We start from the raw sequence: 131,759 nt of genomic DNA, 5'->3' as shown, positions 1-131,759 counted from the left end.
CCAGGATCTATCTCACTTACTGGTTCCTTTATATCTGCGTTTTTAAGCAAATGAATTGGACCTATTTTCTTTCCCAATATTGAGTACTTTACATTTTCAGTATTAGATATTTGCCACTTTTCTATCAATATTGGCGATTTATTAAGGTCTCAAGTACTATAGAATCTTCACATGAATTCATTAGACCGTATTTTTGTATCGTCAGCAAATTTACTGATATTACTGGTGACTCCTGTGTTTAAGTCTGTGATATGTATTGGCAATGATAGCACAAAACGTATCCAAGGGAAACGTCACTAGTCACCAGTTCCCATTCTGATTTCTACCCATTTATGCTACACCTCAGCTCCTGTTCGTCAGCCATGCTCCAACCCAGTTTAGATCTTTGCTGCAAAAGTCATGTACGGCAGCTTTAACAGTCTTTCAGTGCAGTCATCCTTATAAAAATAAATAGGCCATTTATTATTGTGGCTTCGTGTGAGCTAGCGTCAAGATGTCACCATTAGGCAACAAACATTTCATGTTTTGAATTGAGTATGAATCACGCACATGACCCAGTCATGATTTCTCAAGGCTTAGGAGTGTCGGTCACACATGGTGTTTGCACATTTGAACTGACCTTTACTATCATGGCGCAAGAGGAATTCAAGATAAACCATAGAACTCTTCGGAGTGACTTGCAGTGCGCCTTCATTTTGTATATGAATCAGTGCTATCAAGAAAAACAGTGAAAAGTAACTACAGCGTTTTATCTAACATAATGTTTGCTCTATAAGAGTCGAGGATAAACCTAAGTGTACGTCCATCTTGCCTAACTTATGATACCCGAAGCAAATGCGGAAGCATGTGAAAGTTGAGCTTAACCAGAAAGCATATCGTCCGGCACGTGAAGAGGAAAGAAAATTTGTTATGAAGAACTGAGAACTAACTCGCCACACGTAAAAGATGTAGGCAGCAGTGCCTCTGTCAAAAATCAGATGTAAGAACAGTGCTTATAGCATGCATTAACATACATGCCAATGATGCGCATCTTAATCTGAATGATAAAAAAAAACAAGAAATTGGATGAATAATGGAGAGGGATTCGCTAAAGGAATTTGTACCCAATTTACAAGTCTCTTATGGTTGTAGTTGGAAGAATGATGCCAAGATGATTACGTAAGCTACTTTATGATGCTGTTTATAAATTTGCTGTTGAGGAAATCTTGAGCGTACACGTGTATCTAACCACTGTTGGTGAGGATGGAGAGGGGTCGCATTCATGCTGAGCATGCTGAGGTTGCGGCAAGTGTGTGGTCTGCCACCCGTGCATCTTCGCTGGATCAATATAGGTCTGCCCACATGAGGACGACGGCTGGACCGTGGTGGGATTTAGAGAAAGTGTAGGTCCAGTATCATGTGATGAATGGAGGTGCAGTGAATTTTAATGAGAGTAATGATGTCAGTGGAGGTCCTGTTGCACTCATTGCCACTGAGAGGATTGAAGTGAGGAATGGAATAGGCTTCGGATGATGTAGGTCGAGTTGTGTTCTCGTGCGGGAGGAAGTGATGGGCGGGGCTAGGGTAAGGAAGCGTCTGCTGTACCTGAGTTTTGCTTGCCAGTTGGCATGGCAGACCGTAGTGTGGCAAGGCAGCATTAACAGTCTGGCAGGGACGCCAATCACGCACGCACCATCCTGGCGCCCTTCCTCCTCGGTCGGCTAGGCTACAGACATGCGTCACGTGTGCCACATATAGCACTGTCTGTCAAGATTGTGGATGGTGTTATTTTGTTTACTGTCTCGTTTAGTGTATATATATATATATATATATATATATATATATATATATATATATATATATATATATATATTTCTTATATCTCCCATGATGTGATTATTACACGAAAGTGCACTTGGGAACTTATCGTGCTTCATTTTCCCCATGGACTCATAGGATATACTTGATCACGCGCAAAATTGTGATCCTTTCCGATATATATATATATATATATATATATATATATATATATATATATATATATATATATATATATGATCGAGTAAGTAACGTAAGGGTAAGAGAGATGTGTGGAAATAAAAAGAGCGTGGTTGAGAGAGCAGAAGAGGGTGTTTTGAAATAGTTTGGGCACATGGAGAGAATAAGTGAGGAAAGATTGACCAAGAGGATATATATGTCGGAGGTGGAGGGAACGAGGAGAAGTGGGAGACCAAATTGGAAGTGGAAAGATGGAGTGAAAAAGATTTTGTGTGATCGGGGCCTGAACATGCAGGAGGGTGAAAAGAGGGCAAGGAATAGAGTGAATTGGATCGATGTGGTATACCGGGGTTGACGTGCTGTCACTGGATTGAATCAGGGCATGTGAAGCGTCTGGGGTAAACCATGGAAAGCTGTGTAGGTATGTATATTTGCGTGTGTGGACGTATGTATATACATGTGTATGGGGGTGGGTTGGGCCATTTCTTTCGTCTGTTTCCTTGCGCTACCTCGCAAACGCGGGAGACAGCGGCAAAAAAAAAAAAAAAATATATATATATATATATATATATATATATATATATATATATATATATATATATATATATTCCTATGAGTCCACGAGGAAAATGAAACACGATAAGTTCCCAAGTGCACTTTCGTGTAATAATCACATCATCAGGGGAGACACAAGAGAGAAATATAACAGTCAGTTGATATACATCGAAAGAAGATAGGACGCCATTTGGTAAACATGCAATTGTCCAAGACTCATAGGAATATCTTGATCACGAGCAAAATTGTGATCCTTTCCAATATATATATATATATATATATATATATATATATATATTTTACAGTGTGGGGTCGAATGAAATCTCTTGGGCATAACTATAAACTACCGTTGGTGTGATGGCTTGCCCTTTGATCCGACCCTTAAATGTTAGGTGAAAGGTCACGCCAAAATTCTTAGGGATTTTACTTCACCATGCCCCCGACACATAAAGTATAGACAGTTTGATTGATTTGGGCTGTTACATCAGGTTTAGTGTTTCATTTCTTGCGTAAAAATTTTGGAAGTTTCATGTTAACGGGTCATACTACAGCTGTCTGTTGTGTTGCAACATAGCAGGTCCTTTTTAGATTCTTGTAGTATGTTGCCGGGAGCATTTACCATGCCAACTACGAAGTGCGTGGTCTAATCACACTTGATGGCCTCCGATATGCCAGATGCCCACGTCGTTCTATTAATCTGTTATTATAACTTTATGTATATATATATATATATATATATATATATATATATATATATATATATATATATATATATATATATATATATATATATATATGTGTGCTTTTGGAGAAGAAAGGACGAAATTATCATTTTTTAGATATAACGGTATCGATTTTTAGATTATAGAAACTTGTCTTCAGAGCTGCATGGAAACTTTGGCATAAAGATGTAACAAATGAATTGGTGCCATTAGGATATTGTAGAAAATTATTCTATGACTAGGATTAGCAATCATATATATCATGTGTAGCAGTTTGAGTGAATTATGTTTGACAACTTTTTCCATTTATTGTTATTGCTTCTGCATCCTCTTCATAGGCTATATTTCCGTAGGCCAAACATTAGGACAGCCTCTCTAAGACGGTGGCACAACCCTTTAGCACGAGAAGTCGACGATGCAACCATTTGAGGCTTAGATTAAAGGTTACGCTATGATAGTCAAAGGGTCGTCACTGCAGTGCTCTCATGTTGTACTGTTGTGTTCAAGTGTCTTTAATTTGGAACTTATAACTTGAAATTCCACGTTTGGGTACTGAACTTGATATAGAATTATTATTATTATTATTATTATTATTATTATTATTATTATAATGATGATGATGACGATGATGATGATGATGATGATGGTACTCAGAACAAGCGTTGGCTGGTATTTGTTTTTCCCGGGATTGGGACGCGAACTGTGGGGCCTGGATGTGGAAAGGGAGCTGTGGTTTCGGTGCATTATACATGACAGCTAGAGACTGAGTGTGAACGAATGTGGCCTTTGTTGTCTTTTCCTAGTGCTACCTCGCACACATGCGTTGGGAGGGGGTTGTCATTTCATGTGTGGCGGGGTGGCGACGAGAATGAATAAGGGCTGACTGTGAATTATGTACATGAGTATATATATATATATATATATATATATATATATATATATATATATATATATATATATATATATATATGTATATATATATATATATATATATATATATATATATATATATATATATATATATATATATATGTATATATATATATATATATATATATATATATATATATATATATATATATATATTTACGTTGAGAGATATAGGTATGTTTATGTGCGTTTGTGGACGTGTATGTATATGCATGTGTATGTGGGTGGGTAGGGCCATTCTTTCGTCTGTTTTCTTGCGCTACCTCGCTAACGCGGGAGACAGCGACAAAGTATGATAAATATATATATATATATATATATATATATATATATATATATATATATATATATATATATAAGGAACAGAGAAGGGGGCCAGGTGAGGATATTCCCTCTAAGGCCCAGTCCTCTGTTCTTAACGCTACCTCGCTAATGCGGGAAATGGCGAATAGTATGAAAGAAAAAAGAAAGATATATATATATATATATATATATATATATATATATATATATATATATATATATATATATATATATATATATGTGGTGTGTGTGTAGAGAGTGAAATAATCTGGTGGAATTAAAGGCAAATCTTATGATCATATCGGATTTCGAAATTCTGATACGATGCGGTCATTTTTGAGCGGTGTGTGTGTGTGTGTGTGTCAGAAAAAAATTATCAGTATACTAGATATTGTGTGCGGACATGCTTCTACTACTGGTTGGTTCCTGACCGGGTAATACGAAGTGTTTGTGAAAAATAGACGCGTAAGAGGCGGCAACTATTATGGGAAGGTGGCGGGCGTTGAAGAGGCATGTTGGGCGTCACGTTGGTAGTCAGTATTGAGCATCTTGGCCTAGCAAGCACTTGCAGCTTCGCCTACCCGACAGAAGCACCTGGCCTTCCATTAACTTAACCCCCTAAACACAACTGTATGAATCTTTAGCACGACGGTACCTTCTCTGCTTATGTTCACATGATTATCTGACTGAACCCAAAGGGTTAAGCAAAAGGCTAAACCAATATATCATAGGGTAGCACCGTCGTGCTCAAAGGTCATACCATGGTACGTAATGGGTTGAACATAAAGATACTTCGGGTTGATGCATTTTAGATTCCCATTAGAAATCCACGAGCAAGGAAGTCTCTGTTGCATCGCAGTTAGCTTGTCTTTCTTTTTTCTGTCGGAGGCCTACGGATAGGACTTGTGTTACTTAGTAGTAGACCTGATCACTAGATTGTAATCTTTCGCAGACGAACTTTCCATGGGTGAAATTAATGCTGTCGTTAGTTAAAACATGAGATATGAAGTGACAAGAATTATTTGTTTATTGGTTAATACGGTTGCAGAAGCAAAGGCTCATGTTATGCTCCTCATATTCCTGACAACCCAAATGAACCCACAGGAAACAAAAAGAGACGCCAAAGCTTTCGTCTATTTCTCAAGACACTCAGGGAAACTGATTTGCTGATGCCTTGAGAAATAGACGAAAGCTTGGCGTCTTCTTCCTCTTTCCTTTGGGTTTACTCTCATTTAATCTCCACCTTACCATATTGACATTTCTGTAATTCCACCTCTTGATTGACTCAGTGAACATACTTGGTATTAGTGTAACATCCACTCCTTCTTGGAAACCCCATATTACAGAGGTAGCTAAGTCTGCCTCTTAAGAAACTGGTTGTCCTGTTTAGATGTCGAAACTTCTGAACAGGTTGCTCGGTTTATACAAGGGATTGATTCCTCCTTGTATGGAGTACTGTTCTCTCATTTGAGGCGGATCGAACTCTGTATCTTACTTAAACAGAGTTAAATGGAATGCGACCCGAGATTATAAACTGTACCAGGCTAACTTCCAAACTTGACCCCATTCCCCTATACCACAATATTGATTCACTTTCCCTCAGCAATAGGTATTACTGTTTTTTGTTCCCGAGACCTAGCTACTTGTGTGCCCCCACCATTAGCTAGACCACGCAATACTCGGCAAGCTGCTGCATCACATGATTATTGTGAGGCTACCGGCAACTCTAGGTGGGCAGTTTTGATACTTGCTTTTTCCCCTGCACATCAAAGCTTTGGAACTCTCGACCTTCTCATGTCTTTCCCAAGAGCTTTGACCTGGCACGTTTCAAAAGACAGATCTTTCACGTCCTCCAGAATTCGTAAGTACTTTCCCTTGTCTTTTCCTTTTCCGTTTCATAATTCTCTATATTTCAGTTAAGGCCCGGCTGGAGGAGACTTTGATAAAAAAATAAAGTTAATAACGCTGACTAAACTTGGCATGTTGAGGCTGGCGGTTAGTTTGTTTCGAGCTGAATGAGCCACAGATGACGTCAGGACGTCTGGTGGCGGACAGTACTCATAAATCTGTGCTGTTATAAGATTAGAATATAACGGACCTTTTCGCAGTAGTGTTAATGCTGGTAAGGATGACAGGGCATGTGGTTGACAGCGGGAAAATTTGCAAGGATCTTTGTCCTCTGTTACTGCCGTGATCTGCTCATGTTTAGCTGCCTACGTTGTGAACCAGCCAGAGGAAAATGGGGGAAGCGAGGATAGGGTGTGTATTGGCGAGATAAGGGAGAAATAAGCGTAAGTAGTGTGTAGAGGGCGAGCCTTGAAGTTGTGGTGTGGATGGGAGGCAGGATGTGTCGCATGTATACATAGTAGTTGCCGTCTGGATCATTGTGATGAGGCAGGGTTGGACCACACCCCAACGCCACCCCTCTCGTTTTGGCGACCCGCCACACCTTATTACGTCATCACATGACAACAAAAACCTTTGAGCACAACATAACGACACCGTGATATGATGCCCTAACTGGACCTGATTCATGTCGAAGGCATGATCATCATACCCGAGGGTCGTATTCAACGCTCCTGTCGTCGTTCTCATGAGTTATACCGTCATGTTAAAGCCTTTAATTACACGCACAATCGAGCCGACCATTAGATTATCTGGTTCTTATGCTTTCCCGAGTTGTCGGGAAGTCAAGATTCGATGATATCATGGCAGGAAAACCAACATAATCGCGTTCCTTTTATAAATGTAGTGTGCCTTTTCTCATATTATCTCTCTGCGATTATTTTCTAATATGCTTCAGATTTATTCGTAGTCTGAATTTAAATTTAGATCCGTGGGCCAAAATGATGATAGAAGTTCGTGGCTGGCCAGCAACTTTGTTTATCTGTAGTGTGTCTGTTGTGTTGTGGCTTGCTGGATGTAAAATAGTGCACCATGCATTTTTTTATGGAGTGTTTAACTGTTATGCATAGCGATATATCCATGATGTATGTATGTAGTGTTGTATTATACTTGGTGTGTTGTATAGTATCCATGGTGTGCACTGGTATGTTATGCATTGTAGTGGTGTATTATACTTGGTATGTTGTATAGTATCCATGTTCAGTGTTTTATCCATGAATTGTGTGGGTGCATTATCCAAGTTTTACACTTTGCTCATGGTAAATTCATGTTTGTAGTTGTGTATTATCCAAGGTGTATAATATATTATCCATAGTAATGTTTATTATTCTTACTTAGCTTTGTTATATCGTCCACAATGCGTACTGTTTTATTACCTGTATGTTTATTAGTAGTGTCAAAGGTGTGTGTCGGCTTATTATTCATGGTTTATGATGTATTATCCCTGTATAGTAATGTTTCATACTAGATATTTAGTGTATCATCAGGTAACATTATGATGGCTGAATATAATGTATCTATTATGTCTGATGTATGGATGTCTTAACATCCTTCGATTTTTTTTAGATTCTTTTACCTCACGATGATCGGTTAATATGCGGTGATATCATGGCTTTTTGAATGGAAGCATCACACCTTCGAGCACCAGTAATGATTACTGCAGATCTGAACCTCTGAATATCCGTAAACTTCCGTTTCTCTGATGTCTTTGTGAATTTTCATTCGACCACCCATCCGTAGCTTATGCAGACCGTCACTGGATTGTGCTGAAGGCGCGCCAAAATCATGCTAATAAACCGAGATGCAAGAATCAGGCCGACAAGACCGGTGCAGCCAAGACCAAGGCGAGCCGGGGCAATAGTTGCTGTTGGATGGGAAACCCGCTGAGCTCGCCGCCCACCCTGCAGCCGGTTGGAGAGGTATTCGCACTTTTTGTGTTGTGTGCGTGATGAAAAACTAGCATTGACCTTTTTTTCTGTTGTATTCCTAACGAACACGATTTTTTCTGTGTTGCATTGCTGACAAATACGGAAATGGCGACTGTTGCCTTCTCGACCACGGACATAAGCAAGTTTTTAGTGAACATCGTTTTTTGTTACCGACTTCTAGTCTCGTAAGAGCAGCATTAAGTGATTGTAAATAAGCATTCCTCATTATGATGATGGTAGCTAGTGGTATTACTTTTCTGTACAGGTATATGCCGTGTACATGATACTGATGATAATTCATTTGATAGATTGCGATTGAATAACCGTAGAATTATAGTACGATTCTTGAACAAATGTAGTTTAGATACAAAGTTACGGATAACAATGTAATATCTTTAGGAATAGGTTAAGAACCAATGCTAAGCTTCTCTTAGTATAGTTGCCGGTGTGCGGGCTGGGGCCTGTTGAGGTGTGGTGTCGTGAGACTGGCAAGGAGGCGGGTGTGGGACAAGGTTATCTAGCCCCGTTGAGGTTACTTTCCTGCAGGTGTTGGGTGGCGACTTGATGAGTGAGGTTCGGTGAGCAAGGCAACTATGTTAGATACCAGACATTGCTTCTCCGGATACTGTAGTAGTAGTAGTATTAATTTTATTAATGGTGATGACTTCGAAATTAGTCTCGCTCGCTCCGCGAAAGTACTCCAGGATTCAAATCTAGATTTAATTATATCGATGTTTGATATACATTATCCAGCGTTTTCGTCTGTTTTCACTCTAAAGAATATTAGTCCAGTCTTCAAAATGAAAGAAGACAGTAGAAAAGTATTTGGTTCATGGGTAGTCATTTCAGAACCCTTCCAGATGTTGAGACATGGGACGTGCATTCTCTTTTTCCTCTGGTAAGTAGCTGGCTACAGATCAGGGGCATATCCATTGTAGATGAAAGGGAATGTGTATAATCCCAAAAATGGAGGGTGGAAGGTTACTCCATTACCAGTTATAGGGGCATGTTGGCTCATGGTTTAGATATTTCTTTCGAAAACGTTCTATCCAGTAACCGTCTAGATAGTCAATACCTCATGCCATTCGTAAAGTTGTGTTTTTCATGTATTTTTTTTTTATTTACGCAAGTAATTTAATGCAAATTAACAAATTTATGTGCCCGTTGAAAAGCAGGAGTTCCACGTCCTCAACAACAATAACCAGTCTGTACGAAAGCCTTTTCTGACCTCCGCTCTCCATTGAGACAGTCGTTAACTGGATTTCGTTTTGCCAGTTGCGACTCCTTCCAATCATGTTACATCAAGAGCCTAACAGGCCAGTCGACCACTCCTCTCCCGCAGCTTTGTCAGTGCTCAGGTAACAAACGTAGGCTCCGTCGACCAAGGTTAGAACCCTGAAAGACCCTGCGGCAACGCCTCAAATGATCTATGTCCCATAATCAGTCTTCAGCCTCAGCATCGCCAGTGATACTTCACGTCCTGGTGCTTCTTTTACATACATTCCTGAACAGCACCACGGGGAGATTTTTAACGCCTTACACATCCTTGCTCTCCAAAGATACTTATTAGACAAGACCTAGTGTTTTTTAGCCTGGAACAAGTCATGCATATCTTAAGCACATCTGTATGGCTCTATCATGTTACCAAGGTTTATATATTGTATTGGGGTTAGAGTAATTGCTAGATTTAGATGTTTTATTTTGTGTATATTAAATTGATTGTCACCGGGTGATTAAGTTAGAGACGGTTTGTAGAATCTTGTACAAATTCATTATTTTTCTCGCTTTTTCAGGTTGTCAGCCATGGTGCTCGTTGCATGTCTTCAATTCCAAGCTTCAAGGTATGGAAATAATTATCATTGATTAGAATATATTAGAAGTTATAGATAACTGATTTTGCGGTAGCTGTTGCAGGCTTTTTTTTTATATTGATATTAGGTAAGACTTTTTCCTTTTATTTTTTCAGAATATACCAAATATCAGAATTAAAGATTTATTTTCTTTTGAAATTCAGATTAACTTTAGTTCTTGTTTTTGATGACTTTATGTTGTATTATACCGTATTTTTTTCCATTCATTTAGCAGGGCATTATTAAATATGTCATCTTACAGTCACAAAAATATATTGGTGAAAGTTTAGCATTGCATTACCTTGGCATTTCCTTGGCATTGGCTAAGGAAATATTAGTGTACAGTCTGTAGTATTTTGAAAATACAGTAACGGTTGTGGAACACAACTCTGGGTTATACTGAACGAAATGGTAAAGTGATAGTGTTTGGTCATGTATATGGGAGACAGTGTGGAGTTTGTTAAAGTATGAATGCTTAAAAGGATTGAAAAATTCAAGAAGAAATGTAAACTTCACTTACCCTTACCTAATAGCTCAAACAATAGTAGAAATATACCACCACCTCGACGTGTCATCTGTTTGTTGACATCCAGAACGACATTGTTATGAATACAATATGGATCTTATGATACCCATGACAACTAGCCAGGTTAGGTTAGGTTTTCACAGGTTCTGCCAATATTTTCAACAAGTGTATTTCTTTCTTTTATGTTAATCAACCCTGAATGCTTCCTAGTATATATTACACTATTGTCTTATTACGAAAGGTAACGTAGAAAGGGTCTCCGCAGATATATCTATAATAACATTAAACCATATCCGTCCATGTCTGTATCGCTGAAGTTCATTCCCCCTGGAACTCCCAAATGAATGTCCTTTTTTCCTATGTCCTTATAGCACTTAAAACATACTTAGCCATTACCTAAAGCCAGTTTTGATGTTGGGCTAAAACAGACTCATCATCACTGATAAAGGTACAGTGTGGTGCATTACCGTACTTTATACATTTAATTTCAGGCATCAGATCTCCACATTGAGTTCTGTCCGCCTGAACAGCTGAAGAGGAAACCTGCTGTGAAAGATTTAGTATTTGGCCGCAACTTTACTGACCACATGCTCAAAATATATTACAATGACAAGTCTGGTTGGGGTCAGCCCAGGATAACGCCTTTACAGGATCTACGGTTACATCCCGCAGCTAAAGTCCTTCATTATTCTGTTGAGGTGAGGCAGTCATTTAACCATTTTCAACCAGTACACCTCACAGATACCACATGCTTTTCGGTATTGTCTTCTGTCCCTGAAATGTAGTTTGTGATCGTACTTCCATGAGGAGAATAAGGTATTAGGCTGTTGTGCTCCAAGTCTGAGCTTAGTATATGTCATGCAACATGACGTTGGTACATCTAAGGAAAGTTTTCTAGTTTTTTGTCTAGGTACTTACTAATCTCTGCTGATAGTAGATTGAACTGATTCAGGACCCTTAATGATACTGCTATTTTCGTAGCTTCATCCTTGAATGTCATTTCTCTGAGTAGATTTGATATGAACATTCTACCTTGTCTATCATTCTACCATGGAATTGTTTGTATGCAGATTTTGTATTAGACTGTCAAGCATTTCCCAGGTGTATATAATTATTGATCTCTGACATGTTTGCTTCAATGAGAGCAGGTTTAGGGCTTTTAGCTATCCCTAGTTTTTTTTTTAATGAGAGCAGGTTTAGGGCTATTAGCTTGCCCTAGTGTTTATAGTCCCTGTAATTTTTTTTTTATATGTATTTGTATGATATAGTTTACAGGGATAAGTTTCCTCTTTATGTGTCCCATTTCACATTAGTTTACATACATTTATGTGTTTGTTATTAAAAACTTTTTTCACAATGAGAATTGAGGTAACATTGTGTGACTGTGCAACAGATGAATTACCATATAAAAGAATCAGAGGCTACGGAATTACAGATCATTGTTTCGGTAATTGTAAACAGTAATAATTATGTATAACAGTCATTTTGTATGTCTTGAAACTGATAGAGGATGATAATAACGAAAGTGCTGCAGCTTTACTATGGGTGCTATGTAAATGTGGATTTATAAGAAGATTTGTGAGAAAACTTAGGATTAAATGATGCAACACTGAATTTCTATCTATACAAATACAAGGGTAAATCCTAAATGGATATCTCGGTCACCATTCTGTTTAATATATTAATATGCTTGCATGTACAATTAGGCACTTGCACATCATTGTTCACACACATGCAAGATGTTTTCATTATAATATTCATGAAATTTCTTGAATTAGTCCTTTATTGTACATGCTCAAAATTCCTAATGTTTATGTATAAATATTCTAAACTCCACAGTTGTTTGAGGGCATGAAAGCTTTTCGTGGGGTTGATGATGAAATCAGACTTTACCGGCCAGAGAAGAATATGGAGCGTATGAACCGAACAGCTGCCCGGTCATCTCTCCCCACATTTGATGGCAAAGAGTTGATTGAATTACTGAAGAAGCTTGTTAGCATAGATCAGGAATGGGTGCCCCATACTGAATCTTCTAGTCTTTACATTAGGCCTTCTATGATAGGGACTGAGGTGAGTTGATCTTTTATAAGTAATGTTTTTAGAACTATGCTTCCCAGTCTGATGATCTGTGCATGCTGCCATCTTCTCAGTTACTGCCTCCCTTACAATTTACTTGGCACACTCAACATACTTATACCTCTGTAATTTGAACATTAACTTTTGTACTCCTTACCTTTATGCAGTGCCACTATATAGGTATTCTGCCAATCTTCAGGCACTGCACCATGATTTATACCTCCACTGAAAATCGCATCAACCAGGCATTTCTGATGTAATTTCTACTGTAATATCATTCATTCCAGCTGTATTTGGGAGAGAGTTAGCAAGGATGGAAGCAGTATCATTAAGTATTGTAATACTAAAGTTAAGTTTACAAAGAAATATTCAAAGTGTACTGAGAGCTCTGGTGAATGGAGAGAGTATGTGTATATCGTGCAAGAAGTTTACATGCTTGGATGCTTGTTTCATCTCTGACATGTGGATTTGAAACCATAGTTTAGCTAGATTAAAGTATGTAGAAAATTGGAGGGGTGAAGATTTTCATTTCATAAAGCGTGGTTGTAATTAGGAACATTGGTAAAGAATGAGAAAGATAATTATATGATGTGAAAAAATTAACAAAAATTCCATATATATCACAGTTTTTGGAGATTGTATGGCTATGAAGAATGTTTTTCAGATGATTTGTGGTAATGATAAGAGATGATCCAAATAAATTGGTTATGGTTAGAGTCATTCTAGTTAAGGATACAAGAGGAAGCTTATGCTCTTTTTGCATACTGAATTTTGGGATATTTGATAATGAACCAAGGGGCAGTGTGCACTTGATGAACTCACTGAAATGATAAGATAAGAGACATAGATTGATTACTTGATTTTCTTAATCTGATCACATCATTTCTTATTTATGAAGGTTGTATTGAAATTTGTTTGGAGGTAAATAAAGAAAAATTTGTGTCTAAAGCAAAGACATGCATTGTGATTTTGATCTTGACTGGTACAGATATATAGGTACACACAGTTAACAATGAACCCATACTTCCTTACAGCCAACCCTCGGTGTTCAACGACCAACTGAAGCACTACTGTTTGTCATTTTGTCACCAGTTGGTCCTTACTTCTCCAGTGGGTTTAACCCTGTATCACTGCTAGCAGATCCAAAGCATGTTCGAGCTTGGCCAGGTGGTGTTGGAAATATGAAAATGGGATCAAACTATGGACCTACTCTTGAAATTCAGGTATTCTGGTTCAACCTTTGAGGAATACGTGTTTCTACACCATTAAGAGAGCCCCTTAACCTTCTATAGATATTTGTATTGTGCGCGAAATCCATCGCTCACGTCTTGGCTGGTATGGTTCAAAGATTTTAAAAACTGTGGCTCAACGACTTCTACTTTGTACTTTTCGTGCTGACCACAAGATTTGTGCATAAGCTTATCTTCTTTGATAAAACAGTGCATGTGAAGAATGTCTTTCTGTTTATATTTTGTGTATTGTCACATTCATGTCACCAAAATTTAATCTCCAAATGTAATGATGTTCATAAATTTTAGTGAGCATTCACCATGTTCTATCATATCTTTCAGAAAATTGCTGAAGCACGGGGGCTTCATCAGGTGTTATGGCTTTTTGGTCCAGATCACAGACTTACTGAAGTTGGAGCAATGAACATAATGGTATTCTTAGAAAAAGATAATGGAGGTCAGTTTTAATTTAATAGGAGCAGCTGTAGGGTAGTAAAGCAATAAAATACTTAGATTGTACAGTAATTTAAGTATATTTAGCCCTTCAGTTAACAAAAGGTATGGGAAAAGAGGTACACCATGACCCTGATAGACTGTGCTTCACTATTGGGTGATTTGCTTATCCATTGTTTATGAAAAAAGAGATTGAATGTTTTAGACATGGAAGGAGAATAAAAAGGTTTGAGCACAGTCCCTTTATACCCTCTTTTGATAATTTTTCTTTCATGCTTGTTCGTTGTTTCCCACATTAGTGAAGTAGCACCAGGAACAGACGAAAAAAAATCCGCATTCACTCACATTGTGAGTAGAAAATGAGTCTTGTACCCATCAGAAGAAGAGGAGCATCACCTTTGTAGTAAAGATAGACATTCTGAAGATTTCTGTTGCTGGTAATAACATTGCCAGACTTCTTGGTTTGCTTGCGTCATCAGTGAAAAAAGATTTTGTGCATGCAGATAAAGTGACAAAGTATCTGACACCTTTAGGTGCAGCAAATATTACTCATACCAGACTTGAAGTTTGGGAGAAAATGTTGTGAATGTTGAGTGTATTGTGTTTCCACTCAAAAAATAGATAATTTTATGCTTTATTCCATATGTAAGTACTTAGATTAGTTTTTTCATTATACTGCATGTTTCTTGATAATTTATTGTGTAAAAATGAGGATGAGAAATTTCTCTTAGGAATGTATCATACCCTAGTTATATTATATCCAATGGTGAAACGGGTTTCACTGGTGATTCTGCAGGGTTGTATTTTCCGCGAATGGATCTCCACCATTAAGCAGGAACTAGATGTATATTGATATAAAAAGAATTGCTAAACTGCAAGAGTTTAATGAGTTTGAATATCATTTTGAGATTTCACAGTATCTTGGAGCTGTCTTGGGTAAGTGTGGGGATATGGAAGGAGAGATAATGTTGAGATCAGTATAGAGTAAAAGAATCTTTAGGTCCCTAAATAGAATAATGAAGTGTAGAGATATAAGTATGGAAGTGGAGATAGGATTATGGGATAGCATAGTCCTCCAAATCCTGACCTATGCTTAGGAAACATGGACGTGGAATGAGGTAGAGGTCAAGAATCCAGGCTGTGGAAATGAACTATTTGAGATGACCATGTGGTGCAACTAGATGGAATGAAGAAAGAAATGAAAGGGTGTAAGAGAGATGTGGTATAGCAAGAAATGCAAAGGGACTGAATTGTGGAGTGGTAGAATGGGTGAAACGTAATACTTTGAGGTGGTTTAGGTATGTGGAAAGAATGCAAGACTGGGAGTTTACAAGGAGAATGTATGAAAGTACAATTAAAGGGGTTGGTGTGAGTGGAAGACCACCTGTGACATGGGCAAAGAGGGTGGAGGGAGAGAAACAGAGGAAAAATGCAGAGAATGGTTTATGTGAAGTTGGTAAGGACAGGGATGAATGGAGACTTGCCATGGCTGCACCTTGATAGGAGTTCCCAGAGGGAATGGGCATCAGAGATACAGACAGATAGAAAAAGTACTGTGCCTCATTTGAGGTGAAGCATTTGCCCATGATTGTGTATCCATTTCTGTGATTAAAATCAAACAAATCAAGTCTCATTTTACTTCATGAATCAAGATTATCAAAGCCTTTCATGATTTTGAATACTTGTAATGAATTCCTTCTTAAACAACTCTTTTCTTTGCTATATAGATTCAAGTCGTTTAATTTGCTTTTACAGTACTTGTTTCTCAGTATGGAAATCATCTTGGTAGGTCAGCGTTGTTATTTCTCCATTCTTTCTGTCTGTTTTTGATTTATGATGTCCAAAACTGAACACAGTTTTTGATTTATGATGTCCAAAACTGAACACATTATTAAAGATGTAGACGAACTACTGAATTGTAAAGAGTAAGGAAGATCTCCCAGGATTTAAATTCGAAGGTTCTACTGATGAAACCAAGTTTCTTTTTTCTTTCTCTCTTTTTACCACTTCTCTTATCAGTGAAACAGGATTCGGGAAATGGGTTGTCTTTGATTGTAAATACAGATGCAAAAATGTCATTTGATATATTTGCCATGGTTTTGTTGCCTTGAACCAAGCCACTGTTTTCCATGATTAATGCTCTTATTGACTAGGTAATGACTTTCTGGCTTCTAACATAATTGTGAAAGTCTTTAGGGTTTTTTATGCTTTCGTTTTAATCTGTCAGGCCATATTTATGATAAACTTTTCTTATCTGTCTTTCATCCTTGTAGTACATTACATTAGAGGGATATAGTTTTTCAGATTTCAAAGCCAGCGTTTGTTTTCTCTTCCCTCTGTTCTGGAGGAATGAATGCTAGATTAGAGAAGTTTACATCATACTGTGCCCAGTAGATTGAAACCAAAATCAGATTATATAAATAGGGCCTAATGGAGATTCTTGAAGGGCTATAGTATATGAAGCAATAGTGTGACTAGACTTATTCCTGTCTCACACTTACTTGCTCAAGAGACATATTTTCAAAGAGAAAAGGTTTTCAGATGTCAAAACCTGCATTTCTTGTGATAAATTTTAAGCTGAGATACACTCTGAAATTTGCAATGGACATGTAATGATCTGTAATTTGAAGTGATATTGTTACGTGTGCATTTGAATATTCAGTGGATCTCCAGTGAGTCAGTTGTTGTTCGCTGATGATACAGCGCTGGTGGCGGATTCATGTGAGAAACTGCAGAAGCTGGTGACGGAGTTTGGTAAAGTGTGTGGAAGAAGAAAGTTAAGAGTGAATGTCAATAAGAGCAAGGTTATTAGGTACAGTAGGGTTGAGGGTCAAGTCAATTGGGAGGTGAGTTTGAATGGTGAGAGGCTGGAGGAAGTGAAGTGTTTTAGATATCTGGGAGTGGATCTGTCAGCGGATGGAACCATGGAAGCGGAAGTGGATCATAGGGTGGGGGAGGGGGCGAAAATTTTGGGAGCCTTGAAAAATGTGTGGAAGTCGAGAACATTATCCCGGAAAGCAAAAATGGGTATGTTTGAAGGAATAGTGGTTCCAACAATGTTGTATGGTTGCGAGGCGTGGGCTATGGATAGAGTTGTGCGCAGGAGGATGGATGTGCTGGAAATGAGATGTTTGAGGACAATGTGTGGTGTGAGGTGGTTTGATCGAGTAAGTAACGTAAGGGTAAGAGGGATGTGTGGAAATAAAAAGAGCGTGGTTGAGAGAGCAGAAGAGGGTGTTTTGAAGTGGTTTGGGCACATGGAGAGAATGAGTGAGGAAAGATTGACCAAGAGGATATATGTGTCGGAGGTGGAGGGAACGAGGAGAAGAGGGAGACCAAATTGGAGGTGGAAAGATGGAGTGAAAAGGATTTTGTGTGATCGGGGCCTGAACATGCAGGAGGGTGAAAGGAGGGCAAGGAATAGAGTGAATTGGAGCGATGTGGTATACAGGGGTTGACGTGCTGTCAGTGGATTGAATCAAGGCATGTGAAGCGTCTGGGGTAAACCATGGAAAGCTGTGTAGGTATGTATATTGCGTGTGTGGACGTGTGTATGTACATGTGTATGGGGGGGTTGGGCCATTTCTTTCGTCTGTTTCCTTGCGCTACCTCGCAAACGCGGGAGACAGCGACAAAGTATAAAAAAAAAAAAAAAAAAAAAAAAAAAAAAAACAACTTTTGCGGGAAATAATAACAGGCTAGCAAAAATTACCAGGGATGCCCAATTCCGTGAAGTGGATTTTGTCTCATTGAGGAATCAATTTATTATTTAAAATGAAATAGAAGCACTTTTATAAGTAGAGTTATGTGCTAAACTCAGTGGATTTGTATACAAGAGATGTAGAGGTTTAATGTGCTTGATTCAGCCTATTAAACCGGGACAGAAGTAGTGATAAAAAGTTCCTTAGTTTTCCCAATCTTTGTTAACTATAGGGTTTACTGTATAAAAGACTGCTTGCATAAACTGCCCTTATCTTTATGAGAAAGTGAATGAGTATCAATCATATATATCACGTACAGAGGGAAAAGATGTGTGTATTAATATGTATCTTATCAAAAACATTTTCCAGAGAAAGAACTTGTGACACCTCCTCTAGATGGTTTGATCCTTCCTGGTGTGACCAGAGATTCATTATTGTCATTAGGCAGAAAATGGAATGAATTTAGAGTATCAGAACGGGACATAACCATGGCTGAGTTGATTCAGGCGCATAGTGAAGGCAAGGTAAGCTGTGTATTACATTTATAGGTAGCAGTAGTTTTGCTTGATGTCATAACAAAGCCCTCTTAAATGAAGTGACTCTAACCCAACCAGCTTTATTTTCTCTATTGTAGAGAGCCATTTGAACTTATGAGAGAGGATTTGCAGTCTGTTTGGGATGGGAGGGCCTGGAAGGTAAGTCATTTGCTGTTTGCTGGTGACATGATTCTGGTAGCAGACTCTAGTGTGAAACTACACAAAGATATTATTGTGTACAGTGCATGCAAAGTTCCCATATATAAAGAAAAGTGAAACAAAAGTGAATGGTCGATATATAGAGATGCCTGGTAAGATGTATGGGAGAATAATGATTATGAGGATGGAGGCATGCACAAACCATTTGATTAGGGAGAAGTGGTGCAGCATCAGGAGAGGTAGGGGATATGTGCACCAGGTATTTCCTCTGAAAGATTTGTTAGAAATACATAGAGAAAGAGAGGACCAAATGTGGTATTTATGGATGTAGGGAGTGTTGATAGGGAGGCTTTGTGGAAGGTGCTGTAAATATATGGATGTCATCCATTCCCAATGCCACCCTACCCCATAGGAAACTGCACAAATGCATGAAAGAAAAGAATAAAATTTTAACATTCTCCTTTATAGTATATATTAAAGTACATTTCTATCAAGGTATCTCTTATTTAGTTATATTGCAGCCTGTGTATGTTAGTTATTAGAGAAAAGGAAAGAAAACATAAAACTCTGGCTTCAGAGACAGTAGTAATGTATTACCCAAACAAAGAAGTTGGGTGAGCAGAACATTCTATTGAAAGATTTTCCCCCTGCCACATGATTTTCTTTTCCACTCATGTAAAATTGTTATCTGAGTTGAAGATGTATTTCAAATAACTATAGTTTTCTGTCTGTTGATCGTATTTTCCTTTTCATTTCATCACCTTCTTTTGTCTTATTCCTGTCTCATTACAGTATAGTTATATTGATAGTCTTTGTTATTTGTTTATTTCAGCTTTTAGAAGTGTTTGGGGCTGGAACAGCTGCAGTAGTTACACCTGTGGGTGAGATACACTATGAAGATAAAATTATCAAAATTCCCACCATGGAACATGATTACCCACTCACTCAGCGGTTCTTTGATACAATCAAAGATATCCAGTATGGTAGAGTTGAAAGTGAGTGGACGGTTCCCATTGAATGAAACATTAAATGAAAGAGTGAAACTATGGTTGTATGATGCTATATATAGATTATGAGTTAATTATTGAAGAATATTTTCTGTGCAGATTCAAATGGAATAGACTGGAAACCTTATGAATTGAGTAGTTTTATGGATATCATGATGGGGTAATCTTCTTAAGATATTGAAATCAATTCTATTCTTATTGCACATTAGTAGACTACAAACATTGTGTAGCATGAATTTTACTGAAGAAATGTTTTTAGTTCAGAGTAGTACAGTAGTGTTTAATAAAGATAATTGGATAATTATGTGATATTCATTTAAAAAATGTAGCTGAGCCCAATATCATTTTTATGTATTATTTATTGCAATTTAACTGAGTCATGATTACCTTGTACACCCTTAGGAGACAATTGAGAATCAAGAGGTCTAGCTAAGATACTTTAAAGATAAGATGCTCTCACTCTTCAGTACTGTAGTTGTGATAGATTAGATAAGCAAGATGCAAGTATCCCTACTGAATGGAACAGATCAGATACATCTTGTTTAAGATTTACCTGTGTTTGTATGGAGAATGTATACATGCACAGTCTAATTCAAGGTGAAAGTCAATGTAATATTGAAAAGAGAGAGTTAGACTCGGGCTCCAGAAAGTTTTAAGTAACGTGCTTAAGCACTTTTATTGCACTGCATATTTACAGTTGACTATGGTAGCATTATTATATTGTTAATGGCTGTTTTTTGTACAAATCAAAATTAGATGTAAGATCACAGTGAGATTTGTTGGCACTTAGATGAATCGCAGAATATGGGACAACAAAGCAGCCATACAACATTAAAACTGACATGTGATAGTTTACAAATGAAATGTGATACTTACCAAATGAAATGTGATAGATGATAAGTGAAAGCGATAATCTTCACACTTCATGTTTTGAAACTGTTGCACAATTATCTCCAGTTGAACAAAACTTCATCATTTTGCTTGGGTGATTTTCTTTTAACTGTATGTATCTATATTTGTATATAATGTAGTCGGTAGGAACATTAGGTAGGAGCCTCTGAAAACACTGTGCTAGAGTTACCCTCTGCCTGTGGCCTGTTAAGGGTGAGGCACAGAGGCCAAAAAGTGGCAGTGGAGTTCATCAGTCATTGATACTCTTTTGCTGTAGCCACCCCTAAGAGGGAGTTCCTGAAGGAAACATGTGTCAGAGATATAGGTAGATATATACTGTTCTGGAAATATCATCCATTATATTTTAGCCACCTTAAGGAAAAAAAATCACAATGAGTTCTTTGGCGGAATACCTTATAGAGAGATTAATTTGTATTCACATTCACAATTTTTAAAAGCTTATATAGATTTTTTCAGTCCATTCTCTAAACCTTCCCCCATTATTTTATGTAAATATTTTCATATCCTGTCATTCACATATGTCAATGTCTAATCCTTCAAGAAGAAACTGTTCGACTGGCATGTATTTGACATCAGTAAGCATCTAATGTGTTTCAATAGATTAAGTTTCTTAAATTGATGTGAAAATTGTTCAGGTGATGAATTTTGAAAGAATATGTTTGCAGTGAATGGTTACCTCATTTTAATTTTGTGTCTAGTTTCATGCAGAGTGTTTGTTAGTAGTTTAACTGTGTGACAGCTGCACATATGATAAACCAAGACCCGTTTCTCTCTTAGTGGTCTGTTATCATACCAAACTTTAACTCCTTTTTCTATTTGTTACACTCCTGCATGTTTTTAGTTAGCCTTTTCTTGCAATTTTTTTAAATGTATGTGTTATTGCAATTCTCCTTGTGAGGAATGTTATGTTGGTAAGTTTCATTTGCCTGCATGATGATTATTAGCATGGAGAATTCTATTTTGTATTGTGATGAATAGGAGTTCAGAGGTCCATGCATATAGGTGTATTAGTTCTTTGTCATGTATTAGTTCTTTGTCATGTATTATGTTCTACAACTACCCATACCACTCTCTGTTCACAGGTGTGTTCCTGGATAGTGAATATGTATTGTGAATTTTACTTCTCATGTACATAACATTATCACCTGGCTGGCCCAAAAATGCACATTCATTATTGCCCCATTCCATTACCCAAAAGCATACAGGCAGTATGTGTTCCCAAGAATGCATATTTTCTTACTTGATCAGTTGTACTTTATCATCTGTACACCTGTGTGTTTTCATATACCCTCACTAACAGTCTTTTAATCCTAGAGTCATATCTCCAGCAGATGGAATCCTACTGAACTCTTGATAAGGCATGTACCTTACTTGTGTGTGCATTTCTCAGTGATGGTTCCCCGTCCAGCAGTACATGACACCCCCTGACCTTACTTTTATCCGTATTTCTGATGCCTATTCCTTCTGGGAACTCCCATTAAGGGGGTGGCCACGGTAATAGAGTCTCGACTTATCTCTGTCCTTACATGCCTCCTGCATTCTTCCCTCATACTCTTTCAGTAATACTGACTTAGGAGCCTTATAGTATCATGGTAGCATATTATATTGAGTAATTATGAGAGGCACTTTTGTGCTTGAAGCAAGGCAAGAACGGAGGGCATTTATATGTGTTATTTTGTGCACAGGGCCAGTCTTTCATATGAAGTCTCCAGATCAGGTAAATTCTTATTATGATATGTCCACTTGTGAAAGTAAGAGATAGTGTAATCAATGCTGTTGTTATTTTTTGAGTTTTGAAACAATTGAATTTGCTGCTTAAATGCTGTACCATTTTGCTATCAGTTTATCTATATCTATGATTCCTGGTACCCCCATCAACATCCATCAAGAGGGTGGCCATGGCAAAAGATTCTCCACTTCTCCATGTCCTTACATGTCTTATATTTGTGCTTTGCATTCACACTCCAAAAAAGAAATGTATTTTGTTTAAGGGACAGGCAGAATCGATTGGATGTTACTTGCTAATGTAACATTGGTCTTTCTGACATGGCAAGACCATAGATACAGTTAATCATTCTCACATGGGAGAGTGTCATTAGCAGAGAATGTGAATCTTGTTAGTATTACATCCTTTTCACTTTATTTCCCTTTTGTCATTGTCATATTTCACAGATATCTGTAAAACCATGTTTTGTAACTACATTTACGTTAGTTTTATCTATTGAACAAACTTTTCAGTGAAAAGAAGTGACATGTAGAATATTTCCAACTACCACACATTTTCATGCACTTTTTGAATAATGCCATAATCCATATTTGTGGCATTTGCCATCCTCACTACACAGCTGTTGTTCATGGTAGATTGTTAGGGATTTGATATTTTTTTTGGATCCACATTAAACATCAGATTGATATCAGACCAGAGTAACCCATATTAGTAATCTCTTTTAAAAGCTCTATAATGCCCGTGCAATATATTTGTATAGATATGTCTAGTTCCCTTGCTTTTCAGTTAGTGATTGGCATCCCATTTTTGTGATATACCTTTTGTTTGTTTCATTTACTTTAGTTTGTGTTTATTACTATCCAGTAAGGTTCCATGATGATTTTTTCTTTCCGTCTTTTAGTAATTTTAGTATTAATTTTTACTTCAAATGTTGGAAGCTAGATATGTGAGAATTACGTTAGGGAGATGTGGCTTCAGGAGTGGTAGAGGATGTGTGAAACAGAAGGATTTGTATAGGGCATTTATGAAGATAGTATATGATAGCATATGATAGGGTTGATAAAGATGTTTTGTGGAATGTGTTACATATATATGGTGTAGGAGGAAAGCTGTTAGAGGTAGAGAGTAGTTTCTATCCAGAGAGGAGGGTGTGTGTGCAAGTAGTTAGAGAGAAGGGAGAGTGGCTTTAGGTGAAGGTGGGTGTGTGGTAGGGGTGTGAGATATCACCACAGTTGTTTAATCTGTTTACAGATGGGGTGGTTAAGGATGTGAAATCAAGGATCTTGGGGAAAGGGGCAGGTATGCAGTTTTTTGAGGATGGCATGGTCTTGGAGGTGAGTCAGTTGTTGTTTGCTGGTGGTACATTCAACTGGGAACTTGCAGAAGTTGGTGTTTAAGTTTTGGAGACGAGTGAATATGAATAAAAGCAAAGTTGTTAGATTTAGCACTGTTAAGGGAAAGGTTGGTTTAGTTAACTTTGAATAGAAAAACATGGAGGAAATGAAATGTTTTAGATACCTGGGAGTATACATGGCAGAGAACGGAACCATTGGAGATGAGATGAGTCATTGCATGGGTGAGGATGTTAAGATCCTGGGAGCATTAAGGATTATGTGGAATGAGAAGTCACTATCTAGGAGAGTGAAAGTGGGTATGTTTTAAGGTATACTAGTCCCTATCATGTTGTATGGATGCAAGGCATGGGCTATAGTTGAGAATGTTTTGAGAATGTACAGAAGAGGGTGAATGTGTTGGAAATTTAGATGTTTGAGGACATTATATAATGTGAGGAGAGGTGGATCAGATAAGAAATATTAGAGTAATAGAGAGGTGCATTTATAAGATTATAGTTGAGAAAGCTAAAGAAGGTGGCTGAAATGTAGTATGGAGAGAATGAGTAAGAAAAAATTGACAAGCAGAAACAGAAGACTGAAGTAGAGATGAGGGATGGGTTGATTAAGGTTTTGAGGGCCTGGAGCTTCAACATGTAGGAGGTTGAAAAGCATGTGTAGGTTAGAGTGAATTAGAGCAATGTGTTCTACAGGGGTTGACATGCTGTCATTGTATTGAACCATGGCACATGAAGCAGGTTGGAGAAATTATCAAAATGTCTGTGGGACCTGGTTGTGGATTGGGGGGCTGTAACTTCAGAGCATTATATATGAAAGTTGGAGAATGTATGTGAGCAAATGAGGACTTTTCTTCGTCTGCTTCTTGTGCTACTTTGCTAAGACAGGAAGCAGCGAACAAGTATGAAGGAAGAAAAGGGAATATTCTTATTTTTATATTTAGTATTTAGTATTGCAGCCTTATGATAACCGGCAGGATTAGGAACCCAAGTTCTGGACAATTAATTCCCGCAAAAGGTTCACAGCTGCATGCTCTTGACTCATCCAGTTTAAATGGGAATAGAGCATGATATGATATGTATTTTGTCTCAGTCTAAATGCTACAGGACATATATATATACACTTCATTCAGCAGTAAAATTGGTAAATAATTTTGTATTTTATTCTGTAAGTGAAGATGTTCAAACAAAGAGGAAGATGCTTAGAGATCTGCATGAGCAATAATTTATTTTTTAGTTTTTATGTTTTTCATCTCTATAAGCATTGACAATAACCTCTTAAAAGAAAACCTAAATTAAAGACTTGTGAATGACATGTGGAGACACCCTGTCCCCAGGAATATCCCTGCTCTCTAACAAGCATGAAGCCCGCCACCTAAAAATGCCTTAGACACTCAAGCCCAGAGATGTTTCTGTCTTGACAGTGCCCTGTTACCTTGAGGACTAAACTGCTTTTTTTTTTTTTTTTTTTTTTTTTTTTTTTTTTTTTTTTTAGGAAACATAGGTATCTTGTGTATAGGATGATAGTTCATGCCACACTGTTCCCTACATAGGTATTGTTTGTATAGGATGATAGATCATGTCACACTGTTCCCTTAGCAATTTATTTTGGGCCAAAACAACCTAAAGCATATTAGGGCTAGATACAGTCAGCTGGTGTAGGCAGTGGGATCATTATCTGCACCCCTAGAAGTATGTGTGTAGAGTGTATCCCCTTAGATATTTGCACAAGTATAACTGCAGTATGAATAACAGCTAGAGTATGGATGTGAGTGAATGACATTATTTGTCTTCCTGTTACCAACTTGCTCTCCTGGAAATGGTGAACTAATATGGAAAAAAAGATAACCATTCATTGGTGAACCTTATGACAGCATTTTGTTATTTCTTACAAGTACTGTAAAGAATGGCAAACATGTGTGAAAGAAAGAACTTTAAAGTATGGTCACTTGTACCTTTCTCTTCATCAGACATGACGAGATGTAATAATGTATGAATAGATTTAACTGAAGAAATGTATATGCAGTTTTTGGGTATCTTCTATTGGAAATTATGACCACATTGCCACTTGAAAGAAAATATTTTGTCCACAGATACAGATAGCAATAGTTACGTTGTTTCAAAGGATTGCAGCTTTATTTTTTCATGAGATGATGCTTAGACTGTCTACTATGATTCTTTAAAGTTTTGTGTTTTGGGAGCTCTGAGTCTTGTAGATTGTACTGAAGCATATAAGTTACTGTTCCTCAATAAAGGGAGTGATTTATCTGTATATTGTCCAGATGGAGATGAACCTTAAGTTACATTCCATATAGAACAACAATAACACTGGTCAACAAAGATTGTCCTATCAAAAAGATATTGTGTCGTATTTTTTCTTGCTGAATGCGAATGTTATCAGGATTTCTTTATCACCCATAGTTTTTTACTCCAGCATACTTAGATATCATTACGTACAGTATATATGTACCAGTGTTCTGTGGAGCATTTGAAATGCAAAAGCTCAACAAACACAGCTATTTTCATTGTTTGTGAAGTGCAATATCTTCTCTTTGAAAGCACAAGCTTAGATAAATGAGTCACCAGGGGCCTGCAGAAGCATGACTAGAAATGTTGGGACATTCAAACAGTGCCCACTCCTGAGTAGCAGTTCTCTGTCAGTTGCAGGCTAGAACTCAATGTGTAAATAGTGTCTTTTCCACTCTGTTGAGAGATTGTTCTTTTGTGTATTCAAGTGTTGTGCCAATACCTCATCCACCATTATGATTCCAAGAAACTGTGTAAATTTTCTGAATTCTTTCTGCATGTTCCTTCATACCCCTCATTAAAAAGCTATGAGCATTACTTTGGTTGTAAGGTGGGTGACCAGGATAAAAGTTGGGCCCCCCCATATTTGTTTTGTCAACTGTGTCAAGCTCCTTATAGCATGGGTAAAATGTTCTCTCTGAATACCTTTTGCCATTCCTATGGTTTGGAGAGAACCTAAAGATCATGCTCCAGATTGCTGTTTCTGCATGACAAATGAATTGGTATAACATCAAAATCCAAGCCTACTATTGAATATCCTAATTTACCATCTGCTATGAGGCCAGTACCTCACAGTTAGGAATTATCTGTGCAAGAGCCTCCGTGAAACTTGACACTGATTGACGATGAATCTGGTGATGAGAAAGTAGACCAAGTAGAGGACAAAATGGATCCACCATTTGAAGCAGCTGTACTTAAAGTGAACCACTTTTGCTGAGATGAGATCTTAATGATCTCGTCCACAATTTGACTTTGTCTAAGAAGCAAGCAGAACTATAGGGTTCCAGATTAAATGGCTGGAATCTTCTCCAGAATGAAACTAAAGTTTTTTTTATTGTGATTGCCATGTTTTGAAAGAAAAATTCTCTTGAAGATGGTGTGATGTTTTGTGATGATGTTTGTTTTGTTATTGAGGCACTTCGAATATAATGCAGATAGGTGGTATTTGTTTATTGATGTCAGAAGTAAGCTTTGAAAGTGGTTCTACTCCACAACAGAAATAAGTTCCCTTCTGCTTCTCTGACTCACACAGCTAACATGAAGGAATTGTATGATAATATGAAGTTTTTTGAAAAAATGAAGTTGGGGACTTCAAGTGGAATGCAACTTGGTTACACAAAGTTCTGTTTCCTCTGTGAGTGGGACAGCTAGGACAAGAAAAATCATTTTAAAGAATGTGTGGCCAAAACGAACATTACTGAAGAAGAATGTCGTCAATCCTCTTGTTGATCCTGAGCAAATTTATCTGCCTCCTTGACACATTTAGCTCGGGCTGATGAAGAACTTTGTCAAAGGTATGGATAAAACTGGCCATGGATTCACATATTTGAAGAATGAATTCCCAGAATCAGTAATGCAGAAGTCCTGGAGGGTATTTTTTAGGGGACCACAGATCAGGGAACTGCTTCAAGATGAAAAGTTGATGAAGAGTTGAATGAAGTTGAAAAACATGCTTAACTGTCATTTAAGAGAATTTGTAAAGATTTTTTTAGGAATCATACATAAGAAAACTGCTGTGATGTAAAAGATTTATGGACTTCATAGAAAGCTCTGGGGTGCAATATGAGTCTTAAAAATTCACTTTTTGGACTCGCACTTTGACTTTTTCCCTGAAAATCTTGGGGTAGTCATTGATGAGCACAGCAAAAGATTTCATCAGGACATTATGGACATGGAAAAGCAGTGCTTAGGGAAGTGGAGCCTCTCTCTGTTGGTAGATTACAGTTGAACACTAAGGAGGGATGTTCCTGAGACCAAATATTGTCGAAAATCGTGTTTCTACATTTTAAAGGTAAGTTTTTAAGTTTGATACCAGCCTTATGTCTAAATGAGTAATGTACACTTTTTGTAGAATTCAATTGCTCTCTCACTTGAAAACCATGCTTGATAGAAAAATTCTAAAAAGATTTGAATTCAGCATAAAAAGTACTACGAGGTCCACCTATTTTAATTCATGGAACAATGAAATAAGTTAGAATTTTGTTGACCAGTGTAATCTTAGAGTGCTGTGACTTGCCATGTCATGTGTTTGATAAAAAAGATATAGGTCCTGACTGGAGAAAAATTGTCAACTAGTTTCCGTCTTCCTCATATTCATATACTAAGTCTGAGTTTATAAAGTTATTTTGAAATGAGATATATAAAATGAAGGACTATTGTAGGAGAAAGGACAGAACTTTGAAGGACATGATGTTGATAGGGGAAGAGGTAGATGTATCAGCAACTATGGAGATAGATTGGCCAATTAGGAAGGGAAAACAAGAGTAGAGCTTGATGTTGGGACCTTGATGTCATTCTGTTAAAAGCTCAAAAGCTTTTGTTATGACAAGGATTGTTATATAGGATTCTCCAAAATCTTTCAGAGATAACCAGATTTTGTAAAATAGGAAAGGATATCATCTATATTTTACCTTAAGGAAGCCGTACTGATTATCAGAGAGAAGACGGAGATTCAAGACCTATCAGGATATGGAAGTTGAGGAGGGATTCCTAGTCTTTGGAAATAGGTATATATTAAAGCAGTGGTCACCCATGTACACTGTCTATTTATTTTTTTTCATACTATTCGCCATCTCCCGCATTAGCGAGGTAGCATTAAGAACAGAGGACTGAGCCTTTGAGGGAAATCCTCACTTGGCTCCCTTCTCTGTTCCTTCTTTTGGAAAATCAAAAATGAGAGGGGAGGATTTCCAGCCCCCCTGCTCCCTCCCTTTAGTTGCCTTCATGACATGCAGGGAATACGTGGGAAGTATTCTTTCTCCCCCATCCCCAGGGATATATGATACTTTATTCATATTTATTTATTTTACTTTGTCGCTGTCTCCTGCATTAGTGAGGTAGTACAAGGAAACAGACAAAAGAATGGCCCAACCCACCCACATACACATGTATATACATATACGTCCACACACGCACATATACATACCTATACATCTCAACCTATACATATATACACACAGGCATATACATATATACACATGTACATAATTCATACTGTCTGCCCTTATTCATTCCCGTCACCACCCCACCACACATGAAATGAACCCCCCCCACCCCCATGTGTGCGAGGTAGTGCTAGGAAAAGACAACAAAGGCCACGTGTTTACACTCAGTCTCTGGCTGTCATGTATAATGCACTGAAACCACAGCTCCCTTTCTACATCCAGGCCCCACAGAACTTTCCATGGTTTACCCCAGACACTTCATATGCCCTGGTTCAATCCACTGATAGCACGTCGACCCCGGTAAACCACATCGTTCCAATTTACTCTATTCCTTTCGCGTTTTTCACCCTCCTGCATGTTCAGGCCCTTGCCTCACTCATTTTCTTTCAATGTTCAGACTATTTCAGCACACCTTCTGCTCTTCCTGTTACCATACCTCTCTCCTACCTGTTTTATTACTGCTGAGGTAAAGATTGATATGTTTATAATTATGGTAGTTATAAGTGTTGCGTGGATGTGAGAACATGGCACCCACTGCAAAAGAATACTAGAGGTTGGTTATGTTTGAAATGAAATCCTGAGGACAACATATGGTTTTAGGTAAGTTAAAGAATGATAGTGTAAGAGAGATGTGGTAATAATTGTAGTCTGATTGAAAAAGCTGAATAAGGTATATTGAGATGGTATGGTTGTATGGAGAGGACAAGCACAGGAAGACTGATCAAGGGGATGTATGTGTCAAAAGTTGGGGAAGGAAGAGAGGGACCAAGATAAGAGATGGAAGGATAGAGTGCAAGGGATTTAGGATACTGACCTGATCGTTTAGGAGGGTGAGAGACATTTATGGGATAAAATGAATTGGATTAACATGATGTGTGGGGACTGGGGGTACATGCTGTCAATAGACAAAACTAATGTGCAAGAAGTGGTTGATTAAATATAGAATAGCATGTAGGGCATGGCTGTAAATGATTAGGCTCAAGTTTTGGTGCAATGTATGTGACGGTTGGGGAATGGATGAACACAAAGAAGGCCAATGTTCTGTTCCTGATGCTACCCTCTACCTTGCTGAACTAGGACAAAGAATTTTTTATAAAAAGAATAGAATACATAGTAATGTGATTACAGTTAGAAAGGAATGTATAACAATACCCAGCTACAAATTGGCTTCAGTGTATAAGTGAGGCAAGTAGTATTTTAACAGAATATTTTGGCTTTGCTGGTCATTTTTTGGTTACAAAATTAGAAGCAAGTCTTTCATATGAATGTATTTAAAAGGAATTTTCGTTGGTTTGAATGTCCTTGTTTTGATTTTTTATGCATATAAGATTTCTTTATTATGTTAATAGGAAAAGATTCCACTAGCACTTATTTTTGATTGTCGAACCTGTAATCTAAAATATAGTGGGGAAGTTGGTCAGTGTTTAAGTCATGCAATGTAGAAATACAGATTAGCTGCCCAGACATGGACTAATGGATGTGCAAGGGTATCAGGTCTGGTAAGTACTATTGTCTTGAGAATTTATAACCTTCCAAACTTGGACTATATCTAACCAGGTCTGGCCTTTTTGTCTGGTTTTGAGATGCGTTCTGCATTTTGAGAGAAAAATTGTGCACCATTAAATGCATTACTTAAGACAAATTGTCCACAACCCAGAATTGCCTCTCTCTCTCTCTCTCTCTCTCTCTCTCTCTCTCTCTCTCTCTCTCTCACAGATAATGGGAGGTTTCCAAATTGTCTGGGACCAGAATCTGGCATTCAGTGTCCAGTTGTGGAACGATGCTTTGTATGTTACATAGTATAGTACAACCATAACTATTTTTTTTCTTTTTTATCTGTTGCCTGAAGTATTTGACTAGGTTGTGATGAATGGTTTAGGTTCATCTTGTATACTATTTATTTCCAGTAAGTTGTTTGGAGGCTAAAGTATGTGTAAACAATATTTGCAAATCAGTCAGGTCATAATGTCATTATGAAAAAAGGCTCTGGCTTAGATGGTGCAATGACTTTTGTACTAATCAGACTTCAGAGGTAGAAGTATGAATCAGCTGAAGGACTACCATGGGAATGAAAGTATGTTTGATTCTTTTGTTTAATATTATTTATTGGCTATTAAATTTTAGTGTTAGGTAATGGTTTTGTTGATATTTATAAAGATGATAGATCTGAAGTTTAAAGATGCTCTAGGTGCCTTCTACAGACACTGTTATTGCCAAAATAGATTTCCATGTCCTGGGTATGGAAGATGTAAAAAGTGCTTCAGTTTTCATTTCCATTTAAAAGTTCTCATGGATCTAAGTACTTAACTCTTCTTATGCATGTTATATGTTATTTTCTCTGTGCATTAGATATAGTGTATTTGTATATAGATGGACATATTTTTGAATAGATATAGTTTTGTAGTGATTATGTGTAGTAATCATTTTTTTCAGCTGCATTTATCTGGTTTATGTAGCTTTAGTGTTCAGTTGAAGAAAGCTAAAGTGTAGCTAGTACTGTATTGTGTAATTTATTGAGCAGTCCTCTGTGAATGCTTATTAGGGAACACTTTTTTCTTAATTTGCTCTGTGATTTTTGAAAGTTATTTATAACAATAACCCTTTCTTTTTCTTTTAAGTTGAAAATTGCTTACTTATTGTACCAGAAGGACATTTCAGAATTTTTGCATTCTTGTAAATTACATAGATTACGGATGTTAGAAATATCTTTTTATTTACCTTGAAGACTTACAGGTGATAGAACTGGTGGCATCATAACAGCTTGTCTTAGAACTGGTGGCATCATAATAGCTGGTCTTAGATTTTTATAACTGCTGTAGGATGGAGAAATGTATGCGTACATAATAGGATCTCCAGGAGGAAGGCTTTTTACTAAATGAAGTCTCAATAAGGTGACCAGAAAAAAAACATAAAGCTACCTTGGTGCCATGACAATGTTTGTAGCCTTAATGCTGTTGCAGTTATAATTATTCCATTGGACTTATCTTTGTGTAATGGCAGGAACAGCAGGGGTGGGCTGCACCTTTACATAGTTTTACTGCACCTGAGATAAAATTCAAATTATCACTGCATAGCATTTGAATTTCTTATCATTCCAAGAGGAAACATTGATTTTTATGTATATCTTGTTTGGATATGTCTACTTTTCATAATGTAATTATATTTCTCGCTATTTAAATTTATTCCTTTTGTTGATTTCGGGAAATGCTCATATAACCTTGTATAATATTGTGTTATGACATAAAATTTTAACATTGCATCTTAAAACATTTTATCAATATTTACTTACTAGTATAACCCCCTAATTGACATTATTTAGGATGAAGCAATTCATCACATTTTCCTGAACACATAAGCACATAAGAGCTTGCTACACAAAGTTCCACATGGGCTGCCCTTTGTCATTAATGGCACCTCAAGCACACACATCTGACAAATTCTAGTAATGGCACACCTGAGGACGAGCTGCCATTAAGAGCCAGTGTCAGGCTTAGCTTTGGCAAATCTTTACTCACATATAATGTAACAGCTCTGTTTTATTGAATTTTGCTTGTTTCATGGGCATATAAAAGATAAAAGGAATATCATTTTAGAGAGTATACATGGAAGGGAAAACACACGTTAAGTTTATGTGTAACTCTTACAGTTGTCTGGGTGGTGGTCACTAAATTGACAGCATTCTTCCCATTTGACCTAGATCTGAAGGGTCTGTACTTCCTAGACAGGTGGTGTTTGGTGGCCGATGACAGCGTAAGAATTCGGTAAAGCTGGAAACTGGTGAATAACCCAAAGTTCGAGTAATCAACAAGCCACTGCAACTCATGCCGTCCATATCTACTTATCAGAGAAAGACGCTGTTCAAGATCCAAAAGATGATCATAAGCAACTACGTTTTGATATACGTGTAAGATATACGTAACATAATTTAACCCTTTAACAATCTCATAAGGTTAGTAAAAATAATGGCAAACTGACATTAACAACAACTAGATTAATGTTGAGGATCATGTGCTCTGGAAGAGAGAAACATTGGTAGGTAGAACTTGCGAAGCAATATACATAATGCATTGCCTGTAGGAAATTTGCATCTTTCACACTACTCTGAACTTAAACTGCAGCCTTTGATTCATGGTTCAACGTTAGTCATGTATTCAACAAGAGCTAGAGAAGCATCTGATTTTCATTGTAAAGTATGACATATCGAAACGTATCATTGCTTGAAGAAAAAATGGAGATTTGGAAGCCTCTTTGTTCAACGGCGATTCAGAATGACGTAGCTTGATGCGAGTCCGTAAGACATTCATATGAAAGTGTTCATTTTCCTTTGTTGTACATTTATGGTTATCCATTCAACTGAGGGAACTTGGTGGTCAGGTAACTGGGTTGCAATTTTATTCCTGCAAAGTCAGCTTGCGGGGCGGGAAACTTGGTTCCACCATATTAATTCCCATGAAAAGGTGTTGGTTAGGGCTTTTTGAAGCCAATGAGCAAACTAGACAGGCAAGGAACAAGTATTTTAACACAAGTACTACAATGCCCAAATTCTAAGTTTGGTAATGATTTTTCTTTGTTCTATTTCTTGATTTTTAGAAAACATATGGGCTGTCAATCTGAGGCTAGAAATGAAAAATTTGTGGAGGGAGAAAGACTTCCTCATCCTTAAAGTGAACTTCCCTTCCCCTCATGTAATCTTTTGGGAAACCCAATAAATGGGTTACGCTTTGAATCAAGAAAAACGTATAGAGGTAGATATCATCAATTTCTTAAACATGACTAATGAAAGGAATCCTAACCTAGCGTATACTGTGTGGTCTACTCTAGCTTGGATAGGTTAGGTCATGTTTGTTTTGATTTAGGCTAAACTGAAGAAAGGTGTCTTGTTTTTGATAAAGAGAGGGTAGCAGTAATGTGCAATAATCATAGAATCTAGGTACAGGGGAAGGAAATATAAAAACTAGATTAGCAACGCACGCAAACTTCAAATTATAGATTTTTCTGAAAATGGAAATGAAGCAGACTGCGGTCGTTCTATCGTTGATTTCAACAAAATCGATTTTTTGAATTTTCATTATGAAAGACGTTGTATTCCTCCAAAGTGTGAATTCAGTCTATACTTAATAAGAATATGGGACAAATATTCATCGCTCATACGTGTTTTGGATGAACACAGCTTGATCTGACTACATGGTTTAGTTTAAAGCGTAATCAGTTATCTGTTATAGTAGGCCTCTTTTACATTTCATTCAGCCAAATATATATATATATATATATATATATATATATATATATATATATATAATGAATTTAGATAATTAACTGGCATCTTTTGTCTGATTGTATCGTCGCTAAAGTTTGCACATTATGTGCAGGAGTTGCTCCTCTGTTACATAAATTCTCGTCTTCTCACTGTCGTCGTCCTGGTTGAAGCGTGAGACATGTTTGTGGTGTAGTGATGTGCTTACGTTTGATATGTCATCGTGACAACGTACCCAGGTGCTTTACTCTCTCCTTCTAGTATACAGTGACAATGAAGAAGTAAGGTAGACTGAAGTGGTATGAAAATTCTGGGATTGAATGATTTTCACGAAAATTAGCAAGGCACATGCGGGCCTCGTTCATATGAATGGGCTTCCATCGGGAAGAAATACATTGTAATACTTCAAGAGGAGCATGACACTCGGACTCTCAGCCAATCTTCATATTTCAGTCTTAAAAGGTAAGGAGGTTAGGGAAGTGATATCTAGGAACAATGCAACAGAAAGGTGGTGAATTCAATGTTTACCTTCGTACAATCTTTCCTGTTCATTGGCTTGATGGGTTTTATTACCATTTCAGATATCAGCGAAGTTTGTTAGCTTTAGAGTTGGTTGAAATTGTTTTTTCGATAGTTTTTGATGTCTTATGAAAGATTCTGACCTTTATTTCAATCGGTGATAGGTGGATGTCTGAAACTAAATTTACCGCTTGACTACTTTGACTGAACTCCTTTCCCTCCATTTGATTATGAGTACATATAGATATTATCTTGCACATTTATGTCAGTACATAGCAAGAAATGGTTAGTTTATATTAATGCTGTTTTATGAGATTGACTCATACCTGTCGAAGTCTAATGGACTTGCATTTACAAACGCTGCATCTGTTAGCATCCTACATATTTCAGAAAATTCAATGGATATATTCTGTGCTTTAACTTTAGATTATGAGTGAACAAACGCAAGATAATGTCAAAGTTCATTAAATCAAATAATTAGGAATTTTATCGAAATCAGCTTGGGACTTAGGATTCTAGCTTGAACTTACCATCAGAGATCTTTTTTTTCTTTCAAACTATTCGCCATTTCCCGCATTAGCGAGGTAGCGTTAAGAACAGAGGACTGGGCCTTTGAGGGAATACCCTCACCTGGCCCAATTCTCTGTTCCTTCTTTTGGAAAATTGAAAAAAAAAAAAAAAACCGAGAGGGGAGGATTTCCAGCCCCCCGCTCCCTCCCCTTTTAGTCGCCTTCTACGACACGCAGGGAATACGTGGGAAGTATTCTTAATCCCCTATCCCCAGGGATATCTTTTATAATAGCCTCAGAAATTCAGCCATCATGTTAAAAGCTTCTGTGCGATGAAGTAGCGTGGCCTCAAGGGTGTTCGTACAAAGCATGACGGCGAAAAGGTGATTCATCTCAAGATTCGACAAATGTTACGTTTCTTATGTCCACTAATGAAAATGTCAAGTGCTGTGCGTATAAAGGTGAGAAGGATAATTGGTATGGACTGACATATCCCGCTTAGTTGCCTGAAGTGAGCCGGAAGGCAGAAATCTCTGGCGTCGACATATTCTGAGCTCCTCGGAACGGCCACTGGACTCGCCCACAATTGGTTGTACGACGCCGCCCTACACAATCGGTTTTACTTACGATTCCAGCGGTCGTAAAATCTATGGGGGCTTTTAAGAACTTATCTCCACTTACGGTTGTCACGGATCGCTTCAATAGTAAGGGAAGTTGAAAAGTTACTCTTCTGTGATGATAAACGAAATATTACTCGGCTAATGCCATATTAAGATTTTTTTTTAGGTCATCAGCTATACAGAGGTTTGGCCGACATAGTTTTGTTCTCTACCTGACAGTGTGTGCGTTTTGGAGAAGGGGGGCTAATGCCAGTTAGCGAGAACTGTTTTGTCGAGATGGATCATGAAATAGATACTGATACTGATTTCATAGTGTGCATATGATGAATGAATGTATTGTCTCTTCCACTGTAGGTTAGGAGAGTATGTACTCTGTTTGTTAAGTAGTTAGCTAACCACACCATGTAAGGGAGATCACCTATGTTTAAAGAAACGCTTGGGAAATCTCAATGACCAGATCTCTCTTTGAGAAGGTAAAACTCATTCATGGGGTCAGGTGGCCCGTGGGAGATCTGCTACCAGGTTAGAAAGACAACCATTGCACTAGTAAATATATGAGTTTACAAAGGGTAACAGGCTGGAAGCAAAACGTCCTATTGTCTAGCATTACTTGGGGAGGGGGGGGGATCACGTTGCGGCTCTGGGGGGGGGGGGGGGTAATGTATTGCATTACACATGAAAGCTAGAGAATGGATTTGAGCGGACGCGGCCTTTTTTTTTTTTTTTTTTTTTTTTCTTCCTAGCGCCACCTCTTTAATACGAGAAACGGCGATCAATGGGGGGGGGGGGGGGGGGGAATCGATTTGTTGGAGGCGGCGTTAGGCTGTCAAGTGATCAATTAGGCTCGGTGTCGCCTCTGCCCCTCCCGGTCGTACAAAATGTCATGAAACACCTAACCTGATGATTAATACTTAATCATCATTATACTTTTCTGAACTCTGTTCTCTTGTTTTTTGTCAAATTTGTGGTAACTGCTGTTGCTGTTTATGAAAGCTGATGCGTGTGCCAAGCTTGGGTATTTATCGATTTGTTCTTTTTTGTTGGACATACCAAAACCAAACGGAATAGTTTAGTGGTGAAGAAAATAACGATACTGCAAAAGTAGATTTCAAAATGAGTATCAGAGGAGAGTGGTTGTAAAGATGACAAGCTATCGTCCACGTCTTGCATTTAGTAATTTCGAGTATCGTCCATACCAAGCTGACGTTGGAGAAGGTTCGGGGAGGGGGTTAGTTATCTTGTAAGCTATTGCTCTCCCAGCAGTCTAGTTTGATCGCTCTCCATCATCACCTACTAGACTTCATTTTTCTTTTTCTTTATTAGAATTAAAGGTCTTGAGTTTCATACGCTTCTAAAGAATTTGTCCGTTTTTCGGTACTCCCAACCATTTTTCGTCTACAGTGCCGGCGTGACAATCATAATAGAAATAAATGGCACTGCGTACATAAATGATTTCCGTTATTTAGAAGAGGTGATGACATTGATACAATTTTATCAAGATTTGGTATGATGATACTGATGCTTTGGAGAACAACAAAGAGTGCCTTTGATTATAGTGTCAGAGTTAAGGTTACTGCTGTACTTCCAATTAATTGTAAGGATGATTTGGTTTTCGAGCTGTAGTTCAAGTTCGATAGAGTGGATTTCAACACAGCACAAGTGTTCGCCGGAGAGCAAGAATGGTCTTTATCGATTTTAAGATGAAATGGTCTGAGGTCAAGGTCACAGATTTCGTTTCTGCTTAGTAACTTGAGTTGTGGATGATAGATTTTATAAAGACTTGGCATATGTGTTTTCCACGGAGCAAGGAAGGTTTCCTTTGATTTTCAGTTCAGGAAGTCAAAGGTCACGGTCACAGTACATTAACGATACTGGACAGCTTTCATTAAGACTCTAAGACAAGGCATCATCTATTGATTTTGAGATCAAAAGGTAAAAGGTTCATGGTCTCTGTCACACTTGTAGATGATTTGGTTTGTGTAGAATAACTTGCCCTCTTTGGATGTTCAGGTTGGATTTTAGTAAGACTAGGCTTGTGTATTACCCTTTGGGTAAGAAAAGCCCCCGTGTATAATAACGTCCAAATATTAGTCATACGCTGTACGTGGTGATATCGCTTCCACACCATAGTTGGAAGTTCTACGGGATGGAGTAACTCGCGTCTCACTGAGTGGGTTTTATAAAGGCGTTCATGGCCATGATTATTAAGGGTCAGAGGATTTCAAGTAGCTACATCAAACCCAGTTTTGAAATAGCTTGTCTCGTTCAAAATACGTTCCTACCTCTTGTCATCCGATCAACACCAGCAGCATCCCGACACATCCAGTAGGATTCTTTGTTTTAATTGACAGTTTGACTCATCAAGACTTAATCGGAATCATTTATAGTTTGAGCTATTTTTGAAGCCTGATGTAATTTGGAGTAACGAAAACCTGATAGCAGAAAAAAAGTTGTATCAACTGACATGCATCAGATCTGTTGCCATAGAATACGTAGCATGGCCAGTGATGGACATGTGGGTATACACTATATTGGTGGAGTTCACCAGGACTATACATGATACTGATACATGGCAAGCCAAGTGGTCAACAGGAATAATTCATTACATTTTCTATAACAAACACATCCACTTAATAGCCCACTACACTAGCGTTACACATGGCCCGCCCTGTCCTAGTAATGGCACTGAGCACACAGCCGACCTGTACCACTATTGGCATCCTGAGCACACACCTTTCCTGTGCCAATAATGGCACACCCAGAACGGGTCATTTTTTCTTCGAAGAGAAAAACATATGAACATTCGCTATCTTACTGGATGGTTTTGTAGGTCAAATTGTATGAATTGTTCACGTTGAAAAATGATAAAAATGCGATATGGCTGGCGGTGGTCTTAGGATTGTCCTTTTCTGTAGCTGACCTACCTAGAGTTGGTGGAAAGTCAGCGAGCTGGTCGCACTTTTAACGTTGAATAGTCAGAGAAACACTGGGGTGTCATGAAAGACACGGTGACGCAGCCCCAGCTGTAATTACCAGTTCTTTTACATCATTGAATCTTGAGTTTAAGTCTTTATAACCTTAGAATTATGGTACATTTTTAATGGAATTTGTATGAAAAGTTCATCGAACAGTGCTCACTTACAGCGTATGGCTAACTGAGATAGAAAATCTATGGATTCACGTGCGATAGAAAACTTGAAAATAATGTTATCAGGTGTTGGTGCTATTTTGTGATGAGCTGCATCATCCCGTAGTAGTCACTGGAGCAGATTACATTCTGATTCTCTATATAGAAACGTATACAATAACTGTAGTTACCCATAAGGCTAATTTTCTAATTCTTGTGAAGTATAGAAGGAGGTAAGAATGTAATGGTAAACTATAGCATAATCGTATATCTTAATATGTGGCAAATGATTTCGTAATTGATTAAGAAAATTAATTACAACTATGATAAGATGCTTAAAAACAAAGTTATTTGATATAATAAAATTGTTTATATAGAATATTTGAACTAAAGTAAGGTAGCTATGGCCCAAATGTTTTCGAAAAGATTAGCTATACTTAGTTTTCATTGAGGTGTAGAGACGCACCCCTAATTGGCGATATTCTGGCTGCCGCCAGGGCAAGAATTGTAATTTTACATATATTTCCAGTGACTACCTACCTCACCTGAGACAAAACCTGATTGCGTTTTATCCACCACAATGAATTATTTTTTGTACGTAAGTTTCTCTGAATGTTGTTGTTGACTTTAGGAATAATTAGGTGTTTGTTTTATTATTGTAGTAATTGATTGATTGATTGTAAGTTCGAGTGGTCTGCTATCAAAAGTTTAACCTAAAAGTTTTATTGAATTTTGACGGGAAATCGTCGGATTGATGTTCAAAGTAGACCGCAAGTTACAAGTAAAGGCATCCGCGACGCGTGTACCAGCTCAAGACTTCCATAGTAGCCCAGTAGAAGGCCCAGCATCGTGTTCCCAAAAAGAAGAGCGCTACAGAGGACGTAGTACTGACACGTTATGTATCAGTAGTTATACACTTTTGATTGATTTTCTTTGTTTTGGTGATACGCTGAAACCTGGTGGATGTGTTGCCTGCGCCTTTCTTAATTTAAAGATGGAAATTTCTTATTGTAGTGAGAAACGCGTCTGTGACTGGGCTAGTGCAGCTCAGAGTTTAGAAAGATACACGAAGCAGTTACGTATCAGTTAGACGAGGGCTTGGATTTGATTTTACTTTTTTTTTTTTATCGAAATCCTTTTGCTACTTTAACGCCATAAACACGACGGTACCAGGTCTTAAGCACAACGTTGCCACCTTTTACCACGGCAGTAACACCCTTGATGTGTTACGACCATCATCCACGAGCAGTTGGCCAGGTATATGGTGTTGGCAGGATGGCTCCCCAGAAACCTGAGTGCTCAGGATCGACACCAGACGGTTTCCTTGTGTCGGCAACTGTTTAAACTGCATTAAGTCCAGCCAACGTATCTTCCCCTCTTGTTACAGGAGATAAGACCTAAGTCCATCATTGACACCCCAAGATCAAGTTAGAATCTACAATGAGAACAGCGGACTTCTTCGACTCACAAGAAGTTCCAGACGCAACCCTGGGCTACCAAGATCATGGGCTCAGCTTCCTGGGATGTCGAAGAAATTCTGGTGCTTGACTCTATTATGCCATGGACGACAACGATCATTCGCGTTGTGCTTATCAAGGGGGAACGGAGAGTGAGGCTGACCTGAACGAAGGATGTGTTCGTGCTCCATGATAATGCATGGGTCCATAAGGTTGGCAGTGCACGAGGTGGTGTTCCTGTCTCTGGCTCCAGGTGACATACCTACCCTCCGCACTGCCCAGACCTGCATCCAACTGACTGTTATCTGCTTTTAAGCTTGCAGACCCACCTGCGTGATCGCCACATAGTGGATGGCGAGGAGCCCACAGCGGTTGCTGAACCTGGTTTTTCCAACGGTAGGAAGGTTTTAAGACTGACATCAAGAGATTGAAGAACAAGAGGAGGAAGTGTCGCAAGTGGAGGGAGGGGAAGGGGGAGACCGCAAAATGGAAGGGTGAAGGCATTGGGATATCGGGGCCTGAATATTCTGGAGGCTCAGGACACTTGAAGCGGTCGACTGTGAAAGGTGGATTCTTGTTTCTGTACAATATATGTAACAGATAGATCCCTCTTGACATGCTTGTCTTCCTTTTCTGTGCAACAACTTTTGACCCTATCCCACTCAAACTACTTTATAACTCACTACCAACCCATTAGAAATGAAAAGCTTACCCCTTTCTCACGCTTCATCAACCTCTAATCAAAGACACCCCCCCCCCTCGCCGTTACAAATATAACAATGACAAAACATACATACTGAAATAGCCCAACAGGCATTATACAGCGAACCTCCCAACTCTGTCTTAAACACCATCCCACCAGACGTACACCCATCAGAAATCACACTCCCCAGACAAAGTCGAGTCACACTTTCCCACTTGCGCTCTGGCCATCACCCACCATTACAGCACTACTAAGACCCCCTTAGCATATCCTAAGACCTCTTCATACCCATGATGTAACTACCATATAGAGGACACCGAACAGTTCTCAGTTCTCCCCCCCCCCCACTCTATGCACATAGACACCCCCACACACACCACAACGCTTTATGAACTGTTTCCAACCGGTGGACGTGGCTAGCTTCCTGGGTCCCGCAGGAACCTGAAAAGGATAGAATGGACTCGTGGGGCAGGAAGTAAGTAGTTTATATATATATATATATATATATATATATATATATATATATATATATATATATATATATATGCACATAGACACCCCCACACACACCACAACGCTTTATGAACTGTTTCCAACCGGTGGACGTGGCTAGCTTCCTGGGTCCCGCAGGAACCTGAAAAGGATAGAATGGACTCGTGGGGCAGGAAGTAAGTAGTTTATATATATATATATATATATATATATATATATATATATATATATATATATATATATGCTGTTAACCACAGGGACAATGAAACACGAAAATCCGAGCGCTTTCGAGATAATTCACACCTTCAGGGATATAGAAATGATATTATCTCGATATATTTTCCTCGTGGCTTCCAGGTTATGGGTGTGTGTGTCAAAAAATGTATGCTGAAGAGAAGAGGAACCCCATCCACAGTGAAGTGAGATACCAGCAGTACAATAATAACTGCTTCAGACTGGCTTCACACCTGTGAGCATCACAATAACTTTACGTTAACCTTTTAGCATTGCTAACCACGTGGGTTGGGCGAATGTGGTAGCGGGCGTGCTGGGTCCCAAGAGTAGATGGTGTTGATCCGGGACGGGCAGGCTGGCGCCGCGGCCGGCCACGGGTTGCCACTGGCCTGTTGGTTGGTTGGGCAGGTTGGTGCAGGGGACTGGTGGAGCCACTGGTGGTGGTGACACTGGCGAGGGTTCATGTTGGGGACGAGGTGGTGGTGGTGGTGGGGGTGGAGGGTAGCGGGTCATCTCCACCTGGGCCACGGGTTCCTCTCCTCCCCTTATCTCACACCACCGCCACACCGCCTCTGATTACACAGCCCCGCCACTCGTCTCCACACTGCCGCCCTGACCTCACCTCTGTCACGTCACTGGACGTGAGGCAGCGTCGTCGTGGTCGTCCCCCTCAGTCACACGCTCCGCCGCCAACCGACAAGCTCGTCTTCAGAAAGTGTGGAGCGTCGTCGTGCTGGTGCGTGTGTGGTGAAGGACCCCAGCAGGAGGCGAGGCGTGCGGGGCTCCTCCCGGGTTACCTGTTGTCGCGGCTCCAAGACTGGAGGGGCGAGTGTGCGCGCTGGTCAGTGCATGATGAAGGCCGCGTGCATGGTGGTGGCGTCGGCCGCACTCCTGAGCCTGGGTCCCGCCCCGGCCGCCGCCGCCGACATCCTCCTCCTGACTCCGTTCGGGTCCCGGTCGGTGCGTAGTCTGTTCTCGGTGCTGACGGAGGGCTTGGTGGCGCGGGGCCACGCCGTCACCCTCGTCTCCAGCGGGGAGCCCGTGCCCCGTCACCCTAATGTGACCCACGTGGTCTCGCCTCACTCGGCACTTGACCAGATGGATTTGTTCGAGGTGCGTGAGGGCGGCGCCGTCTTCCGCCTCTGGATGAAGGCCTTCCCGGCCGTGGCGCGGGAGCTCTACGCCGACCCTAAAGTCATGGATCTATGGCGACGGAGGACCAAGTTCGACGCCATCATCGTCAACAGCGCCGCCAACGAGATGGCCTTCCCGTTCTTGCTGGACATAGAGGCGCCGTTCGTGACGCTGGCGCCGGTGGGCACAGAGCCACTGCAGCTGTCCTACCTGGGCAACATGGTGTCCCCTGCTGCCCTGCCCTCGGTGGTCGTTCCCTATGACAACAGCCTGACGCTGTGGGAGCGCCTCGTCAACACTCTGGCCACCATCGTTCTCAGATACTCGTTCCGTCGGACGGTGGGACGGCCCCTGGCCGCCTCCCTACGGGACACCTTCCCGGACCTACCCGACCCCTTCGAGCTGTACCCGAAGCAGTCGCTGGCGCTGTTGAACCGCCACCACCTGCTGGACGGGGCGGTGCCGCTGCTGCCCAACCAGGTGGAGGTTGGGTGCATGCACTGCCACCCCGCCCGCCCCCTCCCACAGGTCAGTACCCTCACCCACACTGTTTTGGTTCCTTGACCTCCCGCTTACGCACACTGGCCGTACCTCCAGGTGTGTGTGTGTGTGTATGTGCGTGCATGTGAGTGAGGCAGTGGGTGTGTCCGTCACGTGAGAATCCTCACTTTGCCACTGTAACTTGGGTTTTGCCTTGGGTTCCATTAGGGTACAAATGTCACCTGCTTCCCAAGTCGGCCCACTGAGGTAATGTAGGTTGACGACACTGTGTGAATGTTTCCCACCAGCTGGATGGAAGTTCTTGCGTGATGCCAAATATTGCTAGTTTTCCCCAGCCATCACGTTGGCCAGGGCCTGGTGGTGCAGCGGCCACCCGCAGTACGGGAGCGGCGACCAAATTTGACCGGTAAGGAAGTCCCTACCTGCACACATCTGTAGTTTTGTGTGTTTACGTTATTTGCTTATCTGTGTTGTATAATCGTGTGTGCAGTAGAGTGAAGAGCATTGTATTTCGAGCATGTCTCGGAATGGTTTTCCCCAAGGGGAGGCTCTGAGGACGGTGTTGTTTCCGAATGCTTTCAGAATGTGATGATCTGAGCTTGAAGTTGTGAAGCTGGTTAGTTATGTGTTGACTAGTTGGTTGCCAGTGCGTACGGACGCGGTATGATAAGTGGATGGAATGTAGAACTTTCCCTTTACCCTTTTGTAGCGATCTCGGTTACGCAAATATCTGTTGCAGTGGTCGTTAATAATGCCGCACACAGTGGATCTTCCCGCCAGGGTCCGACCCAATCCATCATCAGACTGCAAGTTTCTCGAGATCGTGTGAACTTGTAAATGAAGCAGAATAACTTTATATTTTCTCTTTCTACCAATACAGTGTGTTGTGTGAGGTCATGAGGAGGATAGAGTGAGGTATTGCGTTAGTGTGAGGTTATGTACCTTGCACTCATAATAGTTGTGAACAAGTCGAATCCATTAAGGAGGAATTGACACAATGACCATGAGGCATGAGAGCATCTGGCGGTGTCGTATTAATCATTTGCTGTACTTCTCCCCGACTAACACATATATTTTATGGATATGAATGATATTTAACATCGGTTAATGACCTCTGACGGCTCGCCTCTTTTTCCGATCAGTAAGGTTTGGTTCTGGGCAGTTTACGAGTGTTACCTCCACCAACGACAGTTTAAGTGGCGGCCCCGATGTCTTAAGGAAAGTTAAACTTTTTTTTTCGTTGAATTTTTTTAGCCACCCAAAATGGGACGGACGGTTCTTTGTCTGGCGGGAAACGAAGTGTCGTACCGAGGTCCGCCTAACGGGTGCTGCGGGTTAGCTGGGTGGATGTGCATGACTTATTTCATGTAGCCTACGCTGAGACCATGCCCAACGCTCTAAGGCAGTTCTAGGGTCATGATAAACCACCTGACAGTTGAAAATCACCCTTGCGTTGATTATGTCTTAAGTTCATTTAATATTATTTGCTTCGTATGAATTAGATCCTAACATTCCAGCGAACAGTCATTTCGTATTATTATTATTATTATTATTATTATTATTATTATTGATTTGATTTGATTTGATGAGATGTAGTTGACCATGGCTTCGTTAGCGGCACATTGTGTGTCATTTGTAAATATCGCTTATTTCCCACTAACGATTAAAGTATATATATATATATATATATATATATATATATATATATATATATATATATATATATATACATATATATATATATATATATATATATATATATATATATATATATATATATATATAGATAGATAGATAGATAGATATATAGATATATATATTGAAATGTGTATGCATGTATATGTGCGTGTGTGGGCGTTCATGAATATACATATGTATGTGGGTGGGTTGGGCCATTCTTCGTCTGGTTCCTTGCGCTGCCTCGCTGACGCGGGAGACGGCGATTAAGTATAACAAATGAATAAATAAATAAATAAATAAATATATATATATATATATATATATATATATATATATATATATATATATATATATATATATATATATGGAGTGAAAAAGATTTTGTGTGATCGGGGCCTGAACATGCAGGAGGGTGAAAGGAGGGCAAGGAATAGAGTGAATTGGAGCGATGTGGTATACCGGGGTTGACGTGCTGTCAGTGGATTGAATCAAGGCATGTGAAGCGTCTGGGGTAAACCATGGAAAGCTGTGTAGGTATGTATATTTGCGTGTGTGGACGTAGGTATATACATGTGTATGGGGGTGGGTTGGGCCATTTCTTTCGTTTGTTTCCTTGCGCTACCTCGCAAACGCGGGAGACAGCGACAAAAAAAAAATATATGGTAATGTTAATGAAATCAGTCAGACGTGTGTGTATAAACTGAAACAAGTAATAGCAACAGGACAACATATTTGGTGCATCCTTGTAAGCCAGAATGCTTGGGACTCGCTAGATCCATCCGTTGGAGCCAGTCTTCTTACACTGATGTACAAGCGATTTGTTTGTTCAAGTTATATGACCAGGATGCCAGTTTGAATAATGAAATATACTTAAGCTTGAGCCAGTTTTTCTGTTGAAATAGATTAACGTATTTGCATCGTGAATGTGGTTACAGTTACAGTAAATTACAGTATCTCTTTCCACAGTTACGTCGTTATTTATTTACAAAATATTTTCATTGGTAAATCATGCTCGAAGTGGTGTACATTATAATGCTGGATACTGTGAAGTGATTCTCCGTTAGCTGACGATTTTGATTTCATCACACGTTGAAACTTTCGCCAAAATACAATATGGGTGGCAGAAGAAGTCCCATTATATACCAAATGCTATACAGGAAGGGGGAACACATACAGTCGTTGGTATTTTTCAAAACGATGAATTCAGAAAATAGTTTTTGTAAGATATTTTGCTGTCGATGATGACGTTTGTTTGGCTGTCTTTACATGTATACTTTTGTCGTGAACAGCTTATCATAAGGTGTCTAGTTCATGAGAAACAAACAGCATCAATAACAACAACAACTAGCACATTTACTTTAGATTCATTGCTTAGAACAGAAGTTGTATCAAATCATTTCAGTGATTTAAGGAGGTACATTTGTTGTAAAGTACAAATAGGGTGACCTGCCACTCACGAGTGAGGTCAAAGGCCAGGTCATTATACGCAAGAGTCGTACCATTGTGATGAAGGGTCGTTATGTCGTGCCATTATGATCAAGAGTTGTACTGTCTTGCTCAAGAGTCGTGCTGGTCGAGGATCGTACTCTCGTGCTCAAGGGTCGACACTGTTGCTCAAGGGTCGCACTGTTGCTCAAGGGTCGCACTGTTGCTCAAGACTCCCACTGTCGCTCATGGATCGCAATGTCGCTCAAGGGTCCCACTGTCGCTCAAGGGTCGCACTGTTGCTCAAGGGTCGCACTGTCGCTCAAGGGTTGCACTGTTGCTCAAGGGTCGCACTGTTGCTCAAGGGTCGCACTGTCGCTCAAGGGTCCCACTGTCGCTCAAGACCCCACTGTCGCTCATGGATCGCACTGTCGCTCAAGGGTCGCACTGTCGCTCAAGGGTCGCACTGTCGCTCAAGGGTCGCACTGTCGCTCAAGACCCCACTGTCGCTCATGGATCGCACTGTCGCTCAAGGGTCGTACTGTCGCTCAAGGGTCGTACTGTCGCTCAAGGGTCGCACTGTTGCTCAAGGGTCCCACTGTCGCTCAAGGGTCGCACTGTCGCTCAAGGGTGGCAGTGTCGCTCAAGGGTCTTACTACCGTCCTCCAGGGCCTCACACAAGGATGTACATTCTTTCGTTGTCATCCTTTATACGGGTCCCTCTAGACGTGCTCCACAAGACACGTGCTACTGACGAAGGTGAAGCAGTTCTTTACTCGCAGACGAAACAGAGAACCTCTAAGAGTGTTCTTTCTTAATGGTAAGGCACTGATCGAGGGCACTGGTTGCGTACTGACTGCTAGCATGGTCGATCATAAGCCCGGCTGCTCATTCCGATTCTCGAACCCAGGCCCGTGTGATTCTTTCGTGGCGATGCTGACCACTGCACCTCGAAGGCTCAGTGGAAACAAAGGGGTACCTTTTGTGCGCGGCGTTACGACCCCCCTTGAGCACGACGTTACGACCCTTGGGTATGATATAGCCAGGCCTTTGGCCTGACCCATAAGGAGTGCCTGAGGAAGACAGATAACAGAAGACCTGGTGGTCTGCGACGAGGACAGTGTTAGTGTCTTAGATTCTTACACTATAAAGATGGAGACGGAAAGGTGAACCAGAAGGCTTCTGCTCAACTATATGGCTCACCAGCCGGCAGGGAAATAGCAATGATGAAGCACAGTGTAGTGTATACTGACATGGAAATTCTGTTTGAAGGGATAACTGGAAAACATATGATCTACTTAAAGCGGCCGGACACTCATGGGGCTAGAAGTATCTAATCCGCTAAAGTGTAAGGAAAACGAAATTAGAATACATGTTATACTTTCACTCTTGAACTAGAGTATCTGTTGATTATTGATATCATTAAATTATTCGTGTAGCTGTGGTTTAATGGTGTTGATAGCGTTGGCCATGAGGGTATGTGACAGTAGTTTACTCCGAGGTTATGTGACACAGCTGCTGAAGGAACGTGGCCGCCCTTGCCATACATCTCGTTCCTCCTGACTTCATAAAGGTTAGGTCAGAGCGCAGGCACGGCACGGAAGGGTCGCAGGGACGCATGGTCGTGTTGAAGGCCGTTGTGTGGTAATTGCCAACTTGTATTATACAACTGGCACACTGTATCTGTGGACGACCCCCGGAGAACTATCTCAGAAAACCTAGATAGGGGTCGTGTCCTAGACGTACCCTTCCCGCCGGCGCTGAAGGAGAGAGAACCTCCGTCGACCGGGTGGTGTTCACTGGCATTTCCGTCATTCCCTGTACTGTCTTGCGCTCCTGAACCCCTGCCATTATCAGGGGAGCCTTAGCCACCCCCCTGCTCGCATCCCCAGAGCGCCCCCTGCTTCCCTCAAGAAAAAAAACTCAGAACACCAATTTTAGTCTTGTATATTCCCCAGAAGAGCTGCCGCGGCGATCAAGCCGCGTCGATTTTTTTTCTACTCTCTTTCCTGTGTTACTTGGAAGGATCATATTGGTAAAGCTTTTGAGGTATTCCTCGAGTGCCCTAATTTGCCGGGAAAGGTATATTTTTTGGCTGAAACGAGAGACGAAGGAAATTGGTCGGCTTTCTGTGCCTCACAGACCCTTTGCAGGAGACGGATGTAAGGTTTCTGTTTGCCTTTCTCCGCCTGTGTGTACCGCTAACATATTGTACATTTCTCTTTGGTCGATGGAAGTTTGAGCATTACACGCATACTCACGTATTCCTTCTCTCGTACTACAGCTCACATCTGGTTTCCACCTCCTCTCCCGTCTAGCGTCGCACACACACACACAAACACACATTCTCATGATATCCGTAACAGTAGCCGCGCTGACCGTCACGGAATTGTAAGAGGCAAGTGTGATGTGCCTCGTTTTTTTTTTTTTTTTTTTTTGAGTGTTGCAGGGTTGCAGTGGTTCTGAGCAGGTGTGTTGAGGGCGAGCGCCAAGGTAAGTATTGTGGGTTTCAAGAGATTCGTTGGTGAGGCGCAGTAGGGAGGTCACCTTCAGCGGTGTGAGCATTGCTCTGGCATCCAGCATTTCCTCCTGGCTGCTGCTGTTGCGGCTTGTGGCAGCCTTCAGCAGTGCCTCCTCGTCCCGTATTAAGACGCATCTTTGGCATTGCCTCTCATCTCGCATAACAACACTTGTATTGCCCTTGAAGATCAAGCCATCCCCCCCTCACAGGTGGAGACCACTTGGTGTGTTAGACGTTGTCACGATGTTCGATTTCGGTGGGAGTGATCATTGTCAGTTGGTGTCGAACTAGCCGTCGACACAGAGCCAGCCACCGAGGAGGCCGTGTCTCGTGTGCTCCCCATCCAGCGTTGTCAGGTGTGCCGCGGGTTGGTCTGACGGGTGCCTGGCTCTGAAATAAAATTAATAGGCAGAGTTTGCATTATATAGTAGTCTGAGGTGCACACGTCCCGCCCTTCGACAACCTGCGTCACTTCCCATAACCTGCGTCAACCCCATACCCTGCGTCACCTCCCATAACCTGTGTCTTCTCCCACAACTTGCGTCACCTCCCGTAACCTGTCTCTTCTCCCACAACTTGCGTCACCTCCCGTAACGTCCGTCATCCCCACAACTTGCGTCATCTCTCATAACGTACGTCAACCCCACAACTTGCGTCTCCTTTAACCTCGTATCTACGCTAAGCCCGGGACACAATTCGGTTTTCAGATTGTTAAAGATAAACGTAGATGAATTTTTTATACCCAGTCATTTTGGTATTTTCTTTAAAGTGAAGTAGCACATGTGTAATACTAAAGCTAAATGTTTACCTCTTCAATTATATATATGTTATTGACTTCTGATATAAGTAGAAGAGGTGTGAAAAATAGATCTTATAAATGAAATGAACGTGGCCCAGTATGGATCAAGGTTGAGGTCGACTGCCCGGCCTGTGGTAAACTCCTTGCTTGCCTGTATGCTGCTCCTGCCGTACAATGCAAGAGAGTCGAACCCTGTAGCCTTTCCTTCTAAGGCACTACGTGAAAAAGGATTACCTCTCAACACTGCAGGGTGGGATGGAATGAAAGCTTGGGTTGTAGCGGTTGTTTGCTGTTTGTTGATTCGTAAAGAAGAGAATATATTGGGTTAGTATGGTGTTTACTTTGGGGTGGGGGTTGGGGGGGGTGTGTTCTGTGAGTGCAGCTGTCTGAAGCAGCGAGCTCTTTTATATGTCCAAATTTTTTTATGGTTAGTTCTAAAGTGGCTTAGGTGGGACGGAGCTAGTGCTGTTGCGTAGAATTGGTTGCCAAGTGTGTTGAGATGGGATGGCATTGGTCGGCAGATGGCATATGGTTGTACTGGGTTAATGTTGCTGGAGGTGTAAATCTTCTTTTAACTTTCAGCAGGGTTGGATCTTCTTTGTCTTGTGGTTCATCGAGTTAAAGTAGGAATGCATTTTTTTTTTTTGATTTGTAATTGTGTTCTTTAGAATTTAGATTTGTTTCATGATTGGCAGCTGATGGTGAGTATTTTTTTCAATGAGTGTTTCTCTTTCTTTGTGAGGCTTGCAACGTTTAAGGAGAAATCTGGGTTATATAGGTTTGTGTGTCCCTGTGGAATATGTTTGTTTGTGGCTGGGATTTGTGTGTGGGTTTTGGGCTGTAGGGGAGGGTTGGCATTGAAATCACATAGAACAGTGTCGGATGTGACAGGTTCTGATGGCAAGGAGTGTATCTGGGAGGGACAGATGGTCGAGGAGAGGAATGTGGATGTTGATGTTGTTGCAGGTATTATGTAGTTTTATTGATATGAATGTTTTTTCTTTTTAATGGCGTTGTTATTGTTAGGGAACAGGATGTTGTGGTGAACAAGTGTTGTAAGTTCTCCTCCCTGTCCTTGTTTGTCTTCTTGTAAAGTTGTGTAGGTGTAGAAGGGAAGGAGGGGAGGGGGGTTGTAAGTTGTGTTTCGTGGGTGATGGATATATGTACGTTGTGTGGATGATGTATGTATGTATATATGTATGAATATATGTATGTATGTATGTATGTATGTATGTATGTATGTATGTATGTATGTATATATGTATGTATGTATGTATGTATGTATGTATTGTGTGTTTGTTGGAGGAGATTCAGACCTTCGTCGCATCATTTTTTGGTGGTGTTGATGTCAGTATGGAGGATGTTTAGCGTGCGATTGGGGTTCTGTGAGGGGAAATGGTGTTTGTAGGGTGTAGGTTATGTATTTAGTATCGGAGTTTGTTAGGTGTTTGTGTTGGTAGGTTCGGGGGGGTTAGGAGAGTGTTGTGAGTGTGGTGCCTTTGTGGAGACTGCGTGTTCGTATGGTCATGAGCTGTTTCACTAAGTGGAGGGAGGCGCGCAGGAAATGGATTCATGTGACAAGGGATTGTGTGTAGTGATGCAGGTTTGTGTACTGGACAGACATAGGTATGTGTCGTGTGGTTAGGGATGATGTCAGCCGCCAGCATTAGTAGTTAGGAGACGACACCCGGGGTATGACCCCGCCAGCGATGACACATTGTTCGAGGCCGTTTGAAATGTGTGAGCCACAGTGTGGCAGAGCGTCCAGACCCTGCGTCAGACGTACGGAATACGTCCAGTCAGTCTATGTCTCATGATATTGTTGCATGGCATCTTTCTCCAGTCGAGGTTATTGAAATTTGGTAGAGGCCAGTTATCGTGCTGGATAACATATTATGATATTTATATTTACAACGAAGACCATTATGATAGCTTTGCCATGTGTTCCATGAACATATTCCTTCGGCAGGCCCCTTGCTCCAATGAGTCGGTAAAAGCTTAATTCTTTTCTTCACATGTCAGCAACTGGGACACCCTGGTAACGCAGTAATAGTCTCTCTCTCTAGGAGTTGGTAACAGGTTTCTTGAAGAAATTCCATGAAGATATCTGGAGGGATTTGGAACGGACACAAAGAAACTCTCACACCCACACACACGCCTGAATGGAATGCTGATGGCATTTCCCCCCAGACAGACCTGGTGGCCTCCCTACCCTGCCTGCTTGCTTGCCTGCTTGCCTTTAGCAAGCACAGTGACCCCGCCAGGTCTCACAAGCTCTGGGAGTGGAATAGTCATGTCTGGTGTAAGGGGTAGGAGGGGATAGACAGAGATTCACTAATAATAGTAATTATATTGATATTGGTAGTGATAATGATAAATGGATTTATGAATTAACTGCAGCCATATTGTTGAAAATATATTGTGGAAATACGGAAGGGAATAGACAGTAGAAGGATGGAATTAGCCACAGTCTTTACTCCAACACTGGGTCGGTAGTTTTCTTGTTGTGGATGATATTCACAGTGGACGGGATGGAGCTGTTCTTTGAGCGGCCTGTACCAGCTTTGATGGGGTCGACGCGGTTGTGGTGCCGAACTACAACTCTCAGGTTGGCAGGAGGTTAGAGGATGGTGCAACAGCTTCGTCCTGGACTTCGACTGAGGTCCATATGATGGTTGCATAGAGTTTGGAGGACCAGTGTGTGTTGAGCGCCTCGTGATGAGTTGGGTGTTGCGAGGAACTGAGGATAGCCTGGCATATCCCTCCTGCGACATTCTTAGTAACCCCTGTTGTCTGGCGGACAGGGAGGAAAACCAGGTCCGGGAGGCGTAGGTGAGTTCAGGAAGAATGAAAGTCGTTCAGAAGCTCTTGGGTCCAAGTGCAGGGAGTCCGGCTTGGGTGTGCATGAGTTCAGATGCAGGGAGTCCAACTGTCTTGAGTCTACGGAGGACATAAAGACGATACCCGGAGGATTTGATGATGGTGCTGACATTTTCCTTCCAGCTTAGTTGATCCTCCAGAGGGACACCAAGAGGCTTGGTGGATTGAACAACCTGCAGGAGCTTCCCTTTTGGTCCTGTAAGGCGTGTGACTCTACCGAGCATAGTGAAGTATGAGAGGAAATGTATGTGTCTGATGACCTGTTTGTAGTGTACGGGGAGGGAGATTACCACTTTTGTTTACTCTCCTTAATAACAATTTCCTTATTCAGTCTTTCAAATTCATCCATCACTGATGTACTTTTGTACTTATTTACCTATTTTCAGCAATTTTCCTGCTTCATTTCATGTTATATCCTTTAGTTGTTCCATCCGTACATCTCTGGAAGATTTGTTCACCGTCTTCATCATCAGTCTGGTTGGTTTCAAACTTAAAGGTTGTCATCAGGTTATCCATCACTCTTCTCTCTTCCACCGTGGACAGATTCAAGGCCTCTAACCTTCCACACTAAGTCCTTTCTTAATTCTAGCACCATCTTGGTTGCCTTCCTCTGAACCTTCTGTTTGCTTTTTGTGTTTCATCTGGTAACCAAACATGATAATCATACTCTTGTTTGGTCGTTTGTATGATGTGAACAGCTTGCTGAATATTTCCATATCCATAAACACGAATGCTTTTTGCATATTTGTTAGCTGATGATTTGTCTCATATGACAGGATATGGGCACTGGCGTCTCCGAAACCCCTCCTGCACACAGATTCCTGCAGTTTATATATTACTTGATGATACTTGATTTCAGTGTCTCATCTTCATTACCTTCCATGTGCTAGGTTGAATTTCATCAACCATATATTTGACCAACTTTGGGCATGTCTAAGTCTCTTTGTAGATGTGCCATCCTCATGCCTTTGGTATCATCTTAAGACCTATTAAGATAGGAATCTAACCCTTCCGGCAAGTCATGTCTATAGACGAAGCAAAGCAATGGTCCAAGGACCAGTGGTGACCTCACTGTGTTTCGTGAAGGTTCTCCTGACATGCGTCTTTTATACCTTCCATTTAGTTAATCTTCGTATCGAAGTAGTGTCCCGCTTAATCCTGCCTGAAGACCCTGCATCGAAGTAGTGTCCCGCTTAATCCTACATGAAGACCCTGCATCGAAGTAGTGTCGCGCTTAATCCTGCCTGAAGACCCAGCATCGAAGTAGTGTCCCGCTTAATCCTACATGAAGACCCAGCATCGAAGTAGTGTCCCGCTTAATCCTACATGAAGACCCTGCATCGAAGTAGTGTCGCGCTAAATCCTGCCTGAAGACCCAGCATCGAAGTAGTGTCCCGCTTAATCCTGCCTGAAGACCCAGCATCGAAGTAGTGTCGCGCTTAATCCTGCCTGAAGACCCAGCATCGAAGTGGTGTCCCGCTTAATCCTACATGAAGACCCTGCATCGAAGTAGTGTCCCGCTTAATCCTGCCTGAAGACCCAGCATCGAAGTAGTGTCCCGCTTGATCTTGCCTGAAGACCCAGCATCGAAGTAGTGTCCCGCTTAATCCTGCCTGAAGACCCAGCATCGAAGTAGTGTCCCGCTTGATCTTGCCTGAAGACCCAGCATCGAAGTAGTGTCCCGCTTAATCCTGCCTGAAGACCCAGCATCGAAGTAGTGTCCCGCTTGATCTTGCCTGAAGACCCAGCATCGAAGTAGTATACTAATCCTCCATTTTCACCCTTCGCTTTGTATTTGAGGCTAGAGGTACCCATGTTCTTGCTGCTTGCTTGTATAGTGTACAGAACGTATCACCACACTGCCCTGGATCCTGGCTACTATTTGTGTGTAATTCCTTGTTTGTACTCTACTATGTGTGTGTTTATATTCAAATGTGCGTAAAGCGCTGATATTTAGAGCCTGTTATTTGCTTTGTGTGTGTGTGTGTGTGTGTGTGTGTGTGTGTATGTGTGTGTGTGTTGTGTGTGTGTGTGTGTGTGTGTGTGTGTTGGGTCTGCTCTGAGTACGTAAAGCGAATCTCTTGTGTCCCTGAGGGTATATTACTAGTGTTTACACTGAGCGTACGTTGAGTGCCTTTCATTGGACTCTGGCGTATTGCGTATGTCAGTCAGGAGGAGTACTGGTCATATACACTGTGTATACTGTCGTCATATATTTTACTTCCATCGGGTGTATGTTGACCTTGTCATAAAAGTGTGTTGAGTGTGGTAATGCTATTGAACACTCTTGTGTCTGTTGAACATACTCTGGGGGTTACATATCATATTTATGAGTATATCGTCAATGCCTTAAGAGCATGTTTAGCCAGATGAGTGTCAGGGTGATATTAACATCATGTTTAGATGGTGCACGTTTTCCTGTCATTTTGTCATGTTTGTTTGAACAATATGGATGTGTGTGTCTTTGATCTTACCAGTATAACGAGTACGTAAAAGTAAATACATATATATGGCCCAGTAATGAAAACAAATGAGAGTATATCTCGCTGGTTATCAAGGCGTCAGTCGTGCATACGTTGGCGTAACTGCGTATTACACCACACAAAGAGAGGCAGGCGGCTCCATGGGCGAGCCGCACCTCTGTCTGCTTGCATCAAGCAAATTACTGCCTGCAGCAAGGCCACTCGTGTCACTTAGAGTCTGCCAGTCAGTGTAGGGAGCCCAACTCTCTCTATGTGTCCAATTAAAGCACAAAAGAGTAATGTCCTGTAGTTAGCTCGAGGTAATTGCGGTCATTGAAGTGTTGTTTAAGACGAACGATTGAGGGAAGATAATTTGTGTCTTAAGGGGTGAGATGTGGAGGCTGTGTGGTGTGTGGCAGTGTGTTCAGCTCGTTGCTACAAGACCCCAGGCCATCCACATGGTTCAGGTCAAAGACCAGGCCATCACACCCAAGGGTCGTAGCGTCGTGCTGAGGAGGTCATGGTGTCGTGCTGAGGAGGTCATGGTGTCGTGCTGAGGAGGTCATGGTGTCGTGCTGAGGAGGTTGGAGGTTGTGGAATCCGTGTCAAGGTCTTGTCGTGTGGATTACGTAAGATGCTATACCACCCTGACACAAAGGTCAGTGGGTCACTGTGAAGTAGCAGATAAAAAGCGTCCTTGTTGCACCCTGTTATCAAGGTAATCACGCAAGCCCACCACCAGCCAGGTGGGTAACACACACACACACACACACACACACACACACACACACACGCGTGCGCGCGCGCGCAGAGCAGGAATTAACTGCAGGAATCTGTGTGTGAGATGGGCTTGGGTGTTGACATCATGCCTAAGCTGTCGCCTGAGTCTCACATTAGATGAGTAATGGAGGTACATTTTCAGCTGGCAAATATTATAATAACATTCAAGTACCTGATTAAGGAGATATTCGCCGAGCTTTTCTCATCCTAGATTAGGCCAAGATTAGAATATGCTTCTCAAGTGACAACACTTGAGAAGCATATTCTAAGCATATTCTGTTGTCACAGAAAGCTCAGAGAAGGCCAACAAAGATGGTATCAGAACGAAAACAGTGTAGTTACAGCGTGAGATTGGACGCCTTAGTCTTCTCCCTCCTGGAAAAGAGAGGAGTGATGGGTGATTTGATCACAACCTCCTGATTTTTAAACGAGTTTGGTGATGTTAACAACGCACTGTTCTTCCCAAGACGAAAAGGTAGAACAACTGGAGGATTTAATGGGATGAAACTGTGTATGTTGTCGACAGAAGAGTTTAAGAAAGTCCTACGATGTGGTTTCCATTAGTGAAGAACTCCATCCCACACTACTGAGAGATAATTACGCAGGCAAGCAACTGGCTCATGTAAGCAGTGAAGGCGCTATCAGGATTGTGTAGGAATCAGCGTTACACGGGCTACTTAGAAATGGCGAAGGCATGGTAGTGGAGAATGTTCAGGAAAATCTCACTGAACATCAAGAGTCAAATGGGCTGGTGCAGCATGAATACTATTGTCTACCTTTCGTATTATAATGTGGAAATAGAAGACGTCAGATGAGATATTCAGTACATGGGTAAGGAGCTGTTCGGTGGATAGGTAAGATAAATGGGTAGGATGCTCAATACATGGATAGGATGCTCAATACATGGGTAGGATGCTCAATACATGGGTAGGATGCTCAATACATGGGCAGGATGCCCAATACATGGGAAAGGAGATTTCTGTCCATCTTATGCATAGATTAGAATTTGCATCTAATGGTTTCCTTACTCCAGGAAACAAGAGGCTTTCACAGAAAAGGTCCAGAGTAGAGCAAGAGTGCTGGTGACTTTAATGAGAGGGCTGAGGTAGAGGGAGACGTGAGACGATATACGGTCGTCCACGATGGGAACGAGACAGTGGGATCACTTGATGGCTGTCTTCAAGTTTTTAACCAAGTCTGGCTGTGAATACTGAACAGTTCTTTGAGGAATGGAAAGAAGATCAGCCGGAGGTCATAACAAGAAATTAAGCAAGAAACTTGTTCGATAAGATGTAAAGAAGTACATTTTCTAGAATGAGAGTAGCAGGTGAATGAGATGTTGATGAGCTGGGTACATGACTCTGTGAATGCTGACAGCTTACATACACGAGGTTAAAAAAGTTGTATGATTGTGAACGTTTGAGAGATGTGGTCCCACGAGTGTTGAACTACCTCCCTGTACATATAGGTATAGCAGCTCTACTCCCCGGTTTGGCAACACACACACATACACACACACACACACACAGAGCGGACTGGGCACTACTGTCGTCTCGTGGATGTGGTAATGATGGAACCATTGCTGGATTGGGGTGGCGACAGTTTCATCATGACGATTTTGCTTGTGACTGTAGCTGTACTTGCGCTTGTGGTTGTGATTGTGCTTTTTCCTAGGGCTGTGGCTGTAATTGTGCTTGTATCTCTGTGCTTGTGCCTGTGGCCCTGGTGGTAGCTCTGGCACTTTCCAGGACCAGTAGGCTTTCATAAGACAGGAATAGCGTATTGACAGGAGCTGCCGTCAGCGAGCACGCGTAGGAGAGTAATACAGTTGTTGCCGCTCCGTTCGTGAGTAAATTTCAGGGCAGAGTTGGTGTGCCTGGCCTCCAGCAGAGGAATGATATGGTCCTCTTCATTTGGTCACTACGTCCATGTTGTGCACATGGCGGCAGTAGGAGAGGCGCGCAACCGAAGAATGTCGTTGGCTTCTGTCTACTTACATTTGGCTGTTCTGGGACGACGCTGCCTCAACCCTGGCTAGTGAACATCCTCAGAAAGACAAGACTGGCGTCACCAAAGACTTCCTTCGTCGAGGTTATAAAGCATCGAGCTGGAACTTGTTATTTCACAGTAAAACCCAGCGCTCAGACCAAACCTCCTCACCAGCCACGGATTCTCCATGACAGAAGCGAACAGACATATTGGCCTGTTCCCGAACGCCATCAGTAACTCTCGCTGAACAACTCACAAGGAGCATGTTCAGAGGTTCGGGGTAGCGCCAGGAGTCTTTCATAGAAATTGGAGCTGGATTAATTGTATATATATATATATATATATATATATATATATATATATATATATATATATATATATATATATATGTGTGTGTGTGTGTGTGTGTGTGTGTATATATATATATATATATATATATATATATATATATATATATATATATATATATATATATATATATATATATATATTATAAAACCCAGAGATCCTTTTATTGGGGCCATTGCTGCTTCGGGGCTTCACTGTGCACAGGAACTAGAAAATGGTGGACTTCTTTGGCAAGAGAAAGTCCTCGACGAGATTGTACTCCTTTCCATCCATTGACAATGGTACAGCTTCCCTGAAGATGACTCGTTCACCAGCAGGCGGAGTCTGGTAACACTCGGTAGGATGCATAGCGCGGGGAACGGTGAGCAGGTTCGGGTACAGGTGGCCCACTTATCTTGAGTCTACGAAGTGTTGGTTGTCACTAAAGAACGGTTTGTGGTGTTCGGGCAGACGTTCGCCTGTCGATACGCTGTTGTGAAATTACAGACTGAGGGGCCGGTGCCAGCGGGGAGGGAGGGGGGGGGGGTATTAATAGTGATTCGGTCGTTAATGACAGAGGACTTAATGCTGGTGCCCCATCCATCCTGTTGTTGTTGACGTCTTCAGAATCGTGTGCGTTAGTATGTAAGGCTGTTGTCATCATTGAGTCACGTCCGAGATGATATACCATTGTGGCAAGTGTCGAGGGGGAAGCTGTGACCCATAGGTTGTATGGCAGTGACCAGGTGGTTGTATGATAGTGACCAGGTGGTTGTATATAGTGACCAGGTGGTTGTATGGCAGTGACCAGGTGGTTGTATGGCAGTGACCATGTGGTTGTATGATAGTGACCAGGTGGTTGTATATAGTGACCAGGTGGTTGTATGGCAGTGACCAGGTGGTTGTATGGCAGTGACCAGGTGGTTGTATGATAGTGACCAGGTGGTTGTATATAGTGACCAGGTGGTTGTATGGCAGTGACCAGGTGGTTGTATGGCAGTGACCATGTGGTTGTATGATAGTGACCAGGTGGTTTATGATAGTGACCAGGTGGTTTATGATAGTGACCAGGTGGTTGTATGGCAGTGACCATGTGGTTGTATGATAGTGACCAGGTGGTTTATGATAGTGACCAGGTGGTTGTATGGCAGTGACCAGGTGGTTGTATGGTAGTGACCAGGATATCCTCTCGTCTGTACTCGTCCTTGTGATATAAGATGTGTGAGCAGGTACAGCCACACACACACACACACACACACACACACACACACACACACGTTTCTGTAATATGATTATTGTCAGTTGCTTGAGGGTAGTGTATCGTGTATTTGTATTATCGTCTTATCTCTGAATGTCTTATCGAGTCATCCGCACACACACCAGTGTAGCCCTCGGCCAACAGCCGTCCGTTTTCAGCAGGTAACAGATGATGGGTATGTTTACCGTGTATAGTGGTTTGCTCCTACAGTAGGTGTCAGGTTCCACCACGGGTACGCTCATGCCCCTACGTGCAGCAGCAGCAGGAGGGACCCAGTCGTCCCCGGCATACCTTATCATGTGTCAACGTTGGTTCCCCCAGGAGGCGATGCTTCCCTGGTCCGCGTCGTGTTTATGTACGGTACGGTGCGGGGGGGGGCTGGGGTAACAGCTTGAGCGTGACGGTACGTTCCTTGCGTATGGTTGCGTGACCTTTGACTTGACCCCTGAGGGTCACCGAGATCAAAGGCCTGCCTGATCATACCTGAGGATCGAACCGTCGCGCTCAAGGGATATTATGTACTGATGCTGTGAGGCGTCCGGCATCTCTGTTAGATTGTATAAGAATTGAGTCATCACTGTAAATAGTGCCGGAAAGTTTTGTTCTCTGTCAGTGGTCAGATGAAAACTTGATGACAAGATGGCGCACAGTTGCTAACTTCTGTATGGACGAAATTCCACCTGCGGGAGGATGATGGCCAGCCCTCCAGTGTTCACTGAACTGGTTGCAGGAAGTTTGAGGGCAAACACCTCTCTGCCGTCTGTATGGGTGTTGTCATCTGACATGTGTTGGCTTGAGACAACACTGGGAGTGCCACTAATGTTGTTCCAGCCACAGGTGACCCGCTGCCTCTCTGCCTCTCGTCATGTAACTAAAAAGCAAAACGTTCGTGCTGGCGACAGCCGAGCTTGAGGTCATGTGATGGGCGGACGTGCTTGCTAGGGGAGGACCAGCCATAACGAACTCTGTCAACCTCGTAATGAGGAAGGTCGCATTGACTGTGGTAGGCCAGCAGCGGCAGGCCAGTGGCGGTGGTGGCAGGCCAGGGTACGTCACCGCCGCCGCTGGAGACCTGTTTCTTGTGGTTAGAGACTTGAAGACCTACGACCTGTCTTCCTATTTACAAGACATGGCCTTCCATGGTACTGTAGTGTTAGTTGATGTGATGGAGAGCTGTCACACGCGACGACCTCCTCCACCCACCTGCAGCCACCTGCAGCCACTCACTCAGCTGGAGGAGAGGCGAGTCCCTCCTGCAGGTGACGCCACTAAACACACGAGTCATTATCTCCTGACGACCTGCCATACCATCCTGCTTGCGCCCACTCATGAACACCGGCTCACTCACGCACACATGTACGTACACTGGCTCGCTCACGCACACATGTACACCAGCTCGCTCACACATACTCTCAGGAACACATTTGTTTATAGAGACGTACTTAAATTCATACATAGGTTCGACCCTGGGTATGATGGCCTGCCACTTGAATTGACCCATGAGGGTCAGGTCAAAGACCAGGCTATCACTCCCTTAAGTCGAACAGTCGTGCCTAGTGGGTAAATATAATCTTTTCCTTGTGTGAGCTTGACTGACAGACTGATGTGTACTGGGACCTGGAAGAACTGGTGTGTACTGGAGCCTGAAAAAACTTGTGTGTACTGGGACCTGGAAGAACTGGTGTGTACTGGGACCTGGAAGAACTGGTGTGTACTGGGACCTGGAAGAACTGGTGTGTACTGGGACCTGGAAGAACTGGTGTGTACTGGGACCAGGAAGAACTGGTGTGTACTGGGACCTGGAAGAACTGGTGTGTACTGGGACCTTGAAGAATTGGTGTGTACTGGGATCTGGAAGAACTGGTGTGTACTGGGACCTGGAAGAATTGGTGTGTACTGGGATCTGGAAGAACTGGTGTGTACTGGCACCTGGAAGAAGTGGTGTGTACTGGGACCTGGAAGAAGTGGTGTGTACTGGGACCCGGAAGAACTGGTGTGTACTGGGACCTGGAAGAAGTGGTGTGTACTGGGACCTGGAAGAACTGGTGTGTACTGGGACCTGGAAGAACTGGTGTGTACTGGGACCTGGAAGAAGTGGTGTGTACTGGGACCTGGAAGAAGTGGTGTGTACTGGGACCTGGAAGATGTGTAATGTCATGGAGTGATCTGCCTCTCGTGGGATCGACCCAAGGCTAGCGACAGGCTGTATCGCATTCGGTATCCCCTCGGCCATTGACCTCCCCAGCAGATGTTCTCCTGTGGTAAGTGCCTCTCGCCCCTATCGTTCCTGCTTGTACTTAACATTCTTATCACACATTACACTGTGAGAGGAACATATGCCAGTACCCCAGGTCCACCTGTTTATTCATTTGCACCGTTATCAGTACGTTTGATGAAGTCGCCGATGAACCAGTTATGAATTCTCGTGTGCTAAGACCGGCTGGCTGGCTGCCCATGGCTTGGGGATAACGTTCCAGCCGGACTGCTAGGGCACTGACGGGCTCCAGTGAGTCAGGTGGAAACATTAGGTAAGTGAAGTGTTGCCTCCTCGACCACCGACCATCAGAGGGCCATGCGTGTCCATCACCCAGGTCCAACACTCTCCTCGGGGTTGGAACTCACCCGCCCAAGGAGGCACACTTAGCGGGAAAACTGTCACTTAGCTTGTACTGTTGGTGTCAGGCAAATGTTATATTTCTGATGTTTTCCTGCAGTCGACCAGATTTGTGCTTGTGATTCTAAACTTTTCTACCGTATTTGACGATCTTTTAAGACCATCTGAAGAATTTGAAAATGGCAAGAATGTAATCTGGTTTAGTGCAGCGGTGTTAGAAACTCAGTTTTTACATACATGAATTTTTTTTTACCTCATTCGTCGCCTCATGTCATATATCAGAGCAGTGGTTCAATCCTGCGATAACATGACCCTGTCATAAGAATAATCACATCATCCTCTTCCTCCAGGAAACACCACATAATGACCGATACGAAATCTCTTTCCCAGAAGCTCGGGTGTTGAACACATACCGCAGTTATTTTTCCTCTGTGCAGCTATCCCAAGTATGCAGGAGACCCGTCCCTCCGCCCCTTCCCAGAGCACTGGTCACATATCTAGGTTGGGAATCTAAATCTGCCTGCCACATTATCCCTCCTGTTATCACTTCTGTTCGGAGGTACAGGAGGAGGTTGGGTGACAGTACTGTGAGAGGTACAGGAGGTAGTGATACGGTACTGTGAGGGAGATACAGGAGGAGGTAGTGTGACGGTACTGTGAGGGAGGTACAGGAGGAGGTAGTGTGACGGTACTGTGAGGGAGGTACAGGAGGAGGTAGTGTGACGGTACTGTGAGGGAGGTACAGGAGGAGGTAGTGTGACGGTACTGTGAGGGAGGTACAGGAGGAGGTAGTGTGACGGTACTGTGAGGGAGGTACAGGAGGAGGTTGGGTGACTATAATGTGAGGGAGATAAAGTAGAAGGTGGTATCCACTTTTCTCCCTCCGCCTTGCTGTTCTTCCTCCCTTTGTTGTAGGTATTATTTCGGCCACTGCGCACCTGAGCTGTCGGCGTGAGGACCAGCTGCTGCTTCCCGTAGTTTCTGTTCCTACACCAGCCACACGGGAATCGGCCGTTGTGTCCTCTCCTCATCTCACAAAAGCTCTGGAATTCCCTTCATTCTTTCGTCTTTCTCTCATCCTGTCACCATTCCGCTGCAAGCGTCTGGGTCTCCCAACACCTCGGGAGTTGTGATGACCTCATAGTTGACAGGTCGTTCTACCTCGTCATAACCGTTGTGGCTTTGATGCCTGTGACCGTGTCTTGTCCACGGTGCTGGGCGGGCAGATGGCACAGCTCACCCACCTGTTCGTCCTTCTGGAACCTGGGTGGTGGTAAAATGGGTACCAATTTTGGTTAGGGTAAAACACCACAGCTGTGACAGGCCGAGCCAGCCGACGGCTTGTAACTGACAGACCTGATTAACCTTTTGGCGTTGGGCACTTTACTTTGTGTGTAAGAAAAGATTGTGAATACATGCTGTACTCAGCTAAGGCTACTAACATTGCCCCTTCTTCGCTACATAATGAGAACACCGGTTTCATTCCACTTTTCAAAAACATAACCCCAGGAAATACATCCGACACACTTCGTATTTCTTAACTAATTTTGAAATGAGTTCTCACAGCCGCATACCTTAAGGTCATGCGATCCTATGGTCGAGTTTCTTTATTTTGTGAGTAATTCAGCTTTTGATTTGCGGTCTCAAGTTTCTGGAAAATCAGTTTTATCAATTGATCAGTTGATTGATGATTTCTTTTTATATAGATTAGCACAGGGATGTCATGAGTGTCTTTGTTATCAAGCCCTTTGCATGGACGACAGCACGACTCGAGCACGACAGTACGAACCTAAGGTCGTTATGATGAAATGGCCTCTGACCATACAAAGATCAGGCCATCGTGGTATCCACCGTAACTTGACCACTACGGGTGTCATCCATGGTCGTCCGCTTCAACTGACCCCATTACCAGATGTTGTGTGGTAGGTTCGAACTGTATGGACGGGATCAGTGCTCTGTGAGGGACGGATCCACAGGAAGGAACGAGTCCGCTGGAAGGGATCAGTACGCTGGAAGGGATCAGTCCGCTGGAAGGGATCAGTACGCTGGAAGGGACGGGTCCGTTGGAAGGGATCAGTTCGCTGGAGGCGAAAAGTCCTCATGTGAACAGTAACCCGGATCTTCATCCTTTAGTCCACCACACGAACCCTGGCACTGTGCCACTCTTACTCTGTTACTGTGCCTCACGTACCCTGTAACTGTGCCACACGTATTATGGTGCTGTGCCACGGGTGCCTTGCAAAGCTTCATCTTCCCATATATGCAAGACGCTGCCCCGCACTGTAAATGAAGGAACGACGTTGGAGACCCTGTTGGCGGAGTAGGGTATCTTTGGTGAAGAGTCAGTTGGAACGGGAAGTTGATGGCGGGCCTCGAACTATCGCCAAGTTGAAGGCAGTCAGAGAGTTGCATAATGAGGCGGACGGATCGTTCTCTACCGTCCAGGGTATGGAGGGCGGCCGGCGGCTCCCGACGTACCCAAGTCAACCAACTCTGTCATTCGTGGTGACGGACTCACGCCCTCCTGCCACCTCCAGTACACTCTACTTTTCCAGATCTCTTGCACCTGCTGCTTCACCTACCATTGCAAGCTCTCCTGTCGCGTCCGCCACGGCCAGCCTCCTTAAAAACCACCGTTCCTGTACTCCAATTGACCCACTCATTTTTCCACCTTAGCGCACCAGAGATGAGCTTAGATAATGCAAAGATGGCAGAGGAAAAGTGTGAGGGTTCCATCTGTCCCTCACGCTGTGAGCACCAACGTAGCCTCTGGTCGTGGGTCTGGTTCCCCTATTCACAGGATCTTCCGACCGACCTCTCCCCCGACACAGCCACCTGTAGGACAGCCTCACCCAATGACAGTATGACTTACTGTGTCCTTCCTCTGCTGGAAATCCACCGCTCGACATGCCATCAATTTTCACCTCAAGCTAGTGCCAACAATGTGATGATATTTCAGATGTGCTACTTGTTACTACTACTGCTACTACTATTCATTATAGTAGTAGTGATAACAATGATGATGATAATACTAATGATAATAGGAAAGAAAAAGAAGAGGATGAAGATAGAGAAAACACAATTTGGTCTACCAAACATGGACTGGGAGCAGAGATGATTGTTTAATGAAATGTGTGACTAAGTAGTTTGTTATCTTGTCTGTCATGTGAGGCGCAGCGATGCTGAAGTGTCGCATCTTGGCTAGGTTATCACATAAGGCAGTCAGGTCTTCACTTGCAGCCTTGCTAACATTACAACACGGAGTCCAGCTGGGAACTATTCTTGGAAATATGTGACATGACCTTACGGTGTTGGATCCCTGGATGTGATGACATAACTCCTGTGACTTGGCCTAAATGGCTCAGGTCAGAGGCTAGGCCATCGTAACTAAGGGTCGCACCGTCGTGATTGAAGGGTTAGTAAATGTGTATTCTTTACTGGAGATGTGAGCAATACCGGGCGCACGCACGCATGCACGCAAGCACGCACACACGCAAGGACACTATTATGCCTCTCCAGGAAGCTGGTCATGTGAAGAGGTGTTTGTTGACATCGCACGGATACCACACTGGTGTAGAAAGTACCACAGATTCTTTATGTATACAGTCAAGATACATGTATTTTGTTGTGTAATATAAGAAGTGCTTTATGTTACATGTTACCGTAAGGTACTACATGTAGATGATAGTGTACGTGATGTACTGCATAGTGTAATGTTCTGTTTATTGGTAAGTTTCCTGACTTAAAATGTAGAATTTTTTTGACATTGTTACCAGCATTATCATCCAGAATGTGTAGAAGACCAAACATAACCTTACATAAGCATTTGGTGTAGGTTGTGTATATGATGTTTATTTATTTACCATGTTATCAGGTTCTGGTCAGCAGAAACGGTCAACAGAATATGAGTATAAAAGAATTTTTTTTTAAGGTCAGGAACTCCGCGAGATGTGTAGATACGAAGTCTGTGTACTGTTATCTTCTTTGAGGTGGACCAAGCTGCAGGGTTCTTATGATACAAAACTAGGCTTTGCTGGAAACTTCTCGAACTTCATTCAGCTTTTTAAGCTTAATCTGTTGAATTAAAGTTACTGGAAATGTTGACGTAGATGATTACGTGTGTTATCCACAGAGCAGACATAACACAGATAACGCTCTGTTGTATAACAGGTGGTTATCTTTGTGTTGTGTCTGCCGCGAGGATGGTAGACGTAACTGACAAACGTCTCTGTTAACCTTATCAGCCTCTTTAGCAGGACATCATACGGGAATGGTGGCCTGACCTTTGACCGTACTCTTAAAAGGATAGGCTAAAGGCCAGGCTATCGAGCCCAAAGGTCGTGCCGTCGTCAGTGAGGCTCGAACCGTTGAAAGACATTTGAGGTTCAGATAGAATCTGAAACACGACACTGTTGATAAACATATCCAGAGAAAACGGAAGCCTTTCGTCCTTTTTTTAGGGGTGTCGAGGGGCTGTAGGTCTACCACCTTCCAGGGTCATGAAGGCCGTCAGCGTCACACTACATCCACCAACCGAAAAATGTTTGTACAATTTCTGATGTTAAGAAAAACTCAAAATTGCATATACTTTTACTATGCCTGTGGCCCATGCAAACAGATTTCTCAAACCATCGTTAATACTGACTTCCCTCAGTGGTCAGGCGGTAGCACACCTGTACATGGTTTCTTCTGAGAGCTAGATATGCCAAATTAAACCCGTACACAATACGTCGCCCCCTGTACGCCACATAGCTCCCATTTTCTGTATCCAGTGCATGCCTCACACCTTCCTTAATGCTCAGTCCCCGACAGCTGAAGAACGTCTCAGAGTTAACATCACGCAGGCCAGAATTAATATTTAAAAGGGTTAATGAGAGGGACAAGTAAGAAAAGCGGAAAGATGATCCGATGTGTTTAGAGGAAGTGGAAAACATGCCATTTGAAGATCATGATTGTTTGGAAAGAGATGAGAGGATAAAGACTTCCAAAACTTTGGACCGTTTTTAAAGAAGCAGACCTAACAACTACCCATCTTTGAGTTGCCAGTGGCCACACACAGGTTATATATATATATATATATATATATATATATATATATATATATATATATATATATATATATATATATATATATATGTATATATATATATATATATATATATATATATATATATATATATATATATATATATATATATATATATATATATATATATCTTTCTTTTCTTTTAAACTGTTCGCCATTTCCCGCGTTAGCGAGGTAGCGTTTAGAACAGAGGACTGGGCCTTTTTTGGAATATCCTTACCTGGCCCCCTCTGTTCCCTCTTTTGGAAAAAAAAAAAAAACGAGAGGGGAAGATTTCCAGCCCCCCGCTCCCTCCCCTTTTAGTCGCCTTCTACGACACGCAGGGAATACGTGGGAAGCATTCTTAATCTCCTATCCCCAGGGATAATATATATATATATATATATATATATATATATATATATATATATATATATATTTTTTTTTTTTTCCGTACTATTCGCCATTTCCCGCGTTAGCGAGATAGCGTTAAGAACAGAGGACTGAGCCTTTGAGGTAATATCCTCACTTGGCCCCCTTCTCTGTTCCTTCTTTTGGAAAATTAAAAAATTAGAGTGGAAAATTTCCAGCCCCCCGCTCCCTACCCTTTTAGTCGCCTTCTACGACACGCAGGGAATACGTGGAATACGTTTGTGTTTGCGTGCCGTTCTAATGTATGTATGTATGTATGTATGTATGTATGTTATCTATGTATATCTACCTCATCTAGACCGCTGCTGTAGCCGGCTCTACCGGGCTCCTCTCACTATACACTGCCCAGTCTGGACCGGTGTGACTGGTGAGGTCCGCGCCAGTCACTCTGGTAGGGATAGGACACCCCCCCCCCCCCCCGCTCCCCAGCCCGTCTGCCCCCCCCCCCCCCCCCCTTCCTCCCAGCTAATGCTTGCAGCACGCACGGTCGCGCCCGCCGCCGCTGCTGCTAACCTAACCTTGCCCCGGGTCCGCCACCACACACACACACACACATACACACACACACACACACACACACACACACACACACACACACACCTGTAGATATATATCCACTTGGACCAAAATACCGGAGAACAGCGGGTGTGTAATGATATATAGGAAGTAGTCCTTCAACAGTGATTAGAACATTAGTTATGTAATCATATGTATATATATATATGTGTGTGTGTGTGTGTGTATGTGTGTGTGTGTGTGTGTGTGTGTGTGTGTGTGTGTGTGTGTGTGTGTGATGAAGATGGATGGTCGAAAATTTAGTGATCAAGGACAGGAAACTCGAGCTAACGGAACGACGTGTGACTGTGGGAAGGACTGTTCTCGCCTCTAATGTTACCGCAGGCTGTCTGGAAGGACACTCAGGAAGAACACATACACACACACACACACACACACACACACACACACATATGTGTGTGTGCGTAGAGAGAGAGAGAGAGGGGGGGGGGGGGTCATCGTCCCCAAGTGTCGTACCGCCGTGTTCAAAGGTTAATCGACTTTCTGGGTGGTTGACCTAGCGTCTGTACACGTTGCTTGAGTGGCAACAGTGAGGTAGACCGTGTTGTTCATGGTGCTCCTCCTGGGGTGGGTTCAGCAGCACCATGAAGCCTTGCGCTGCCAGAGGCTCACCTCAGTGTTTTCCAGGACCCCTCCTCCCTCCCACACCTTCCAGCAGCCCCTGGAACGTGCGAGTGTACACAGGTAAACACAAAACTTTTCATTCAGCTCTTGGCGTATGTCCTCCTCTGTATTACTGACTCTACCTCAGAGGAGGTCGTGGTGACCCAAGGGTCCGTGCCTGCTAGGGCCAGACCTGGCGATGCTGGGATTAAATGATCAACTTTGCTGCATTCCAGGTGGTGTGATCCGACTTTGATTACCATCCATTTACCCACACGTTGACCTTGGTGATGGAGACATGAAACTGTTTACCAAAGTCTTTGGATTAACTCTTATTTCATTCTTGATCCGCCATTTTCTTGCCATTTTGAGAATTGGTGACTCTCTTGTCCTTTCCGCAAGCTGTCCTGCTGCTGTGTCCCCTCCGCCACATTGTTCCTCTCTATCCCTGGTTGTTTACGTGAGTTGAATCATTTGCGTCGTAGTTTTGGCACCATCCCCCTTGTACGTGTTTTGTGGCACAGTCAGTCATCACAAGACGTCTGTACCTCGTATACGGCACATAATGTGGGCCAGTTTAACCTGTGTGAACAACGGCAATAAGTCTTTCTTTGCGTCTGGTGGGATTACACAACCAGAGCCGCAGGAACCCTGACATCTGCCAGTGTTGTCGTCCTGCGGCAGACCGCCGCCGCACACCATGATTTATGCCACAAGACGCGGCTTCTGCACGAAAATTTCTCAGCAGTTGCTACTTGGACCTTGAGGAAGTCCTCGTCCAAGGACTTTTTTCTCGCTTTTTTTTTCTTTCATTGTCTTGGTGCAGACGACCTTGTCCGGCCGAGCGTGTGGCGGGAGCCTGGTCGCTGCCAACACCCACGCCTTCCATACTTCGGTAATTAAGATCATCCACGATGGACACTGTAGTCGCTGTTTGGCTAGAGTACGCGTCCTGTTGAAAGTTGCATTTCCAACTGGCCTAGAGATGGCCTGTACCATGGGAGTGGAGGCGTGAGGCAACAGGGCAGCGAGCGAGCGAGGCGGCCGGCGGGAGACGAGGACGCCTGTGAGTGAACCCAGAACCTGAGGACTCCATCCCTTCTACCAGGGGCTCTCCACAGTTACAGCCTCACTCCCCAGCAGGTAGCCAGCACACCACGTGCTCCTCCGTATGTTCCCCAGGAGGGCCAGGCCACAGCTAGGACCTAGCTTGTACCAGTGTCGCAGCTGGCGAGGGAGAGGCAGGGTGTGTGTGTGTGTGTGTGTGTGTGTGTGTGTGTGTGTGTGCGCGTGTGTGTGTGCTTCCCGGGAACTATGGCGGCCGCCGGCTGCTAGGGTACGGACAGGGTACACAGCCGCTGTACCACGGCGACCTGGCCTGTCTTAGCGGACACAGCCTGGGGTTGGTGCACGCCGGCACAAAGGGCTTATACAGCACAGCCTCGGGGTGGTTAGTGCAAGACGACGTAGGTCATGTGCTGCTGCACACCTATGCAGCTGCTCATCTTTGTTCCGCAGTTGGGTCCAGGTGTCGAGATGGAGACAGTGGGCTCCATACTGCGCAATTCTTCTCTGTTTTCATCAGAGAATGCGCAGCTGTTGTCTGGCGAAGCGCTACAGCTGGAAGGTCCAGTGGCCAAATAACCGGGCAGCTGGCTAAGCTGACTGGAAGCTGCACTGAAAGCTGATTGTGTGTGTGTAGGACAGTGAGAAGCGGTTGTGGTGACCGCTGCGACCTGGGGAAGCAGTTACCCTTAACTTAAGGCAGAGGTGTCCTGCGCCTCCCAGGGCATGGCAGCAGGAACCTGTGCACTGTGGTACAACCACTCATTCACCACAACTCAGCCACCAGTAACCAGATAGCCTCCATGTGCACAAGTACAAGAAGAAAATTTGTTGTTACAACATGTCTTCGGAAACCCTGGTGCCCCTTATGTGACATACTCGCACGCCCTCCGTAACAGGATGCCTTGATCACTTCTTTAAAGATCGTACATCCTTGGCCCGAGAACATGAAGAGCCTCACATTCTTCAGCTGAATATTAAGAAGGAATCGTCCACAGTAAAGCCCTGCAACAGAAGGTCTGGTGTTGGTTCTCCGTGGTACAGAGTCCAAGTTGTTGACGCGGCATGGAGCAGTTGTGTGTGCTGTTAGGCTCCAGCCTCCGCCTGGACCCCAGCGCGGACACTACAGGGGGAAGCCAGCACGTCACCCAGCAACACGCCTCACGAGAAGAAAAAGTAATCAATAAGACCAGATTTGTACTGCTATTCTGTATTCCAGGTAATTCCTGTTCCACAGATCCACAATAGAAACTGCAGCCAACAGCCGTGGTGGGGTATGGAAAAGATGGTGCAGCCGACATAGTTTATGGTCTCATGTTTGGGAAGTAGTAACAACCACAAGAGGAGTATCCTTGCGAAGTATGTGGATCCTGACCAGTTGAATCTTCGAAGAGATCTTGGAACTGGTTCTAAGACCAACACGCTTGATGAGGCCATTACTGCGACTGGCACTTGAGACGCGGCGGCACGAACCACGAACGCGACCCTTGAGCACGACGATACGATCCTTGAAGACGAAGGCAGGACTCTTGAGCACGACAGTACGATGATACGATCCTTGGAAGACGAGGGCACGACCCTTGAACACGACGCTAGGACCCTAAACTTTAATGGGCTTGTCGTTGGATTGATTTGTAAGTGTCAGCGCGAAGACTGGGGACATTAGACCTTAAAGTTATATATCGTGGTGATCAAGGGTCGTACCATCATGTTCCTGGGTCGTACTGTCTTGCTCAAGAAAATGATGTGATGAGTGTGACACCGTGCGATGAGTTACATAAATCTGTGATGAGTGAGTGACTGTGCGACGAGTTCCCTGAACCTGTGACGAGTAAGTGACGCTGTGTGGTGAGTTCCCAGAACTTGTGATGAGTGAGTGACAGTGTGTGGTGAGTACCCCGAACCATGAATATGATGAGTATGGCTGTCAGTCAGCAGGACCCAGCTGGCACCGTCTCCAGCTTCGGTGTCATACAAGGCAGAACATTTAAGACTCTGTCTGATCTTAAAAGTTATCTTTCAGTCTGTACGTAAAGTTTAGGATTACCTCTGATGTGGGGATTGATTCAGATATATGTGAACTGCTAACAACACGTTCAAGATAATCCTCAGCTTAAATGTTACTTGTAAAGTATATAGGGTACGGAGGATTCTTTGATATCACACACACACACACACACACACACACACACACACACACACACACACACACACACACACACACACTTCTCTCGCTTTCTCACAGGAGTTGACTTGCAAGTGGACTCAGAGTGTTTAGGGTACAAACATGCACAAAAGCACAATATATCACTCAGAACTGACGACACACATGTTGATTCAACCACACAGTGATCTTGTTGCAGGCACACAGTACTGGGTACGGACACATGTTACCACAGGAGCAAGCACATGGGAACAAGGACGCAAGCACAGACAGATGAAACAGCTAGAGCATGTACATGTAAAGGGCGAGTACAGACACAAATAAAGTAACAAAGGGCACTAAAAAGACAGAAGCAGAAGCACAAAATTGATGAGAACAAACTGACAGATATAGAGTGGCAAGCATACAAACATCAGAGCAAAGTCATATACGAATACGCCTTAAGCATGTAACATCATGTTGTGATGTATGCAGTAACAAGCACACAATCATGTACATAACAGATGATAACTCGTGATTAAGAGTGCAGGCAAGCAGAGAGACAAGAAGATATACAGTCCAAAAGGCACATGGATTCTGAGTAGGAAATACATACGGTAATGTATACACAAGTATACAGTGTCGAGCAGATAGGGCTAGGGTAATGTATACACTAGAGTATACACATACAATGTCGAGCAGAGAGCAGTATTACACCCGACCTGTTGTCTTGCTCACTCCGAGGCAGACCTTAACCTCTCTCTGGACCGATTCATAACCACGACGGTACGACTCTTGGTATGATGGCGTGTCTTTTGGCCTGACCCGTAAGGTGTCAGGTCAAAGGCCTTGGCCATCACACTCACGGGTCGTCTTCTTGTGATCACGGGTCGTAGTGTCCTGCTCATGGGTCGTACTCAAGGGTCGTAACAGCGTCACCAAAGGTTGATACGAGTATATTATACTAAAGCGAGAGGGAAGTCATCACGGCTGTGGTGATGGTACCTTGTGAATGGAGATAAGTCCTTGTCGCAGTGGCTCCATAGCACACAACATGGCCGCTCCCCACCCGCCCTCAGGAAGGTTTTATACTTTCGTAAACGGGAATGACTGACTGGTGCAGAGAGCTGTTGTTTCCCCATGGGCACCATGTTTTGGTGCAGTCCTCAATAAAGGGAATGTAGAAACCTGATTCGAGATGATTTGTCTTATGCCAGGAAAATTCCCCACGGAAGTAGCTTGATCTGAGTGTTTTATATCAGTATCCGAGGTTATCTTGTGCTCTGAATGTTATTAGTCATTTTTATAAAACGACCCTACCTTCCCATCCCTGGTATATTGGTTAGCTTAAGTGACTTTGAATCAATTGGGACTTGGCTCGAATCCTGGGCATGGCACTCGGCTCTAAAGCTACGCAGCTGTTCCTCCTCTCCGCGGGGCTGGTCGATAAAATGGTATCTATTGGAAGGTCTGTGGCAGGCCTGGAACACTGGAGGGTATGTGGTAGGCCTGGAACACTGGAGGGTATGTGGTAGGCCTGGAACACTGGAGGGTATGTGGTAGGCCTGGAACACTGGAGGGTATGTGGTAGGCCTGGAACACTGGAGGGTATGTGGTGGGCCTGGAACACTGGAGGGTCTGTAGCAGGCTTGGAACACTGGAGGGTATGTGGTAGGCCTGGAACACTGGAGGGTATGTGGCAGGCCTGGAACACTGCAGGGTATGTGGTGGGCCTGGAACACTGTGGGGTATGTGGTAGGCCTGGAACACTGGAGGGTATGTGGTAGGCCTGGAACACTGCAGGGTATGTGGTAGGCCTGGAACACTGCAGGGTATGTGGTGGGCCTAGAACACTGGAGGGTATGTGGTGGGCCTGGAACACTGGAGGGTGTACGATTGTCTCTTACCATCTTAACTACTCTGGAAATCATTCCCTCTTATCTCGGGGCTCCCCCAGTGAGAGTGTACCAGAAAAAAAAAAGATGCCGGTAATGGTCGAGCTGTTGAGATTACTGTGGAAAAAATATATTACTGGTCATAATAACGGTCAGTGGTGGGAGGTGGAGCAGCCGGTGTTGGCTCGCCCACGGCGGACGGGCCAAAGTGAAAGTTTGTTGCCCAATTTTCTCCACGAGTTTTCCTGAAGATAAAGCTGTTGTTGTGGCTTCCCTCTTCCTCGTGTTTTCTACCAACTGTCCTGCTGATAAGGAGTTAGAAACGTATCAGTTCTCTAGAAAATATGTTGCCGTTATGTTATTCTGTGAAGACCAATGCAACTGATTGAATGGATTATCATATATTAAGGAAAGATACTGGAGTAGACATACAGGTGGATCTTGAGGAAAGAGTGGTATAAAATGTGGAGATCTGATAAAAGATATGAGTGGTCGTGGGGGAGATAGTGAGGAGGACTTCATGCTTGGCTTATGGTTACGCGACGCGACCCACCGTCAGCGTGGATCCCTGACTGCAGCAGGCATACTCCAGCAGTACTGCTGCTGCTGCGTATCTTCCTCTGCATGATCTTCATGCATGGAAGGCAAGCACACACTCTCCGTCGGTCTGATGTGTACTTCGAGTACACACAGACGCATTCACGCAAAACACACACACACACACACACACACACACACACACACACATATCTGGAGCTGGATGTGAAGACGTACAGGTCAGTTGCCGGTTCCGTAACACTTCACTTGGGCCGCTGGAGTGTGTGGTATCCGTGAGGGGTTAAGCCTGCATCACGCACACACCAAACTCTTGTACCACCGACCGCCCTACGTCACACTCCTTAACTTTATCCTACAGGACTTGAGGGAGGCGAGCCTCTCTCGCCTTCGCAGACTTGGTCATAATATCGACCCGGTCAGCCATAACAAACTCATCATAAAAAAAAAAAAGCCACCAACCTTGGGCTGCAGACAGGTCTCATTCCATGACTTGCAGACTTCCTCAGTGAGCGCCGTCAGGCTGGACGCTTCCGAGGACCCATCTTCATCTCTCAGTGCCTGACCTGTGGCGTCCTGCGGGATACACCAGATGAAATCCATTTAGGTCAGTACAGAGGGACAGGGACGGGGCATTGTGAAGTAAGGCGAATTTACGAATAATGACTAGAAGGAAATAAGCTCCAGGGAATCTTCACGTAAATGGACTCAGGTCATCGCTGGAGCTAACATATCGCCAACGCTCTTCTGCAGGAGAATTATTTACCAAATGTCACAGTCGTATGGAAGGTCACGGATAAGGAAATACTCTCCAATCTGTTGTGTGAATCAGGTCCAAACTAGAATGTGCTTCTCAGGTTTGGTCTCCGCACACAGAGAAGCACACTGAGCTAATAGAGAAGGTCCAGAGGAGGGCAACGAAGATAGTACCAGAATTAAGAGATCTAAGAGGTTAGAGGCGTTGCCTACCTAGGAAGAGGAAAGAGTAAGAAGCAAGTTGATCACAACCGTCAAGCTTTTGAACCAGTTTGATGATAGGATCTGTGAGATATTATCGAAAGACATAAAGATGAACAGCCATAGGACGTGACATGAAGTTAGGCAAGAAACTTGTTAGAAAAGAAGTTGAGATATACGATAGTAATATCAGAGTAGTGGATGACTGGAGTAAATGAAGTGATGAAATTGTCATTTCTTAAAAAAAGTTCTCGAATAGGACCCACGAGTGTAGAACTTCCCCGTACAATACAAATAGAAAATTACTGACACAGACTCAAAGAAACTGAAACAGACATTAGACAGAAAGTGTGGAATGTGAGATGGTCTTTCGGGTTTTTCCAAGTACAGCGATGTAATCCAAGAACCATTAATAGAATTCTTGATCTTTTGATACCTCGAGGAACATTTGACTGTGACATGATTGCCTCATGTTTACGGAGGAGTTCCATCATAAGATGAGCGACAGATAAGCTCCAGAAGAGAACAGGTTGTGTTTGTGTGGTAGACACTTCACGTCGAGTGTTTGGGATCGAACTGAGACTTGGGACGCTGGCAGTGTTTACTCTTCTGGGACACTCAGCCACAGAACCAAATGACCCATTGCTCTCCACGCCCTTTGGCGTGTCCTCCTGGTCTTTCCTCCCAAGACTGTGGAGGCCTCAGAGAGCATCCTGCTTGCTTATCTCACGAAAAGCTAAGACTCAGGCAGCTGGGTTGAGGAGCTCCGCGCCTCGTGTGGTTGACCAACACAGATAACACAAGAGATAGTGACACCGCCCCCGGGACACCGCCCCCCGGGACACCGCCCCCCGGGACACCGCTCCCCGGGACACCGCCCCCCGGGACACCGCCCCCGGGACACCGCCCCCGGGACAAATATCTTTTATCAGTATGTAGAAGCATACAAACGTCTCTCCTCGTTTACCAAGTTTATCCTTGACTTCCTGCATTATTATCGGTGCCTGCATCTGCTCCGTAACGTTTGCTGTGTCAACGTGTGGGAAAAGTCAACATACGCACTGCAACGTTTGCTGTGGACGTACGAAAAATGTCAACATGTGCTTCACAGCTTTTGCACTGAACCCAGGCATGATGTCTGCTCGCATTCTGCAACGTTTGCAGTCATCATATGAGAATGTCAGTGTGCACACGGCAACGTTTGCATTATATGTACGGGATATGCCAACATTCACTTTACAACATTTGTACTGGATGATTGAAAGATGTTAACAGACATTGATTACTTCACTTTATGCATATGAACTACAGACAGTGCTTTTCCCTAGGTTGTTTCTCTGTTGCTTATCACGAAGTGTTCGTGGTAAAGATGGTTCAGTGTTTAGTTTCAGAAACCTTAAGATGTTTATGGTAAAAGTTTGAGAACATTTCAGCGTTTCATTTTAATGTACACAGACACATGTGGGGGAAATGTTTATGTAATTGCTTTTCAGGATGTTCTTTTATTTTCATTTGTGTTCATTTGCTTGTGGCAGGTGTCTCTCGTCCTCCTGACAGGTGGGTTGTCTGAGTCGCCTCCTGTGGCTGGGGAGGAGCCTCCCTCTTGTACTTGCAGCCTCCTGGGTTCTGAACACCTCCTCGTGGAGGTGAGTCTGGGATGCTGACTGCCTATCATGTGAGCGTCTTCAGTGTTTACTGTTAGTGTCCTAGTAACGTGTACATTTGGTGTCCTGGCAGCACTGTCGGAGTTGGTGTGTTGCTTACAGTTTTACTGGCAGTGCCAAAACGTGTACAGCCTTGGATCTGCGGTTGATCAGGGACTACTTACAGACGTACACCAGGTTGATGTACATGAACATGTACTACACATGATTCAACTGAATTATTTTATAAAGCAGGTCCTGCACGAAGGCCGATTGAGTTCAGGATCCAGGCTGGACTTTCATTCGGACCGGGACGACCTCCATCGGCAGGGTACATCGAGGTCCTCCTCCCTCAGGAAGAGCCAAGTCGTAGGATGTACTGGTCCCCAGGTGCTCAGGAGAGGGGAGAACCCTAGCGCAGTGAGCACATGCAAGAGAGTGGGCAGGTCGGGGTCTGTACTGTAGCACCTGTTCTGAGGCCCAGACCCGGCTGTGGGGGTAGAAGACCTCCGAAACCATCGTAAAGGGATGTCACAAACCGACCATTGGGGTAGAAGACCTGGGAAAACCATTACAAGGTATACAATGCTTGTTGAATCCATTTAGTAAATCGTTAAGGCATATTACTGGTGCAGACAGGTCGCCACATAGCCTCCGTGGTACTGCTGTAGGAAAGTGTCAGGCCTCTACACACCAACGCACTCACGCATCCCCCTCACCACCGAGGAGAGTGCGGGCACTATAGTGTCCTTTGCCCGTCGTACGGAATGTACGTGAAGCTCACTATCTTATCAGAGTGCGTTGAGGTGGGGACACAGCACACCAAGCATCACCAACACCACCTGATGACTCCGAGACCTGATAATCATCGTCAGCAGCGGCCTGGTGCTGGGTCAGCCCGGCACCTTTCCATCCTCATGACCCGTGGCACACACACCCCCCCAGCGTGTCCAGTGCCGTGAACAGTGAGTGCCGGTACTCCTGCACTCACACAGGCACACGCCCTCTAGTGCCATGGATCGTCCAACTCCTTGACCCCACACCCTCCATGACACGTTTTCTGTCAAGTCCACAACCTGCGCGCCTCTTGTATTACCACCATGACTTGAACACACTCACCTTGGCCATGAGAACCCAGGAGTCCTAACACAAGCAGACCTTCATAACCTCGCCGCCAACACAGCCATCATCCTCTGCGCTTCCTCCACGTACACCTCATACCCCGGCCCATCGAGTCGTTTGGGAGGATAACCACCACAGGCAAGTTGATCAGAGCGACGATGAGGTATGTCAAGCGAGTCTTTAGGGCGTTCATGGTTAGAGGGAGTGTTGTGATAGCCTCTAACAAGGTTGACCTGGTGCCTGTACACCCGACTTACTGCGTCATGATGTAACCAGTCTTACGTATTTCCTAAACCATGGCTGTCATTGCACTCCTCACGCTGGTCATGTGTGACCTGACCCATAAGGATAAGGTTAAAGGCCATAGCCATAATATCCAAGGTTCATACCGTAGTGCTCAAGGGTCGTACCCTTCAACCCCATGTGTTAACAAGAGGACAAGAACAACCCACCGTGACACACGCTTCTGTGAACCCAGCTTACCCTGACGTCCACCTTTCCCCATCAGCACTTGACACTTGACCTACTTTGCCTCGCTCTCCTCAGCTGACCATGACAGTGCTACTCACTCACTCCTTACACTTCTCACTCCGTTACCCCTCTGTGTCGCGACCTCTGTGACCTCTGTACGTGTGTGGTACTAGTACACCACACGAGCCATATTCTTAACCTTAGAGTATGATGACCTGTAAGGGTCAGGTCAGGTCAGGCCAGGTCATTATTACTTTAGAATCATACCGTCGCTTTCAAGGTTTGGATATGTTCTTTTAAAGATAAGTGTATAAATGGAACCACATACGTACATCATCATTATTCATGGAGACACCTCAAACCAGAGGATCTTGTAAAACTAATATTTCTGATTCTTTTTTTTTTTATATAAAGATGGCTTAAAAGATAGAGAAGAGACAGAAATGCTGTATAGTCTCGGAGAGAGCGGGAATCTAGCTTTTTAAGAAAGGTCAGGTCAGGTCAGGTACACCTTGGGAGAAGAACAAGCTGGAAAGCTTAACGACGATGGGAAATAAAGAGATATCATAACGGCCCATCCTTGCGTTGCTATTGGCCACACGGTAATCATGTGACGCAGTAGCTCGCTGAGTGTAGTAGCTTGGTCATGCTTATTTGCGGAGGCACATCAGCAGCCAGCTCTTGTGAGCAGAAATACGAGTAATATCTACAGAAGAGGGAGAAGGAATCAACACTGCTTTAGGGCTAATGGATCCAAATTTTGTGTGTGTGTGTGTGTGTGTGTGTGTGTGTGTGTGTAAGCTTGGTAGGGGCTACTTTCAATGACAACCCTCTCCTGGGTGTATCTTTACTGGCGCTGATGGTGTATGTGTTCCCGGGGTGCCATTACTGGCACTGGGGTGGCCCGTGTGGTGTGGTGAACCCTACACACAGTGAAGACATGTAAACGTTGGCAGAACAGTTGACCTTGCGGCCATGACGTACCCTAGGGACGCTACACAATAGGTCCCACCTGTCACACTGTCCGGGCTGACGAGGCAGTGATACAGTGTACTATGTCTGCCCCCTGATTCCCACCCCTCGGGCTGGGTGGGTGGGTATGGCACCAGAGCTGTGCACCAGGCGGCACCAGAGCTGTGCACCAGGCGGCACCAGAGCTGTGCACCAGGGAGCACCAGAGCTGTGCACCAGGCGGCACCAGAGCTGTGCACCAGGGAGCACCAGAGCTGTGCACCAGGCGACACCAGAGCTGTGCACCAGGCGGCACCAGAGCTGTGCTCCAGGCGACACCAGAGCTGTGCACCAGGCGGCACCAGAGCTGTGCACCAGGCGACACCAGAGCTGTGCACCAGGCGACACCAGAGCTGTGCACCAGGCGGCACCAGAGCTGTGCACCAGGGAGCACCAGGATGCTAGTTAAATGTGATCATACTGGGGAAAGTAAAGATAATGGTTATCCGTATTATATGTAAGCAGGTATGTACCAGGTAGCGTGCACCAAGGCAGATATGCACTAGGGACAGTGTGTACTAGTGTGAGTGCCGAGGCAACTGCTACACCATCGTCCTCACACTTCTCGAGATGATGAAAAAATTGGCCAAGTTCTTCTCTCGAAGTTGCACAACGCCGCCGGTGCGATCCCCCAAGCACCGTGGGAGGGTGGGTGGCCGTTGGTCGATTCCTGACGCGTCTTTCCTTGTCTTCCATTGAGAGTGTTGTTTATGCTGTCGTGTACGATAACATTATCAAGCCAGACTTTGCGGCAAGAAACTCAGTGGTGCGATTCGTCGTTTTCTGTCATCCAGATTACCTCACCCATCTGTATCAATGACATATTTCTGTAGTTTACCAATAAACCAGAGTTTTTGCAAGCCATTACCTGAACAAAATCCTGCTTGTCCGTCTTTCAGTGCTCACACTGCTCCCAGCGTTGGATCAGGTATGTCGTCCATATACCTGTGAACTCACTGACACCCGTCCCTCAATGCATGCTCCGTGTGTCAGAGTGAAGTATGGACGTCCACACTCATAAATCTCCCTCTTACTCTGCCACTGTACACACTGGGTCGGTCCGTCACGGGGGACCGTCCGCGTCTCCATTCAGACCAGATCCATACATAGATGCCTCCATTGCATCCGATCCCCAGGCACTCCTGGGACATCTTCGTCTGTAACTATCCCCAACCATGAAACTATCCCCCCAGCCATATAACTGTCCCCAACCATGAAACTATCCCCCCAGCCGTATATGTGTCCCCAACCATGAAACTATCCCCCCAGCCATATAACTGCCTCCAACCATGAAACTATCCCCCCAGCCGTATATGTGTCCCCAACCATGAAACTATCCCCCCAGCCATATAACTGTCCCCAACCATGAAACTATCCCCCCAGCCGTATATGTGTCCCCAACCATGAAACTATCCCCCCAGCCATATAACTGCCTCCAACCATGAAACTATCCCCCCAGCCGTATATGTGTCCCCAACCATGAAACTATCCCCCCAGCCATATAACTGTCCCCAACCATGAAACTATCCCCCAGCCATATATGTGTCCCCAACCATGAAAGTATCCCCCCAGCCATATAACTGTCCCCAACCATGAAACTATCCCCCCAGCCGTATATGTGTCCCCAACCATAAAACTATCCCCCCAGCCGTATATGTGTCCCCAACCATGAAACTATCCCCCCAGCCATATAACTGTCCCCAACCATGAAACTATCCCCCCAGCCGTATATGTGTCCCCAACCATGAAACTATCCCCCAGCCGCAATCATTTCATCCCGCTACATCTGTCCATCTCGTGTAGGGTCGGCCTCTTCTCCCTGTACCTTTATACTGTACGTTAGGCCATGTATCATCTTGACCAAGCTGTTGTTGTCTGTCATCACATCCATGTGACCAGACTGATATTACGAGGCTTTCATACGTACGCTGTTCTCATCAATTCTTGACACCAGCTTCCCCATCTTACCTCTTCATCGGTTATATCCTCCCACTGCCAGCTATACTGAGTTAGTGTACTGCTCATATTTCTCAACTCTCCTGGTCTGTATACATTCTCTCCCATTCCCCAGAGCTTTCACACAAACACACACACACACACACACACCCGGTGTTCCTCCCTCACATGACTCTTCTTTCCAGCCACTTTTTCTTTCCCACAACCATCCTTATTATACTTTCCCACAACCATCCTTATTATACTTTACCACAACCATCCTTATTATACTTTACCACAACCATCCTTATTATACACTTTACCACAATCACCCAGTCAGCCACCATTCCTGTTCTTCACCATGCGGACTAATGCTAACACTCTGATCTCCCAACCATATCAAAATCTAACGTCACAACACTTATTTCCCAGTCACTTTCCTTCTCCAATATGTATCGTTCAGACAACCCGCCATCCTCTCGTGTTGTTCCTCTCATTTAGCCAACAACACAGCGTCATCTGCAGGCAGCAACTGTAGACGGAACTCACAAACTAAAACAAAAAATGATATACACAAAGACTTTCATTATTTCCAAGTTCAATTTCTTTTCCTAAATGAATCAGGAATGGTGACCTGGCTTTGAACACCTCGGGCTGAACATGAACACTTTGTGGACTGTTGTAGTAATTACAGTCTTCATGACGCAAGAATTATTGTTGTATGGATCATAGTGAAACAGGTGCTGGGGGGCTCCTCACTGTGTTCTCGTATTATGACACATTTGTGCCATTTTATCTCATAGTTGGATGAAATTATCTGGCAAGGAGAGCAGGTATCACATATTCTGACATGAAATTCCAATACGCAAGGTATAGTTAACTGCGTGATTAGTGCTATGAATTCCCTAATGTTTGGTTTTTGTTACTGATATAACACATTAGACGTTAGAGATGAAATTTCGTTATTTCGACGAAGATTGAGAGTCGATTCATTTCAGGTATGTCAACATTTGTTACATTTGGCTCAAATATTGTGAAGTGTCAACATCAGACTCAGTTACTTAACATAATTTCCAGGTTTCGGTATAATGATACATGTAGCAGTGATTCTACAGTAATATCAGGAGATAATACAGCTGTATTATCTGTTGTATCGCTCATTACAGTAATGTTTAGAGATGATGTAGATGCGTTGTCTGTTGTATTACTCTCTTTCGGAATAGGGAGATACTTTAGTATTTTGAAATTCATTTATGTGTGAGTAATTCGTTGGTTACAATAAAAGGTAAACAAGTGAATTAGAGTTATTTACACAGGAAATATAAACATGTGTTGCCAGACTCGCTTGTTGGTGGTTACAGCGTGAGTGATTGGTTTGTATTGCGCCGGTACAGCAGTGTTGTCAATTGAAGGAAGGGAGTTACAGGCCCGATCGGGAAAACCTCGCTTCCCTGCTTCTGATTGCAGCGCAGCCTCAAAGCCTTAGGAGCTCTATAAAAGGGTCTTGGATATATATATATATATATATATATATATATATATATATATATATATATATATATATATATATATATATATATGTGTGTGTGTGTGTGTGTGTGTGTGTGTGTGTGTGTGTAGGGGTAAGGGTGGATGTGAGGTGTTCCCTGGAGCCTACCTTGCAATGGAGACAATTCTTCAGTTTGCTGACCCATGTAGGAAGGGCTGCCGTACTCACCCCTGGGAAGCTCTTCCTTCTGAACCTTCCACCTGGTTCGCCCGAGGTGCACCTGTGTCCACGACGGTACAGGGAAGTTCGGGCACCGTTGTGGGATGGTGTACCGTTACTATGGGAGTGGTGTTTTGCTGTGGGAGCTGTTCTGACGGTGTCTTGAGCATTGGGGGAGGGGGGGGGGGAGCGTGTGTGACCTACTCGCCATGGTACGAGATATGGGTACGCTGCCTTACGTAACCAGAGGTCATGGGTTCGAATACCCGGAGTTAGCAGGGCCGGTGTGCCAGGGGACAGGGGGGAGGAGGCACCTCGTCTGCTTTCATCAGTTCGCCATGAACGCCATGAACCGGTGGCGTGTTCTAAAGTTCATGACGATCCATGTGTGATGATGACGAACACGTTTACAGGACCAGACCACGTATGTTTGTTTTGGTTCTGTAGTTGATGGGGTAGTCGGGGGTGGTTTTATTGGCCTCTTGTTCACGACGGTACGACCCTTCAGCACGAAGGTACGATCCTTCGTCAAGACGGTACCTTTGGGCTGAATGGAGGTGCTGTCGTGCTCAAAAATCGTGTATTCTTGCTCAAGGGTCGCACCGTCGTACTCAGGTGGTGCCATCTTCCTCATGGGTCGCACCGTCGTGCCCATGGGTCGTACCGTCGTACTCTATGGTCGTACCGTCGTACTCAAGGGTCGTACCGTCGTGCTCAAGAGTTCAGTAGACAATTTGGGCCGCGCAGTGTCCAGGTAAGAAGGGCACACGAGGACATAGACATTGATGACAGGTGTGGCCTCCAGGTGACTGTGGTACCTGTAGTGCCGAAAATCCCGGAAGATCGTGTGGTACTCCAGCTGTATAGCGAGGAGACACTTGAGGGATAGTCTCGCGAGGAGCACCCCCTCCTCAGCTAGGGCTGAGGACAACCTAGCAGCTGAGGACACCTCCTCCTCCTCCTCCCCAACCATGCTGGGGAGGGGGAGACAAGACCACGATATCCCAAGCCGCGCGGTCATACCTTGACACTGACATTGTCATTTGATAACGTTATGACGGTAGGAGTAGCCACACACACACACACACACACACACACACAAGCCCCCACCACCGTTGAGATGAAATTGGGAAGGCCTTAGAAAGCGCTGAAATATCTACAAAAGACTAACAGTACTAAGGGGCCTTGACCCATTTAGACCTCACGGTCCTGATGAAGCTGCTCCGTATGTGCGGGAGAAGTGTCCAGGTATGCTTGACCAGCCACTTGAAGTGTTGTTGGACGGTGTCGCTTGAGGAAGGTATGGTGCCGGAGAAATGGAAGAGAGCAGGTGTCATGCCTCTCTTGAAGAAAGGAGACTAGAGAATTTGCGCTGATTTGAAAACCGGTCCCTCTGGTGAGTGTGGTCTGGAAAATATGGTTAGAAAGCAAATGGATGATTACCGTGATGAGAGTTGCTAAGCGGAGACGAGGGATTTAGGGAGAGGAGGTTATGTGAGGCAAACCTCTTAGATATGTATGAGGGAATGATGAATACGTAGCTTCTGTAAGATGAGTGAGTCGGGTGATGATGAGGTGTGAGTAGGTGGTGTCCTGTGTGTGGCCAGTTGGCCCCGCAACTCACGCCTTACCCGTCTCTCTCTCTTTGCTTTCCAAAAGTCTGACGTTGTGATCATTACGTGTGGAGGACGTTACTCTGACAGACTTGGCTTCACTTTTATTTGTTTCTCAAGGAATTTCGAGACTGTTGAAGACTGAAGTGTAATGATGCACGCACTTTGGAATATCCTTCCATTCTGCGTCATCTTTGAACCTTTGACAGTTTACTGCCAGACACCCAGTTTGAGTTTTGTTACATTGAACTTTCATATATGTTCGACGCGTAGAGGCAGTCCAAACGTTTAGCAGACAAACTGTTTTGATTATATTTTTCAATGTAATTCTCAGTGACCTCATTATATTTTCTCCATTTGCTCTTCACGGTCTTGATTGCTGGATAAACCACTCTTCAGCATCCGCTGTAGGCTCCTCGCCATCCTCATTGTGGCGATCGCGCAGGTGGGTCTGCAAGCTTAAAAGCAGATAACAGTCAGTTGGATGCAGGTCTGGGCAGTGCGGAGGGTAGGTATGTCACCTGGAGCCAGAGACAGGAACACCACCTCGTGCACTGCCAACCTTATGGACCCATGCATTATCATGGAGCACGAACACATCCTTCGTTCAGGTCAGCCTCACTCTCCGTTCCCCCTTGATAAGCACAACGCGAATGATCGTTGTCGTCCATGGCATAATAGAGTCAAGCACCAGAATTTCTTCGACATCCCAGGAAGCTGAGCCCATGATCTTGGTAGCCCAGGGTTGCGTCTGGAACTTCTTGTGAGTCGAAGAAGTCCGCTGTTCTCATTGTAGATTCTAACTTGATCTTGGGGTGTCAATGATGGACTTAGGTCTTATCTCCTGTAATAAGAGGGGAAGATACGTTGGCTGGACTTAATGCAGTTTAAACAGTTGCCGACACAAGGAAACCGTCTGGTGTCGATCCTGAGCACTCAGGTTTCTGGGGAGCCATCCTGCCAACACCATATACCTGGCCAACTGCTCGTGGATGATGGTCGTAACACATGACTGTGAGACTCCAGCTTCGGTGTCAGTTTCCTCGACCAAGGCGCCAGTCCACCATCATTAAGCTCTGAACTTGGGCCACAGTTGTCTCATCACTGGCATCTGAAGGCCGTCCTGACATAAGGTCGTCCTTGAAGACTATCACGGTCACACTTGACCCATCTTGTTACTGCGTCATGCGGAGGGTCACCATCACCCTACGTCATCACTGGACGGTGATGGGTGTGTGTTATACTCACTCCCATCACTGGACGGTGATGGGTGTGTGTTATACCCACTCCTTCCTTGGGTAAGAAAATCTCGCACTGATGATAATCAAGTTTGTTGATAACTTTGACGTTCTCAGATGCCATATTTTATGTTCTTAATCTAAGAGACAGACATTAACACTTCAGTGAAATTAGAACTAGCCATTACCCATAGATTCATCTTAATGATGAATGAAACACTTGACCCGGCCATATTATTTTGTACCGTCATTACAAATGTTTGTAACTGCCCCTCCCATGGTACATACTGAAGATTGGGAGCTTAAAATGTGTGGGGTATGTTGTTGTTCTGTTAACATAGCGGCTGATTTGAATGCATAGTAGATGTTCATTACAATGAATCACGTAACCTTAGGTAATACAGAGTGTTGAGCCGGTATCTTGGACTCTACAGTTGAGAGAAGAACTTCAAGGTTAAGTTGTATTGATGACAGTGTGGTGTATCACCTTTGTTGATGCCCCTACGACACCTCAGCTGTTATCATACGCTGGAAACATAGACTGGAACGCTCTTGAGGTAGAGGGTAAAGGCCAGGTCATTATCCTCAAGGGTCCTACCCTCGTGTGCAGTGATCAATCTTCGTAGTGCTGAAGAGGTCATCGTTCCCTCGTACTCAAGCCATTAAGATCGGGCATCGTTGAGAGTCTCACACCATAGTCTTACCAAGTCCATGTGCATGCTCTCCTCTCCTGCATGACCTTCCACTACCAGTTACTCCCTCCACCCCCGTGTAAACCAGCAGCATCAGTAAACAGTTTACCCTTGTGTGTGTGTGTGTATGTTGCAGGAGGTTGGGGAGTGGCTGGAGGGCGCGGGCGAGGCTGGCGTGGTATACTTCAGCATCGGTTCCTTCCAGAAGACATCCAAGATCCCCCGGCAGTATCGCGACGCCCTCATGCAAGCATTCGCCCTCCTCCCGCACCGCGTCCTTATCAAGTACAGCGGCAACGACATCCGCCTTCCCCCCAATGTGCGAGCCTTCCCCTGGCTTCCCCAGCAGGACGTTCTTGGTGAGTACTTGCCCCTTACCTTACCCTGACCTAGCACGAGGTGAGCCCTGGTCCTATGTCTTACCTACCCCCCAGCAAGAGGTGAGTACTGGCCCTTATTTTAGATTCCCCCCAGCAGGAGGTGAGTCCTAGTACATACATTACCTTCCCCTCTGTGCCAAGAGATGAGTTACGTCCCATACAGTACCTTCCCCTTCTCAAGAAAGTGAGTACTGGCATCCAGCAGCAGATGGGTACTGGCTCTTATTTTACTGACACCTCTCTCATGAGGTGAGTACTGGCCCATGTATTACACCCACCCCCAAGAGGTGAGTACTGGTCCTTATCGTACCTGCCCCACTACCGGTAACCCACAGTTTTTAAAATACACCAGATTAATTAGAGTTTGTATCCTCATATTTGTAAGGCACAAAATTATGTATGCATCACTTGTAGCGTCATTGATATGAACTCTGAGCACTTACGGGTTGTGCTGATGACTTGTTATACAGGTGGAGCCTCAGAGGAAAGCTTCACTGGGCGTCCTCAGGCTGAAGCCTCCGGCAGGAGCCTCAGATGGGAGCCTAAGGCTTGATGTTGGAGCCTTAGGTAGCAACAAGCCTACAGGTACAGTGGCTGACCTGTCTTGTGACGTAAGGTGACCCGGGGTGACCTCTGGTACGGGCGGCCCCGCCGCCGCTCCGTCTTACTCCACTGATAAGATTGGCTGATAACGCTCACCTCACCTGCATTGTGGGACCTGCATTGTCCATGGGAGGTACTCTGGCGGTGTTAAGGTGCATCGCTCGGGGGTATTGTTTTTATGGAGGAAGGGAGGGGAGAGGGGGGGGGTGAGAAATACTTTTTGGCGGGGAGAAACATTTTGGTTAAAGGGTACATTGTGGCTGGGAGGTACATTATTGGTGTGGGGGGGGGGGTTATACTACAGTGGAGTAGAAATATACATTTAGGCTGAGTACATTGTAGCTGGGAGGTACATTGTGGCTGGTGGATACATTGTTGATGGGAGAGACATTGTTTTAGGGAGGTACATTTCTGGCTTAGAAATACATTGTAGCTGGGATGTAGATTTTGGCTTTAGGATCCACTATGGCAGGGAGTTTATTGTGGCTGTAGAGAGAGAGGGTACATAATGGCTTGGGGGTAGGTACGCTCAGGGTTCCCCTCAGTCGCTGGTGATAAACCTGAAGGTCTTGTCAAGAACTTGTTGAGGAACTTAAAGAGGTTTGTTGTTCCAGACGCACGTCAGGGGTTGATTGGTGACACAATCTTTGTGAACCCGGCCAGTCTCTGCCCACTACCTGAATAAACAGTATATTAGTTTGATTGAAATATTAGATATTTTGTATTCACTTTTGCCTCAATTGTGAGGAAATTGAAATTAATCTATTTTTTTGTATTCAAATTGAAAACGGAAGGTTTTCCTTGAATGTCATTTCCATAAAAGATTTTATCTTGGCTAAGAAAATATCTACGATATGGCGTTTTCGACGAAATTACTGATCAGACACGCCCATGAAAGTCTCAGATGGAAAATAAATTTGTCTCAGGAGCATAAATTTGGTGTACGTTATATGTTTTCTATGTACAAGCAGAGCCAGTCATGTCATTGGCCGAGGCATTATGGGTAACCGGACGTAATCAACCACAAAACAGTTCCGAACGTAAACATTGGAAGCTGACTTGAAATTCCAGACGTCGCCAAACTGAAGCAGCTCACAACACCTGCAGTTTTTAACAGCAGCTTCCAAGTTCTACTGACGCAGGCGGTGGGTGTAGTTTGAGCGAGAGATAGGCTTCCCAATCCTGGACAAGACATGTAATAACTCCAGGTTTGTGGAATTGCATTTTTAATCCGCACGCACGAGTGGTGGGTTTATGGCCTCGTGGTGGCCCAAGTTTTCACTTAATATCCTTTTCATGTAAGAATTTAGGCCAGCGGTACTCGTACTACATGCATATACACGATGAGTCCACATGATTGTTAAAGATCCGATAGGTCTTATCCTTAAGATTCGCCAAGCCTTACCCAATAAGGTTCGTCAGGCCTTGACCTTAAGAGATTCGTCAGATTTTGGTCTTAAAGATTCGCTGGGGCATAAGGGCCTGACACTGACTTGGTCTCCCAGTCTCCCTTTTCAGATGGAACTTGGTGTTGACTCTCACAGCCTCCAGTCATATAGGTAAAGAAAAATAGGATTGTGAACGTCTTTATTTTTCGGGAACATTGGGCAGTATACTTTTGCATTTACCTCGTCGTGTTCCGTAACGTTACAAGGGCAAGATGTAACCCAGTCTGAAATGTCTGGTTGTGTTTGAACTGAAATTTTCAGGTATAAAATGGTGGTCAAGGTGGAGGCAAGACGGTTGGTTAGCGGTACGTGACAGAGAAACGTTTGCAAACACTGGGGAAGACGGCAGTGACCACAATTTACTTTAATTCACTTTTAAAAGTTCCTATTCTCTAGAGAATTCGGTTCCCTGTGAGCTTTTTACATTACAACAAAACATAGTTTCAACTGGCGTCACACGTATAGGCATCACTTAACAATATTTACATTAGTTTCAGAGTTTAACCTTAGATAAATATTTCCTAACGTCCCGTGTAATCTCTTCATTAGAAAACTATTCCCTCCGTCCCCTATATTCTCATTAAAGAAATATTCCCAGACCTCCCGTATGACATTTTGTGTTACGCTGAACCACTTTAGCGACACCGGGCCGATTGATGTGAAAGACCCGGTTTATTCTGGTTCCATCAGATCATTTGACTAATTTAGTAGTGGTTATCCCGTCCCCATCTTGCTATTCTTCACTCCCAGTTCAGAGAGACAAACACGTCGTTTTCCTCCCCTTAAATCATCGCCTACGTTTGCTAGAAAGCCTTTAAGGCATTTTATGCCGTTTTTAGTAATACCAATGTTCACATGTTTAAGACAAGGACCTTTTTGCGTATTTCGAGTTGAATGCCATTACTATTTCCTTGAAAGTACCTCCTCCATATATAATAAGGCTGTCGTGTGGCTCAGAAATTGTTCACTTCTTGTGGTTCTCTGCTGATAAAGTTTGGCTGGGTATTAGTTTTTGTGTTGTCACAAGTCGAACCTTGTTGCTTAAGATTTCTCCAGGAAGTACTCAGCTGTGACTATGTTTTCACCGTTATCCAGATTCATTCATTCACATTTTTGTCTTGATTAAACCTTTTCCAGGTCATTACATTAATTTGGCTCCGACCACGGCTTTCTCCTTTGGCTTTACCCGTTGAAATAAATCTTTCATTGCGCATATATTCATGTTTCTTGTCTCCAGCACTGGGCAATTTGTGTGCTGGATGGACTTTCACCCAAATGTTCAACAATTTTCAGGTGTTTTGTGATGTTTCTTGGGAAAAAATGTGGCAGGTCCGTGACACTATTGCTTGTGAAATATTTTCCATCTCTTGAATCACCGGTGCAAGGATTGTACACTGATATTCATATAAATTTTAGACTATTCATCTCCAAACTAGCCCAAGATCCGTGAAGATTTTGAAGTAAAACCGAAGCCATATTTTATATAAGATTTTGATTTTTAACAATATATCTGTAGGATCTCATGAAAACTTAATTTTCTCTGGCGAATTCGGATCACTGAAAGTTATGCACGGTTAGAGAGGGGAAAATATAAACATTATGATGATAGAAACAACTTCATACTTGATGCCAGCTCCACTTCACGGTCGGGAGCATTCATTTTCTCAAGTTACTAATCGTAAAGTAACTTGAGACTTGCTGTGTGATATACTTAGTTTCATTGAACAAACTGAGTCTCACTCCTATTCATCTCATTGACCAATATGCGTGTGTTATGGATCTGTCAGTGAGAGACAGTTTGCTGTTATAAGATACACAAAGTATGCCAGAGAATAGTTTGTTTTTTTTAAGGCAATTGCAGTTCAAGTGTGTTGAAGGTCATGTTAGATATTTTACATTAGCAGAGTTTTACAATACGCCTTCCTAAAACCCTTACGTCAGCTTTGATTTATTTATACTTGAAAGAAAGGAGACAAAGTGATACGAATATTACCAAGATAGCAGCTTCTGCGTTGGCGGAAGGAAGAGCAGGGAAAACGAGAGGGCAAAACAAAGGCATCGGGACAAGGTACAACGGGGAGCAGCACGAGGTAGAGCAGGATGGGTGAGAGAGAGAGAACGTGGGATGCGGGGATGAGGGACACCAACTCTAGGGAAGGCAACAGAAGGTACGAGGGGCGTGGCTCTGGGATAGGACGAGGGGCCCCACGCCTGCACGCTGAAGGCCAGAGTCCCACATAGCCGTCAGCACTCCTCGATTTTTGGAAGTTCCTTTTCCAAGTTTTCTGGGGGGAGGGGGGGTGGTAAACATTTTTTTGAGGAGTATGAGCCACCTTAACCTGCTCTTCGACTGATGGACCATTATGGTTGAGTTGCCTGAGGTAAGCAATCGGCACGTCACAATGACTCTCACATATGTGTGGGATAGCATACTATTGATGCAACCTTCAGATTCCCGGACTCTGGGTCACTCCTTTATGTTATCCCACAATGGTTATGGGCCTTGTTGTCATTACCATGTTAATGAGAGTCGGACTTTATGATAATGACCACACAGTCACTCAAACATGGACTAACTGCAGGTTAATTATCTTTGTAAAGGGGCTTATGTCACCTGGGTTGGAGTATATTGCCTGCCCCTGCTTGATGTGTGCATCATGTCAATAAAAGTTTCACAGGGTTCGGTAAGGCTCCAGAAGTCATGGTCTCTCCTGCCAATGTTTTCCTAGGCTCCGACGCCTGTAGGTGTTAAATACAAACTGACAAAAAGAGTTGGAACCCTGTACCTGATGGGTACGTTGGCTATGGTCTTACATATATTGTTGTACTTTATCTAATCTACATCTCAGACCCACGGACACAGGACGATAATCCTCAACTTCGTTGACATGATAGAAAAAGCATCGTCGAACCTAACGCCGCCGCCGCCGCTTTCGTCACTCATGATGGCTGACAATCTAGATGTAAACACAAGTTTCCTCGGTGAAAGCGGCCAAGCTAAAGGCGTAGTCACGGCAGAGTAGGTGACAATGCACCTCAATCACCTTGGGAAACGTGAATGCATATATGCGGGTGGAGCACCTAGCCTTCACCTCCCCTGCAACACAATCAGCTTGGGTACGTTCCGTGACCCGCCGTGGAGCGAGGCGTCTCCGTGGCCATCACCAGATAACAGCCGCCCAACCCGCCACTGACGCCGCTCGGGAGCCTTCACTCTGTTGAGCTTCCTCCAAGAACACTTCCCTTTTTACCCAAGATCAGGAAACTCCAGAAGAAACTTCTCAGAACCAAACTGTGTAGCGTCCTGCGAGACTTCATGAAGTTTAACATCCGTAACAAGCTTCCAGATGTTGGCCAATGTTACGCCAAGGACTGATGGATAATCCTAAGATTGTTATGGATTGCCACATTTTCCGTACATCTGTCAATAAAGTAACGTGATAGTATACATTATTGAGCTGCATGTCATGATGTAGGTTATTCAGCCACATATATATATATATATATATTGTGATATTCTGCATTTTCCATAAATTGGCATGAAGTAGGCTACGCTTCAGGATAAAACGCTACTGTGGGTGTGCCCGAGAGACGCCCCCAAGGCATAGGATTTCAGGCTTGTCCTTGCAACACATCGCCCGAATCCTGTAAGTGCAAGCTGCTTGTCTGTTAGAAGCTTGTGTACCAACACTGCACGAGCGACACTTCACACATGGGGTGTATGGAGGTTTGTCCAAAAGTTACTCCTTTTGGCGGCTTTAATTTCAAGTTAATTTCAGTTTGTGGTGAACTTTTTTTCTGTTATTAACATACGTTTCCATCGTTCACCGGGTAAATCATATTTCTTATGATTTTCTTTCGTTCGGACTCGACAATTGCTGACCAAACTAGGAATACACCAGAGGACTGTAGGACCTCATTTTTTTGTGTCAGGTCTCACCACTCCTCCATGGTCGAAGAAACACCAGAATGAGTGTTTAGTTTTATCTTCAGATGTGCTGTCAGCAAAACAGTTTTTCCAGCACCAGAAAAAAATACAGAAACACTCACGAGGAAAGTTTTTGGCCATTACACAAGTTCGTGTGGTTCAATTGTGGGTCGATTACCTGTTGCCTCATCCGTGGAATTCCCAGTGACCTTTATTCACTCCAGTAAATGCTTTATGGACGGTAAAATATTTCTTTTTCTTGGGACATCAATGACAGTGTGGTAATCACAAGATTTTATTTTTTCTTTTAGTTCTACTAAATATTACTTATTTATAGTTGCGGTGGAACTGGCGGCCCCGTGATGGTTTCCTACCATTTTGTACTATATATTTTTTCTGAGGCGGACGGAAGTATTCGGGGAAAAATGGCGGAGAATCTCGCAGACCCATTATTTTTGTTGTAAAGAAAAAGTAAAAATGAAACTTTACTGTGTTGTTAATGCTTTTTATTGAAATGGATTATAGGATTATAAAATCATATGATTAACAAACTGTCATAAGTACCCACTGAAATGCCCTCGTCTCCATTTGAAGATTGGCATGAAATAGTACTTATCAGTGTTTTGAGCAATGGAAATGACAGTTAGCGGGGCGACTAACTACCGGAGTAACGCGCGTCGCTATATACGTACATACGGTTACAGTCAGTCAGTTGTCGGGGAATGATTGACTCCTTGGTTGTGAGAAATTCCTCGACGAGATGTACTCCTTTCCGTCCACTGACCTCGCTGAAGGTGACTTTCTGCTGGGAGTGTAACCCCATGGAGGCAGAGTCTAGGAACATACCTCTGATATATATATATATATATATATATATATATATATATATATATATATATATATATATATATATATATATGACGTAAAGTTTGACCAACATAGATTTTGATCAACATTGAAATGTGGAGACGGAGGTTGGCAGCCGTTTCATCAGTACACTTAGTTAGTTTTAAATTGATAACTTGGAAAGCACATTAATTCGGTACAAGGGTCATATGTACATGCATAGCGAGATCGTTTATGACCTTGGAACTACCGTGAACATCTAAAGGTGTTCAAAGTTTTTCGACTGTTGGTTCTAATACGACGTTGACGTCCCTAATGAGGCTGGTAGATAGATGTTCAGCCTCAAGTCGAAGTAACGAGACCAACAACATTACTTTGTATATATCTCGTTTGGTGTGCACCTCGAATGAACCCAGGACCTGCTGTTACCCTTCTTCGTTCGTTCATTTCTTCCACCTCCCTTCCATAAACCCTCGAACAAACCACTCCCAGATTCTTCAGCTCCCAAAAACCCGTTCCGCTAGTGGGCGGTCAAGAAAGCCATTCATAGCTTTTTAAGTCCTGCCGCCTGGGCTCTTAAGATGGTTTGTAATAATGTTCACTTAACATATGTATATGATTTATGGTTTAATGACGTACTCGATACGTACTAGAGGCAGCAACATAGACATGCCACTAGAAAACAGGACCCTCGCCAGTCATGGACGTGGCGAGTCGCACGCCATAAGTTGTAGGTAGTGTGTGTGTGTGTGTGTGGGGGGGGGGGGGGGGGGGGGATCGTGGTAACCACGTCAACATGACTTCTACGGCAGTCTTTCATGTCCTGAGTCAGGTAATGAGGGAGATTGTGGTTGGCAGCCACGTCAACACTACTCCCACATCTGACCCCTCCCACACACCAGGGCGTCCTCCCCGCCGCCGCTGAGTGTACATAATCATGAGAGCGAAGAGTTCACCTGAGGTATGTTAGTGTCATGCAATTGTGGTTACTCACTTTTCCTTCATAATTAGGAATGATCTGTTATTATCCGGACATGTTCGTTATTGTCATCACATACACACACACAATTATATGGAGAAGGAAACGATCTGTAAGGTCATCTCAAGGTATGTAAAATCAGAATAAGAATGTGCCTCTTAAATTTACGTATCTCACTTAAAAAGACAAGGAAGGCTCCAAGAAGGACAAGAGAGGTCATTTTAGAAATGATAAGGTCAAGTTGCGATGATAGGTTACACACCATAACCTTACCCATCATGGAAAAGATTAGAAGAAGAAAGACGAGTAACGAACACAACCTTCAGGCTTCTGCATCAGTGTAATGACTTCCATTCTTCACATTTCTTTCACATGGAAATACAGAGCCACCTGCTTGTGGTCATAACTTGAAACTAAGGCAAGAAACTTTTTTCTTTAAATGGTTTAAAGAATCATATCAATAATATAGTAATGGATGAGCTTATTAAGTCAAGTGATGAAATTGTTAATGATGTCTGTATACAAAAGCTTCAAAAGATACATGATAAGGGAATTTCAAGATAAGTGGCCTCAAAAGTGAAGACTCCCTTCCCCCACACCGTACTTTATATGTAGGTAATCAGTTACCCATATACACACAATATACTCGTAAAGCATTTCATGCGTTTGTCTTTACTGGTGCCTGGAGTTCAGTAGGTACACTTAGGCTTCTTGCTAGTGCTTGGGGTTCAAAAGTCACACTTGAGGCTACCTGCTAGTGCCTTGGAGTTCAGTAGTCATCTTAGCGAGGCTACCTTCCAGTGCCTAGGGTTCACAAGTCGTGCCTGGTAACGTGAGTTCGTTGTTAGTTATCTTGGTGTTGAGTTTTTGTAGTTATTTTACCAGTATCGTCTTGAGACGATCACTGTGGCAGGTAAGATAACGTAAGCTGGATTATCACTCCGGGAACACACAGATAGGAAGTGATAGGAGGGTACACCACTATGTATGAGGTAGACAAAACTGCTTGTAGAGGCACAGTAAAGGTATGGCGGCGCCTCTTTTCCTGTCACCACCACTACCATGTATGGCGGGCGTCAAGCGCTTGCTTGCCTCACCTCTTATGCACCTACATAATATTCCTTTCACCAGACGACCGTATATTGTCTTTCCTTTTCACCTGCAAATGTCTAACCTCCCATAAGGAAAGTATTTCTCCTCCAGTAGTTTCATTTCCCAGGTTAACAACAACCATTCTTCATATGCACCATTCTTCCTTTCTCGTCCTGCCAGATATATGCTGGTCGTGTGCTCTGGCAACAGTCGAGCCATGTTCGGCCTCAGTTATGACAGGTGAATTTGCTTTGATCTGATTCAGTTTAGCCATTTACATTCCAAACCTCACCTGTGTGTTTGTGTAAGGATTCACAAAGACAAAGCTTGGTACGGGTTCTTGTCAATAATAAACCCTCCTTGCTTGTGCCATTACTGGCACAGGGCGGCCCGTGTGTAACTATTACAGTGCTCTGTGTATAATGTGAATTGCTTCATCCCAAATAAATTCACTTCATGAGGCTCCACCTCTCATACTAACGAAGTTGTATAGACAAAATATATTTGATATATATTCTTTTTTTCATACTTGATCGCTGTTTCCAGCGTTTGCGAGATAGCAACAGGAACAGATGAAGAAAGGCCACATCCACTCACACATTAGCAGTTTTGTGTAATGCACCGAAACCACATCTCCCTATCCAAAGCCATGCCGCACAGACCTTCCCATGGTTTATCCCAAATACTTCACACACCCTGGATGAGTCCATTGAGAGCATGTCAACCCCAGTGTACTACATGTTCCAGTTTAATCTGTCCCATGCCCGCCTTTTACTCCTCTGCATGTTCAGTCCTTGATCATTCAAAATCTTTTTCATTCCATCCTTCCATCTCCAGTTTAGTCTCTCCTTTCTCCTTGTTCCCTCCAGTACTGACACATTTATCTTTGTCATCTCTCATTCTTTCCATATGTCATATGTTCAAACGATTTCAGTGTGTACTTAATGAAACCACCTCATGCCACATATCGCCCTCAAACATTTTATTTTCAACACATCCACCTTCCTTTGCACAGCACTATCTGTGGCCCATTCCTTGCATCCGTATATTAATGTTGGGACTACTGTACCTTCGAACATACCCATTTTTGCCTTCCCAGATAATGTTCTCTCTTTCCACACCTGCACACCCAGAACCTTTGCCTCCTCACCCACCCTGTTACTCACTTCTGTTTCCACGGTTCCATTCGCTGCCATGTCCACATCTAGGTATCTAAAACATTCACCTCCTCCAAGGTTTCTCCATTCAAACACACACCCCAACTAACCTCTCCCTAAACCCTGCAAGACCTAATAACCTTGCTTTTGTTAACACTTATTATCAATTTCCATCTTTCACACTCTTCCAGACTCAGTCACTAACTTTTGCAGTTTCTCCGTCAGATCTGTTACCAGTGCTTTATCATCAGCAAACAACAACTGACTTTCTTCCCAAGCCTTCTTATGCCCCACAGAATGCACATGCGCTTCTTTCTCCAAGACTTCCACATTTACATCTCTCACCATCCCATCCATAAACAAATTAAACAACCATGTAACATTACATACCCCTGCTGCAGACCAACCTTCTCTTAGAATCATTTACTCTCCTCTCTTCTTACTCGTACACATGCCTTTAACCCATGATAAAAACTTCTCTGTTGCTAGCAGCCTTCCTCCCACTCAGAATATTCTTAAGACTTTCCACAAGGCATCTCTACTATCATTTGCTTTCTCTAGATCCATGAATGCCACATGCAAATTCATTTTTCTTTAAGTATTTCTGATGCACATTCTTAAAGCAAACACCTGCGATCTTTAAGTTCTCTACCACGTCTGAAACCACATTGCTCCTCCCCAATCTGATACCCTGTACATACCTCCACCCTCTTAGTCAGTACCCTCCCTCCCATACAACTTAACAGGTACACTCAACAAACTTATACCTCTGTAGGTTGAAACACTTGCCTTCATCCCTCCTTCTTTTATACATTTGTGCTAAACATGCATTCTGCCAATCCTCAGGCACATCACCATGATCCATGCATACATTGAAAATCCTTACCAACCAATCAACAGCACACACACACACACACAGACAGTAGATAAAAACATCTCATTAGCTGACTTCTGATGAGATGTACCTTCTTCACTGGTTTAGGAGACAGGAACCATGTGACAGTAGGTCAACACAGAAGCAACGCACTTGTCAGGGAAGCCTTGAGAAAACTGTTTGCTCACTGGTATCTGTAGCAAACTCCTGAATACCATGACATCTGCACTCTGTAAATGAAACTGCCATATTAGATTTCAGCAGTTGCCTGGCGTCCTTTCTTATCATTTGCTAGATTCAAGGAAGGGTGTCCCTCTGCTGGTGCGAAGCGATGGTAAATGGAGGGCCAACTTTTATTTATTAATTTTTGTTATTATGTTTTCTCAATACTATGTGCCTGCTGTCTCCATGCTGTCCGACTCATGTGTGTGTATGGTCACACTTGCTGAACATAGGACATCCACAACACCTGCTTTGGCACATTATGTGAATCATACCGCACCCTCCACCTTTACCAGGCAATGTGGATCATACCTCACCCTCCACCCTTACCAGACAGTGTGGATCATACCTCACCGTCCACCCTCACCAAGCAGTGTGGATCATACCTCACTCTCCAACCTCACCAAGCAATGTGACTGTCGTACTTCTCCCTCACTAGGCAGTATTAAACTTACCTAACACTCCACCCTCACCAAGCACCATAGATCATATCTTACCCCCACCCTCACCGGGAAGTGTTCATCATATCTCAACTTTGCTAGGAAGTGTGGATCATAGCTCACACTCCATCCTCACCAATCAGTGTGGATCATAATGTATATTGTTCATTTAACATGTCCATATGTGTCCTCTTGACTGTGTACAACTAGTATCTGTTATGTGAGTTTGTGTGAGAGGAAGAAATATTGTTGATGAAGGTGGTGCTTTAGTTTGCTGTCTTGAAACATGGCAATTTCACCAGTATTTTCATTTACAGTTTTGTGTTGAAGTACATGGTTCTTCTTCAGTAGGATTCTTTTTAACATATATACATACATATATACACTTGTACATAATTCATACTGTCTGCCCTTATTCATTCCCATCGCCACCCCGTCACACATGAAATGACAACCCCTACCCCCCGCATGTGCGCGAGGTAGCACTAGGAAAAGACAACAAAGGCCACATTCGTTCACACTCAGTCTCTAGCTGTCATGTATAATGCACCGAAACTACAACTCCCTTTCCACTTCCAGGCCCCACACAAATTTCCATGATTTACCCCAGACGCTTCACTTGCCCTGGTTCAATCCATTGACAGCACGTCGACCCTGATATACCACATCGTTCCAGTTCACTCTATTCCTTGCTCGCCTTTCACCCTTATGCATGTTCAGGCCCCGATCACTCAAAATCTTTTTCACTCCATCTTTCCACCTCCAGTTTGGTCTCCCACTTCTCGTTCCCTCCACTTCTGACACATATATCCTCTTTGTCAATCTTTCCTCTCTCATTCTCTCCATGTGACCAAACCATTTCTAAACACCCTCTTCTGCTCTCTCAACCACACTTTTTATTACCACACATCTCTCTTACCCTTTCATTACTCACTCGATCAAACCACCTCACACCACATTTTGTCCTCAAACATCTCATTTCCAACACATCCACCCTTCTTAGCACAACTCTATCTATAGCCCATGCCTCGCAACCATATAACATTGTTGGAACCACTATTCCTTCAGACATACCCATTTTTGCTTTCCGAGATAATGTTCTCGCCTTCCACACATTTTTCAACGCTACCAGAACTTTCGCCCGCCTCCCCACCATATATATATATATATATATATATATATATATATATATATATATATATATATATATATATTTATTTATTTATTTATTTATTTATTTTGCTTTGCCGCTGTCTCCCGCGTTAGCGAGGTAGCGGAAGGAAACAGACGAAAGAATGGCCCAACCCACCCACATACACATGTATATACATACACGTCCACACACGCACATATACATACCTATGCATCTCAACGCATACATATATATATATATTTTTTTTCTTTTTTTATACTTTGTCGCTGTCTCCCGCGTTTGCGAGGTAGCGCAAGGAAACAGACGAAAGAAATGGCCCAACCCCCCCCCCCCCCCATACACATGTATATACATACGTCCACACACGCAAATATACATACCTATACAGCTTTCCATGGTTTACCCCAGACGCTTCACATGCCTTGATTCAATCCACTGACAGCACGTCAACCCCGGTATACCACTCGCTCCAATTCACTCTATTCCTTGCCCTCCTTTCACCCTCCTGCATGTTCAGGCCCCGATCACACAAAATCTTATATATATATATATATATATATATATATATATATATATATATATATATATATATATATATATATATATATATATATACACACACACAGACATATACACATTTACACATGTACATAATTCATACTGTCTGCCCTTATTCATTCTCGTCGCCACTCCGCCACATAATGAAATACCAACCCCCTCCCCCCGCATGTGCGCAAGGTAGCGCTAGGAAAAGACAACAAAGGCCACACTCATTCACACTCAGTCTCTAGCTGTCATGTATAATGCACCGAAACCACAGCTCCCTTTCCACATCTAGGCCCCACAGAACTTTCCATGGTTTACCAGCTGTGCATGTTTTGATATGATTCTTATGGAGTGTGAGCGATTGATGATCTTTTGTTAAGCCTTGATATATGTATTAAATTTGTGGGTTTCAAACTATGCTTCAGTTATCAGTGGTGAACATTGTTCTATAGATCAGGTCACTTCCTCTTATACATCACAGTAGGTTACAAAAATTTGAATTGCACTTTCCTGACATTCTTATTATTAGAACTTAACCTTATTTCCCATATCTTAAGTTTTAATTAATGAATTGTTGTTATGTTTTGTAGTTTACTGTTTCAGTTGGCATTGTAGAGCAGTATGAAATCCAATGTCGTACAGTGAGCCCAAAGAGATACTAATCAAATGCAGTATTGCTGCAGGCCACAAGGCGACGCGAGTGTTCGTGACACATTGTGGAAAGCACAGTGCAGCAGAGGCTCTGTATCACGGAGTACCCATGCTAGGCCTCCCTATCACCTTTGACCAGCCAAGGACGTGTGCAAGGTTGGCCCGCCGTGGAGAGGGCATCGTCCTTCAGTGGGAGCACCTCACGCCCCAGGCCATTGTAGATGCTGTTCATAAGCTGGTGCATGACACAAGGTACACATCCTAAGGCAGTCTTCTGTTTTGTACCATTATACATCACTAACACAGCATCCTAGGTCAGTCTTCTGTTCCATACCATTATACATCACTAGCACAGCATCTTAGGACAATCTTCTGTACCATACCATTATATATCACTAGCACAGCATCCTAGGTCAATCGTCTGTTTCCTACCATTATATATCACTAGCACAGCATCCTAGGTCAGTCTTTGTTGCCTACCATTATATATCACTAGCACAGCATTTCATACATGATAAGTCTTGTAATCAACTTGTGATTTACCATTGCCTACGATGATTAGGATTCACATTCATCACAGTCCAGTTTCATTTAAGTTACCCAGTTTTTATACCTAACTGACTCTTTCTGAAATGAGGTAGTGTTAGGAATGAAAAACACCCTTTGCTTACATATTTAATTTCTTACTAATGTTCAGACTACTGGCATGTGTCTAGTTTTACTTGTTTCATGTTACAGAAGTCTCCATTAGGAATAATAATGAGGCATAATATTTTTCTTCCAGAATGATTAATGATTTCCAGGAAAAAGAAAAGCATATTTTGAGTGAATTTTGACTAAATAAATTAAAAATGTTTAAATCTGTTTTCTGATTAGATGTTGACTGAATACTGCATCCTTAAATAAAAGCTGTGCAGATGTAATACTGTTGTATTGCATTGTCTGATTTTAACTTTAATCATGCATTTTTGATCTTCAGATTTCCCAATATGCATCAAGATTTTGGTTTTTAACTTCCTTTTTTATACCTAACTGGCTTTTTCAGTTTAGCAAGTTGCATCAGGAATAAACAAACAATGGCCTTTTAGTATACATCTAGCCTGATATCCACAACTAAGCCCCATAGACTTTTACTGTTACCTTGACTTCTTGATGTGCCCTGGTTAAACCCACTGACATCTCATTGCTTCCTATGTACCATATTTATCCAAATCATTCTATCCATTGCATACTTTCTGACCTCCAGAATGTTTAGGCCCTCCTATTTCAAAGGTTTCTGTACTCCATTCCTCCATCTCTGTTTCCTGTTCTTCCTTGCTCCCTCTTCTTTTGACATGCAGATCTTCATAAATCTTTCTTCATTTATCCTTTCCATAAGCTTAAACCATTTCACCACACTCTGTTTGGCCCTTTCCATCAGATTATACTTTCTACCACACCTCTTTGATGCTGTCTTTCCTTACACAGTCACTCTGCCTCATGCCACCCATTATCCTCAGGTATCTATTCCAGCACATCAATCCTCTTCTTTTCTTCTGTTTTCAAAGGCCTTAGACTAAAGTTATTATATTTTGATTACATAACTGTAAATGTAACATCTCAAATGTCTAATGTCCTCTTCATGTGGTTTACAATGTCATTTGACATATGATTCAATACATTTTATTATGTTTAATCCCATTTACATAGTTGGATCACGAACTGGAATATCCATCCTAAACCCCACAGACTGGCAGATGGGCAGACTCTAAACCAAAATAGTTTCTTAGCTAGTTTCAGTATATGTAGAGCTTTGAGGAACCCCTTAAATCAAGCTGGAAATGAGGTGAACTTGTCCAAACTTCTGTTTTACTGCATCACAGTCTAATCAACATCAGTTGACAAGCTTATTTTGGACCAGAGGCATTTGGGGACAGGAAAGGAATAAAGTGGACCTATGAGGTTACACCAGTGGGTTGTGATGTTTCCAGTTCATTCAATCACCAGAAAAAAATGAAGGGTCAGCTAGAAGATTGACATGAAGTGATATTTCAGTATACACTCCTTTCTTTCAAACACAGGCATTCACAGAATCCTGTAGTCTTTTCTCTGGTCTTCTCATATCCCCCACTTCATACATATATGACCTTTCAGTAATTTATCCTTTTTATCTGAAGTCCTTCCATTTCCATTTTAACCTCACCTCAGAGCTTTGACTTTCTAAAGTAGCACTGGTTGACAGGTACCAGGAACGTGTGAAGGGAGTGTCACGGCGGCTGCAGGCTCAGAAAGATACAGGCCTGGAGCGGGCAGTGTGGTGGGTAGAGTATGTCATAAATCATGGGAATGACTATCTCAGGTCAGTATCAGATTACACTGTTTTAACTGCTAGAATGATTTACAGATACTATAATGACTGGTAAACAGGAGTAGTCATTCAGTCAGTCTTGCACATGAAGGGTCCAGGATGTTATATTCATGAAGATTTTCACTTTATTAATATGACCTCTAGTATCTCTAATGAAATTATTATGACCTTTTGTATCTCTAATGAATAAGTATGACCTGTTTGTGTACACAGTACTTTCAAGCTTCCTCATAACTGTAGGAAAGTAATAAATAAAGCAAAAGATAGTTACTTGACAATATCCACACCCCCAAATTTTTGTAAATGTATTCATGTTGTCACACAGTTTGCTTGAAAAGATTTGTAATTCAGTACCTTACACTTTCTTTCAATTATTATCACAGATGCTCTTCATATTGCTACATAAGAATCTGGAATCTAAAAGTCTTTCTGAGAAGTATAGGAATGATATTGAATACTGTATATAGTCATCTGTAAGTCTACCTCATATATAGGTTGACCATTGATCTATGGCTAAGAAATCATTAATTTATTACATGACTTGTATATAGGTTGGCCTAAGTTTTTAAGGGTAATGGAACAAGTTAGGATAATAAAGCACCATCCTTTATGGCATATGAAACTCACTTCAGAAAATCCTCACTAAAAAATATCTTATGGCATATAAAACTCATTTCAGAAAATCCTTACTAAAAAAACATTTTATGGCATATAAAACTCATTTCAGAAAATCCTCACTAAAAAACATTTTATGGCATATAAAACTCATTTCAGAAAATCCTCACTAAAAAACATTATGTTTTAAAAGCTGAGGGTTGCTGAGCCTGAAACACCAGGTGCCAAAGGCAAATTGTTTACCATTTCTTATTATGGCACTTTAAGCAAAAATATTGTATACTTTTATTCAAGTATTCAAATCAATTAGGATATAATATTATTCGCAGTGGAAGAGACCTCTATAGGCTGTTAATGTTACAATAAGACAGCTGGCTAATGGAAGAGGTGGACAAAATTAGATCATCAATTAATGTCAACCACTGTTTAAGAGTTAATTGGTATCAGTCTGTCAGTCCTGAGTGTCATTTTTTGGAACAGGTTAATGATGTAGATAATGAACCCCTTGATGATTGATTTTGATATCTATTCTATATAACTGCACTGCCACACAGGTGCTATTTTTACATGAGGCAGCCAAGATAAAGTAGAATGCTCTATGTACATTGAAGTGAAAACATAGAAGTGGGAGTTATTAGTCTTTAGGATAAATTTAAAGACTGGCAGAAATGCTAAATATGCAGATGTTCTACTAGGAGTGTTAATGGTATTTTGGAGACTACTATAAGGAAATTCTTCCCTTCAGGTCCCTTAACCATCATGCTTAGGAGAGGCCATTCTACTGCTTGTCACCTTTTCTCATTAAATATCATCTAGGAATTTGGGTTCATAATAAATATTTTTTTTTTGTACATTGTTAAGAATTGACATAAAAATTATTTACTAATAAAGTTTTTTCTTCACCCATGAACAGGTTTTCAGGGGCAGATCTGAGCCTGAGTCAGTATCTCTTGCTGGATGTGCTGGCCATCATCGCAGGTGTTGCGCTAGTCATTGGTATCGCTCTCTTCTTCTTGGCCCGGTCTCTTTTCAAGAGATTTTGGCCCTCAAGTTATGCAAAGGCTAAGCTGCAGTGAGCTTGCTGTTATAACTGCTGCACTTACCACTGTCATTATGTACAATCTTTTCTTAATGGTGCTACTTCAGGTACAGTAAGGCAGGAAGACAAGAGGGAGACTCTTGTCATATTTTGTGTGGGTAATTTGAATGCTGATAAATAACAGTATAAACATTTTCTTGAATATGTGGGCAGATAATGTCTTCTATTTGGGGATTATTTCTAGGTTGATAATGGTTGCAAGCAGCATTAGTCATATTAGGAAATTAAGCGAAGACCATGAGAGCTAGATGCTGTATATTGCCTTGAAAACTGCATATTTATGAGTCCTACATAATCCTTCCTCCTTCTTACCTGGCTATAGGTATTTCTAAGATGCTGTATATCAACTCAGATGAAGAAGTTGAATATGATTAAGAGACTGCAATATAAAGAGCATGGACTATCGATAAAAAGCAAAAACAGGTAACTAGAATTAAATTAGAGAGGAAGGGTAATGCTGTCAACTAAGAGGCCATTAAGATGGTAGGAACTTTCTTATGTGGCTACCATATTACAATAACCCCAATTAAGGAGACATCCAAACCTTCCAAATGAAATGGCTCTTCTAAAGTACATGTCAGCAAATGTACGTATGATGTAAATATTTACTTTTAGGTGTCAAAATAATAGTGAGGAAGACTCAAAGGTGTAGATTCCATGAATTTTTTTATATAAATTTTCAGTTATGTAAATTTAAAGATTCATAGAAGCTCCAACATATGAAAAAATCTTGTGGGTTAGTGTCGTTATTACTCAAACAAATGTTTATCATTAGAATAAGTTTGATATGTTGATTGCCTTCAGTTAGATTATTGTAAGGACCATTTGTCATACTACTTTTAGGATCAGACATGTAGACATTTTTTTAATCATTTATCTAGGGAGTAAGGGGTGTAAGTGGGTTGTGTAACATAAGTGGTAGTATAAAATAAACCATTTGTATAATTCAGATGTTTGAAATGGGTCACATTTTTTTATTTATCTTGAATTAGTGTATCAAAATATTATGGGAGCTAGTGTGAACAAGAAAAAAAAAAGCATTCAGTTAGCAGTGAAGCATGCACCATGAACCAAATACACATGTACATACATGAGCTGTATTAACATATCATTATCAGGTTTGTTAGTTGGTAGAGAATACATATCTTCAGTATTCCAATACAGCCCCATGAAAATTTTTTCCTTGAATACTTGTATAATAATATATTTCTCTTTGCTCTGAAATACATCCTGCATATTGCTTTTCTTAAGTACTTGTACTACTACATATAAGGTATGATCAGAAAGTTCTAGGACTTGGCCTTATTTTAGAGAATGGTGTACATCCAACATTTTTATATGCAGTTCCCTTTATAGTTTCTGCCACATTTGTAAGCAGTGTTGGAAGTCTTCATCCGTGAACTAATTGAGTTCTGCTCTCATGTTATTATGGGTAGTTGGAATGTCATCAGATCTATCTTTCAGCTTCATTTTGATTATTATTATTTATTATACTTGATTGCCATTTCCCATGTTAGCTAGGTAGTGCCAGGAAACAGATGAAGAAAAACCCATCCACTCTCATAAACATATATACACTTATAGTCACATACATGTACATATATACATATATATATGTGAATGTAGGTTTGCGACAGGGGTGTGTGATGTCTCCATGGTTGTTTGATTTGTTTATGGATGGGGTTGTTAGGGAGGTGAATGCAAGAGTTTTGGAAAGAGGGGCAAGTATGCAGTCTGTTGTGGATGAGAGAGCTTGGGAAGTGAGTCAGTTGTTGTTCGCTGATGATACAGCACTGGTGGCTGATTCATGTGAAAAACTGCAGAAGCTGGTGACTGAGTTTGGTAGAGTGTGTGAAAGAAGAAAGTTGAAAGTAAATGTGAATAAGAGCAAGGTTATTAGGTACAGTAGGGTTGAGGGTCAAGTCAATTGGGAGGTAAGTTTGAATGGAGAAAAACTGGAGGAAGTGAAGTGTTTTAGATATCTGGGATTGGATCTGGCAGTGGATGGAACCATAGAAGCGTAAGTGAATCATAGGGTAGGGGAGGGGGCAAAAATTCTGGGAGCCTTGAAGAATGTGTGGAAGTCGAGAACATTATCTTGGAAAGCAAAAATGGGTATGTTTGAAGGAATAGTGGTTCCAACAATGTTGTATGGTTGTGAGGCGTGGGCTATGGATAGAGTTGTGCGCAGGAGAGTGGATGTGCTGGAAATGAGATGCTTGAGGACAATAAGTGGTGTGAGGTGGTTTGATCGAGTAAGTAATAATGGGGTAAGAGAGATGTGTGGTAATAAAAAGAGTGTGGTTGAGAGAGCAGAAGAGGTTGTTTTGAAATGGTTTGGTCACATGGAGAGAATGAGTGAGGAAAGATTGACCAAGAGGATATATGTATCTGAGGTGGAGGGAACAAGGAGAAGTGGGAGACCTAATTGGAGGTGGAAAGATGGAGTGAAAAAGATTTTGAGTGATCGGGGCTTGAACATGCAGGAGGGGGAAAGGCGTGCAAGGAATAGAGTGAATTGGCACGATGTGGTATACCGGGGTCGACGTGCTGTCAATGGATTGAACCAGGGCATGTGAAGCGTCTGGGGTAAACCATGGAAAGTTCTGTGGGGCCTGGATGTGGAAAGGGAGCTGTGGTTTCAGTGCATTATTACATGACAGCTAGAGACTGAGTGTGAACGAATGGGGCCTTTGTTGTCTTCCTAGCGCTACGTTGCGCACATGAGGGGGGAGGGGGTTGTTATTACATGTGTGGCAGGGTGGCGATGGGAATGAATAAGGGCAGACAGTATGAATTATGTACATGTGTATATATGTATATGTCTGTGTATATATATGTGTATACGTTGAGATGTATAGGTATGTATATTTGCGTGTGTGGACGTGTATGTATATACATGTGTATGTGGGTGGGTTGGGCCATTCTTTCGTCTGTTTCCTTGCGCTACCTCGTATATTAAATTTTAGGGAGAATAAAAAGATGTTCTGGAAGGAGGTAAATAAAGTGCGTAAGACAAGGGAGCAAATGGGAACTTCAGTGAAGGGCGCAAATGGGGAGGTGATAACAAGTAGTGGTGATGTGAGAAGGAGATGGAGTGAGTATTTTGAAGGTTTGTTGAATGTGTTTGATGATAGAGTGGCACATATAGGGTTTTTTGGTCGAGGTGGTGTGCAAAGTGAGAGGGTTAGGGAAAATGATTTGGTAAACAGAGAAGAGGTAGTGAAAGCTTTGTGGAAGATGAAAGCCGGCAAGGCAGCAGGTTTGGATGGTATTGCAGTGGAATTTATTAAAAAAGGGGGTGACTGTATTGTTGACTGGTTGGTAAGGTTATTTAATGTATGTATGACTCATGGTGAGGTGCCTGAGGATTGGCGGAATGCGTGCATAGTGCCATTGTACAAAGGCAAAGGGGATAAGAGTGAGTGCTCAAATTACAGAGGTATAAGTTTGTTGAGTATTCCTGGTAAATTATATGGGAGGGTATTGATTGAGAGGGTGAAGGCACGTACAGAGCATCAGATTGGGGAAGAGCAGTGTGGTTTCAGAAGTGGTAGAGGATGTGTGGATCAGGTGTTTGCTTTGAAGAATGTATGTGAGAAATACTTAGAAAAGCAAATGGATTTGTATGTAGCATTTATGGATCTGGAGAAGGCATATGATAGAGTTGATAGAGATGCTCTGTGGAAGGTATTAAGAATATATGGTGTGGGAGGAAAGTTGTTAGAAGCAGTGAAAAGTTTTTATCGAGGATGTAAGGCATGTGTACGTGTAGGAAGAGAGGAAAGTGATTGGTTCTCAGTGAATGTAGGTTTGCGGCAGGGGTGTGTGATGTCTCCATGGTTGTTTAATTTGTTTATGGATGGGGTTGTTAGGGAGGTAAATGCAAGAGTTCTGGAAAGAGGGGCAAGTATGAAGTCTGTTGGGGATGAGAGAGCTTGGGAAGTGAGTCAGTTGTTGTTCGCTGATGATACAGCGCTGGTGGCTGATTCATGTGAGAAACTGCAGAAGCTGGTGACTGAGTTTGGTAAAGTGTGTGGAAGAAGAAAGTTAAGAGTAAATGTGAATAAGAGCAAGGTTATTAGGTACAGTAGGGTTGAGGGTCAAGTCAATTGGGAGGTGAGTTTGAATGGAGAAAAACTGGAGGAAGTGAAGTGTTTTAGATATCTGGGAGTGGATCTGGCAGCGGATGGAACCATGGAAGCGGAAGTGGATCATAGGGTGGGGGAGGGGGCGAAAATTCTGGGGGCCTTGAAGAATGTGTGGAAGTCGAGAACACTATCTAGGAAAGCAAAAATGGGTATGTTTGAAGGAATTGTGGTTCCAACAATGTTGTATGGTTGCGAGGCGTGGGCTATGGATAGAGTTGTGCGCAGGAGGATGGATGTGCTGGAAATGAGATGTTTGAGGACAATGTGTGGTGTGAGGTGGTTTGATCGAGTGAGTAACGTAAGGGTAAGAGAGATGTGTGGAAATAAAAAGAGCGTGGTTGAGAGAGCAGAAGAGGGTGTTTTGAAGTGGTTTGGGCACATGGAGAGGATGAGTGAGGAAAGATTGACCAAGAGGATATATGTGTCGGAGGTGGAGGGAGCAAGGAGAAGAGGGAGACCAAATTGGAGGTGGAAAGATGGAGTGAAAAAGATTTTGTGTGATCGGGGCCTGAACATGCAGGAGGGTGAAAGGAGGGCAAGGAATAGAGTGAGTTGGAGCGATGTGGTATACCGGGGTTGACGTGCTGTCAGGTGGATTGAATCAGGGCATGTGAAGCGTCTGGGGTAAACCATGGAAAGCTGTGTAGGTATGTATATTTGCGTGTGTGGACGTATGTATATACATGTGTATGGGGGGGGTTGGGCCATTTCTTTCTTCTGTTTCCTTGCGCTACCTCGCAAACGCGGGAGACAGCGACAAAGTATAAAAAAAAAAAAAAAAAAAAAAAATATATATATATATATATATATATATATATATATATATATATATATATATATATATATATATATCTTTCTTTTCTTTCATTCATACTGTTTGCCATTTCCCGTATTAGCGAGGTAGCGTTAAGAACAGAGGACTAGGCCTTTGAGGGAATATCCTCACCTGGCCCCCTTCTCTGTTCCTTCTTTTGGAAAATTAAAAAAATGAGAGGGGAGGATTTCCAGCTCCCCGCATATTAACATAAACACATGTACACATTCATACTTGCTCGCCTTTGATTATTGGGAACAGAAAAAAATCATATGGTCAAGGTCAGGTGAATATGAAGGTTGTGTCATCAAAGGCATGTTTTTGTAGCCAAAAATTCTTGAATGGAGACAGCATAGTGTGAAGGAGTGTTGTCATGGTGCCGAAACCAGTGATCATTTTTAAACAGCTGGTAATGGCTTCTTCTGACTTATCCCTCGATCAAATGAAAACCTCTTTATAAACAGCCTGGTTAAATGCACCACGTTTACACATCAATGTAGTCCCCTACTTCCATAACGCCCGCCTGTAATAGACAGTGTCATAACTTTTTGATCACACCTTGATTTCTAGTGTAGAGTTTTACCTCAGAATAATAACGATGTAGCATGTTTCTCCAAAATCCCATATCTCTACTAACAAAGTATAAACTTTAGTACAAATGAAACTATTAGAGAAGCTGCTAATATTAACAGTTTACAGGTTCACTTAATTTATTGCATTAAACAAATGAGACTTTTTCTTGTTTGGATGAATGAGGATACCCAATATTTGAAAATATGAAATATCTCTGTAAGGTGCAAAGGTTAATTTCAGATGAAAGAAAATTTAGAAATATATGATGGACAAGTTTCAGAGCTATGAAGAGCAAGCTTTACCACAGACAGCAGACTATTATAATTCAAACAAGGTTAGGATGATATATATAAGTAGTTAGTGTGGAATTAGTTTTACTCATTTTATCTTGTAATTGCTGTTATAATCACATAATTATATTAGTGTAAATAGTTAAGCACCTTGTTCTTTATCATAAACTGTCTCTGTACATTTTCTGACCAGCCATGTAAAGCAGGTGTGGAATTGTATGATGATATACTTGTTATCCTTAGCTCACATGGAAGATTAATATTTCTAGGATTGTTTATTTTATGGTATTTTCAGTATTTGTTTGCATCATAAATTTGCAGTGAATAACTGTAATGTATGAAAACAGCAAAGGAACCACCACATTGTACAGCAAGTGAAGAGGCTTAACAGATGAAGCTCTCATGATAGTGAAAAAGTATTTGGCTTTAAAGGTCACCCATGATCAAATCTTTGTTGGAACCATGTTTAACATCTTGTTAATTCAAAATTCAGTCTTAGAGTCTGCTACATCAACTTGCTGTGTGAATACTTATGAAATAGGGTAACTGATGATAGGCTGGTATCAAGATGTTTATTTTATTTACTTATTTATTTCATTAGTATAAGACACAGCTTTTCCCATTGGACTTGGAATGTCGTGACAAAGTCATCATGAGAAACAGCATTTTAATGTTTTACGGAAAGCTTTTATTTTTGACTGATTCACTTGAAGAGAATAGCCCCTTGAATTTGAAACTGCTTGCATACCAGAGTATGAAATCTGACGTAACATTTCACAAAGTCAGTATTTTCACTTATAAAAGTGGATTAAGTGGAAACTTGTTCACCTAAATTTGTGACAAATTATTCATAGTTATTCATTTTTTGGCTGTTTGCCATGTTCAAACAGTTTTCAAGTATAAGCTCTCAGAAGTACGATTTCCTTGCATTCTAATTTATTGCGAGATATTGCCAAAGTTTTGCAGCAATTAAAGAAGGCCCGTACATAACTAGTAAATCGAGGTTTATGTACCCACGTACTTGTCTTACGACCTCAAGTCCCATGGTTTTTAAACATGTTTTTTGTTTCATAGACTTTTCTATAAATAGACTTGTAAAAAAATATATATATATATTTGATTGTTATTCTGTATTTTTTCAAATCTTTGCACAGTGTTTAAAACTCATACCCCTAAGATGGAATTTTATCATGAAGCCCTAACCGTGATAGTAGTTGGTAAAGCTTGTAATATGTACTAAATGATGCCACAGGTGTTAGGTTACATGGTTAAAAAAAAAAAAATATCATGGAGTATTCTTGGCCAAACAGGTACATATTTACCAGTTTTCTAAGTAATATTTGGTAATATCGTGAGAAAACTGATCATAAACAGCGGTGCTGTCTTCACTGGTCAAAGCTGTAATTTCAGTGGTGAACAAAAAAAGGTTTAGAACATCATTTTATCATTTCATTTTGTACACCACTCATACATACCCCTTTTTGCCCTCCTAAGTAATGTCCTCTCTTTCCACCAATTCTTCACTGCTTTCAGAACTTTTGCCCTCTCACTCACCTTATGACTCACTTTCACAGTTCTTTTTCCAGCTATGTCCACTTCCAGACATCTAAAACACTTCACTTCCTCCAAATTCTTTCCATTCACACTCTCACCCCAGCTAATCTGTCCCTATCCTGCCAAACCTAATAATAACATATACTTTCAACTTCCTCTCACACATTTTCCTGTCTCAATCACCAATTTCTGCAGTTTCTCTTATGAATCTGCTACCAGTACTGTGTCATCAGCAAAGAACAACTGACTCACTTGCCAGGCCCCCCTTCATCCCCAACAAACTTGCATTTACCTCCCTCACCACCTCATCCATCAACTAAGGTTATAGAGTAGGGCTGAGGTTTGTTGGGATACGAGTTAGAATAGAGAACATGCTGCTTGTATGCCCCCACCACTAGCTAGACCACACAAAACTTGGCAAGCTGCTGCATCACATGATTGCTGTTTGGCTGTTGGGAACTTAAGGGAAGGCCGTTTTGATAACTGTTTTTCATTACAACTTAAGGCTTTGGAACTCTCTACCCTCTCATGTCTTTCCAAGTAACTATGACCTGGCACATTTTAAAAGACAGGTTTTTCACTTCCTTCAGACTTTGTAAATACTCTCCTTTGTCCTTTCTTTTTCCTTTCCTTAACCTCTCTATATCTTAATTAAGGCCTGACCTTAATTTGGACTTCTGTCCATGACAAGAGCCATCAGTGTAGGGAAAAAAATATGGATATTCTGTGAAATTTATGAATCAATGAATACCAATTAGAGAGATAAGAAAGGGCATCACAGAAGAGTGAGTTATTGTTACACAAGATATATAAGAAACTACAGAATATAGATATGCATTACAGAGAAATAAATACCTCAAGAAATGTGTGAACATATGAAATGAATGCAGTAAAATAAGTGAGGAACAAAAAATGTGTGAAGTAAATACTGTAGAAAAGGCAAACAAAAATCCAAAGTTATTCCATATATATATTATCAATTAATAAACAAATAATGAGAATTTAGGAATTAGAGAAAATGATATGTATGTACTTGTTCCACTTCAGGTAAATGAAGAAAAGTTATACACAGACAGAATATGAATTTCAATATGAATAAATCCCAAGGCCTTAGGTTTACGTAGTAATGTGCTAAATATAAATATGACTTGCATACTATGGTGCATTGGGAGTAAACAGTAATCCTTAAACTACAAAATTATATATTGCTGTTCAACAAGTATGTGTTAATTTGAGTTGTGACACTCACATACTATTGTGCAACATGAAGTGGTATTAATACCATAGCTACAAGATCTACATACTACAGTACTGTGTATCAGTCTCAGTAATTGCAATCATTTTATACAAGTGCATCATTGTTTTAAAGGTAGGATTATAAAAATGTGTAAAAATAGTGCAAATGCACATGTATGATATATTCATAAGTTTTCATAAACCTTGCCTGTTGAAAACAATAGAAAAAGAAAATGCTTTCCCATGCTTCTCAGACTAAAGTAGATTGACTGTTTTGCTTTTCTTCTGTAAATGTGACTAAGATCTGTTATCATTCACTTCAAAGGTTGTTAGCTTTTGAATTTAGTATTTTCTTTCTATCTAAGCTGGCTGGATTGGTGATATATAAGCATATATCTTCAGAAGAAAAACTTACGTAATTTTAAAGAAATATCACTGATCAACCTCCATAAAGTCATGGTGACATTGTTCATATGACTGAAGACTTCCAACATCATAGCGACCTTCAGTGTGATGGGCATAGACTGGGACTTGATTTATCAGCTCAGCAATGAACGTTCCAGTTGCATCACGACTGCTCAAAGGTTTGTCTTTTGTTTGTTCTAAAAAAATCTGTAAAAAAAAAGAATATTGCAATTAGCTTGTTTAACATGGTTAGCTATCTACCATAATCCAACAGGCTATTAAGAGTTTACAAACCTTTGTGTTGTGTATAGAATCTTATCCAGCCTGTAGTTATAGCATTGCTCATTAAATTTTCTCTGGTAGCACTTGCTGAAACAGATTTTATCAAAATTAACCAGTGCAAGTGGCCGTTGACAGAACTGAAAGTGCAGCTCAAAACCAGAGAAATACAGGTTGCTTCAGTCATTATACTGCAGCATACACTGTTGAATGCATGAAATGTCACACCAAAATACTTACTGTATAATTAACTTGCACTTGCTTGTTCATTTTATCCCTGTGTCACACTGGTGTAGTTTTTACTCCTTGGCATGTAAACAGTGAACCATAAAACAATATCATTAATGAGAAAAATGTGAAATATAAGTACAACTGGAAATCTTTTATTAACAAAATGGAGCTGAATCTTACATATACTTGAAAAGCAGACATACAAAACCTTTGTTCATTGTCTAAAGGTATTTTTAAAACATCTCTCCAACATAAAATCCCTTTATACACTTTAGTATTCCTCTACATCAGTTCCAATTAATATTTTTTTTTTGCTAGATGAGATGGCACGTGCAGGTGAATCCCTGATCGAAGCCATCACATTGATACTATATATAATATTTTGTTTTTTCATACACATTCACAATTTCCCATGTTAGCGAGGTAGCATCAAGAACAGAGGACTGAGCCTTAGAGAGAAAATTCTCACTTGGCCCCCTTCTCTGTTTACTCTTTTGGAAAAGTAAAAACTGGAGGGGAGGATTTCCAGCCCCCCTCTCCCTTCTCTTTTAGTCACCTTCTACAACACTCAGGGAATACGTGGGAAGTATTCTTTCTCCCCTGTCCCCAGGGATATATATACAGTATCAATTAATTAAAAGTCTGTTCTTAGAACTCTACAGTCAACCCAGAGTCTGACAAATAACTGTAACTAATCCTGTTTTTTCAAAGTGGCCCAGAAGTATTCTGTCAGTCTCAGCATCTGATTATTCCATTTACCAGGATCTAGATAAACTAGGTTTCTGTGCACCTATATTTATCCACACTGATGTTCCCTTTCACAAGCAGGTAATAAAACCCTACCTATAAAACTATATAGAATTCTACTTTCGATACCAACAGGGAATTTAAACCACAAGATCCAAATAAACAAAATCTATGAGAAGACTACCATACCTGTAAATAATGGAGACTTTCTGATGAAATAATGTAAAAGCATGGACACTGTAGCCTTGAAGATGTTACCACTGGCAATGGCTTCTCAAGAAATCTTGTCACCCTCCCAGACTCTGCCACTTCAATTATACCATGCTGGTGGAACAGTAACATTCACTTTTATATATCATGTAGCAAAAAAAAAAATCAAATAAGGCAGCATTCATTTCTGCTACCATGTGTGTCATGACTCACAACAGCTGTAAAAACCACAAGATATCTTAATGTGCAGTTATACCTCATATACCCATGATACTAACTTTGGATACATTTTCTTCTAAAACTGGAGCACTCAGTATCAAGCATGCTTCTTTTTCTTGCTTGCATAAAGCTTGAAATTTCAGTATCACTGAATTCAGAGAAAAGTCCTTCTGAAATAGAGTGTCTCTGAAATAAAAGGAAAGTCTCAGATGAACTAATTTCCTCCATATTATTATAATAATAATAATGTATACGTGCGTGTGTGGGCGTTTATGTACATACATGTGTATGTGGGTGGATTTGGGCCATTCATCTGTTTCCTAGCGCTACTTCGCTAATGCAGGAGACAGCAATTAAGTATAATGATGATAATTATTATTATTATTATTATTATTATTATTATGGACCTGGTATTTATGAATCTGGGTGAAGCATATGATAGGGTAGAGATGCCTTGTGGAAGGTCTTAAGAATACGTGGTTGGAGTGGAAAGCTGCTAGAAGCAGTGAGAAGTTTCTATCGGGGTATAAGGTGTGTGTATGAGTAGGAACAGAGGAGAGTGAGTGGTTCCAAGTGAAGATTAGTCAGTAGCAGGGTTGTGAGATGTCATTATGGCTGTTTGTTTAATTTGTTTATGTTGGGATGGTGAGGGAGGAAAATATGAGTGTCTTGGAGACAGGAGCAAGTATACAGTCTATAAGGGATGAGGGGGGTCTGGAAAGTCAGTTGTTCATTGATGACACAGCACTAGTGGCCGATTCGATTGAGAAATTGCAGAAGTTGGTGACTGAGTTTGAGGGAGATTGTTAGAGGAGGATATTCAGAGTAAATGTGTAAAAGCAAGGTTATTGAGTTTACCAGAATAGTGGGACAGGTTAGTTTGGGTCTAAATTTGAATGGAGAAAATTTAGAGGAAGAGTGTTTTAGATTCCTGGGAGTGGACGAGGCAGCAACTGGAACCATGGAAGCAGAGGTGAGTCATACTTGCATGAGTGAGTCGTGTGGAGGGTGAGGGGGTGAAGGTTTGGGAACACTGCAGAATGTGTTTAAAGAGAGTATGATATCTGGAGGGCAAAAGGGGTATGTTTGAAGGTATAGTAGTCCCAACAATGTTATATGGATGCAAGGCTTGGGCTGTAGATGAGGATTAGCAGAGGAAGATGGATGCATGGAAAATTAAATGTTTGAGGACAATTTGTGGTGTGAGGTGGTTTAATTAAGTGATAAAAGGGTATGAAAGATGTATGGCAATAAAGCAAATGTGGTTCAGAGTGTGCTAAAATAGCAAGTAGAGGTTGACAAAGAGGATATATGACATACATCATAAGTGAAGGGATAAGAAGAGAGAGACCAGTATGGAGATGGAAGGAAAGAGAAAGATTTTGAGTGATCAGGGCAGGTGGGTGAGCAGCATGCAAGGGATAAAGTGAATTGGAATGATGTGGTATACTTGGGTTGACTTTCCATCAATGGACTGAGCCAGGACATGTGAAGTAGCCAGAGAATACCATGGAAAGGTCTGTGGAGCCTTGTTATGGATAGGGTGCTGTGGTTTTGGTGCATTGCACATGACAGCTAGAGAATGGACATGAACAAATGCTAACACGTTTAACAGCAATCAAGCATGAAAAATATTTTTATTATTGATGATATCTTTTATTATCATATTGTTATGACCATGATTTTTATACAGCTATGCTTGCACTCCAGACAAGAGGGAAATGATGTTCTCCTTCAGGGCAGGAAGATCCATGACAAGACTTTTCACCAACTGTGACACAGACATGTTGAAGGTGACTTCTCATTTGTAGTGTAGTCAATTACAGTTGGAGTCTAGTAATACCATACCTTATTTTACCTTCCTGTTCTAGGAGTCCCTTCTATGTGGCCTCCATGGCACTTAGAAGCCAGCAATATCCACTGGGTGGTGGAAGATCTCTGTTTCATTGTGCTGGAGGGGAATATTTTTGGTTGCTTAGCAGCCAGTGAAAACTGTGAGTGTTCTGTTTTATGTGGGCTGCAGCTCTGTTATATTTGCTTTTGACAAGGAAGATGACTAGGAAGTTGAACCATAGTTTACTGTGGAGATTAGACACTATCATCACATTGTAAGACATGTCCTTCCCATTAAACATGACTTGCTTCCTGAGTGCTGCAGGAGCTCCATAGAAGGGAATCCTAAGGAAGGGTGGTATTTCATATATATATATATATATATATATTTATTATGTTATACTTAGTCGCTGTCTCCCACGTTAGCGAGGCAACGCAAGGAAACAGACGAAAGAATGGCCCAACCTACCCACATACACATGTATATACCTAAACAGCCACACACACACACACACACATATACATACCTATACATTTCAACATATACATACATATATGTACCCAGACATATACATATATACACATGTACACATTCATACTTGCTACCTTCATCCATTCCTGTCGCCACCCTGCCACACATAAAATGGCATCCCCCTCCCCCTATGCGCATGTGAGGTAGCGCTAGGAAAAGACAACAAAGGCCACATTTTATTACACTCAGTCTCTAGCTGTCATGTGTAATGCACCGAAACCACAGCTCCCTTTCCACATCCAGGCCCCACAAAACTTTTCATGGTTTACCCCAGACACTTCGCATGCCCTGGTTCAATCCACTAACAGCACATCAACCCCGGTATACCACATTGTTCCAATTCACTCTATTCTTTGCACACCTTTCACCCTCCTGTATGTTCAGGCCCTAATCGCTCAAAATCTTTTTCACTCTATCCTTCCACCTCCAGTTTGATCTCCTACTTCTCATTCCTTCCACCTCTGACACATATATCCTCTTTTGTCAATCTTTCCTCACTCATTTTCTCCATGTTGACCATGGTTAGGGAGGTAAATGCAAGAGCTTTGAAGAGAGGGGCAAGTATGTAGTCTGTTGGGGATGAGAGGGCCTGGGAAGTGAGTCTGTTGTCCACCGATGATAATGCTCTAGTGGCTGATTCAAGTGAGAAACTGCAGAAGTTGGTGACTGAGTTTAGAAAAGTGTGTGAAAGGAGAAAGCTGAGAGTAAATGTGAATAAGAGCAATGTTATGAGGTTCAGTAGGGTTGAGAAACAAATTAATTGGGATGTAAGTTTGAATGGAGAAAAATTGGAAGTGAAGTGTTTTGGATATCTGGGAGTGGACTTAGCAGCAAATGGAACCATGGAAGCAGAAGTGAGTCACAGGGTGGGGTAGGAATCGAAGGTTCTGGGAATGATGATGAATGTGTGGAATGAGAGAATGTTATATTGGAGAGCAAAAATGGGTATGTTTGAAGGAATAGTAGTTCCAACAATGTTATATGATTGTGAGACATGAACCATTGATAGGTTTGTACAGAGGAGGGTGGATGTGTTGGAAATGAAATGTTTGAGGAAAACAAGTGGTGGGAGATGGTTTGATCGAGTAAGTAATGTAAAGGTAAGAGAGATGTGTGGAAATAAAAAGAATGTAGTTTAGACAGCTAAAGAGGATGTGTTGAAATGATTTGGACATATGGAAAGAATGAGTGAGGAAAGATTGACAAAGAAGGTATATGTGTCAGAGGTGGAAGGAGCCGGGAGAAGAAGGAGACCAAAGTGGAGGTGGAAGGATGGAGTGAAAAAGATTCTGAGCAATTGGGGCCTGAACATACAGGAGGGTGAGAGGCATGCAAGGAATAGAGTGAATTGGAACAATGTGGTATACCAGGGTTGATGTGCTGTCAATTGACTGAACCAGGGCATGTGAAACATCTGGGATAAACCGTGGAAAGGTCTGTGGGGCCTGGATGTGGATATGGAGCTGTGGTTTCAGTGTATTACACATGACAGCTAAAGACTGAGTGTGAATGTGGCCTATTTTTGTGCTTTCCTTGTGCTACCTCGCTGAAGCTGGGGAGGTATGATGCTATTTCCTTTGGGGCGAGGTGGCACCGGGAATAGATTAAAGGCAAGCAATTATATGTATATATGTATATGTGTGTACATGTTGATATGTATATGTATGTGTATGGACGTTTATGTATATATATGAGTGGGTGGGTGGCATGGGCTATAGGTAAGCTGTGCATAGGAAGATGGATGTGTTGTAAATGAAATGTTTGAGGACAATATGTAGTGTGAGGTGGTTTGATCGAGTAAGTAACGAAAGGGCATGAGAGAAGTGTGGTAACAGAGAGTTGTTATTGAGAGTGTAGAAGAGGGTGTGCTGAAATGGTTTGGAAATATGGAGAGAATGAGTGAGGAAAGGTTGAAAAAGAGGATATGTGTGTCAGAGTAGCAGGGAAGGAGAACAGGGAGACCAAATTGAAGATGGAAGGATGAAGTGGAAAAGACTTTGAGCGATCAGGACTGTGCATGAGGGTGAAAAGTGAATACAAAATACAGTGAACTGGAATGATTTGGTATATGGGGGCGACATGCTGTCAATGGACTGAACCAGGGAATGTGAAGTGTCCAGTGTAAACCATGGAAAGGTCTGTGGGACCTAATTGTAGATAGGGAGCTGTGATTTTTAATACTCAAAAATACATTTATTTTATACTATCTGCCTCCTAAATTGTTTTAACAGCTACTTTCCTAGTATTACCTTCAGACTCTTAACTTTTCAGTCACAAGTATATTATTTTGCCATCCCAAAATAATTAGGTTTCATAACCTGAATATATCATGTTCTACAGTAGAAAAAATGTATCCTTAATGAATTCTACAAGAGACTATTTTCATTTAACTATTCTTCTGTTTCTCACAGCTTGCATATGCTACATAGCTGTCACTACTCTGTAACAGTAATACTTTCACATTTCCGGTATGTTTCTTTACTGTCCAGCAATATAAATAACTGTTGACATTCATTCATATACACTATTTCCTGGTCTCCTTTTTCATTGTTATCAGTTATATGTCTTGAACTATAAAACTCACCATTCCTGAGATTCCTTCTAGTCTCCCTACATATTACTCATTCATTGTAGGTTTATTATAGAGCAAAACTGTGACAAAAATTTTTTATTCAAATCAATCACATATACAGCTGCATAAAAAAAATCTGAATCCAGAAGTGAAAACCAAAAGAACGAAGATGTTACCCAGCAACAAATATGGTATCTTCTTTACACTGCTGTACTCCAACCATCATACATGCTACCGCCCCTGTACGTTCATCATTATTCATTGATCCATCACTCACGATTACAACTTTCCTCTGTAGAGTCTCTGCCCAATTTTCATATCTAAAATGAAAATGCAAATACAACAAAGTGCACTGTGAATAATTGGACTTCATTTCCAATCAATATGTTGGAAAAATTAGAAATATTTTTGCTTGAGCAAACAGAAATATAAAGTAAGATAGGGAAAGTGCATCTGAATGCAATGAACAGAAGCAGGTGCAGTTGAAGACTAAATGTAATGGATGAAGAATTATTTCTATGCAGCAGGTGTCACAAATGAAGGATGTGCAAGCCAGGGTTTGGAAAGAGTTTTCCCTTTATACCCTTGCTAAAGGCAGAAATGTGGAAAAATTATACGAACAAATAGAGTGAAAATAGGAATTTTACATGGAAATATGAAGTCAGACACACGTAAATGTGGTAGAGGGGAATGAGGTTTGAAGAGATTTCCATACATAGCACAGCATGTTCTAGGAAAAATTTTGAGCTTGAAAGACTTTTAAACTTTGACAGACACAATCTATCTACCTATCTCTACCTCTGATGCCTGTTCCCTTTTGGAACTCCCTTAAGAGTGTGCCACAGCAATAGTCTCCATAACTAGTGAGCTCCAGTGGCACTTCTTAGCCTTTAGTGCCTCACCCCTAACAAGCCACTGGCAGAGGGGAAGTCTCGCACAGTGTTCCCAGAGACTCCAGTTTAATGTTTCTATGGACTACTTTACCAAATGCTCCTGCCTAATGTTCCCACCCAATACTTCTACATTATGTGTCTACTTAATGCAGATACAAGTAATGAAGAAAAATAATCGCTGAAATGTCAGCACTTAATGGATTAGGCAGCTGCTTATGTGGTATCCAGACCACAGTACCAACAGTGTTTAAAAGTTATCCCAAATGATTCCTTAAGGAAAACAGAGGAGCAAGAAAGCACAATAGCCTCATTCCCTAAAACTGGTTGCCCACCCTGATCTAGATCACAGTTGCCATAACTTCCATATTCTAGACAACACACTGTGATTACCTGCAAGATCACAACACTGGAAATTTGAAAAGTACTACATTTTTAATGAAAGATTCATTAAGTGAAAACATAAACTAATTCAATTTTGACCATTTACATGTAACTTTACATAATTATGTGTTTGGTATTTATGTGGATATTATCCACTTAGGATTTTCAATAAATTTCTCATCTAGGCAAACAGGCAAAGTGTACCAGTAAGGCACAAAAAGTACCACAACTAAAATATCAGGTACATAAGTTTACTGGGAATAAAGCACCTCCCTAGTACTATACTGGATAAGTAGTCACCAACTGCTCGCACAAAAATATATATATAAAAAAAAAAAGAATTTTGATTAACAAGTGTTCATGAGGAAAGAAAAGTTGAGAAACATGAAAAGTACTGGAAAGGAAAAATCTCAAAGATAGTGTGGGCCTGAAAACAAAGCAAATAAGCAAGAACTAATGTAAAGTTCATGTGACCATGGGAAAAATAAACATTAATTAGGATCTAAAGATAACTGCTTACCAATTTTCTTAAGATAGCATCAGAGATGAAATGCAAGTAATTGTAACCCCGTGAAAGAGCACAGTATAAAATACACAGTTAAAAAAGACTACTTAAGACAAAAGCTTAGATACTTTGACTATAAATTACTAGCTCCTCATAGGCTCACAAGGCTTGTGAGAAAGACCAAAGTACCCCGGACATGGAAAGTTGAGGAGAGCTGAGCCGTCACAAATTGTAAGCTAGCTAGGTCTGTCACACATGTGATGCTTAACCCCTAACAAAGTTTGTACTTAAATATTTATCTATAATCAAAGGAAGGACAAACTGCTGGGTGTGCTGCGCACTGACTACCCTCACTGGAAATCAATCCTGGGTCAGTGGGTTTGAAGTAAATAATGACATGAATTCTTACACAATATATGAGAGAAATATAATTGAAATACTGTTCATTGGTACCACAGATTCTACCTGAAATATTTTACTTAACTGAATAACAATATTTATACACAACTCTCCAAAGTCTACCCTTCAGTGTCCTGATGAGACAGTGCATGCTTTTGCAAATTCTATTTACTGGGTGTCATACCAGTTGCAAAGTGAGCAAGAAGGCCTTCCCACTAACCAATGGAGCATAAATACCACAGGTCATTTAAAAGTTATATGATATATATTTCGGATATGAGTTTTACTACAAGCAAAGTAGCTGGTTACTTGTTAATTTTCCTTACAATAGCTCATTTAAGAATGACGTATAAATTACCTTTTCTTGTGGAAGTCGTTGACAACAATTATAACTGATGTTATTTCAGGAGTTTGCTCAAAATCACGAACCCAGTGAGTAATCAGTGGAGATTGTCCTATTGGAAGTAAAGGCTTAGGTATGCCAATCAGATGAGTATACTGTCCACTGGTGTCACTTCGTAGATCTTGCTCTAATCTGTGAGTAAAAATTATTAATGCACACTTACAAAATTTCATTCACACAATTTTTCTGATCATGCACATCCACCTACACCATATAATACCTTTCTAACCCTTCTGGTGGAGATAATGTGAAGAGATTCCCTGAAACGGCTCCTTACACAGTCTATGTAAAATGCAACTGCCTCTATAAAAGTATTTTGAAAGCAAAAGTATAAATATTATGTAAGGTTAACATAATAATGGAGAGGATGCTTTCTTTAAGTACTTAACATCTGAAAACATGCAATGTATTAAAGCTAAAGCTGCACATGCAAGTGGTCAAGTATACTTAGATGAATACAAAAAAGAAATGCTAATGTCAGAGAATGTACAACAGAGCATTGAGTAACAATACAATGTTTTAATGTTAAATCAACAACCGATCTCCTGCCGTATGGACAAATGCTTAGTACTAACGCAAACTGAAAAAAAAATTTGCTAAGATTTTTCTTTCAAACGTGCATTTAGTTGACCAGATTACGTTATCATCATACCTGGTACCATAACCTGCTGCTAGAATAACTGCTCGCATGTTGCCTTAGCTCTTCCTATAATACCAGGAACCTGAGAAGTATTGTGATCACTAATTACAACAACGTGAACAAATCAGCTGTTTACTATCTTACATTGTTTACCAGATCCGGATTTGGCAACTGAATATAAAAACAAAAATTGTCATTGACTTGACATTCAGTCAAAGACATGGGGAAGAAAGTTGAATAGATCAGCTGTAATTGTGTATGATATTATTAAAGTCATACATAAAACTTACTTCAATAAACTTTAGGCAAGGAAAATTTCTCAGTATCAATGAAATGGAACAAAGAATGAATAGGGGGATAAAAGAAATTGTTACAATGGGAAAAAATGACAGATTCACTCAAAGATGTACAATGAATTATGATGAATATAAAAAAAAAAATGGCTCGATAACAGTGAAGGAACGAAACTGGTTAAGAACGTTTTCCTGCATCCTGTAGGGAGCCAGTGCGACCTGGAATACTTTCTCCTACGTTGTAACAAATTCAGTGATGTGTGAAACAAATAAACCTTTATACAAGCTTATCAGGAAGGCAATGAATATTTGAAGATTATGAAATTTTTCGTGTTAATTAATTTTGCACTATGGGCTCCTACCCAAATATGTAGCACTGGGTCCATAATAAGTTAGCGTCGCCAATGATATTGTTTGAACAAAAGACACATTCTATTTGCCCTTAGGCAGCCAAAATATTAAACAGTGGAAGGTTAACTGCCACGTTTACAATGTCATATCACACATAACATGTACGATACTGTTATTTTGTAAATATTTAATTGTTTAAGTTAGGTCTTGAAATATTTTTCCAGTATGGAAGGAGAAACTATTAAACTGTTTTAAAAAATAAATGCAATAAACTTGATGTGAAGTAATTATATGATAATCAGGCTGTAAAAATCTTGATATAGCTTTAAGAATGCGAAAAATTGATAAAGTTATACCGAAAGATATAAAGTTTTCTGTATCTAATTTCTCATGGTTGGCAACGAATTGAAGTATGGTAAACTATAGAATATGTCTATTAAAGTACTGTACATATGAAATAAGATGGTGAAAATTTCAATGTATAGTTCATGTTAAAGTTGAAAGTATATTTGTAAAAAGTATTCAGTATGAAATGAAAACATATATCATTTACAACAGAAATTGGGTGTGACAAAAGCTGGAGGTACAGAGTGGTGAGTGGGACGGTGGAGATGACGGAGTTGAATGGATTTGGAAAGTGTGTGGAGCAGCCCGGGAAAGTGTAATGGGGATTGGAAGGGGATGAGGGAGGGAATTCTACCCCCTCCCCACATTCAGATTGGGTGAACAGAGGAGGAATTTATCATCCAGTACTTTGTTTCTCTTTATCAGACTTATAGAGTTCCTAAAGCAGGAGAATTGAGGAGGGGAAAATGGGGAATGGCTTTTGATTAAGAAAATATTGCATTTAACATATTTTCTTATTTCCCAGAGTGTGAGAAGTGACAGTAGTAAAAGTCCAGGAGGCAGTGGTGACAGTCATTGGCCGCAGCTCCAGGAGCACGTCTTAGGCAATATGAAGGAAAAATATATGAAATAGTATAGACATTAAAAAAATTTACCTCCATGTACACGTTTGTGAGAAACACCAGTACCTGAATTTGAATTTCGAGTCAGCAAACAAGACATTGAAGAAGAATTACATGTTATTACAAACAACTTGGCAAGAATTGAAAGTGTGAAGTGTTTTTCACTGGGTTATAACTTTACGTAGACGGCTTTAATGAAATTTCTCATGTACCAATCTACAGCTCGAAACCGAGAGAGGCTTCGAAAAATTCCAGGTATTGCAAAGTGTTGATGATTCGTTGTGTTCAGACCGGTTCATGAGACTTCCCGTCTGAACTTGTGACGGAGGTGAAGCCGGAACCAACATAGTTCATAGTCAGAGGATCTTGAGGTAAGTTGGCTTTTCTTGACGTATATATTTCATGTGTTTATTCAATCGAGGATCATAGGATTTACGATTTGAACAGTGACTTCGTGCAAGATATATGAGTGTGTGATGAACTTAAATTAGTAGCTTTGCCAGGGTTTTCATCAGTGCATGCCAGACACTCGTTGTATCGAAAATGGCGGATGGATGAAAGTGGTTAATTGAAACTGAAGACATTCATAAACCCCATTCTAAAGAATCATGACATTTTTCGAGTCCTGTTTCTTATTCAATGATACATATAGGCTATATTGAAGCTGTAAGTTCAATACTTTTATTTTTCATGAATCATTAAATGTTGTTGAAAACTTTTATTAGAATGTGGTACATTTTGTTTCTTGGTAAAGGATAGGGGTTAACTTATGACAGCTTAAGGGTTGGGTCGTCGGCCGCGGGAGTGGTTGACGCCCACGTGGTGTGGGTGTGGGCGTGGCGGAGTGTAAGGCCAGCATGAGGACGGTGGGCAACAGAGGAAGCGTCCGGATGGTTCCATCACCAGTGAGAGACTGCCGGGGAGGCTGGCTGGCTCGCTACCGCGCGCTACTCCTGTCCTGCTGGTGATAGCGATAATGTTGCTAGTGATGGTTGTAGTGTTGTTGGTGATGTCGTAATGTTGCTGGTTATGGTACTACTGTTGCTAAAGGCGTTTCATGGGTATTTGGAATAAAGCAATCAGGTTCTTACATCAAGAAATGATTTGACCAAGTTGATGTGTATGGAGGGTAAACATTTAGCATTTATCACACTCAGTTGTACCGACTTATCACTTTCTGTATCGCCAGACATTGAATCAGGAGATTTAACATGATTTTTCTCTTTGCCTTCTATACCGGTTTTAACGACAAAATAAGTACATGTTTTGAGACCTGTTGTATTGCTACTTGATCCTTTTGTCTACAGGGAAGAGGATTAAGCAAAAGGTGCAGCCTGAGCACGCAAAGATGGAGGATGGAGGATGTACACCTCCATCCCCGTACAGAATAAGACCTTGGATCAGATCAGGGTGTTGGACCAGGAGGTTCGACAGGAAGAGTACACCACCTCCTCCAACACCTCAGGATGAGTCGATGCCACCTGTGCAGGAGGTGTGGCAGTAGACCATACGCCCATTCAACACGACGGTAAGACTCTAAAGTATAATTGGCTGAACTTTGACCAGGTCATCATAATCAACTTGATTTATACCGGTATCTCCGACTAGTCTATAGTGCACTCCGTTTCTCATTCTGAGCGGTAACGCAAAAGGATTACAGGGGCCACAAATGGTTTTTGTCAAATCCCATTGGACTTGTATCCATGGGTCGAGTCGTCGTGCTATAGGGGATAAGATGCTATAGGCCTGGGGTACAGCTATAAGGTTGGGTCACAACTACGTGCCTGGGGACAACTATAGGCCTAGTGTGTGATTATTTTTCGTGATACGGAGAGTTTTACATTCGTGTTGCCGTCTCTTGAATTACACACACACACACACACACACACACACACACACACACATATATGTCCCACCCTAAGCCAAGTACCCATTTACCAACCGTCCCCAAGGGGAAGATGAACACCTTGATTGTTTGTGGGCTGACTTCTGCATTCGGGTTACCTCTACCTGGCTGTGTGAACAAATGCGAACAACAGGTCCAAAGATTTGAGTCGCTTTCACAACGGGAGTCTCGCACGCAACGGTTAACCCGCGTCTATAATGACAGCCTATTACAGACCTGTGGACTTCCTTCCTTAGTCTAGCGCATAACTGCAAAGCTGCCTCCATGATGACAGCGTAGTATACAACTGCTAACCCCTTCCATGATGGCAGCCTAGCTCACAATTACTCTAGTGAAATATTGCCGGTGCTTCTTTGGCGCCACGGTGGTGCTGCCTTGCATACCTATATTGTTATGTCCATTTTTTCTGAGAGAGAGAGAGAGAGAGAGAGAGAGAGAGAGAGAGAGAGAGAGAGAGAGAGAGAGAGAGAGAGAGTTATACTGAAAGTAGGAAAGAATAATGTTAAAATTATGTGATTTCTAAAAAGAAAAAAAAATCACGAACTTAACTCTTCGAATCAGCTTTGAAATGTGATTTTGAACCCGTGTCCGCCAAAAAAAAGAAATGATAATATATTCCAAAACTCGTCACCGCGACTCATACCCACTCCGGGACTCCGTTACTACAGCTCGTAACCCACACCAAGCCTCGTCACCACAGCTCATAACCCATTCCGAACTCTGTCACCACAGCTAATGAAACAGTTCGAACCACTTAACCACAGTTCATACCCACTCCGCACAGAACCCGCCACTTTCTCTGGAACTTGTGTCAGACTCCGTGTCGCCGCTGTCACCCAGAATACCAACCCATCTGGTCACGAACCAATAAACCAACCCAGCGCGAGGGAAAATCGATAGATAATAACAGTGCGCGACGGCCCAAGGTGGGGGAGGTGAATGAGGAAAGGTTTTGCGTGCGAACAAACATGCGACAACTCGGCCATCACGTGACCTTGGAATCTCAATCAAAGAATATGGGAAGCTTAGACCGATTCTCTTCCCACATATTTCGTACGATAAATTTTCTGCTCTACAGGTTAATATGTGTAGCCAGCTTCATTATATTTTCTTATTGATGAAGATTTGGGAAAGTTTACATGTGTTCATTGCACTAACTTTATAATTGATATATTCCTTGCGCTACCTCGCAAACGCGGGAGACAGCGATAAAGCAAAATGAATAAATAATATATATATATATATATATATATATATATATATATATATATATATATATACATATATATATATATATATATATATATATATATATATATATATATATATATATATATATATGATTTACGTGCGTTATATACATCAGTCAATCTGTAAGCATCAGGAGCAAGATAAAACAAAGGAGAGAATATTCCTAATTGTCCGTTTAACGAACATATGCTAGACTCTTACTTGTCCCGTGGGTGACTCCACGAAAGAGGATACAAATTAACAACACACACAAAAGCTCCAGAAATAGGACCACAGCACGTGAATTATGTAACAAGATACGGAAAGAGAGAGAGACGCATGGTGAGTATGAGTGAGTGTGTGTGTGTGTGTGTACGTGGCCTTGTTTAACATGCCCTGAGTGAGTGAGAGTGCGCAGGGCGGCACAGCACATCACTCGTGTTGCCAGACTCCTGCTAACCGCCACATTCTTCCGTGGCCGCCAAAACATTGAGTCTGACCTGGCACCTCACGTGACATGAGGAAGGGTTGTGTCGTTCACACCCTTGGTAAAGCCGATATTTACATTTCGGTCTACTACGGAGCGTGGGCCGTCTGCGGTGTCTTACGGTGAGGTGAGAGAGACGTGTGTGCGTATTGATCACTCGTGTACACCTGTTATGACACACGCGTCGAAGGGGTCGAGGGGAGCTACCTACCACATAGCCGCCTGCCAGATGCACCGTTGCGTATATGACGCGAGGTGTGTGTGCGTACGTGTATGTGCGTGTATGTATGTTTTTTTTGTGAGTATGTTCGTGTGTGTGTGCGTGTTACTCTATGAACATGTTTGCAATTCTGAGAGCAACAGCTTGTTGGCACTGGTTCGCATCTTGTTCACACTTATTTGTGAAAGTCCGGTCAGCCAGCACGGGTAAAGGTGTGAGCGTTACACAGGTTACAAGTGTGAGTTGTGTGACAAACGGCGGCAGGAACCCCGCGCCCTGGCCGACCCAGTGAGCTGGCGCGGCCTCGGAGCTAAAAATAAGGACGTACACGGAAAACTAATGCACCGCCTCCCTCCACCCGATGACCCCGCCCCACCTGCCTGCCTGCCAGGTAACCCACCTGCCTGACTGCCACCCACTTAGTCCACCTGCCTGACTGTCAGCCACCTAGCTAGTCCACCTGCCTGACTGTCAGCCACCCAGCTAGTCCACCTGCCTGACTGTCAGCCACCCAACTAGTCCACCTGCCTGACTGTCAGCCAGCCCATCAACCTAACAGCCAGCAAACCAAGCTGCCAGATCCCAACCTGTTACCTCGCCTAACAGCCACCCTCATTTCTAGCTAAAACCCCACTAAGCCAAGCTGTCAACCCGCTCTTGTCAACCAGCGGGCCACTGTAGCCGGCCACATTCCTGACCGGTCAGAGAGCCACCTGACTAATCGCCACCAACCACCCAAATTCTCATTTTCTCTCAGCGTTTTGATACTTGTTTGTTTTAGATTGTTGTAGTCACATCATAGAAAACATGTTGGTATATATTTGTGAAACGCAACGTTTCCTCGAGACAACGCTTAGCTATTACAGTAGCGACAGGACGTTGACACCAGCTGTCACTTAATGTTTCACTTTGAGTCAGCTTCACTATTTGGAAAAGCAACTTCATGTTATCGTCATGACGTAACTTCATAATCACTTGAAACACTGTGATCGTCATGGCGCTCGCTCGCTTCACAAACTCTTGAAGCAACAATTCCTTGTCATCATTACAGTGCAAGATTCACGATCTTTTGAAGCACCTTCTCGTCATCGTCACGTCGCTAACTTTATAATTTCTTGAAACACGTCATCGTCAAGGCGCTGGCTCCGTTGCCTCTTGAAGGAACTCCTTGTTATCATTCACCAACTCTGAGGCAACAACGGTGTTCACGCCGCGCTAAGCTAGGACAGAGCTGCTTCCGCTACGCTGGTGACATTTGATGAACCTCCGTTGACCCACATCGAACTATATGCCTCACATTCTGTTCGAAAACAGATAACACGAGTACGAGCATGTATGCATTAGGAGACTGATGGTTGCATTAATACCGCCAACTTTGCATCAATAAGTTTATTGTATACTTGGGCAAGAGTACCCACTTAAAAATCATGGCATATTTTCACTTTAATGAGTAGTTCACTCGAGCACTTGTATATAATAGATGATGACTTAGAAGGCAAAATTCTAGAAAAAAAAAATAAGCAGAATCTTATGGTAGATGAGGAACCAGACAGATATGACTCGGTTTAACCGTCACTCAGCGACGAAACATTCCAACCTATGTCGGCACAGCCCTGTAATGATAAATCAATTGTAAGCCCCGTCTGTGGAAAACCACGTCCTTGATATTAGGGACATTTGAGGTTGCATCTATATAAGGACCTATCAATTGCATTTAAACCATTCCTAACGTTC

General features: G+C 42.2%; 3 protein-coding genes across 8 annotated transcripts in view; 2 read left to right on the top strand and 1 right to left on the bottom strand.

Annotated features, from left to right (window-relative positions):
* Positions 1 to 32,017, top strand: part of Bcat (Branched chain amino acid transaminase) — a 52,441-nt gene extending 20,424 nt beyond the window's left edge. Inside the window, exons 1-8 of one of the 5 annotated variants that reach the window (XM_071666370.1) lie at positions 8,116 to 8,311; positions 10,114 to 10,161; positions 11,188 to 11,394; positions 12,536 to 12,766; positions 13,807 to 13,995; positions 14,344 to 14,458; positions 18,525 to 18,679; positions 19,683 to 32,017. In XM_071666370.1, the coding sequence (XP_071522471.1) occupies positions 8,264 to 8,311; positions 10,114 to 10,161; positions 11,188 to 11,394; positions 12,536 to 12,766; positions 13,807 to 13,995; positions 14,344 to 14,458; positions 18,525 to 18,679; positions 19,683 to 19,871 (1,182 nt within the window). In that variant the 5' untranslated portion in view covers positions 8,116 to 8,263 and the 3' untranslated portion in view covers positions 19,872 to 32,017. Of the gene's footprint in view, positions 1 to 8,115; positions 8,312 to 9,567; positions 9,679 to 9,769; positions 9,970 to 10,113; positions 10,162 to 11,187; positions 11,395 to 12,535; positions 12,767 to 13,806; positions 13,996 to 14,343; positions 14,459 to 18,524; positions 18,680 to 19,682 lie in introns of those variants that run through there. The other 4 variants (XM_071666369.1, XM_071666367.1, XM_071666368.1 and 1 more) reach the window with 4 other exon arrangements.
* A 10,350-nt stretch (positions 32,018 to 42,367) lies between these two features.
* On the top strand, positions 42,368 to 112,970 carry LOC139751196 (UDP-glucosyltransferase 2-like). Its single transcript, XM_071666362.1, has 5 exons — positions 42,368 to 43,891; positions 87,460 to 87,682; positions 101,675 to 101,894; positions 103,864 to 103,980; positions 105,518 to 112,970. Exons 1-5 carry the CDS (start codon positions 43,079 to 43,081, stop codon positions 105,678 to 105,680), a joined length of 1,536 nt encoding a protein of 511 aa, XP_071522463.1. The 5' UTR covers positions 42,368 to 43,078; the 3' UTR covers positions 105,681 to 112,970.
* Positions 112,971 to 114,041: 1,071 nt separating this feature from the next.
* LOC139751197 (glucose-1-phosphate adenylyltransferase-like) lies at positions 114,042 to 124,741 on the bottom strand. 2 transcript variants are annotated; one of them, XM_071666363.1, is made up of 6 exons: positions 124,583 to 124,722; positions 123,886 to 124,062; positions 121,526 to 121,669; positions 116,472 to 116,598; positions 116,173 to 116,307; positions 114,042 to 114,933 (listed from the first exon to the last, which is right to left on the bottom strand). In XM_071666363.1, exons 1-6 carry the CDS (start codon positions 124,618 to 124,620, stop codon positions 114,754 to 114,756), a joined length of 801 nt encoding a protein of 266 aa, XP_071522464.1. In that variant the 5' UTR covers positions 124,621 to 124,722; the 3' UTR covers positions 114,042 to 114,753. The 2 variants fall into 2 exon arrangements, with proteins under 2 accessions (XP_071522464.1, XP_071522466.1); XM_071666365.1 differs by lacking the exon at positions 121,526 to 121,669 and having other exon boundaries at positions 124,583 to 124,741.
* Between the last annotated feature and the right edge of the window lie 7,018 nt (positions 124,742 to 131,759).

The sequence above is a fragment of the Panulirus ornatus genome, chromosome 11 (assembly GCF_036320965.1).
Source record: "Panulirus ornatus isolate Po-2019 chromosome 11, ASM3632096v1, whole genome shotgun sequence".
Classification (NCBI taxonomy): domain Eukaryota; kingdom Metazoa; phylum Arthropoda; class Malacostraca; order Decapoda; family Palinuridae; genus Panulirus; species Panulirus ornatus.
Note: the sequence above shows the minus strand (reverse complement) of the source record. Positions and strands in the feature narration are given on the sequence as shown.

What these genes read in the sequence shown, in the direction of transcription:
- LOC139751196 (XM_071666362.1), top strand. Translation starts at nt 43,079, where the DNA reads ATGATGAAGGCCGCGTGCATGGTGGTGGCGTCGGCCGCACTCCTGAGC. An exon ending in CCGCCCGCCCCCTCCCACAG is followed by an intron (nt 43,892 to 87,459) that starts GTCAGTACCCTC and finishes TGTATGTTGCAG; the next exon opens with GAGGTTGGGGAGTGGCTGGA. An exon ending in CATGGGAATGACTATCTCAG is followed by an intron (nt 103,981 to 105,517) that starts GTCAGTATCAGA and finishes ACCCATGAACAG; the next exon opens with GTTTTCAGGGGCAGATCTGA.
- LOC139751197 (XM_071666363.1), bottom strand. Translation starts at nt 124,620, where the DNA reads ATGCGAGCAGTTATTCTAGCAGCAGGTTATGGTACCAG. An exon ending in GATACCATATTTGTTGCTGG is followed by an intron (nt 116,599 to 121,525) that starts GTAACATCTTCG and finishes CTTTTATTTCAG; the next exon opens with AGACACTCTATTTCAGAAGG. An exon ending in AAAGTCTCCATTATTTACAG is followed by an intron (nt 114,934 to 116,172) that starts GTATGGTAGTCT and finishes TTTTTTTTACAG; the next exon opens with ATTTTTTTAGAACAAACAAA.